This window comes from Lygodium microphyllum, chromosome 26 (genome assembly GCF_053477565.2).
Source record: "Lygodium microphyllum isolate KBCC chromosome 26, Lygodium_microphyllum_v1.1.10, whole genome shotgun sequence".
NCBI lineage: Eukaryota > Viridiplantae > Streptophyta > Polypodiopsida > Schizaeales > Lygodiaceae > Lygodium > Lygodium microphyllum.
The window spans coordinates 14,464,876-14,609,054 of NC_141160.1; positions in this window are offsets into that span (position 1 = coordinate 14,464,876).

Here is a 144,179-nt window from a genome sequence, read left to right on the forward strand (position 1 = left end):
CTTGGTGGAGAAGACACTAAGGCTTGAACCCAAGGTCGAAAGGAGATAAAAAAGATATGTCTATACCATGTTGAACATGAAGAAAGACTAGGGTCAGACCAACGATGGCGTTAGCATTCAAGACATCCTTGACCTAGAGATAAGGCTCCAAGCAAAGCTCATCCACTCTATGTTCTCCACCCGAGGTATAATTTGCTCATGCACAGAATCAATGTGCCCATGTTAGAGAGCTTGGCAACCTACTCCCTAGATGAGGTCGATTGGAATGGGTATGAGAAAGACGATCGACCAATCAACCAAGGCACTGGCTCTCAAAAGCAAGCCGAAAAGTGGAGAATCCCTAGCCTCTAAAGCTAGGAGGTCATCATCATCAAAAGCATCTACCATTGGCTTTGGAGGAGTCTTGATAGCCATTACCAAAGAGGTCTTAGTGGAAGTGCAAGAAGACAAGGAAGTCAGTGAGATGCCAAATAGGTCCCCTCCCCGCGCCAAGAACAGGTGCAATCAAGTGAAAGAAAAATGAGTGAGGAAGAAGGAGAGTGATAAGCACAATCTAGTTGAGTCAGGGCCAAGAAATCGAAGAAAAAGTCTCCACAAAAGAATACCAAAGAAGAGAGCATGAAGAAAGAAAAACCAGATCTGACAAAAGCCCAAAGGGAGTCCAAATGTGCTAAAGAAAGAAGAAAACGAAGAGAGAAGGAGAAGACGAAAAGAATAAAAAAGAAATCCATGAAGATTGAAGAGGAAAGGAGGAGGAAAGCAAAGCAAGAGGCCAAGGAGCTAAGGAGGAAGGAAGAAGAAGGCATAGCCCTCGCCATCCGCCTCTTAGTGGATCCGCCTTCAAGGGAAGAAGAGCTAGCTACCATGAGTCCACCCAGATACGAAGGCCCAAGTATAAGCTCCTAAGCACCCAGAAACCTACCACCCCAGTAAATCGAGGGCAAGAGCAAGGGTCTAATTCACCCCATCCCACCCGTCCTAGTGTGCCCACCACCCCAATCACTGCACCCACCCAAGGCTCTTCTACCATGGTGGATGCTAGCAATCTTGTGGCTTGGGTGCAATTTATGATCAATAAAGAAATAGCTCAAGGTGCAAGTGGAGGAACTATAGTGGCTAGAGTGAAAAGACCGATAGCTGTGGATGCAGAGTCCTGACAAGACCCCAAAAGGAAAAAAATAGAAGCATATATGACTACGACCCCCATTATGCTGCCGTTGTCTACAAACTACAATGACTATGTGCATGAACTTCCGTCATAACTAGAGCGAGCAAAAGAAGACAAGAAATTAGCCATCGCTAAAATGGCCAAAAGGGAGATGATGGCAGTCTCTCAACTAGAAAGAACCCATCAAGTGGCCATGTATCAAAGAGAGATCAAGGAGCTAAAGAAGAAACTTGAGGCCAAGGGTGGAGAAGAAGAGAGGTGGCAAGCAAAGCTTGCAGTGGAAACACAAAGCCTCATGAGCCTACAACACCATTATGATGAGGTGGTAGTGTTGTATAAAGACTTACAAAAGGAAAATGAAAGTATACAAAATGCAACAGAGCAGCTAGCAACAACAAAAGAAGAGAGAAGCTGATAGCACCAAAAGCACATAGAATACATTAGGAGAAATATGGACTCTCTTTTTTTCCCCTTAAGGGGTTTCTCTCACCTATCTCTCTCTAAAAAGAGATTCCATAATAGTATTAGAATAAGAGATCTTCTATAATCAAACAAATCTTGTATTTGTATTTTCAATAGATTTGACCTATTATTTTATTCTCAAACTATAGGATAAGATCACTTTTTCTCAAAATCCTCATAACTAAAAAAATACAATTTTATATTCTGTAAAAACAGAGGCAATCATTAATATACGACTCTTTAATGCCCTAATGACTTTTCAACATGAAAATATATTAGAATCATTCTCATTCTTGCTTCTTAAAAGGGCAAAAGTTAAAAAATGATATAAAATGACGTACATATCATATTTTAAGAATATTTTTAACCCAAAGACATCTTTTTGACTCAAGAGTTTTCTTTAAAAATTTTATTGTTTTTGGACAAGTATATTCATGTTTCTGGGCATTTCTTTATTTCCTCTCTAAGCTCTAGTTTTGTCCAAAATTTTGTGTACTCTTCTGCTTCCCTCTAGAATATGGTTTCTTGCATACGAATTCTTCTGAAGTAATACTCAGTACTATCTACAACAGTCTCTACCCTACTACAAGCAATCTCAGGAGTGGTTTTGATAGCATTTACTGAAATCAAATAATCTCTATCTACAACACTCTCTACCCTTCTACAAGCAATCTTTCTCTTTAGTACTTTGCTATAAGATAAATTCCTCTTCAATACTCTATACTACAAGCAATCAAGTGATAATGGAGGTATCTTTATTTTTTTAAATCTCTGTGATGTTATTATTCTTCATAGATGTTGTTTAATCCTTAAGTGTCAATTCAGAGAGAGAGAGAGAGAGAGAGAGAGAGAGAGAGAGGGAGGGAGGGAGGGAAAAAGGGAGAAGGGACGGGGGAAGAGAGGACTGTGTGAGATGAACTAAGAAAATAAGTGATAGAATGACAGAGAGTAAATTAGGGTAGAAGATAAGATGATGTCATTGTTCTCCACTAGCCAAGCTTCTGTATAAATGTGTTTAAATATCTTTGATCAATTCTTCTTGAGGGAGGGAGGGAGAGAGAGAGAGAGAGAAAATATTTTGGATAGAACAGAAGATAAGATTGGATGCTAATTAGAGGTATATTAAAAGCTAAGATTACAGGTAGATTAAGGGTTGATTAGAGTCTATCATGACTAAAATCAAGAGAAAGATACAAGATCCAACTAGGTAAAAAAGAACACAAATATAGTGAATCAAATGAGTATAATTGTGTGATTTGAGTCAATCCAGAATTAGTTGCGTGCTGCTGGATTGATTCCAACCTGTAGCTCCCAGATATTTAGACATTCTTGCTATTGATAAAAAAATTGGCATCGACTCCTTAACTTACTATTAATCAAAGGGGTGTAATTGTGTAATGTTAAAATTGGCATATATTTTTCTTTACAACATGCAGATGCAGGACATACCAAGAGAAAGAGAGATATTTACTTTCAATTGGAGGATGAATATGCACCAATGTTCAAAAGAATTGTAGAAAGGGATGATGCAATAAGATATAGGATGCAACAAGAAAGAAATGCAGGAAAAAAAAATGTGGGCCTTTGGATTGATGGGTGTATTTATCCACCATATCTAGTCACTCAAAGGTCACCATAATTTGAAGGGCTTACGTCATTTGTAAAGTTTGTTTGTGATGGCAATGAAGGATTGTGTGGATACACATGCAGACTTGTCACATAAGGATTAGAAGGGGTTCATCAAGCCTTGATAAATGTGCATACAAGATTAGAAGGGAATATGCAGTCTTGGATAGAAAAGAATAGATTATTGGCTGAGAAGGATAGGGAGAACGAGAGCCTACAACAAGCAATGTCTATCATTGAAGATGCTATGCAGGCTACACACGTGCAAAATATGGAGTTACAGTCTAAAATTATGGACTTGGAGAAGGAGAATCGAAACATAAAGAGGAAGCTCACAAAAAATTTGGAGATTGGGCCTACTTTAAAAACCAAAGAAGCACGTCGGCGAATCCGATTAGTTAAACCAATTCACCAATTAACCAAAGGAGGTGGTCAATATCATAGATGGATCTATGCTCAATCTACTACAATGAGAAACATGTTCCCTCATGCAAAGAATGATACTATTGCCAAAGTCCTAATCAAGGATATGGTAAAAAATGCATTGAAAAATCATAAATTCAAGGACATTATAGATGGTGCTATAAGTGAACATCTTAGGGATGTGAGCAACTTGTTTACTGCTACAAATGCTTAGGGATTATGTGACAAGGTGGGAATGAGTTTTGAGTCATATAGTATACGCTATCAACAATTGGATACACGATTTAAGAAAATTTTCAAAACTAAGGGAGTAATGCCTCTGCCAAAACCATTTTAGGTGAAGAAGGCTCGAAAACAACTAAATGAGAAAGTGTTAGAGCTAATTGGTGAGCCAACGCATCTGGAAAATACACACATATTGAAGTATGGTTCCAAAGAAGTTGCATTTGTATAGAATGCATCCAACAACTTTGTATTGGATATATGTAGGGTTCAGATTGCTATGGTCAAGTTCTAAAATATGTCTATGGAAGAATATAGAGGCAAGCTTAAGTTTGTCCTCAAACTTGATGAGAGAGAGATTATTAAGGGGCGAAAAATTGAACGTGTGAGTATATCACTTATGATTCAAGCATTGGATCCCAACATCAATGAAAACCATCCTTTATACTTCAATGTATAGTGAGAGAATGAAATATGGTGGCTTGTAGCATTTGAAGTACCAAAGGAGGACCATGAAGTACTTAAAGTTTTTTTTAACCTCACTAATATACCCATGTTATTCAACAGCAAAATAATGGAGAAATTCTACATATCGAGGGTTTTGGGGACTATCAAGTTGAATGACATCTTGCAGGTGATTTAAAAACATTGAAGTGTATGTTTGGTTTATCAAATACAATGAATGTAAAATTTTTGTGCATATACTACATACAAACTAGGAAGAAAGTGAAAGGTGAAAAGAAAGAATGGCTTGCCAAGGCAGGACAACAAGGTGCTCCAACACATGATCAAAAATTCATGAGAAATGGAATTCTCGTTCCAGTGGATCCAAACGGATGCCCTATTTTGGAAATACCACTAATAAGGGTTTACTTTTACACATTACATTATTTGATTAGAATAATTGAGAAGCTAGTATATGAATATATATGCTTTGCATACAAGATGAAGCCTGTGTCAGAAGCTGATGCTACATGCAAGAAGGTAGAATGAGTCCTCTTTGAAGTTGGATTGCAGGGGGGCCAAGTATAAATTAAAAATGACTAGAAAAAATAAAGAAAGAGTGGAAATATCCCTTGTAAACCATGCTTTGGTGGACCCAAGGCTAAGAATTTTATACCTCCACCTCGAGATGAGGAAGGCAATATACTTGTAAAACAATCAGAGAAGTATGAAGCATGGAAAAAGTTGCACCTTGCTATTCTTGATTTGAGCAATAGGAGACGAAAGAGGATTGCAAAGGCAGAAGTGTAGATACACCTAGATAAATTAACAGCTCTCTTATAAGAGTTGAGATTTAGGGATGGTGATGTCAATACATTTAAAGAAACAATTGCTAAATTTCATAAGTCCATGGTGGAGGCATGGACTACAAACAATATAACATACTACATGGTCAGTATTGTCACCATTACAAAAAAATATCATCACTTCGAATTAGTTTGTGTTTCTAATCTCTCTTCTTGCGCACCATATACTTGAAGCACATGGTCCATACTTTGCAGATCAAGGAACACTACAAGATATAGGCCTTATACTCACGTTAAAAGTGACAAAAATATAAATAACAAAATTTACCCCCGTCGTTGCAAAAAGCGTCATTATTGGTGATGCCATAGAATAGTCAGTATCAGAGTCGTTATCAGCGTCGCTATTTGCGTCGGTATCAGCGTCGCATTTTGCAATGTTGATACCGACGCAAATAACAACGCTAATAACAATGCTCTGAGATGCTAATAACGACACAAATAATGATGCGTGCAGGTAAATTTGCGATGCTAATAGCTACGATAATAGGCAAAAAGGGTGTGCTTTATTTGGGCCATACAAAATAGTTTTTGCACTATGTACAATGCTCATGTAAACAAAAACAAAGTGTACTTAAATCATAACACTAACACATGAAATAAATACATGATCGCATAATGAAAGCGATTGGTACAATCATGACAAGATATCACTACTACATAGAAAATGTCTACACCGATCAGGTGACCAAAAAAGAAGGGTGTGTGAGCTCTAGGGATCCAAGGGCGAGCTACATATCCTTGCCATCTGAAAGCTCGTCCCGCTGCAAAGGAGCATCGAACGGACTCTGCAAAGAAAGAAACAAATACACATCTACAATAATCCATTCTAATTAAACATGGTAACTATAGACAAGAAAGATGAGTGACTTACAGGGCCGCTGCATCTATACAATCAGTCGATCAATGCAGTGAGACCGTGCCTCTCTGCATATTGAGTCTCAAGGCGGTCAGATCTCAATTTGTAATGGAGTGCTGCAAAGAAAAAATAATACTAACTGTTAGAAACATGATTGTCAGTACAAAGGATATTGCAAAAAGCAAAACAAAAGAAAAACTTACAAAGTCCTCCAGATATGTCCTGGGTGGCCGCCACTCCCAAGATGATGGACCACTCAGCCTTTTGTTGTGCCCTCGCCGCCTCGCGCTGCTGACTCTAATGTCCTGGAGAATCTATAGTATCCTCCCTCAATCGGCGGCAGTCGTTCGTATCTAGCCACTCAGGCTTTGCAGCCCCACGCTTGAGTGCCTTGCGTGCGTTCGATCATCTGTGTGACATATATGCACGCATGTAGTCCATCATCCAGCCCGTAGAATATCTATCTGTTGTGGTTGGAACAATCGGAAACTCCTCATGCAAGGATGCTACTATGTAGTCCTTGCTCCCCTCCGGTATGATTTTCCAATCATCTAAGACATTGTGCCGAAAAACTTGTTGTCACAACTCTCTCATGCGAGCCATCACCCTCCTTCCCTCATCATTCATGATTATGGCCCCTGATCTATCATCGACAATATAGGTATATCCCTCTGGGGTATGCCTGAGATGGGTCCTCTCCCACCTACGTCCATGCTCTTGGGCATATCTAGGAGACCCATATACATCCGGTGTACCGATCGAGGTAGCATCTATCGGTGTAGCACCCATAGGGGTGCCGCCTCTAGACGACTGAGACAAAGTCAGAGTAATTGGAGTAGACGTCCCCACAGGTGTGACAAATCCTGGAGGTGATGCAACTCCAGCAGAATGACAAGATGGAGACACCGCATCCATGCCTTCACAGCAACCACCTGAGCCATACTCCTTGGAACTGCCATGAGAGCGAGGAGTCGCACCTGTATCCTGTGTTGACCACGGGCGCACTGCCTGCATATCTCTACAGCATCCCCCTGAACCTGAAGCACTCCTCCCTCTCACCCAAGTCTGAAAAGCGTCGACCTCATCTGCTTGAAGCTGAAGCATCTGATCGCACCGACGTAGATCTAATAGAGCAGCTTGACGATGTCCGAGATAGCTCTTGGTCCTCCATGTCTCTGAATCTCACCATTTGATCTCGAGACATGCGCGTGAAGATATCATGCAACTCCTCATCGCTCATCCCTTGATTCATCCCGAAAAGGTCACCTGCACAGACAGAAAATAATGTTAGCATAATCAATTTAAATCATACAAAGCACGGTAATATAAATCTTAAAAAAATATCTCACTTAAAACGCATATCTTATGTACCCTTATAATTGATTAGTCAATGAATTGAGTAAGTGGATGCTCCAAGTATGAAGTATCCTATGGTCCCATGTCAATCTCCTGACACAACTCCATATACACTGGAAGGTCGATAGACATGTCACCATAAAAGGATGAGTCCGTTCTTAAAGAATTATTGGACTCCTGTATTTCCATCATTGTTAGCTAATGCCAGCTTTGCTATATGCTCCAAGCTTTCGGTGGTCTCCACCCCTTGCAATATCGACCCCCTATTTGCATATTGTCCTCATATATGCTCAGAAAATCGCTTTGATCATATACTCTCACACTTCGGGGAGCTGAAGGTATAACATACCACCATTGAGGTTGTTGGGGGTTTGGATTGAAGATTACATGTTCACAAACACGTACAAGAGAGATTAAACTATTGTGACATGTACCATGTCGTAATACAATTAACAAACAAATGAGTTCATTACCTGTTCACAATGGGCCGACAACACAAAATTATCGCGAAAATTCGTCCATTTTTTAAAAAAATCTATTTTGAGAAATCAAGATGGATCTCGTGAAACTGTTGCTCCAGTTCCTTCAAGTATCACTTTAAACCACTGCACATCGAATAGTATCATGGAGAAGCTACAGTAATCCACAGTAATAGTACTTTGCAAGTTTTCAAAATACTCCATCTCATCTATAATCGTGTTTGGATTTGTTGCTCATCGTCACTCTCCTTCTCAAACCTTGCCATGATACCACAATCCATTGTGAAGCGCATTTTGTCAATACGCTCCACGCAAAAATACTGTCCGCGTAACTATCCGACACTATATATTTTGTACTGTACATTGAAACACTCAAATTAGTTGTCACATATAAAATATAGATAGGACAAATCCTAAACACGTCATCACCTTTGGGCTACATCCCCTTGAGAATTCCCACTCCTCAATTGAGATCTCCGTCCCTTAGCGAGACGGTGCAGGGAAAGCTCCATACAACCATCGTGCTGATATGAACCGCGGCATCTCCTCCAAGCCCTCAGGATATCAAATCGGTCGATGGCGCGTACTACGTCAAAATTGAGATCGCGCTTCCTCTTGATCTTGCCTAGCTATCTGGTACCTAGCGAGCCACGTGTCCATAGAGACATGGTGCAATATACAAAAGCGATTCACCTTCTTCTCCATTGCAGCATCCATTCTTTTTTCTACCCCATTTTCAACCACCACGTCTCCGGTCAGTCTATCATCATCCTTCAATGACCATAACATTTTGTTGTCTGGATCCATCGTTGGTAGACATTATGAAATATGCACTAGCGCCTCAGACACCAACCAACCTTTAGCCATGCTACCTTTTGTCTGAGCTCCTTGTCGCACAAAGTCTTTCAATGTTTTCATGAAGCGCTCCAAGAAGAACATCCATCGCATATGAATAGTTCAACAATCTTTAATTCATCTACAAGATGCACAGGAAGGTGGATTTGTATCGTGAGCATGTTGGTAGGCAGATATTTTTCAAAGAGACAAACTGTCTCCACTACCTCTCGGATTCAATAGAGGACGTCTTAATCTCCTTCTGTGAGATCCATTGCACCAAAGTCGACAACCTGTAAATGGCCTTGCATATTTTTGGAGTAAGGCATCGTGCGATGACGATCGGTAGTACAAGCTGCCACAAATGAGAAAGCATTATGAACAATTGCTACACTCCAAATAGCAAAATGTGCACGCCAATTACAATCCATTTGTAGTACAAACCTTACATATCTTATGCCACTCATGGGATTTTAGCCCTGATAATTGGTCGTCTTTAGAAAATGCAAACCTAAGAGAATGAATCAATGCGGATAGACTTGACTACTTGCTTCACAATGTGCTCTTCTTTAGTGGACAAAACCTAAGGAGTGCGAGGTAGCTGCACTCGACCATCAGCACTCGACTGCAGCCAAAGCGCCTCCATCATGCATACCTCCTTTAAATCCATTCGTGCCCCTATAGTATCTCTCTTTCCTGTGATGTGGTCCCATAGCAAGCTGCCCACATTCTTGAAAATATGCGTGGGATCTAACAAGTGGTTGATCTGTAAGTGGTTCCAATATGGCAATTCATAGAAAATTGAGAACTGTCACATTTCGTTTAGATGTGACTCCACGTGGACCATTTTCAGCTCGTACCAGCTTGCAGTATTCATACGTGTTGGAGGTCATCCAAGAAAATCTTCCCTGAGTTCATGACCCTCTGGCAAGAAAGCGGCGTGTCCTTGATATACCATCTTCTTCATGGTTCATGACTTTCGGGAGTCTAACTTTTGCCCGCACAATGGACATGCACGATAACCTGAGGTTACCAAACCTGTTCCAACACCTCTATCTAGTAAATAAAAACTTGAACGAGATAAAATATAGATATTACCAAGGAGGACAGGAGCCTATTTACTTGAGCACTCTTCGAATCCCGGAAAGTCATGCATCATCTACATGAGAATGGCTCGAATATTGGTGGTCCATCAACCATCGCGCTTGCTCATATCTTGCACGATGACCCCCTCCTCCCACAAAATCTTAAGCTCATTGATTAATGGACGAAGATATATGTCCATATTTTTGACTTTGTAGTGGTTGGGGACAAGTAAGCTAAGGATGAGATGTCCTTTCTTCGTAGAAAGCCATGGAGGGATATTGTAGTTGATAAGGACTATAGACCACACATTGTAAGAAGTTGAGCACAGACCAAATGGGTTCACATCATCCATTGCAAGACCGAGCCAAAGATTCCTTGGCTCTCGGGCAAAGCCTAGGAAGGTAGAGTCAATGTGGCTCCATACGCGTGAATCCGCTGATATTCGTTGAACTCCATCTGTGGACCTATTCTGTGCATCCCACGTTGTCAAGCTTGCCATGCCGGATGTAGGAAACATGTGGTTTATACGGAGGATAAGCGAAAACTATCTAAGAACTTTCTGAGGGATGGTTTATCATTGCAAGTCCTGTCGATACCTGTGAGTACCACACTTTGGATATGTCTCCGTAGTCTCGTATTCTCCTCGAAAGAGTATGCAATCGTTGATACATGCATGGATGTTGTTGTAGTCCATGCCAAGCTTTCGTAAAACATATCGTGCATAATCACGAGACTCAGGCATGGTATTTGCAGGTGGTAATATATGATATTTCAGTAACCTGAAAAAAATCATAAAATACCTTGAAAAAGCACAAATATCTTTAATGATAGTGCCGAAAAAAATCAACGAAGCGTACGTATAAGGTACCTGAACAACTCGATCACACTCGCATCACTCCACCTGTATTTTGCTTGCACACTTAGGAGTGCAAGTAGTATCTTTAGGCGAGATACTCGGCACCCATCATATAATGATATGGATGCTTCCTCTCTAAGTGGATCAGAAGTCTCGACATCCATGAGAATCAATGCATTGATCATTGCCTCCATCTTAGGCTTTAAGATTGGTAGGTTTGGAAGGCTGCTTGTCTCCTCGCGTATTGATAGTATAAATTGGGTAGTACCTTCCAAGTGGTGGATTGGCTCAGGCACTCGATCCATCGCGCACGCCCTGAAACTCTTTTAATTGGTCGCAAAGGGTGCACTCCTCCTTGGGATGAGACGTCACCTCTCTAGATAGAAAATTTGCCAGCCACACCCAATCTTCTTATATATGGTATTCAATTAGCTTGCGAGTACAATGCATGATTGATATTAACTTTTCTTACCGTTTTTTGAAAATCCAAGATCGCTTGATCAACGATCTCAAATTGAAACTCATCGAAGCATCGTACGTGTTCTACAGACAATGAATGTTTTGGTCTAATTGCCAGTTTGCATTGAGAGCAAGGACATGGGACACATTGATTAAGATACATCTCACGATATTGAACAACAAGACCTTTATCGTTTTCCATTTTGTCTGCATTACGACAAACAATTTGCTTTTGTTATAATTATCATTCTTTTTTTCTTTCTTAAATGGTTTCAGAAGGGATTTCTTCTCTTGTAACTCAGTAAAAATTAACGTATGTAAAGTCTCCACCCACCCACCCACAGATTAATATATATATGTCGGAGTGTTTTCGTCTCGTGGTGTTGCACCGGACCTCGCTACCACTCTCTCTTTGTGTTTTATCCATTCATTATCTCCTATCATTCCATCTCTCTCTCTTTTTCTCTTTCTTTATTATGCTGTATGTTTATTCCCTCTGTCTCGTTCCTTCTTCTTTTTTCTCTTCCTCCCACTCTCTCATTTTCTTTAACAATCACGGCTATGACTAAGATGAAGCGATGACCACGACTATGACTACGACTATGACTACGACCACGATCATGACCACGACCATGACCTCGACCACGACCACAACCACGACCACAACCATGATGACCACGACCACGACCACGACTACAACTATGACCATGACCACGACTACGACTACGACTAGGACCATGACCAGGACCACGACCAAGACCATGACCAAGACCACGACTACGACTACGACCACGACTATGACCATGACCATGACCAAGACCAAGACCACGACCACGACTATGACTACGACTATGATGACCACGACCACGACTATGACTACGACTACAACCACAACCACGATTACATACGACTACCACTACCACGACTACGACCCCAGGACTATGACCACCACATCTACCACTACAACTACCACTACCACTACCACTACCACTACCACGACTATGACCACTATAATAAACAAGAAAATAAGAAAAAAGAAAAACATCAACAACTATTACTACTACTAGTTCTACTACAATAAACAAGAAAAGAAGAAAAAACTATTACTACTACTACAACAACAATGAAAAAGAAAACCAAACAACAATAAACAAGAAAAGAAAAAAAAAACTACTACTACTACTACTGCAACAAACAACAACAATTAATTTCCTTTTCTCTCTAATTCCTCTCCCTCCCTCACCCTCTCCCTCTGTTTCTCTCTTTCCCTATCAGGTTTAATGCTTTTTCTCCCTTTTTCTCTCTCCTCTCCCTCTCTCATTTTTTCCTCTCTCCTCTCCCTCTCTCATTTCCTTTTCTCTCTTTCTCTCCCTCTCTCATTTCCTCTCCCTCCCTCATCCTCTCCCTCTCTTTCTCTCTTTCCCTATTATGTTTAGTGTTTTTTCTCTCTCTTGTCTCTCTCTCATTTCCTTGTCTCTCTTCCTCTCCCTCTCTCATTTTTTTCTCTCTCCTCTCCCTCTCTCATTTCCTTTTCTCTCTTTCTCTCCCTCTCCCATTTCCTCTCCCTCCCTCACCCTCACCCTCTCTTTCTCTCTTTTCCTATTAGGTATGTGGGTTTTTTCTCTCTCCTCTCCCTCTCTCATTTCCTTTTCTCTCTTTCTCTCTCTATCAAGTTTAATGCTTTTTCTCTCTCCTCTCCCTCTCTCATTTTTTTCTCTCTTTCTCTTATTTTTTATCCCTCTCTCATTTTTTTCTCTTTCTCTCATTTTTTCCTCTCTTCTCTCCCTCTCGCATTTTCTCTCGCTCGCTCACCCTCTCCCTCTCTTTCTCTCTTTCCCTATTATGTTTAATTTTTTTTCTCTCTCCTCTCCCTCTCTCATTTTCTTTTCGGTCTTCCTCTGCCTCTCTCATTTCCTCTCCCTCCCTCACCCTCTCGCTCTCTTTCCCTATTAGGTTTAATGTTTTTCTCTATTTTTCTCTCTCCTCTCCCTCTCTCGTTTCCTTTTCTCTCTTTCTCTCCCTCTCTCATTTCCTCTCCCTCCCTCACCCTCACCCTCTCTTTCTCTCTTTCCCTATTAGGTTTAATGTTTTTTCTCTCTTTTTCTCTCTCCTCTCCCTCTCTCATTTCCTTTTCTCTCTTCCTCTCCCTCTCTTTCTCTCTTTCCCTATTATGTTTCACATCTTTTCTCTCTTTTTCTCTCTCCTCTCCTTCTCTCATTTTTTCTCTCTCCTCTCCCTCTCTCATTTCCTTTTCCTCTCTTCCTCTCCTTGTCTCATTTCTTCTCCCTCCCTCACCCTCTCCCTCTCCCTCTCTTTCTCTCTTCCCCTATTATGTTTAATATTTTTTCTCTCTTTTTCTCTCTCCTCTCCCTCCCTCATCCTCACCCTCATCCTCTCTTTCCCTATTATGTTTAACATCTTTTCTCTCTTTTTCTCTCTCCTTTCATTGTCTCATTTTTTTCTCTCTCCTCTCCCTCTCTCATTTTCTTTTGCTATCTTCCTCTCCCTCCCTCACCCTCTCCCTCTCTTTCTCTCTTTCCCTATTATGTTTAATGTTTTTTCTCTCTTTTCCTCTCCCTCCTCCACTCTTTCTCTCTCCATACCTCTCCCTCTTTCTCTCTTTCTCTCTTTCAATGTTTTCCTCTCCCTCCATCTCCCTCTCTGTGTCTCATTTTCCTATTATGTTTAATGTCTTCCTCCCTCTCCCTCTCCCTCTCTCATTTCCTCTCCCTCCTTCTCCCTCTCCCTCTCTTTCTCTCTCCCTCCTCTCCCTCCCCCTCTCCCTCTCTTTCTCGCTTCCTCCCTCTCCCTGTCCCATTTCGTCCCTCTCTCATTTCCTCTCCCTCCCTCTCCCTCTCCCTCTCTTTCTCTCTCATTTCCTCTCCCTCTCGCAATACACACAAATTATACCAAAAACAAGTAAAAGAGAGAGAGAAAACACAAAATCAAAGCAAGAATGGACAATGCACTCACCGTAAAGGCTCGAAGAAGGGTTTGGTGGCTCCTCTTCGCCCTCCGTACACCTCCTCCTCTTCTTCAAGAACAGCGACGGTGATGGCGGTGGCAGTGAGAAGCCTTCTTTCTCCTTCTTTCTCTCTTTCTCTCCCTCTGAGCAAGATGATCGCTCTCCCTCTCACTCTTCCTTTCGCTCTCTCTTTCGTGAATGCGCAAAAAATGACGCGCTCGGGTTTTGGCCCGCATTTTTTTCCTCTAGGTACCGTCGCTACTAGCATTGCATTTGCGACGCTAATAGCAATGCCGCTATTTCTCATCGCTGATGGGCGTTGCTATACCCTCATATCCTTGTAGTGGAAGTTTGGCAGTACGGTCAACTCAAGGCATGGAATGATCTCATTGGCAAGCTCACTCTGCTTTTCAAAAGGCAAGTGATCATGGAGGTGTCATCAATGATTCCAATTCTATAATGCAATTATTACAATGGTGGTATAGGAGATTAGAGATACGATATGAGGAAAAAGAAAAGAAGTCCAAAACCTCTCAAGCAGAATTTATAAGGTACAGAAATATATTAAGTAAGAAAATCAAGATATAAAAACAAGATAGCTAGACAATGCCACAGAGAACAGTTGGTAACCCAAGAGAGAGATGGCAAGAAATGGAGACCTAGATAAAGATAATACTTTTGATACGTTTAGAGTCCATGAGAGAGCATAGGTACCCAGGATATGACGCATCAATACTCATATCTTTAACATGAGATGTCTTGCAAATTTTGTTTAAAATTTCCAAGGTTTGTCACTATGTTTTTCAAAGTCAATTTCAATTTATATTTTTTTAATTTTGAAGTGCATTTACACTACATTAAGTTTAAAAGTTATATACTTAAGTCAAGTCTCTCCTTTCATTTTTTCCCATTACTCTTCACTCTACCCTCCACCTTTCTATTCTTCATTATCACAACTATGGCATGTTCCAAGCTTCCTATCAAGGAGGTGCCTGCAAGAGCAAGAGCTCAACACTCTTTCGAATCTAGTGAGCGTAATATGAGTGACAAAGGTCCCTTGGCAGCCAATAATGATGGCCCTACTATAGCTAATAATGGTGGTGTTCTGTGTCCAACAATGGTGGTCCTAGTGTGGTCAATAATGATGGCTCACCATTGTTCAGAAATGGTGGTCCACGTGCTCTAGTTGCTCCACCTCCCACTACTACTCCAGCTGGTAATACATGTCCTCCAACACATAAGAAGCGAAGATGGAGACCAAGCACAACTGTGCTACGTGAGATAAGAAAATTTCAAAAGAGTATCAACTTGATTATCCCTAAGGCACCATTCTCTAGGTTGGTACGAGAAATACTACAAGATCTATAGTTAGGGCATCATCACAAGTTCTTTTTAAGGAACTAGGCAAGCAATGTGGGGCAATGGTCAAGCCAAGCCTTGCTTGCTCTCCAAGAAGTAGCTCGAAGTTACTTGATTGATCTAATGGGTGATTCTCAAGTTTTAGCCATTCATGCCGATGTTTCACTATTAAGCCCATAGATATGGTTCTTGTTCATAGGATCCGCAACAATAAGGATGCATTTAATCTTAATGTCAACAATATACTTTGAGAAGCTACCTTGTAATTGGATCTATGTTTTTAGCTCAGGTTTGGTTATAGATTGTAAGGAGCTTAGTTTTGGTTTATCTTTCCAATAGACCTTCAAGTATTTGATAGCAGTGGTCTACAAAATGCAGCTAAATTTTGCCTGGCTCTAGTTGTACTTGGTGCAATGCACTATCTACCGTGTATTTCATGGTTCCGTAATGCCAAATTTGATATTCGATATTCTATTTTGCCATGATTTTCATTGTGTGTATTTCCAAGTTTCTAATTTTGAAAGTAGTTTTGTTAAGGATAAATTCAATGTGCAATCACATACACATCAGTGATCAGTTGTGCATGGGCCAATGCACTATATCTTTACTATATTTAGTGATTTGGTAACACTATATCCGATATGTGATATTCCATTTGACCCATGACTTATTTTTTGTGAATTTTTAAGCTTTCAATATTTCAAGTAGTTTGGTTGAAAACACATTTAATATGCAGTTGTACACACTTGATGCATTGTTGAGTTTTTTTTATTACAATGAAGTATAATCTAGTTAATGCATTTTCAAAAAATGATTGAACCATCAATTTTATAATTCAAAATCTAGTGAAACTTCACACACATGACAAGCATCATAAAAACTCATGGATATTAAAACATTGGCCCCATCAAGAGTCTCTGTGACACTTATTCAAAGACTCACGTTTAGGGATTGAGGGCCCCAAATGTGAGCCCCCGTCCAATTTCAGGGCCCTAGATGCGAGCCTCCAAAAAGGTGTCCTAGAGACTTCTGAAAGGAGTCCACAAGTAAAATTTCATGTCAATCCGATCACTGGTCATATTTTTCCAAAGCTTGGATACATTATTTCAGGTTTAAGGGTTTTTTGAAAGTTTTGCTATAAGTTTAAAGCTTCACCTCATTTTACACATTTCACTTTTGAGTTTTGGATTTTCTCTCCTAGAAGACATGGCACACACCAAGCAAGCGGCCTGGAGACACCCCCTAGAAATCCTATACAGAGGCCACCTCCCCCAGCTCCACCACCACCACCACCAGCATCATAAGCGTCGATGGAAGCCAAGAACAGCGGCTCTTTGTGAGATCCCCTATAATTACCAGAATATCACACACCTCTTGATATCAAAGGCTCCATTCGAGAAGCTAGTTCGTGAGATTATGGACAACATAGTCATTAAGAACAGCAAGAGGCACTTCCTAGATGGAACACACTTACAACAACCCAATCGCTAGACTGCCCAAGCCCTCCTTGCACTACATGAAGCTGTCGAAGCTTACGTCATCGACTTTTTTGGAGACTCGGTCTATGCAGTAGTACATGCAAGGAGAGTCACCCTCATTGATAGGGATTTGCAGATAGTGAGGTTCTTCCAGTGATGGAAGGATAGTCCTTGTGGAGATCAACAACAATAGGGGTGTACTATCAAAACATATACGCAATGAAGCTTCCAAAGAGATTTTGTAAAACCCTAGTTGTAATGGATCCCATGTAAAATGTTATGAATATGAATTCAAATCTTTTGGCACGTCTTATTTTTGTTTATTCACTTGTTATTTATTTTATTTATGTCTTTTGGTTATCGTTACATGCGTTCGAACAAATACATATTGCACACGAACTCGATAAAGCACTATGTATTAAATTTAGGGTATGAATTGTGTTGCGTATAGATATGATAATTCAATATAATATTCAAATAAAAAACAATAATAAATGATGCGTATGACAAACTATATTGCACGTAGGAGGCACTTCCCAAGATGAAACACACTTGCAATGACCTGATTGTTGGATTGCCCAAGCCCTCTTTGCACTACATGAAGCTGCCAAAGCTTACATCATCAACTTTTTTGGTCTATGCAGTAGTACATGCAAGGAGAGTCACTGTCACCGACAGGGATTTGCGGATAGTGAGGTTCTTCCAGTGATGGAAGGATAGTCCTCGTGGAGGGGTGTACTATCAAAACATATATGGAATGTAGCTTCCAAAGAGATTTTGTAAAACCCTGGTTGTAATGGATCCCATGTAAAATATTATGAATATGAATTCAAATTTTTTGGCATGTCTTATTTTTGTTTATTCACTTGTTAGTTGTTTTATTTATGTCTTTGAGTTATCATTACATGCGTTCAAATGAATTCATGTTGTGCACGAACTCGATAAAGCACTATGTATTAAATTTAGGGTACGAATCGTATTGCGTATAAATCTGATAAGTCAATGTAATATTCAAGTAGAAAACAATAATAAACGACGCATATGATAAACTATATTGCACAAAAATCCAACAAATATCAATTTTCATCACTTCAAGAGAAGATTAGTGGTCAAAGCTATTCTTGATCATAGGCAGCAACACATTTTGCCCTAGTAGTTCCTGCGTAATGACATTGGGGACTTTGATACCAGCAACCATGTTAAGGGCCACTATGGAAAAAACTAGCCCAGACCTAGTACTAGAGAATGAGGAGATTTGAACGTCAAAGCAACACTACTTTCTCCAAGCTAGAGTTCGTTGGGATGGTCTTGAAGGGCCCAGCCTTCATTAGTGTGCTCAACTTCAATAAGTTCTCAAAAAAAGCCGAAGAGCATGTCTTATGGAATACAAAAATGTCATTCACAAGTTGGCCGATATACTCCTTCAATGCCGAGTCCTACACCCTTCCTTAGCTACCAGATTGGCCACCTTGTCTAGAGGAAAATTCATCTATATAGACAATGTCCTCCATCACACAAGTTTAGTGTCAGACTCACTATGTCAAACTCACTATGCATGGAGTGTAGTAAAGATATATACATTGGATTTGTGTCAAAATTTACCAGTAGGACCCCTAGGGCATCAGGAGTGTGCACATCAAGTTTTCTTAGGATCTGACTCCCATATTTGCCTTGGCCAGAGGCTCACATCTAGGGACTTGAATTTGCAGATTCAGGCCCCCCCTTGACATGATGCAAATTCATGCCCCCAAACACGAGCCTCTGGCCAAGGTGGCTCTTGGGGCCCAATCCCGGAAAAGTTTTATGTGCATACTCCTTAGGGCTTGGGGCCTCTAGGAGCCTAAATTTGCAACCCCCAAATGCGAGCCGCCAGCCGCCAAGGCAACTCTGGGGGCCCGATCTTGGCAAGACCTATAGATTCAGGCCCTAGACACAAGCCTCTGGCCAGGGCATCTCTAGGGGTACAATCGCGGTAAAATTTGATATGCATACTCTCGATGCCCTAGAGGCCTTACTAATAAATTTTGACACAAATCCGATAACATCAATCTGATAATATTACCTTCTTTGCATCATCCATCTGTTGCTATAATGGAGCATCCATGTCTACTCTTGCAACTAGGCCACCCTTGTTTCTCTCTTGAAAAGATACTACGTAGTCGGGTCAAGGTCCAAAAATGCATTTTTGCAACCGCTCGAACTCCTTATCTCAGATCTCATACTCTGGTGCTGCATTCTCAAGGATACTCACAATGGCAGAGATGTCATCGACACTCGTCCCATCATATTGAGCCACCTCATCAACATGTGCTAGCGTATCTTGTATATAAAAATCTATAAAATCATCAAGTGTATCATGGACCATGATACAATATAGCTCTTCTTCCCTTAGCTCCAAAATTTCTAGTATATCCTACATAAGTAGATATTCCACCCCCTCGATGATGACAACATGGAGAGAAGCGAGGGGTGGCTTATCGCTTGTCAGCATCTCAATAGGGCAAGGAGGTGGGTGCGCAATGGCTAAGCTTTGTGCCACCTCTACTCTCAGATCGAGTGTGATATCTTCAGGCTCCCTCTTGAAATACTCTAGCTGTGGCCAAGAGGGTGTGTCGATGCCTTTGTTACTATCCTCTTGCACCTCAGTGCACAAAACATATATGGAAAATGCTGCAACGCGCTCGATGAGATCCATCATAGTGTGGTCTTGGGATGAGGTGGGCACTACTCTGGCACGCAGATGCTCTCCCACATGCACGAGGGCTCAAATTATTACATTTGCATGGCTTGATCTAGCACATAAACTATATAAGAAATCTATGGGGACCCATCTGAGAGCAGAGTCCAAAATAGAGCAGGTGAAAGGGTGTGCCATATTACAAAACGATGCCAGTATACTAAAGTTAGGGTCTACGATGGAAAGTGAGCTCTCTAGACTCAAGGTCACACAAACTAGGGTATATCTGGTCTTCTTTGTGTGCATAGCATGTGGAGCTAATCCATGCGGTGAAGGAGAGAGTGGTAGCCATGGCACACAAAGAGAGAAGGGAGGAGAGCACAAGTGTAGGGAAGTAGAGAATGAAAGTTAAAATGAGTTTGGAGTTATAGCTTTTATATATCTAGGGTTTTAAATAAAGGTTCTTTTTTAACCCTAAAGTTTCAAATTAAAACTCTTATCTTAGTTTCTTTATTTTAATAATTTAAAGTAACCATTAAAATTACTCATACAGACAAATGCTTTGTTCTACATTATTATATACTTGGATCGCTAAGTATATTCAAGTCCAACTACAGAAAATATAGAAAATCTTTAAGAAAAGAAATCTGAAATACCTTCAAAATCCTTTGAATCCAATTTAATATTTACTTTTAATAAATAAGTAGAAGAGATGAGCTACAATATATCATTATGCAAAGACAATATTGCATAGATTATAAAACTCCAGCTTGCAATTTAATTATGATTTTAACCAGTACAATTGACTAATTACAATATGTATTATCGCACGCTTAGATAATCATAGTACACTAATAGTATCTAAATTGAAAGTACTCGAAAGTTTTTAAAAAAATTATATTCGTTCTTTATATTAAAAAAGATTACAAGGATTCCACTATCTCAAGGATATGTGGAGAAGCACATTGTTTACATGTCATGGATTCCTCACTACGAATCTTGAGTTTTCTGTTATCTAACTTGAAATAGAAGTTGCAAAGGGGCTCATTAAAAATTACTTGGATTTCTTGTCTCAAAAAAGAAATGGGTCAATGGCTCTCTACGCCCATCACAAAAGAATTATGACCATTCCACAAGATAACCACATCTATGAGAGTTGTATGTGTCTCATCTCAAGTATCTTGATCCAAGTTGATCCACTCCCCTCGCAAGAAGTCAACATCTTCTATATCGAAAGCGAATGCACAGAGTTTGTCTAGCGATGAAATACCTATAATAAAAACAAAAATAATGGTAAGTAAATGCGAATAACACAACAATTCATCTAAGCAAGATCTATGTCAATTAAATCAAGGCATTCAAAGTAGCAAAAAAAGATTTACTTGAATGTAAGATCATATTGGTTGACCCTGCATTCAATCGTCTCATCAAAATGTGTTCTTTTAACTTACCAAGACTCACTCAATAACATTGATAAGTAATCTTTGTTTTCTTTAGAACATCACATGAACCAAACAAATGTGCAAACAATGAGAATGGAATAAACCAACTAAGATGCACATCTTTGGATCTTGTGGTGGGTTTCGTAGCACTATTGATGTTAGATTTTATCTTGGACTTATATGCTTGTGACAACTCCAAGCTACCAATCAACCATTCACCACTAAATAGTGGCGGAAAAATGGGACATGCTGCAATCTCTGGCTTTCTACTACATACAATGAATTATAAAATATACACTACAAGATATAGATCTTATACTAATGTTTAAAGCGACAAAAATACAAACAACAAAATTTTTCCCCATCATCGCAAAAAGCGTCGTTATTGACGACGTCATAGAAACGTCGCTATTGGCGTCGCTATATGCGGCGCTATTTGCAACGCATATAGTGACGCAAATAGGGACACATATAGCAACACAACCAGTAAATTTGCGACGCACATAGCGACGCCAATAGTGACGCAAGTAGTAAATTTGCGACACAAATAGCGACGGTAAAAGAATGTATACTGAAATCATAAAACTGATACATGAAATAAATACATGATCGCATAAAATGCGATTGGTACAATCATGAAAGGATATCAGTAATATATAGAAAATGTCTACATAGATCAAGCGACTAAAAACTAAAGGTGTGTGAGCTCCAAGGATCCAAGGGCGAGCTACAAATCGTCGTCCCCCAAAAGCTCGTCCCATCGCAAAGGAGTATTGAATGGATTCTGCAGAAAAAGAAACAACACATCAATCCACCATACAATAATGCATTCAAATATCTCATGGTAACTACAGACAAGAAAGATGAGTGACTTACAAGGCCACTGCGTCTATACAATCGGTCGATCAATGCATTGAGACCGTGCCTCTCTGCATATCGAGTCTCAAGACCTTGCGGATCGCGATTTGTAATGGAGTGCTGCAAAGAAAACAAAATGCTAACTGTTAGAAATATGATTGTCAGTACAAAGAATATTTCAAAAAAACAAACAAGCAAAACAAAAGAGAAACTTACAAAGTCCTCCAAATATATCCTGTGGCCGCCACTCCCAAGATGATGGACCACTCTGACCTCGAGTCGTACCCTCGCCGCCTCCCGCTCTGCTGACTCCAACGTCTTGGCGAATCTGTAGCCTCCTCCCTCAGTCGGCGCCAGCCGTCTGCATCTAACCACTCGGCCTTTGCAGCCCCACTCTTGATTGCCTTGCGTGCATCGGATTGTCTATGTGACATGTATGCACGCATGCAATCCATCATCCAGCCCATAGAGAATCTATCTACTGTGGCTGGCACCAGAAACTCCTCGTGCAAGGATGCTACTATATAGTCCTTTCTCCCCTCCGGTATGTCCTTCCAATGATCCAGGACGTTGAGCTGAAAACTTATTGGCACAACTCTCTCATGCGAGCCATCACCCTCCTCCCCTCATCATTCATGATGATGGCTCCTAACCTACTATCAACCAGGTATCCATAACCCCTAGGAGTCTGCCTAAGATGGGTCCTCTCCCATCTCCGTCCACGCTCCTGGGCATATGCAGGAGACCCCTCTACATCGGGTGTACCGACGGGGGTAACCTCTCTTGGAGTGGCACTCAAAGGGGTACCACCAAAGGGGGTGCCACCAAAAGGGGTGCCACCTACTGACGGCTGCACAAAAGCCAGAGTAACTAGAGTAGACGTCCCCATAGGTGTGACAAATCCTGGAGGTGACGTAGCTCCAGATGAACGATGAGATGGAGACACCACATCTGTGTCTCCACAGTAGTATCCCCCTGATCCTGATGCAGTCCCTCCCTCTGGCCCAAGTCGTGAGCGTCGAGATCGTCTGCTAGAAGCTGAAGCATCTGATCGCACTGAAGCAGATCTAGCAGAGCGCCCTGACGAAGAACGAGACAGCTCCTAGTCTGCAATCTCTCTGAATCTCGTGAGCTGGTCTGGAGACATGCATACCATCATGTCCTGAAACTCCTCATCGCTCATCCCTCGACTCATCCTGAAAATGTCACCTGCACAAATAAAAAATGGTGTTAGAATAATCAATTTAAACTATACAAAGCACAATAATATGAATCATTTTTGAAAAATCCCCCTTAAAATGCATATCTTATGTACATTTATGGAAGATCTAAACAACGAATTGAGTAATTCTCCAAGATTGAAGTATCCTATGGTCCCATGTTAATCTCTTGACACAACTCTGCATATACTAGAAGGTCGATAGACATGTCACCACAAAAGAATAAGTCTGCCTTGTTCTAAAAAATTCTTGGACTCATGTATTTCCATCATTGTTAACCGATGCGGGCTCCAAGCTTGCGGTGGCCTCCACTCCTTGTAATATTGACCCCTCTATTTGCATATTATCTTCATCAATGCCCGAAATATCGCTTTGATCATATACTCTCACACTTCAAGGAGTTGAAGGTATAACATATCACCATCAAGGTTTTCGGGGGTTTGGATAGAAGATTACCTGTTCACAAACACGTACAAAGCGAGTTCAAACCATTGTGACATAAACCATGTCGTATTACAATTAGCAAGCAAATGACTCTATGCACTTGTTCACAATGGGCTGGCAACACAAAGATGTCGCACAAATCCGTCCATTTTTTTTCGAAATCTATTTCGAGAAATCCAGATGGACCTCGTCAAACTGTTGCTCCAGCTCCTCCAAGTACCACTTTGAACCACTTCACATTGAATAGTATCATGGAGAAGCTACGGTAATCCACTGTAATAATACTTTGCAAGTTCCCAAAATACTCCATCTCATCCACAACCGTGTTCGAATCTGTTGCTCGTCGCGGGCTCTCTTGCTCAAACCTTGCCATGACACCACAGTCCATTGTGGAGTGCATTTTGTCAATACGCTCCACGCGAAAATGCCGTCCGCGCGACCATGCTGCACTATATATTTTGTACTGTACATTGAAACACTCAAATTAGATATCGCATATAAAATTTAGATACGACATATTCTAAACCCCTCATCACCTTTGGACTACATCCCCTCGAGAACTCCCACTCCTCCATTGAGACCTCTGTCCCTTCGTTGGATGTTGCGGTCAAGGCTCCATGCAACCATCGTGTTGACATAAACCACGGCATCTCCTCCATGCCTTCGGGATATCGAATCGGTCGATGACACGTACTGCGTCGGAATTCAGCTCGCGCTTCCTCTCTATCTTGCCTTGCAATCTGGTACTTGGCGAGCCACGTCTCCATGGAGGCATGGTGCAACATACAAAAGCGATTCACCTTCTCTTCCATTGAGGCATCCATTCTTTTTTCTACCCCATTTCCAACCACCACATCTCCAGTCAGTCTATCATCGTCCTTCAGCGTCCATAGCATTTCATTGTCTGGTTCCACCGTTGGTAGCCATTGTGAGATATGCAGTAATGCCTCTGACACCAACCAACCTTCCGCCATACTACCTTCTGGATGAGCTTGTTGCCGCATAAAGCCTTTTAGGGTTTTCATGAAGCGCTCCAGAAAGAACATCCATCGTGTATAGACATGTCCAGCAATCTCCACTTCGTCCACAAGATGCACAAGAAGGTGAACTTGTATCGTGAGCATGCTAGTGGGTAGGTATTTCTCAAAGAGACAGACCATATCCAGTGCTCCCCGCCTCGCAGATTCAATAGAGGATGTCTTAATCTCTTTCTGTGAGATCCATTGCATCACAGTGGACAACTTGTAAATGGCCCCGCGAATTTCTGGAGTAAGGCATCCTGCGATCGCGATCGGTAGGACAAACTGCCACAAATGAGAAAGTATTATGAATAATGGCCACTTTTCAAATTGCAAAAAATCTCACACTAATTATAATCCATTCTATTCACAAACCTGTCATATCTTATGCCAATCATGGGATTTTAGCCCCGACAATTGGTCATCTTTAGAAAATGCGGACTGAGAGAATGCATCATACCCGTCGGAGTGCGGATAAACTTGATTACTTGCTTCACAATGCACTCTTCTTTGGTGGAAAAAACCCAAGGAGCGCGAGAAAGCTGCACTCCCCCTTCAGCACTCGATTGCGGCCAAAGCACCTCCATCTTACCTACCTCCTTCAAATCCATTCGTGACCCTATAGTGTCTCTCTTTCTTGTGATGTGGTCCCATAGCAAGCTGCCCACATTCTTGAAAATATGCATGGGATCCAGCAAGTGGTTGACTTGTAAGTGGGTCCAATATGGCCGCTTGTAGAAAACTGAGAACCGTCGCATTCCATTTGGATGTGATTCCGAGTTTACCATTTTCAGCTCGTACCAGCTTGCAGCATTTATACGTGTTGGAGGTCGTCCAAGAAAACCTTCCCTGAGTTCATGATCCTCCGGCAAGAAAGCGGCGTATCCTTGATATACCATCTTCTTCATGTTTCGTAATCTTTGGGAGTCCCTCTCTTTCTCTCTTTCTCTCTCATTTCCTTTCCTAAACAAGCAAAAAAGAAAGTGATTCAAACATTAAACAAGCAAGAGGAAGAGAGAGAGAGAATGCACTCTCCCTCCCTCTCCCTCTCCCTCTCCCTCTCCCTCTCTTTCTCTTTCTCTTTCTCTTTCTCTCCCTCTCTCATTTCCTTCCCCTCCCTCTTTCTCTCCCTCTCTTTCTCTCTTTCTCTCTCATTTCCTAAACAAGTAAAAAATAAAGTGATTTAAACATTAAACAAGCAAAAGGGAGAGGGAGAGAGACAATGCACTCTCCCTCCCTCTCCCTCTCCCTCTCCCTCTCTTTCTCTCCCTCTCTTTCTCTCTCATTTCCTCTCCTAAACAAGCAAAAAATAAAGTGATTTAAACATTGAACAAGCAAAAGGGAGAGGGAGAGAGAGAATGCACTCTCCCTCCCTCTCTCTCTCTTTCTCTTTCTCTCCCTCTCTCATTTCCTCCCCTCCCTCTCCCTCTCCCTCTCCCTCTCTTTCTCTTTCTCTTTCTCTTTCTCTTTCTCTTTCTCTCTCCCTCTCCCTCTCTTTCTCTCTTACTCTCTCATTTCCTCTCCTAAACAAGCAAAAAAGAAAGTGATTTAAACATTAAACAAGCAAAAGGGAGAGGGAGAGAGAGAATGCACTCTCCCTCTCCCTCTCCCTCCCTCTCCCTCTCTTTCTCTTTCTCTCCCTCTCTCATTTCCTCCCCCTCCCTCTCCCTCTCCCTCTCCCTCTCTTTCTCTCTCATTTCCTCTCCTAAAAAAGCAAAAGAGAAAGTGATTTAAACTTTAAACAAGCAAAAGAAAGAGAGAGGGAGACTCACCGATGAGATGTGGTGACCGTGGAGTGGCTCCTCTTTGCGATGAAGGCTCCTCCTCTCCTTCACAAACAACAGCGGCGGCGGTGGCGGCAGCAAGTCTTCTTCCTCTTCTTCTCTCACGACGGTCGCTCTTGCTCTCGCTCTCGCTCTCAAAACTCTCAAGCCGAAAACACGAAATGAAAACCACGCTCGATTTTGACCGCTTTTTTTCCCTATGGAGCGTCACTATTTCCGTCGCTATTTGTGTCACATTTGCGACGCAAATAGCGACGCTATTAGCAGCGCCAATAGTGACGCAGCTTTTCGTTGTCGCTAATCGGCGTCGTACTAGCTCAAATCCTTGTAGTGATATATTTTTAGTTGCAAGTTGACTTGCAATGTTATTATCATAGATTAAAAAATCTATCTCTTCATGCCATACATGTATCTTGCCACTCAAACATTCCACATTCTATGATTCAAGCAAAGTTGATGGATATAGAGCTGTTAGTAAAACAAGATTGAATTAGAATACGCAAATATCTTTAAAACCAACTCTGATGCAAAAGAAATGATAAAATTTAAAAACTTACTATTTTGTTTATGATCTACAATGTAGTTCTTCTCATGTACGGAGATTCGTTTGTGCATATAAACATGTTGGATCAACACTTCTGTTATTGTGCTTATTCCATTGAACACTTTTCTAAACTCTAAAATTCTACCTTTCCAATGTTTGCTAGGGTTTGCAACATCATTATAGCTGACCTTGAAACTTCCTCGAGTACTTGGGTGCATCAAAATCCAATCCAACTTATAGTACTTATCACAAATCCAATTACCGCCACTATCTTTCATGTTGAAGACCTCCACTGCAAGTATGTTACTGATGTTTTTCCTCTGTGAAGACATCTACGATAACCAAATAGAAAAGTTACCTATCAACATGTGTATAATTTGCAAATTTTCTTTGTAAATGAAATGTAATTTAAATGGAGCAATTTAAAAAAAACATTGTACCTGTAATTCTTTTCACAAAGAAGCCCAAAGATGTTAAACAAGAAGTTGACTTATAACAAGACCATTGTTCCTTCACTGACAAATTCCTAGAGTACAAAAACAAAAGAAATATTGAGTCAAAGCATACATATAACTTACATAGGATTTGTCCAAATGAGTTGAAACTGCAACAAAAAGAAAGTGGCAATATACATATGGCTCTCTTTGCAAAGAAGTCCAAAGATGTTGAAGAAGTTGAGTTTTTAAAAAATCATTGTTCTCCACCCTCAAAAACTCTGGGAGTAAAAAACCAAAGGAAAACTCAGTATGCATATAGCTTGCATAATTTTTGTCCAAATGATATAAAATTTAACCATGGAGCAGCAAAAAAACAAGGCAACATACCTGTAACTTTGTTTACAAAGAAACCGTAATATGTTGAAGAAGAAGTTCAATGTTCAAAAGATCATTGTTCGTGAATGTAAGAGACTCCTAAAGTACCAAAACAAAAGAAATTACATGCCAAAGAATGCACATAACTTGCACAGGTTTTGTTCAAATGAGATAAAACTTTACCATTGAACATCCATGGAAGAGAACAATATGCCTATAAAGTTTTGTGAAGAAAATCTTAGGGCTTTGGTAGAATAAGCTCTGCTCTCATAAAACGTGTGAAACTCACTCTATGTTTGTGCAGAGGAAATTAAATTTCACAGGGTTATAGATAGGGCAAGCAACAATGAGGATGTAAGATTTCGTCAGGAAAGAAGAAGTAGGGAAAGAGATATGATAAATTTGAGTTCTGCCTAAGAAAGAGGGAAAATTTGAAAAGGGGAGAAATGAAAAGTTAAACATTAAAAAATAAAAAAGTAAAAAATTGAGTCACAAACTTCCAGGAAATGTCAGCATTGTTTTCCCCATATTTTCCCTTATTTTATTGTTGAGGGAAGATTTGGGCAAGGATATGGCTAGAAGATTCATGTTACATGAATCTGGAATCCCTTCTTTCTCATTGGTTAGACCTATATTTCTTTATTCACTCCTTAAGGGGCAAAAAAGAGAGTCCATATTTATCCTAATGTATGGAAAAGAGGATGGCCTCTGAGCTTGAAGAGCAACAATGCTTGGGAAGAGAAATCAAGGAATAGGAGAGGAGGCTAAGGACATTAGCCTATAGGCACAACGAAAACTTGGTAGAAATGAAGAAAAAAACAGATGAATAGGTGGACAAGAGCGAAGAAAGGGTCAAAGACTTAGTGCACTGACTAGCCCTTGCAAAAGGCGACAGGGTGTTAGCAAAAAGCAGGGCGGCACAGGCCGCACAAGTGACTTTGGAAGCCCAATAATGCACCTTCCTCCACAATCTCTTTAATGCCACCCAATCTAAGGAAAAGGAGGCCATTGAGTCATTAAGGAGAAAGCTGGAGATCACCCACAATAGGGATCTAAGACATAGACTGCACGTCCAACTACAAATTGCAAGGCCCAAAGAAGCAAAGCCACTAGAGCATAGGGGAGAACAGAGGGAAAGGCCAACTAAAGACATAGGTCCAAGTTTTGAAAGGGCGCAGCAATACATCACTCATTTGCAGAAGGTTATCAAGACAAGACCCCATTTTGCAAGAATGCGGCCTCCCACCACTTTCTTTTTACCTCAAACATCGGCAAAGATATCTGTGAAATATCTAGGTCAATGATGCACAAAACAAAAAGGATCCCAAGAAGAAAATCACAGGGAAAATGCAGCGCACATAGGTCACAGTCACTGCACCTAAGGATCCTCAAGTTAGAAACGACCGATGGCTTTGGTTGGCCGACTCCATCCCTAACCCCCTAGCCCATTTTGATTCCCCAAATCATGCTTAGGGCACATCAAGGGCAAGACATACCTAGGGAGGTCACACTCTAGACCTCTCTCCCTGCACCTCCAACGATGCATGAACTAGGTCCTCAAGTGTGGGACAACACTGTAAGCTTACATGAGGTTACCCAGCTCCCACTTCCACAATGCACCACACGGCAAGGTGGACAATCCCCCTAGGTAGTGCACATATTTTTTTTCAAGTACAAACAAAGGTGGTAAACCACAAACTTTGGAGGCCTCGTCATCCACCCCAACCATTCTCAGCCTCCATCACCTCAACATTTTGATCAGCTTCTCTCCAATGACTAATCTAAGTGAGGCCATCACTCTTGCAGGTTAAGATAACATCATGTCAACCTCCCAGGGCGTGAGGAGGGATCCATCCAACACCATCATTAATTTTAAGGATAAATCCATCCATATGCCTTTCTCCAAAAAGGATCCATCCAACACCATCTTCAATTTCAAAGGATAAATCCACCCACCATCAGCATCAAGGAGGGACATGCCCCCACAGCATCTTCAATTTCAAGGGTAGATCCATCCAATAATATCCTCAACAAGGGCTTGTATACAAACTCAAAAAGCCATCTAGCTATACCCACCCCACCTTTCAACTACTACCCAACATCAGTGCCATGGAACTCACATTTGGCTAGGAGGGGGGTAATGTTAACTTCAGCACAAGAAAAAGTGAAAAAGGTGGAAAAGTGTGAGCTGAGAACTAAAAGAGGTGGCCCAAAAGGAAATCAGACCTAGAAGAGCCCAAAAGCACAGGCATGGCCACAAGAAATCCAAGGCGCAACAACCACCACCGAAGCCCCAAAAGTGCTAAAAAAAGAAAGTTGCACCTTTGAATGTAAAGGCACAACCAAAATACTTGTAAAAGAGAGTAAGGCTCCCTCCTGTGCAATTTTTGAGAGTAGACGCATAGTAAAAAGGAAGCTAGGAAGATAGGAGGATAATAGAAAAGAGGGCTAGCCATGTAAAAAAGGGGATGACCACCCAAAGGCATAAAAACTCAAGAAGTGAATGAGAGGCTCATTCTTTGGATGTGTAGCAAAAGCTCCTCTTCTTCTTCTTCTTCTTCTTCTTCTTCTTCTTGTGCTTGAGTGAGGGAGAGAAGGAGTGAGAGTATTAACCTCAACACAAGAAAAAGTAAAAAAAGCAGAAAATGTGAAAAAGTGCAAGTTAGGAGCTGAAAGAGGTGGCCTAGAAGGAAATTGGACTTGGAAGAGCCCCATGCGCTCAAATGGCTTGGTGTACTCAATGGATTTGAGGCTATTTGTATTGGGGTGAATGCATTCATTTTCCCTACACAATCGTTCATTGGATGCACGTGTGTGAGTGAACAAAGTGAATGAATGCAATATCATTGCCTAAGATAGACTAAGGGTTGCTAGGATCCTCAGGGAAGTTACTAAATGTATATCCTCTACATCACATGAGTTCAAGGCCTATTTATAAATATCCGTATTTGTGAAATCTTCCTAAATGAAACATAACCATTTTCTATTCAATCTAAAAATAACCCCTTTAGATTACACCCTTCTATATGTAAAAAATGTATAAAAATGGTATTTTAAAAATACCTTATTTTGAACCCATGTGATGCACACATATTCATGAGCAACTTACCTGAGCTAGGATCTCATTGTTTGGTGGAAGCATAGTGCAATGTAGCAAGGATGGATGCACAATAGAAGATGCAATTCACTATATACACACTTCGAATGGATGCTTTATATATGGGTGTGTATGGAGGTGAAGGGGTTAAATGGGTGCAGATGCACTATGCCTAATTGGATGAGATGGGTGCTTCCTATGTGTGGTTAGTTGCATGTAGTGTGCTCTCGGGTATATTTGACTATAAACAATGGTATATGCCCAGTTGTACTTTTCCTACCTCTCTTTCCATTGTCCTTCCATCCTACTAGGTTGGACTTGGGTTGCAGAGACGGAGATTAGGCACTTGGACACACACCACACAATGAAGAATCGCTTGTGCAACTATATAGGTGGAGTATTGTGCAATCTAAGAGCATGTAAGACATGTATACATAGATGGAGGTATGGTGGTGTAGTAGTGGTTGCACTACAAGGGTTAGAAGTACTTTATGGATGCATAGTATAGTATTGGATGCACTATACGTTACCATGCATAGAGATAGCAAAGTGAATGCACATGTGTGTGGTACGAAGCACTATGGATACATGATGTGCAGCTAGCAACACAAACAGTGCCAAACAAAAGGTGTTTCTCTCTTTATCTCACTTCTGTTGTCCTTCCATCCTACTAGGTTGGACTTGGGTTGAAGAGGTGGGAACAAGGTTCCTATTGCAGACACTTGGTGTATATGTAGCATGCTATGCGTGATGAGAGTCGCAAAAGGGGATGCCCAAATTAAAAATCTTACTTAGAGAATCAAACAAAATCAGTGAACGATAATACCTACATAGACAACCAATTCAAACTTAGAAGAGGTACACAATCTAATTATACTCATGGTCGTGCAATTGTTGTGCAAGTCATGTGGTTCTGGTCACATGGTATAGTCATGATGCACTCAAGGTCTACCGACTTTGACACTCCTACCAATTATTCCCTATTTGTGATTGCTGTTGGGTTTCCATGTTGTCCTTTGGTGGTCTCGCTCTTGTCCATCATGGGTTTGGACGGCACCTTCTATTCAAAGGTGGTGCTACTTCTCCTTTCTTCTCCTCTCCTTTGGAGTATGGCATGATGACATAGGTGTTAGGGATTAGAGATGATGATGAGTGTAATGGTATCATAGATGATGTTAAAGGAAAAACTGATAGGGATGGAATAGATGATCAGGATGAGGTAGATGAGAAAGAAGATGATGATGATGGTGGAGGGGATGCTAGAAATGATGGTGGTGGAGAAAATAGGGGTGAAGAGAATGAAGTGAGAGTGCCGACAAGGATGATGACAACAAAGAGGACAACAAGAATGATGGTGATGGTGGCATGGTAAAGATGGTGATGACAGTTATGAAGGCGATGGTGAATGGAGGTGGCGTTGTACATAGGGAAGCAAGAGAAGAGGTGGTAGGTGTTATCATGCCATGATGGCTAGTATGAAGGCAGCTATAGCAACTATGGTGCTAGTGACGACCACCACAGGCGATAGATGTTGATGTGATAGCTCATTGCTTGGGGGCCATTGTAGGGAGTAGGGCAACAATTGAAGGTCATGTGGGGGCATTAGTGTGACTAAGGCAATGTGTGAAGGAGGGGATGATGGGAAGGAGATGGTAATGAAAATGATTGGTAGGATCAAAGGTCGCGTTGACATGACACTATAGGTAAGAAGACTATGGTAGTGGCAACGATCATTGCAGCATAGTTGGTGGTGGCATAGGCCTTGGGCATGGAGACTCCTTCTTTTCTTTTACACTTGGAAATGTATAAGATCATTATTAATTGGCTTTTGAATGAGGCTCTACATCAATTGGATGGTCTACTTATCTTTTAAGGGACAATGCTTTAGGTATTTAGAACAGATCTTTGTACTCTTCTAAAAGATCCTTCATTGTTGAATTCTTCGATAATTCTTTGAGTTGACGTGGCACTTCTTCATTGATATGCAAGACAAAGATTTGGGATCTTTTCCCTTGAACTTCTTTTTGGGCAACTTTGCAGTAATAATTTGAAAATCAATTTTGTTATGGATTCCATCTAAGCATATAAGTTGTCCACCACTGACAAACTTTATGTATAGTTGGAGATAAGTACATAACCATTTTACCTAATTGTATCAACCAATCATAGCCTAACACAATGTCAATGGAACCTATATCCAAAGCAATTAAGTAGATTTGCTACCCATAATTTTCAGGTAATTGAATATACACCTTTAGACACACTTGGTTGTTGATTTCTTCATCTCCATTTTCCACCTAGAGTTCGATAGGATGTTAAAAATTAGTAGGGAAATGCCTCAATCTATCTATGGTTGATCTATTTATGAAGCTAAGGATACTACCACTATCAACAAAAATGAATACATTTTTTCCATTAATGGTCCCTTGTATATTAAGTGTGTTTGGGCTTCTTGATCCTATCCATGCATCCATTGAGATAGAACAAAGAATGGAAACACATGTCTCATCACCAATGCCTCTTGAATCAAAAGGAATATTCCCACCAACCTCAAAACTAAATATGTCAACGTGATCATAGAACTATTTTAGCCCAACATCTTCATCAATATCCTCATTTTTAATGGTAGCTATAAGTACATTTGCATCATCAACATCCTCTTATGAATCTTCAAGAATTAACATACTATGAAGCTTGGCTTTTTCATTTCTATAAGTACACTTTGTGATATGATCAAGTGTATACTTCTCACTGCATTTAAAACGCATTCCCTTTTCTTTTCTTTTCCTATAGAGGTCCATAGGAATAGACTTTCAATTGCCATTACCTGAAGTATTATTAGGCTTTTTTCCCCTTCTTCATGATTCATTCATTGACTCTTTATAGACCTAAAAGTATATTCCTATCTCGAAGCATTAAATGGTGTATAAGTAGGTACTTAAGGGATTTTCTCTACACCCTATTAGGAAGCATCCTATACAAGAAAGGCAAGGATGAAGTGTTGTGACAATATGTTGCAAGAGATGAGATCAAGGGTGTCCTGAAAGCTTGGTATGACAAGCCATGTGGCAAACACTTTGCAAGATAAGAAACAACTAGGAAAGCTCTACTTGAAAAATATTGCAATAGTCATAGTTATCCTTACATAAGGATGACTATGACTATTGCAAGAAATGTGATGCTTGTTAATACATGGGAAAGCCTAGCAAAACGAATGACATATGCTATTACAACCTCCTCTTCCTCTAAAGTCATTCGAGAAATGCACAATCAACTTTATATCATCTTTCCACCAAAAGGAAGCAAGATTGCTATATCATCCTAGTTTGTATTGACCACGTGATGAAGTGGTGTGAAGCCAAAGCCCTCAAGCAAGATGATAACAATAGGACAGCCCTGTTTCTATACAAGAATATCATCACTCACTTTGGTAGGCCTTTGGAGCTTATAAATGATCAAGACACTTACTTTATATACAAGATCATGGAATATTTGATAGAGATCTACAAGATATGCCATCGCAAGCCCACACCCTACTACCGTAGAGCTCATGGCCAAGTCGAAGTGACTAATCACATCTTGTGTTTTATCATAATAAGGATGATTGTTTCCCATCACTGTGATTGGGATAATCCACTCACAAACGCCCTGTGGATGTATAGAACCTCCCATAAGGAAACCATAGAACATCTCCCCTTTTAGTTGGTGTATGGCATAGAAGTTGTCTTTCCTATTGAGATTGAACCACCCCCTTTATGATTAGGTATTAAGGAGTGCTTAGGAGATGATGAGTCCATGGAGTGCTACCTTCTATGCTTGGAGTGCTTGGATGAGATTCGAAAAATAGCCATATAGTGTATGGAAGCTACACAAGCCCTTCGCAAAGCTTACTATGATAGCTTCATCACGCATCAAGAGTTCAAGAAAGATGACCTTGTTATTGTATATTATTTACACATTGGAAAGTTTCTTGGCAAGCTATAATAGCTTTGCTATGGTGGAAGTCCTATATGCAAACTAGGGCTCAAGTTGGCCCTATTATATGGGAGGAGTTTCATATGTAGGCTAAGAAGACATATTGTTCTCTCCACAACAATAGAGAAAAGAAGATGGAATTTTATAATTTCAAACAATTTGAAAAGGATAGCCATGATCTTTCTATCAATGACTATAAAGAAAAATGTTTACAGCTCCATAAGTATGCTCTTGAAGTGACCAAAGATGCCTTAAAAAGAAAGGTCATTGAAGGAATAAAGGATGACTTGAAGTGTTAAGTAAAGGGATCAGAATGTATTGATTTTCTTACTACTGTAGCAAAGATAGAGAATTATGAAAAGATATAGAAATACAATGAGAAGAAGACAGCTAATTTCTCTAGCCCACTAGTTATCTCCATGGGACATCATTCGAAAAGCTATAATTTTGCTATCCTAAAGAATAAGAGCCATGCTGGAATCCTAAAAATAGTAGAGGTCAAAAGGAGAGAGCGATGGCTAGGTTCTCAAAAAGCATCAGTGTAGAATCAAAACATCTCCAACAACAATAATAATTGAAAGAAAAGACAACCACTTCAATGGTAGCAATACGCATAATTCCTTGAATTTTGACTAAGATGATTGGAATCGTTGTCGTGCCACTACATGGACACAGTGAGAAAAACTCTAGAGTGCATCATCATTTGACTTTCTTATTGATCTGGAGAGTCAATGTCATCTATGTCACTAGTGCTAGTGTCTGTGGCATGGATGGTTCAAAAATACTAGATTTTTGCACAATTTTAGCTTATTTTTGATATTTTAGGTATTATTTTTTATAAATATCCTAAAAGGGTAAGAAAATTTTAGAGTAGGGTGGCATGCAAAAAGAAAGTTTCTTTTTTAGCTAGTTTTTGGATTTTTCATAAAAAAGAAAGATGGGCGAAATCACGCGCATTGCGATCGCAATTGACAACAAGAAAACAACACTTTGAATTGGAAGAAGAGGAAGGAGAGATCTAGGAGATCCCTGATCAAGTGTCCTAGGGTTGTATCCCCCTTTCAGAGCCAACAAAGCCATCATATTTGGGTTCCAAGAAGTAGAGAAGGAGTTTCTTTTTTAATGTACATTTTTTATCTGCGAAGGAGCTCCACGAGATCTAATGCCTAAAGATTACTTTTGAGTAGTTCCAAACAAGGGATTCCAAGTTCTATCGATACATATTGATTTGATTCATTGTGCTTTGTCTTTATCATGTTTACCTCTTGTCTATTATTTTTCTTGTCTTCCATCTCCTATCTCTATTTCCTTCTATCTGTGATCCCCGGTGGATATGACCTTTCAACAAAAATCCCTCTAACATTGGTGAACGCGACGCGAAAGGTCGTCAGAAGAAGGAAAGAAAAGATGGGAAAACCTTCAAACAAAATTTCCAGTGATGTTTTGTAGCAGCTAGTGCAGAATATGAATATGCTTATGTAGGTACAACAACAACAACAGGTGATGCAGGCTTATGCTTAAACAGAAAGTGTCATGATGAATGCTTTGCAAGTAGTTGAGTGTGAGTTGTTCAATGGAAGAAATGTATCTGCATATGTACATACCTATGCTCAAAAGATGGAACTATTTGGAGTGGCTCAACTTGCATGGAGCTATTATTTTGTTCAGATCATTGTACATGAACTGAAAGCGTGAATTATTAAATTGTACATGCAGGATGTTGACTGGGTAGCTTTCAAGAAGACACTTAGGGAAGAATTTTACATTGAAGATACCATTTTGATTACGCACAAGAATTTTTAGGAGTGGGTTATACAACCCAATAAGGATCTTGTGGTTGCTACATAATTGTCAAGAGAATTTGAAAGTCAATTTGAGTAGATAGATCTTGCAGAACAACAAGCTCTTGCAAATCAGAAAATTGAATTGTTCCTACAAGCAACTGATCCTAAGCTTCAAGAGAAGCTTGATGATTTTCTAGAGGATCAAACTACAGAGACAAGTCTTAAAACAGAGTGGAGACATGTCAAGGAAGCTGTTAGTGCACTTGTGAAAAAGCATAGAAGAAGAAGAGAAAGATTGCATGTCTCTAGCTTTTCCACTGTTACAAGCAAAATAGTTGATGTATCCCCACTAAGCCACACACTTCTGTGGCTAACCCTATGGTTGTACCTGCTATTGTTTCCATTGTTAGGGAAGATGTGTTAGATGAATTGTTCAAAGGCATGTAGAATATTTTGTTGAAGGTCACAAAATTGGATGAAAAAGGACAAGAGGAAAGAGGACGAGCAGCAGCCCCTAAGCCAGGAAAAAGATGTATGTGGTGTGATAGTTTGCAGCATGAGAGAAAGGATTGTGTTTCCTATCAGGAGGCCTTGTCACGACAAATTATCTTTTGGAAAGATGGCAAGATCCATGCACAAGAAACGGGATTGCCTCTTTCTTTGAATTTTGAAAAGGGAGGTATGCAGAAGTTGTTGAAAGACTTGCCTATCCGAAATGCTTATGTGATTGTACATGCTTCTACTTTTGGTTTGTAGTTGAATAGAATGCATGGCCAAGTGATGGCTTGTTCAAAAGATGCAATATGGACACATGCTTTGCATGCATTTGAAAAGGAAAAATTTATTGATAGTGAAATGTCTCATGCAGGGCAATACATTCATAACATAACTAGATGGGAATCATCGGTAGATACATATTTAGCAAAGGTACAAAAAACATATGTACTTGTGAAAGAGAAATGAAAGAGATATGAACATAATGCAGGGACATCTAAAAGAGTAACAAAAGAAGTGTGGATCAGCCTAAAGCTACAAATCAGCAACCTCCCGAGCATGTTATGGAAGAGGTAAGTCATGATCAAAAACATGATAGCAAACAAGAGGGAAAAAACAAGGGCAAACAACCAAGATATAAGTTGGAGTCAGACATTGAGATAGCCACAAATCTTAAGAAGATTCTTGAAGAACGAATCTTAAAAAGTCAGGTGAAATTTAACTTGGGAGAGGTGCTTGGCATTGCCAAGCGAGAATTTCATGATGAGATCATTGACATAATTAAGAGGAAGCATCAGTTTCTTGGTGATACCACTAGTGCATTGCTGCAATTTGAAGAGGAAACTGGTTTGTTGGGTATTTAGGTTGAATATGAGCATGAAGTAAGTACTGGATTATCTATACAGGATGCTACTAATCAATGGATAGCATGTGAAAAATAGAAGAAATGGTTGAAAATGCATTGTCTTGTAGCCATATGCATGGTGGAGTAAGGCAGATGCAACAATATGGGGAAGAGACTCTAGGATTTATTCCGTAAAGTCATTACACAAGAAATCACTCGGCTAGGGCTACCACGAAAATGGTAGTGAAAATAGGGGAACATGAAAATCCTTGTGTTTCTTTGCTTGTCCATGGATCTGAGATCAATGTCATTGAGTGTGGATTGTATGAAAATGGAGTTTAATCTCATTGAGTGTGGATTGTATGAAAATGGAGCATAGCCTGTGGACACTGATCATGGTTGGCATATGAGGCCTACAAATAATTCTTCGGGAGAGCTTTATGCTGCATGTCCTAATGTAAAAGTGACGATTGGTGATGTACAAGAAGAGCAATACTTCTTTGTGCATGATAAATCCTCATATGCGATGATTTTGGGATGGAAACAAAGATGCTTGATGATGGTTCTGCTTATGCAAGAGTCAGAAGTAAGGATGGGACAAAAGCAGTCCAATTTCTTATTGTTTGTGTTAATCATCCCAAAAATCGTGATACGCTTCAAGAGTCTCCTTTGGCTTGAAATGCAAGGGAATTCAAAGACCTAGATTTTCATTAAGCATTGCTATAATGCGGGGCTACAATAGTGTTGTTCAGAGGATGTACTCACCTCTTGATTGAATGAAGCATGTATTTACCATTGGTTATTCTCAGTTTAAAGTGAACAATTCATGTTAGTTTCAACCTATGGAAGCTATATGCTTCAAAAAGTGACAGCCTTCCCACATTTCCTCTTGTTTTATTGTTGAGGGAAGATTTGGGTCAAGATATAGCTAAAAGATTCATGTTATATGAATTTCGAATCGTAGCTCTCTCATTGGTTAGGCCTATTTTTGTTGTTTATTCACTCCTTAAGGGGCACAAAGGAGAGTCCATGTTTCTCCCAATGTTCATGGTCCTCTCCTAAGAGTGACTATCACCTCTCCACATGGCCTCATCATAAGTAAGAGAATCACCAATATCTACTACCATAACATAGTCCATGGAGGACACAAGTCAATCATTATTTTGTCTATTTCTAGTAGAACAACTCAAAATAGGTTGTGAGCATGTACATCCTATCTAATATTATGGTCATGGTCAACTAGAGCATCAATTGAAGGCTATCTAGTGGGATGTATGGGAGTAAAAGGGTCCTTCTAAATAGCTCATCTTACCTGTATCTCCATAACCAAGAAAGATACATTTCGCTCAGTTATGATCTAGTTTATTATGCTTGCTCTTAGAAACATGGCAAAAAGTCTCGTAAATAAAGACACAAAAAAAAGCATATGATGGAGGTTTTTTAGATCATATCTCCTCTGTAAAATCAAATAGTCAAGAGCAATACATGGGGATTGATTAATCGCATATACGGCAATAGTAAGTATCTCAATCCAAAATTTTTGTGATAAGCCTGCCTAGCTAAGCATATGGTCTCTCTCATGAGTTTTCATATTCATGTACTCAGCCATACCATTTAAGTTGGGGTGTAAGCTCGAGTAAGTTACTCATAAATATATGTGTGCGTCACATGGGTTCAAAATAAGGTATTTTGAAAATACCATTTTTATATAATTTTTACATACACAAGGCTGTAATGTAAAGGGACTATTTACAGATTGAATAGAAAAGGTTTATGTTTTATTCAAGAAAAGTTCACAAATAAGGATATTTATAAATAGGCCTTGAATGCACATGATGTAGAGGATATACATATAGTAACTTCCTCGAGAGTGTGAGAGGTGATCAATTGACACTGAATGCCCTTCTCGTCACAAAATTGCTCAAAGAATTTAGATATATACTCACTCCCATTGTTAGATTGTAGGCATTTCAAAAATACCTAGATTGGTTCTCAAGAAGAGCAAGCCAATGCTGAAATATAGCCATTATTTTTTATATTTGCTTTATGGGATATCCTCAAAACTTATGTGAGTAATCATCAATGAAGGTGACAAAATACTTCATGCCCCTTAATGTGATTGATAGGGCATAGATCCATAGACATCATAATGAAAAGAGCTAGAGGCTCATGGATGTGTATAATGCCAAACTTTTTATGCAAAGTGGTGTTTTCCTATCATAAAGAAAATGATCACAAGAGTCAAAGAATTTACATTCAAAGGACAGAAGATACTGTAAATGGGTAAGCATTTTCATTCCCCTTAATAACATGTGCCTAAGGCAACAATGCCATAACGATACATGTGGTACTGCAGTCCTTGCTAAAATATTCGATAGACCTAGATGTAAGTAAGGGATAAAAAGTGCTAGACTTGGCACATCATGCCACAACAAGATTCCCATGGATAATCTTTCGTGAGGAATTACTAAATGATACAAAGTAACCTGTATCATCCATTTTCCCACCAGTAGAGAATAGGCTTTTGGTCAAAGCCAGAACATGACATATATCATATAAAGTAAAGATGATGTGCTTGAAGAAAATTACAATTGTACATCTCCAATACCACTAATATTCAATGGTAAGTTATTACCCAATTTGACATATCCTGTCATTCTATGATAGGAATGGAACCACTCTCGATGAGGGATAACATAAAATCAGGCCTATAAATATCATATATTTTATGGCACTATGATCGAATACAATCTAGCTTTCTCGAATAATGACAAGTCAATGTAGACTTACAGCCATGGGACTTGCTACGAGACTATCCACGTGACTAAGAATGAAACTTCTAAGAGTCTCTCCCACAATGGTCATTACTACTCTTAGCATTACTACCTCTCACTATCAAAGCATGAGCACTATGAGAAGTATAAACATTCTTTATGTTATCTACTTCATTCAATAATGAAACCTCTATATCCTTAGACAATTTTATCCCATGAGCAAGTATGTTTATACACATAGCAATATGAAATGTGTCCCATGATTCACGCAATGTCACCATTAAAAAAAAATGTAAAGGATTATCCTTAAAGCCAATCCCCTTTGAAGACAAGTGGTTGAAAATAGAATGAAACACATTTAAGTGGGGTGGACACCGAAGTCCCCTCCTTCGTACAAAGGTCCATGAGTTGCTTTAGCAAATACATCTAGGAAGCAAGGCTCTACTTATCATAGATATTAGAAATTTTCTCCTTTAATTGCCAAGCAAATTTCCCTTCAGAGAGAATATTGTAGAATACCTTCTTAGAGAGTGTCAAAAGGATTGCAAATCTATATAACTCATCCAATACAACCTAGTCCTTTGCATCAAAGCATTTGAGATCTACACCCTTGTGTCTCAATGGATTAACGTGAAATTTTTATACAAAAACTTGCTATATCTATGCCTTCAAGTAGTTATAAGTAGTGCCATCCAATTTATCAAAATTAAAGATAACATTGTCATTTGATCCACCAACCATCATGTAAATATTTGAAAGCACAATAGAAGAAGACAAGATATTACAAATGATTACAAAATGAACCCCAAATCATAGCCAAGACAAAATCTAAACAAAAGAAAACACCAAAGTGTAGGGCTATCCACTAATTGCTAGTAATACACTATCAAATCAAAGTATCTGTTCTCATAAGGAATGCATAAACCTACAATCAAATCAAAGCATCTGCTCGTATAAGGAATGCATAAATCTACAATCAAATCAATTCATAATACACTATCAAATCAAAGCATCTACTCTCATAAGAAATGCATTAACCTACAATTATAGCATTGTTGTGAAAAATGTATCACTAAATCCAAGAAGATAAACTATGGGCAATCAAGAAAGAAAATTCAAGCTCTCACTGCTAATACGTAAATTTAGCAACAATTAGGATATATAAAAGTAACTAGCAGTGAAGATGCATACAATCAATATCAAGATCTATCCAAATGTCAATATGTTAGTAAACCATACATCTTGTAGGAATAAAAGAGATCTACCAAATGCATGACCAAATGAGAAAGGGTAACCAAGCTCAATACATAGCCAAGAATTTTGTATATATCTATGGTATCACAATGACTAAGATAGATGCTAGATCTAAAGCATAACTCAAATCAGCCCATGGAAGAGTAACTACATCCAAGAAGCATCAAGAGAGCATGTATATATCTTAGTGAGTCCCATGATCTCAACAGAATAAGCTCAAGTGTATAAAGACCAAAGCTCTGATCAAATGCAAAATATCTAAGTAGCTCAAAGTAACTCCCACTAGAAAAAAAGTAAATGTCAATTGAGCAAGACAAGCTCAATAAATCATATATGTGACATCCGAGAGGATACATCAAGTACGTAGCCAAGAGCATAAAACCCAATAAAATTTTTAAGCCTGTAACTAAATGACCACTATACATTTTTTAAGCCTGTAACTTCTCTCGTCTCAAGTTTCCTAACAGACATTATTCTTATTGCAATAGAAATGGTCACACTACACATGATTGCTAGTCAAAACAATATGATGAAGAACATGGTATTACAAATAAACAACCACATTTATCCAGAGATTATTCTCCTTATGACTACTACAAAAAGAGTGATCATCCAACCTATCTGTGTCTCAAGAGGCATTTTGATTGAGATCGTAATAGAGCACATGCTGCTATATATGACAACACTACTGAAGAAGAAAAATATCTAAACTTCCCAAAGAGACTCTTAGAAAACTTGATCCTCCCGGTTTGAAAGTTATTTTCATTGGATGTTCAACTTTTTCTAACGTATATAAGTTTTATCATCCATCTTCCAAGAAGGTAATCATAAGTCGTGATGCTATTTTCTCGTGTCAGTTACTCCTAAATTTATGTGTGCATCATGTGGGTTCAAACTAAGGTATTTTTAAAATACCAAGTTTATACATTTTTTACATATATAAGGATGTAGTATAAAGGGGTTATTTACACATTGAATTGAAAAGGGTTATTTTTTATTCTGAAAAAATTCATATATAACGATATTTATTAATATGCCTTGAACACAGGTGATGTAGACGATATACATATACTAACTTCCCAGATGCTAGTTTCAATGAGAAACTTATGGGCAACACATGGTCTCAGAAGGATGCTAGATTTTTTTTCAAATTTTGTGTTTTCAAACTTAATGTAGGGTTGTGTGATGCTCTAGCCAGGATTAACTTTTTGTGGTTTTACTGAGCTATAAGAGGCATTGTGTGTTGTTTGATTTTGTGTGTGGTTCATGTGGTGTTTGGTGAACATTTAAATTTTTTGAGTTGTGTTGTTTATCCAACAAAGTCTACTATCCTAGCCGGCACTCCTTAATGTCTCGTTATCAACTTGTGAGTGAGACTTGCTCTCGATCACCACTCTGATTGTTGGAGCATTTAGAGTCGAATGTCTACCAAAAGGGAAGAGACAGCACCATAAGGGGAGATTCAAGGAGAGTAGTAGACGGAAGAGAAGGGGTTCAAAGAAATAGAAGATGTAGAGGATTACTCACAAAGGTGAAGCCTATCAATTTATTTCTGCATTATGAGAAGATAAATCGATTGTAGACAAAAACATGCATAAAATAATACATTCATCTATGCTTCTCAGACGGCCAATATGATGCTTCCGTTGGCTCCGAAAGGGGGGTTAAATACTAGGACAATTGGCTAAAATTCTTCTAGATCACTCCTTTTTACATAAAACTGTGATCGCGCATCGCATGATTTTGCCAATCCTTATTTTTACATAAAATCCTCCAAAAATGGTCTAAAGTTACATGCTTTCTTTTACATGTCATCCTATTCTAGAAGTTGTCTACATTTTTTGAATATTTACAATAGATAATATCAAAAATTTGCTAAACTTGTCTGAAAATCCAATATTTATGAACCATCCACACTAGGGACATTGATATTAATGACTAGTATGGCATTGGCTCTCTAGATTGATAAGAATGTACGTATTCTCTCAGTCAGCTATGTTGAATTCGATAATTGTTAGTGGATTTCCGTCTAGAAAACATTTCGTTCCTCACTTTCAAGGACAAGGATTTCTTGGGTGGAAAGTAAAGATGCTGCTAATTCTTGAAGGTGATGACTTGCATGATATTGTTCTTGGTAATTTTGAATGTCCGCCTCAACCAATTGATCAAGCACATGATAATACCCTTGTAAAACTAAAGGACCTATCTTTGAAGAATGACAAACTATTTATAATGAGTGGGTCAGACACGAGAAAGTAGATCATCAGTATATTATTTCTGCTCTTCAAGAATCTCTTATGCTTGATGTATGAAATGTTTCAACCTCAGAAGGTATGTGGGAGTATTTGATAGAAAATTTAGAGAAGAAATCTATTAGAGAAATACTTTATCTTTGTAGTTAGCTCCCTGAGTTACAATACAACATCAGAACTTCTATGACAACACACATTGAAACATTCAACAACAATATCAATCACCTTGCTACTACTGTTGATGATGCTACTCCACGAAAGCAATTAGTAACACAGCTTCTTGATACTATAAAGGATCTTTCTTATACTAATATTGTTACCATATTATCTAATAAAAATGGGATAAATTTTGATCAATCTTGTATATCTTTGATTGAATATTCACAACGACATAGAGGACAACAAACAAATCAAGAGACAGTTATGATCTCACAAGAGGACACACAATCACAATAGATCGACCAAGCTCTACTTGCTCGAAGCCGTCCCTTTCCACACTCTACACATAAGAGTCATCCTAGTGGTAACTTCTCTCCTCTCAAGTTTCCTAAGAGACATTGTTCTTATTGCAATAGAAATGGTTACACTACATATGATTGCTAGGAAAAACAATATGATGAAAAACATGGTATTACAAATAAACAGCCACATTTATCCAAAGATTATTCTCCTTGTGGCTACTACAAAAAGAGTGATTATCCAAGCCATGTATGTTTCAAGAGGCATTTTGATTCAAATCGTAATAGAGCATATGTTGGTACATATGACAACACTATTGAAGAAACAGATTGTGTAAACTTCCCAAAGAGACTTGTAGAACACTTGATCCTCCCAGTTTGAAAGTTATTTTCATTGGATATTCAACTTTTTGTAAGGGATATAAGATTTATGATCCATCTTCCAGGAAGGCAATCATAAGTCATGATGCTATTTCCTCGAGTAAGTTATTTGCGAATATATGTGTGCATCACATGGTTCAAAATAATGTATTTTTAAAATACCATGTTTTTACATTTTTTACATATAGAAGCCTATAATATTAAGCAGTTATTTACAGATTGAATAGAAAATGGTTATGTTTTATTCAAAAAAAATTCACACATAAGGATATTTATAAATAGGCCTTGAACGCACATAATGTAGAGGATATGCATATACTAACTTCCTCGAGGCCATTTTCAATGAGCAACTTATGGGCAACACATGGTCTTAGAAGGAAGCTGGATTTTTCTTCAAAGTTTGTGTTTTGGAACTTTATGTAGTGTTGTGTGATGCTCTACCCGGGATCAAGTTTTTTTGTTGTTACTAAGCTACAATAGGCATTGTGTGTTGTTTGATTTCATGTGTGGTTTGTTGGTATTTGTTGAAGATTTCAAACTTTGGAGTTGTGTTTTCCATCGAACAATGTCTACTATCCTAACCGACACTCCTTAGCATTTCGTTATCAAGTTGTGACCGAGACAACAGGGTGAAGGGAGATTCAAGGAGAGGAGTAGACGGAAGAGAAGGGGTTCAAAGAAATAGAAGATGTAGAAGAATACTCACAGAGGTGAAGCTTGTCAATTTATTTCTGCATTATGAGAAGATAAATCTCTTGTAGACAAAAACATGCATAAAACAACACCTTCATCTATGCTCCTCAAGACTGCCAATCTGATGCTTCCATTGGCTCCGAAAGGGGGGTAAAATACAAGGACAGTTCGCCAAATTTCTTCTAGATCACTCCTTATTCTCCCAGTTCTTCGGGGTGTTGTTCATTACCTAAAAACTATGATCGTGCATCGTGCGATTTCTCCATTTCTTTTTTTTACATAAAATCCTCCAAAAATGGCTAAAAGCTACCTACTTTCTTTTACATCTCATCCTATTCTAGAATTTTTTTATATTTTTTCAATATTTACAATAGATAATATCTAAAATATCAAAATTTGGCTAAACTTGTCCAAAAATCTAATATTTTTGAACCATCCACACTATGGACACTGATATTTATGACTAGTGTGACATTGGCTCTCTACATCAATCAGAATGTACGTATTCTCTCAACCATCTATGTCGAATTCAATAATTGTTAGAGGATTTTTCTCTAGAAAACCTTCCGTTTTTCACTTTTAGGGACAAGGATTCCTTGGGTCAAAAATAAAGATGCTACGAATTCTTGAAGGTGATGACTTGCATGATATTGTTCTTGGTAATTATGAATGTCTGCCTCAACCAATTGATCAAGCTCATGATAATATCCTTGTAAATTTGAAGGACCTATCTTTGGAGAATGACAAACTATTTATAATGAGTGGGTCAAACACAACATAGCAGATTGTCCGTATATTCTTTCCTCTCTTCAAGAATCTCTTATGCTTGATGTATGTAATCGTTCAACCTCACAAGCTATGTCGGAATATTTGACAACAACTTTTGAGAAGAAATCTATTAGAGAAATACTTTATCTTCTTAGTCCACTCATCACTGAGCTACAATACAACATCGGAATATCTATGACAACACATATCAAATTATTCAAGAACATTATCAATCAGCTTGTTGCTATTGGTGGTGATGCTATTCCATGAAAGCAATTGGTAACACAGCTTCTTGATACTATAAAGAATCTTGCTTATGATAATATTGTTACAATATTATCTAACAAAGATGGGATCAATTTTCATCAAGCTTGTATATCTTTGATTGAATATTCACAATGACATGGACGACAACACACAAATCAAGAAACAATTGTGATTTAACATAGGACACACAGTCAGAACAAACTGACCAAACTTTACTTGCTCCAAGGTGTCCCTTTTCACACTCTACATGTAAGAGTTTTCATGGTGCTAACTTCTCGCATCTCAAGTTTGCTAACATAAATTTTTCTTATTGCAATAGAAATGGTCACACTACAGATGATTGTTAGGAAAAACAATATGATGAAGAACATGGTATTACGAATAAACAGCCACATTTATCCACAGATTATTCTCCTTGTGACTACTACAAAAAGAGTGATCATCCAACCCATTTATGTTTTAAGAGGAATTTTGATTCAGATTGTAATAGAGCATATGCTGCTACATATGACAACACTATTGAAGAAGTAGATTATGTAAACTTCCCAAAGAGACTCATAGAAACTTGATCCTCCTGTTTTGAAAGTTATTTTCATTGGATATTCAACTTTTTCTAAGGGATATAAGATTTATGATCCATCTTCCAAGAAGGTAATCAGAAGTCATGATGTTATTTTCCTGGGTAAATTACTTGTGAATATATGTGTGCATCATGTGGGTTCAAAATAAGGTATTTTTAAAATACCATGTCTATAAATTTTTTACATATAGAAGGGTGTCATATAAAGGGTTATTTACAGATTGAATAGAAAATGGTTATGTTTTATTAAAAAAAAATTCACAAATAAGGATATCTATAAATAGGCCTTGAACACACGTGATGTAGAGGATATACATATAGTAACTTCCCCAATGCTATTTTCAATTAGCAACTTATCCACAACACATGGTCTTAGAAGGATGCTGGATTTTTCTTCAAATTTTGTGTTTTCAAACCTTATGTAGGGTTGTGTGATGCTCTACCTGTGATGAAGTTTGTTTGTTGTTATTGAGCTACAAGAGGTATTGTGTGTTGTTTTATTTCGTGTGTGATTCGTGTGGTGTTTGTTGAACATTTAAATTTTTTGAGTTGTGTTGTTCATCTAATAAAGTATACTATCCTAACTTGCACTCCTTAATATCTCGTTATCAAGTTGTGATCGAGACTTGCTCTCCATCACCAGTGGCATTGTTGGAGTGTCTGGGGTCGAAAGTCTACCACGAGGATAAGAGACAATAGGGTGAAGGGAGACTCACAAACAAGAGTAGACGAAAGAGAAGGGGTTGAAAGAAATAGAAGATGTAGAAGAATACTAGATCGGAGTGTTGTTCATTGCCTTAAAACTGCGATCACGCATCGCACGATTTCGCCAATACTTCTTTTTACATAAAACCCTCCAAAAATGGTTGAAAGCTACCTGCTTTCTTTTATATGTCATCCTATTCTAGAAGTTGTCTACAATTTTTGCATATATACAAGATATAATAACTAAAATATCAAAAATTGGCTAGACTTGTCCAAAAATCCAATATTTTTTAACAATCCACACTATGAACACTAATATTAAAGACTAGTATGGCATCGGATCTCTACATTAATAAGAATGTACGTATTCTCTCAGCCAGCTGTGTCGAATTTGATAATTGTTAACGGATTTTCCTTTGAAAATGTTTCATTCCTCACTTTCAAGGATAAGAATCCCTTTGGTGTAAAGTAAAGATGTTGCAAAATCTTGAATGTGATGATTTGCATTATATTGTTTTTGGCAATTATGAATGTTCGCCTCAACCAATTGATGAAGCTAATGATAATTTCCTCGTTAAATATCTAAAATATCAAAAATCCAATATCAACCATGCACACTATGAACACTAATATTAATGACTAGTATGGCATTGGCTCTCTACATCAATAAGAATATACGTATTCTCTCGGCCAACTATGTCAAATTCGATAATTGTTAGCCAATTTCCCTTTGGAAAATGTTTCGTTCCTCACTTTCAAGGACAAGGATTCCTTGGGTGTAAAGTAAAGATGTTGCGAAATATTCAAGGTGATGACTTGCATGATATTGTTCTTGGCAATTATGAATGTCTGCCTCAACCAATTGATCAAGCTCATGATAATGCCATTCCAAAATATATAATCTCTAAAATATCAAAAATTGGCTCATCCTAAACTTGTGCAAAAATCCAATATTTTTGAACCATCCACACTATGCACACTGATATTTATGACTAGTACGGCATTGGCTCTCTAGATCAATAAGAATGTACGTATTCTATCAGCCAGCTATGTCAAATTGGATCATTGTCAGTGGATTTCCCTTTGGAAAATGTTCCATTCCTCACTTTCAGGGACAAGGATTCCTTGGGTGGAAAGTAGAGATGCTGTGAATTCTTGAAGGCAATGACTTGCATGATATTGTTATTGGTTAATATGAATGTCTGCCTTAACCAATTGATCAAGCTCATGATAATATCCTTGTAAAATTGAAGGACCTATCTTTGGAGAATGACAAACTATTTAAAATGAGTGGATCGAATACAACAAAGCAAATCATCGGTATATTCTTTCTGCTATTCAAGAAACTCTTATGATTGATGTATGTAATGTTTCAACCTAACAAGCTATGTGGGAGTATTTGATAACAAATTTTGAGAAGAAATCTATTAGAGAAATACTTTATCTTCATAGTCAGCTCACTGAGTGACAATACAACATCAGAACTTCTATGACCACATATATCGAATCATTGAACAACATTATCAATCAGCTTGCTATTGGTGGTGGTCATACTATTCCACGAAAGAAATAAGTAGCACAGCTTCTTAATACTATAAAGGATCCTACTTATGAGAATATTGTTACCATATTATCTAATAAATATGGGATCAATTTTGATCAAGCATGTATATCTTTGATTGAATATTCACAACGACATGAACGACAATACACAAATCAAGAACCATTTATGATCTCACAAGAGGACACATAGTTAGAACAAATCGAGAAAGCTTTATGTGCTCGAAGGTGTTGCTTTCCACACTCTATATGTAAGATTCGACGTGGTGGTAACTTCTCTCGTCTCAAGTTTCCTAACAGGCATTGTTCTTATTACAATAGAAATGGTCACACTACAGGATGATTGCTAGGCAAAACAAATGATGAAGAACACGGTATTACAAATAAACAACGAGGTTTATGCATAGATTATTCTCCTTGTGACCACTACGAAAAGAGTGATCATCGAATCCATCTATGTTTTAAGAGGCATTTTGATTCACATCATAATAGAGCATATGCTGCAACATATGATAAAACTAGTGAAGAAGCAAATTCTATAAACTTCCCACAGAGACTCGTAGAAAACTTCATCCTCCCGGTTTGAAAGTTCTTTTTATTGGATATTCAACTTTTTGTAAGGGATATAAGTTTTACGATCCATCTTCCATGAAGGTAATCAGAAGTCATGATGATATTTTCTCCTATAAGTTACTTGTGAATATATGTGTGTATTAGGTAGGTTCAAAATAAGGTATTTTTAAAATACCATGTTTATACATTTTTTGCATATAGAAGGGTGTAATATGAAGGGGTTATATACAAATTGAATAGAAAATGGTTATGTTTTATTCTAAAAAAATTCACAAATAAGGATATTTAGAAATAGGCCTTCAACACGCTTGTGTAGAGGATATACATATAGTAACTTCCTCGAGGATATTTCCAATGAGAAGCTTATGGGCAACACATGGTCTCGGAAGGATGATGGATTTTTCTTCAAGGTTTGTGTTTTCGAACTTTATGAAGGGTTGTGTGATGCTCTACCCAGGATTAAGTTTTTTTGTTCTTATTGAGCTACAAGAGGCATTGTGTGTTGTTTGGTTTCGTGTGTGGTTCGTGTGATGTTTGTTGAACATTTAAATTTTTCAAGTTATGTTGTTCATCCAAAAAAGTGTACTATCCTAACTGGCACTCCTCAATGTCTCGTTATCAAGTTGTGAGTGAGACTTAGTCTCGATCACCACTCGTGTACTTGGAGCGTTTGGGGTAAAAAGTCTACCATGAGGGTAACAAGCAGCAACGTGAGGGGAGATTCAGGGAGAGGAGTAGACAAAAGAGAAGGGGTTCAAAGAAATAGAAGATGTAGAAGAATACTCACAGAGGTGAAGCCTGTCAATTTATTTCTGCATTATGAGAAGATAAATCTCTTATAGACAAAAACGTGCATAAAACATTACCTTCCTCTATGCTTCTCAAACTGCCAATCTTATGCTACCATTGACTTCAAAAGGAGGGTGAAATACCAGGACAATTGGCCAAAATAATTCTAGATCACTCCTTCTCTCAATTCAGAGTGTTGTTCATTGCCTCAAAAGTGCAATCACACATTGCGCAATTTTACCAATCCTTCTTTTTACATAAAATCCTCCAAAAATGGCTTAAAGCTACCTGCTTTCTTTTACATCTCATCCTATTCTAGAATTTTACTAAAATTTCCAAATATTTATAATATATAATATCTAAAATATCAAAAATTGGCTCATCCTAAACTTTTCCAAAAATCCAATATTTTTGAACCATCTACACTATGCACACTGATATTTATGACTAGTATGGCATTGGCTCTCTAGATAAATAACAATGTACGTGTTCTCTCAGCAAGCTATGTCAAATTGGATAATTGCTAGCCGATTTCCCTCTGGAAAACGTTCCATTCCTCACTTTCAAGGACAAGGATTCCTTGGGTGGAAAGTAAAGATGCTGTGAATTCTTGAAGGCAATGACTTGCATGATATTGTTCTTGGTAATTATGAATGTCTGCCCCAGCCAATTGATCAAGCTCATGATAATGTTCTTGTAAAACTAAAGGACGTATCTTTGGAGAATGACAAACTATTTATAATGAGTGGGTCAAACACAACAAAGCATATCATTGGTATATTATCTCCGCTATTCAAGAAACTCTTATGCTTGATGTATGTAATCTTTCAACCTCACAAGCTATGTGGGAGTATTTGATAACAAATTTTGAGAATAAATCTATTAGAGAAATACTTTATCTTCATAGTTAGCTCACTGAGTGACAATACAACATCAGAAATTCTATGACCACATATATCGAATCATTGAACAACATTATCAATCAGCTTGCTATTGGTGGTGGTGATGCTATTCCACGAAAGCCATTGCTAACATTGCTTCTTGATACTATAAAAGATCCTGCTTATAACAATATTATTACCATATTATCTAACAAATATGGGATCAATTTTGATCAAGCATGTATATCTTCGATTGAATATTCACAACGATATGAAGGACAACACACAAATCAAGAAATAGTTATGATCTCACAAGAGGACACATAGTTAGAACAAATCAACAAAGCTTTACTTTCTCGAAGGTGTTCCTTTCCACACTCTACACGTAAGAGTCGTCGTGGTGGTAACTTCTCTCGTCTCAAGTTTCCTAACATACAGTTTTCTTATTGCAATAGAAATGGTCACACTATAGATGATTGCTAGGCAAAACAATATGATGAAGAACATGGTATTACAAATAAACAACCACGTTTATCCAGAGATTATTCTCCTTGTGACTACTACAAAAAGAGTGATCATCCAAGTCATCTATATTTCAAGATTCATTTTGATTCAGATCATCATAGAGCATATGCTGCTACATATGAAAATGAGAAAACTATTGAAGAAGCAAATTATGTAAACTTCCCAAAGAGACTCGTAGAAAACTTGATTCTCCCAGTTTAAAAGTTATTTTCATTGGATATTCAACTTTTTCTAAGGGATATAAGTTTTATGATCCATCTTCCAAGAAGGTAATCATAAGTCATGATGCTATTCGCTCGTGTAAGTTACTCCTGAATATATGTGTCCATAACGTGGGTTCAAAATAAGGTATTTTTAAAATACCATGTTTATACATTTTTACATATAGAAGGGTGTACTATAAAGGGGTTATTGAATAGAAAATGGTTATGTTTTATTCTTTAAAAAATCACAGATAAGGATAATTATAAATAGGCCTTGAACGCATGTGTGTAGAGGATATACGTATAGTAACTTCCTCGATGCTCTTTTCAATGAGAAACTTATGGGAAACACATGGTCTCAGAAGGATGCTGGATTTTTCTTCAAAGTTTGTGTTTTGGAACTTTATGTAGGGTTGTGTGATACTCTACCCAGGATTAAGTTTTTTTGTTGTTATTGAGCTACAAGAGGCATTGTGTGTTGTTTGGTTTCATGAGTGGTTCGTGTGGTGTTTGTTGAACATTTAAATTTTTCAAGTTGTGTTATTCATTCAACAAAGTCTACTATCCTAAATGGCACTACTTAACATCTCGTTATCAAGTTGTGAGTGAAAATTGCTCTCGATCACCACTCGCGTTGTTGGAGCGTTCGGGGTCAAAAGTCTACCACGAGAGTAAGAGATAGTAGGGTGATAGGAGATTTAGGGACACGAGTAGAGGTAAGAGAAGGGGTTCAAAGAAATAGAAGATGGAGAAGAATACTCACAAAGGTGAAGCCTATCAATTTATTTCTGCATTATGAGAAGATAAATCTCTTGTAGACAAAAACGTACATAAAACAATACCTTCCTCTATGCTTCCCAGACTGCCAATCTGATGCTTCCATTGGCTCCGAAAGGGGGGTAAAATAATAGGGCAACTGGCCAAAATTCTTCTAGATCACTCCTTCTTCTTCTCCTAGTTCGGAGTATTGTTCATTACCTAAAAACTGCGATCTCGCATTGCGCGATTTCGCCAATCCTGCTTTTTACATAAAATTCACCAAAAATGACTGAAAGCTACTTGCTTTCTTTTACAAGTCATCCTATTTTAGAAGTTTTTTATAGTTTTTCAATATTTAGAAGAGATTATATCTAAATTATCAAAAATTTACTAAACTTGTCCAAAAATCCAATATTTATGAACCATCCACACTATGGACACTGATATTAATGACTAGTATGGCATTGGCTCTCTAGATCAATAAGAATGTACATATTCTCTCAGCAAGCTATGTCAACTTGGATAAATGTTAGTGGATTTCCGTCTAGAAAACATTATGTTCCTCACTTTCAAGGACAAGGATTCCTTGGGTGGAAAGTAAAGATGTTGCTAATTCTTCAAGGGGATGATTTGCATGATATTTCTCTTGGTAATTATGAATGTCCTTCTCAACCAATTGACCAAGCTCATGATAATACCCTTGTAAAACTGAAGGACCTATCATTGAAGAATGACAAACTATTTATAATGAGTGAGTCAGACACGACCAAGCATATCATTGGTATCTTCTTTTCGCTCTTCAAGAATTTCTTATGCTTGATGTATGTAATCTTTCAACCTCACAAGTTATGTGGGAGTATTTGATAGAAAATTTGAGAAGAATTCTATTTGAGAAATACTTATCTTCGTAGTCAGCTCATTGACTTACAATACAACATCGGAACTTCAATGACAACACATATTGAATCATTTAAGAACATTATCAATTAGCTTGTTGCCTGGTGGTGGTGATGCTATTCCACGAAAGCAACACAGCTTCTTGATACTATCAAGAATTGCACTTATGATAATATTTTTACCGTATTATCTAACAAAGATGAGATCAATTTTGATCAAGCTTGTATATCTTTGATTGAATATTCACAAGGACATGAACAACAACACACAAATCAAGAAACAATTATGATCTCACAAGAGGACACATAGTCAAAACAAATTGACCAAGCTTTACTTGCTCGAAGGTATCCTTTCCATGCTCTACACGTAAGATCGTGGTGGTGGTAACTTCTCTCGTCTCACGTTTCCTAATAGACATTGTTCTTATTGCAATAGAAATAATCACACTATAGATGATTGCTAGGCAAAACAATATGATGAAGAACGTGGTATTTTACATGTCATCCTATTCTAGAAGTTGTCTACAGTTTTTGAATATTTAGAAGAGACAATATCTACAATATCAAAAATTTGCTAAACTTGTCTAAGAATCTAATATTTATGAACCATCCACACTATGGACACTCATATTAATGACTAGTATGGCATTAGCTCTCTAGATTAATAAGAATGTATGTATTCTCTCAGCCAGCTGTGTGGAATTCGATAATTATCAGTGCATTTTCATCTAGAAAACATTCTGTTCCCCACTTTTAAAGATAAGGAATCCTTAGGTGAAAAGCATAGATGCTGGTAATTCTTGAAGGCGATGACTTGCATGATATTGTTCTTGGTAATTATAAATGTCTACCTCAACCAATTGATCAAGTTGATACATGAAATAAATATGCTAATAACGATGCAAATAATGATGCGTGCATGTAAATTTACGACACTAATAGCGACAGTAACATATAGCACTGTGTGCTTTATTTGGGCCATAGGAAATAGTTTTTGCACTGTGTACAATGCTCGTGTAAACAAAAACAAAGTGTACTAAAATCATAACATTGATACATGGAACAAATACATGATCACATAATGAAAGCGACTAGTACAATCATGACAAGATATCACTACTACATAGAAAATGTCTACACATATCAGGCGACTAGAAAAGAAGGGTGTGTGAGCTCTAGGGATCCAAGGGCGAGCTACATATCCTCACCATCCGAAAGCTCGTCCCATCGCAAAGGAGCTTCAAACAGACTTCGCAAAAAAAAGAAACAACTACACATCAGTCCACCATACAATAATGCATTCTAATTAAACATGGTAACTACAGACAAGAAAGATGTGTGACTTACAGGGCCATTACGTCTATACAATCGGTCGATCAATGCACTGAGATCGTGCCTCTCTGCATATCGAGTCTCAAGGCTGGTCGGATCGCAATTTGTAATGGAGTGCTGCAAAGAAAACAAAATACTAACTGTTAGAAACATGATTGTCAGTACAAAGGATATTGTAAAAACCAAAACAAAAGAAAAATTTACAAAGTCCTCCAGATATGTCTGTGGCCGCCACTCCCAAGATGATGGACCACTCTGGCCTCTAGTCATGCCCTTGCCGCCTCGCGTTGCTGAGTCCAATGTCCAAGAGAATCCGTACCCTCCTCTCTCAGCCGTCTGTGTCTAGCCACTCGGGCTTTGCATCCCCACTCTTGAGTGCCTTGCATGCGTCCGATCGTATGTGTGACATATATGCACGCATGCAGTCCATCATCTAGCCCATAGAAAATCTATCTGCTGTGGCTGGAACCAGAAACTCCTCATGCAAGGATGCTACTATGCAGTCCTTGCTCCCCTTCGGTATGTTTTTCCAATGATCTAAGATGTTGTGCCGAAAAACTTGTTGGCACAACTCTCTCATGTGAGCCATCACCTCCTCCCCTCATCATTCATGATGATGGCTCCTAACCTATCATCGACAAGATAGGCATATCCCTTTGGGGTATGCCTAAGATGGGTCCTCTCCCACCTATGTCCACGCTCCTGGGAATATCCAGGAGACCCCTATAGATCCGGTATACCGATCGGGGTAGTATCTATCGGTGTAGCACCCATAAGGGTGCCACCTATAGACAGTTGAGCAAAAGTCGAAGTAACTAGAGTAGACATCCCCACATGTGTGACAAATCCTGGAGGTGATGCAACTCCAGCAGAATGATGAGACGGAGACACCGCGTCTGTGCCTCCACAGCATCCACCTAAGCCACGCTCCCTGAAACTGCCATGAGAGCGAGGAGTCACACCTGTATCCCGTGCCGACCACGGACTCACTACCTTCATATCTCTACAGCATCCCCCTAACCCTCAAGCACTCCCTCCCTCTGGCCCAAGTCTGGAGCGTCGACCTCGTCTGCTCGAAGCTGAAGCATCTAATCGCACCGAAGTAGATCTAGTAGACCGGTCTGACGATGTCCAAGACAGCTCCTGGTCCGCCATGTCTCTGAATCTCACCATTTGATCTAGAGACATGCACATGAAGATATCCTGCAACTCCTCATCGCTCATCCCTCTACTCATCCTGAAAAGGTCACCTGCACACACAAAAAATGATGTTAGCATAATCAATTTAAATCATACAGAGCACGGTAATATAAATCCTTAAAAAAATTATCTCACTTAAAATGCATATCTTATGTACCCTTATAAGAGATTAGTCAATGAATTGAGTAAGTGGATGCTCCAAGTATGAAGTATCCTATGGTCCTATGTCAATCTCCTGACACAACTCCGCATACACTGGAAGGTCAATAGACATGTCACCACAAAAGGATGAGTCCACTTCGTTCTCAAAGAATTCTTAGACTCTTGTATTTCCATCATTGTTAGCTGATGCTGGCTCCTCTACATGCTCCAAGATTTCGGTGGCCTCCACCCCTTGTAATATCAACCCCTCTATTTGCATATTGTTCTCATCTATGCTCAAAACATCGCTTTGATCATATACTCTCGCACTTCGGGGAGCTGAAGGTATAACATATCACCATCGAGGTTGTCGGGGGTTTGGATAGAAGATTACATGTTCACAAACACGTACAAGAGAGATTAAACTATTGCGACATGGATCATATCATAATACAATTAATAAATAAATAAGTTCATGCACCTATTCACAATGGGCCGACAACACAAAGGTGTCACGCAAATCCGTCCATTTTTTTCGGAATCTATTTTGAGAAATCCAGATGGACCTCGTCGAATTGTTGCTCTAGCTCCTTCAAGTAGCACTTTGAACCACTACACATCGAATAGTATCATGGAGAAGCTATGGTAATCCACCGTAACAATACTTTGCAAGTTCCCAAAATACTCCATCTCATCTATAACCATGTTTGGATCCGTTGCCCGTTGTGGGTTCTCCTTCTTGAACCTTGCCATGATACCACAGTCCATTGTGGAGCGCACTTTGTCAATACGCTCCACGCGAAAATGCGGTCCGCGTGACCGCGCTGCACTATATATTTTGTACTATACATTGAAACACTCAAATTAGTTGTTGCATATAAAATGTAGATATGACAAATCCTAAACATGTCATTTGTTAGAAATCAAGCTCACCGTCAGTGTGTCTTCATCTATGACCGACATCTATGACAGCTAGTGTGTGCAGCTGTCTACATGTGACTACATTAAATAAGTCGGGGTAGTAGTCAGTTAGTGACCTGACTAGAGTTAGTTAGTCTAGTCTACATTTACACTAGGTTACTTTATCTTGTAGTGGGTGTGCTTTTCAGTTTAGTGTGTGGAATATGAAGAAATGAGCTTGGGAGCCTGAAGGCTCATGGAAATGGAGTTTCTCCCTTTCTTTCTCTCTCCTCTTTGAACATGGTATCAGAGCCAGGTTGAGCTCTCTGGAGCAGGAGGAAGTCAAGAAGACTTGAAGAAGCTAAAGAACAAGGTCATTTGAAAAGAGGAACAGGCTACCATTACTCTATCATGGTATGCATTTGCTCATCTTGGACTCCATGCTTTATCATTGTGGTTGAGGCCTTCCTAGGAGCCTTGGTGGGAATCTTTGAGTATCTGCAAGTGGTCATTGAGCCTCATGATGAGGAAGACCACTTGGAAACAAGGCCACAAATTCTGTGTGATCTGCGCCTGCTGATCTGGGTGGACAACAACCTGTCAATCTTCAGTGGGGCACCTAGACAAGGTTCATAGAGCATGTATGCTCACTATTGAAGGTATTTGAAGTGTGCAAGAAGTAAATGCTTGTGTGGGAGCTCTATTATGAGCTGGAGTAACAGACACAGACCTGTAATCAGTTCTGAACTGCTATAAACATGAATGGACAGCATGCATTCAGTCATTACTGACACACAGGAACCTTGTATTACACTCAGAAGGCATCTTTGGAGCACAAGAATGTGTCAAAACATGTATACATTGGATCAAATGTCTTGGAGCTGAGATCTTTTGCTCAGAATACTCAAATTTGAAAATCATTGACAGGCTGAAAACTGTCATACACAGTCAATGACAAGTATTGTGCATTACTGAAGCAATACAGGTCATCTTGGGGGTTCCATCATCTATATGAACTGGCCTATACATGCTGAATGTATGGAGGATTGAAGCAAGTAATGAGCATCATTGAAAAATGAATTCTGAAGCTAAAGTAAATGCAATTACACTGTCCTGGTTAATTACAAATAGCTCATGAAGGTTATGTCGTTGGTCAATGAAGACAGGTTGTCTATGCCCACTCAAATGCTCATGTATTGAACTTGCCACTACAAAGTAAGTGTATGACATGGTCGAAAGACTTTTTGGAGCTGCTTGGAGCTTGGTATGCTAAATTCTGGTTGATTGCAACCTGCAACTAAATTTGTTGACACTTGTATGTGCTGGTTATGCACTGTTCTGTGCCCTTATGCTCATGTCTTGACTGCCAAATGTACTAGCAGCTACCTGGGAGATTTTGGAACATGTATGACATGATTACCACTCAATTTTGAATTTGAAATTGCTACTGGTTACTCATAGTTCACAGTTTTCAGACTGCATGTATGTACCCTGGTAGTGAGGCTACAGAAGCTTAAGTTGAAGCAAACACATACTTATGTATTGACAGTTATATCTACAGTTGAGACCACTTGGTTATGGGTTGTTTTGGGGTGTCAGTGGGCTGAAATACCCTAGTTTTTTTCTGCAATTTAGTACAGAAAACTGTCATAAACTGTTACGAAACTTAGTCAGTCATACTTATTGGACTGCAGGAGATAGTCTATTGCATCATGGCTAATGCACATGGGACTGACAATATCACTTAGATAGTTGGAGAGAAGTTGGATAATAAGAACTTTTCATTATGGAAATTCAGAATGAAAAAATTTCTAGTTGGTAGAGGTTATTGGGATCTATGTACAGGAGATGAAGTTGCTCCTGAATTACCTGCACACAATCCAACAAATGAACAGAAAAGAGCCTACAGGCTATGGAATGAAAGAGCATGCAAGGTGTTGCATTGGTTTTCTTTATGTATATCTGATGCTATGGTAATTCAAATCATTGGATGTGAGACTCCGAAGGATGCTTGCGACATACTGATGAAAAATTATGGAACCATGACACATGCAAGAAAGATCCAGTTGAAACAGTAGTTCAACAACATGTCTAGGAATGGCAAGAGCATCCAGACATATACCATGGAGATTAAGACCATAGCTGATCAACTTGTTACTATTGGCTCAAGTGTACCAGAAGATGATATGATTGTTGTTGCTTTGAATGGCTTAGGCAAAGAGTACAAGGCTTTTGACACTTCCATTTCTGTCAGAGAATAGCCCCCTAGCTGGGAAGATCTAGTTGCTTTGTTGTTGCATGAGGAATTCAAACTTAGTTTGAATACAGGTTCTAGTGCATCTCAAAGTAGAGACACTGTGTTATACTCTAGCCAGCGTGGCAGAGGATCTAGAGGTTGTGGTTCATTTTGAGGTCGTGGTGACACTCATAATACTTATGGCCAGCAGCAGCAATAGTAGAGTAATTGGCATGGTGCAAATACATAAAGCCAGCGTGGATTTGGTGGGTTTAGAGGCAGGGGGAGATCACCTCAAGGTAGAGGTGGTGGATCTGGTTCATGGCAATCGTCTGATCAGTCCAATAGGGACAAGGACTGCCATTATTGTGGCCGGTATGGGCATATTGCAAAGGATTGTTACAAGAAGCAAGGAGATATGAAGGCAAAGGGCAGACAACATGGGCACTATGCATCTTCCAGTGGTGCTCATGATGAGTCATTTGATAGACTCTTTGCCATGCAGCATGTATCTAAAAATGCATCGAGACACGATAGAGATGACAGATGGTACATCAACTCTAGAGCGTCAAACCACATGACCCCGCATGGAGAGTGGTTTGATGAGATGGTTGCAGGTACACATGGTCATGTATGTACTGGGGATGACACCCAACATGACATAAAGCATAAAGGGATTGTTCCTCTTATGATGCCTGATGGAAAGAAGAAAGGCCTGCATGATGTATTACATGTACCAACCATAACAAAGAATCTGTTGTCTGTGGGTCAAATGGCAAAACAAAATTTGCAAGTGAGGTTCAACAAAGATGGGTGTTTCATTGAGGAGTATGGAAATGGCTGCAAGTTAATTGCCAAGGGCAGAAGGGATAGCAGGATGTTTACATTGGATGTGACCATTCCGGGACTCAAGGAAGCCATGTTTTCACATGATGAGAGTGCCATTCGGGATGTAGAGATTTGGCACAAACGGATTGGACATGTCAATGTACAAAAGCTGAAATCTATGTAGCAGAAAGAAGTAGTACTTGGATTACCTAAATTCAAGTATAATGATTTTGGTCATGTATGCCCTGCATGTTAGTTTGGGAAGCAGGCACGGATTCCTTTCATGAGACATGTAAAAAACAGCACTAGGCCTTTACAGTTGGTACACTCTGATGTCTGGGGTCCTTCACATAATGCTTCTTTTGGCGGTGCATGATATTATGTCTCATTTATTGATGATTTCAGCAGGTACACTTGGCTTTATATCTTGAAACATAGGATGATGTGTTTGATGCATTCAAAGACTTCAAGAAACATGCTGAAAATGAATTGGGCTGTTACATATCATGTTTGAGATCAGATGGAGGAGATGAATATGTCTCAAACTACTTTGACAAGTATCTTGCTAAACATGGGATCAGAAGACAGCTCACATGCAGTTATACACCGCAGCAAAACAGTGTTGCAGAGAGGAAAAACAAGGTTTTGATGGAGTCATCTAGAGCTATGATGAATGAAAAATGTCTGCCAAATGGTTATTGTGCTGAAGCAGTGGTGATTGCTGTATATGTGCTAAATCGAATCCCTACAGCAGGGATTCATGATGTCACTCCGTATGAACGGCTCTATGGTCATATACATGATATTTCACACTTGAAGGTATTTGGCAGCATTGCATATGTGCATATACCGGATAAGAAGATGAAGAAATTGGATCCTAAGGCAGTGAAAAGTGTGTTTATTGGATATGCACAGGAACGGAAAGCTTATAAGTGTTATGTACCTTCTACGCATGAGACACTCATAAGCAGAGATGTAGTATTTGATGAGTTAGCATCTTGGTATGGGAATCCTGTTGCAGTGCCTACTGATGGCTCACCCAGTATGAGTCATGTTGAAAATACTCTTGCAGAGAGTACTTCCATGACTAGTCAGACAGGTGATGTATCATCTACAGTGAGTCCTTGGACAGGACGATTACGGAGTCGCACTACTGTATCCACTGACACGGATATGTTAGTGAGGGGGAGAACAGATAAGGGAAAAGAAAAGGTTTTTGAAGATGTAACAGGTCCACTCACTGCAAGTTATGATTCATCTAGCAGTGACAGCTTAGATAGTGAATTGGGGATTCCATCTGTTATGACGCCAGGTGCTAGGCAGAGCCGTTATGTGCCGCCTCATGAGAGGCAAGCTCACAATGAGCCACAACTCAGGAGATCAGAGAGGGTCAGACAACTTGTTGATAGGTATACTTACACTGGATATTCAGCCCGTCATTATGCTTATATGACGAAAGTAATAGGTTTTAGAAAACCAAGTAAGTTTGATGAGGCAGTTGCAAATGATAATTGGCGTGCTGCTATGGATGAGGAATATTCAGCTTTGGCTGAAAATGGTACATGGGATTTGGTACAGTTGCCTGAGGACAAAACACCTATTGGATACAAGTGGGTGTATAAGAAAAAATGTAAATCAAATGGATCATTGGAAAGATATAAGGCCATGCTCGTTGCAAAAGGGTATGCGCAGCAGTATGGTCTTGATTATGAGGAGACTTTCAGCCCTGTAGCAAAGATGGCTATAGTTAGAATTGTGATTGCTTTGGCAGCAGCTAAAGGCTGGAAACTATGGCAAATGGATGTAAAGAATGCATTTCTTAATGGAGAATTGTAGGAAGAGGTTTACATGGAACAGCCTGAAGGCTATGTACATCCAGAATTTCCAGCACATGTATGTCGGCTGAAAAAGGCATTATATGGGCTGAAACAGGCACCCAGAGTATGGAATGCTTGCATCAGTAGTTATTTACAGGAACATGGTTTCTGATTGGGAGATGCTGATCATAGTCTGTTTGTGAAAAAGACAGATAATGGCTATGTTTTCCTAGTTGTCTATGTTGATGACTTAATCATTACAGGAGATGATGAAAATGGGATTGCTGAAATAAAGACATGTTTACAGATTGAATTTAAGGTCAAGGACCTTGAAGAGTTGAAATACTTTTTGGGGATTGAGGTTGTCTCTACACCTCAAGGCATATGACTGCTACAGAAGCAGTATGCTCATGACATGTTACAGAAATATGGTATGGCTGATTGCAAGCCTATGGATACACCTTTGGAGCAGAATGTCAAGTGGCAGATTGATGTTGGGATAGAGATTGAGAATGCTACTATGTACAGACAGATGGTAGGCAGCTTGATCTATCTCACGATCACTAGACCTGACTTGAGCTATGCTGTAGGGCTGATTAGTCAGTTCATGCAGAAGCCTCGCAAACCACACTTGGATGTAGTCAGAAGAATTCTGAGATATGTAAAGAGTACCACAGATCATGGGCTGTTTTATGCATATGGGAAACCCCTTGACTTGATGGGGTACACTGATGCTGACTGGGCTGGTTGCACATATGACAGGAGGTCAACTAATGGCTATGCATTTGGATTGGGTAGTAGCATGATCAGTTGGCAGAGTAAGAAATAGCCTACAGTTGCATTGTCTAGTACGGAAGCAGAGTATCGTGGTGCGGCCTTAGCGGCTTGTGAAGCTAAATGGTTACAGAAGTTGCTGAATGACTTGAGAGTACACTTGAATAGCAAAGTCAAGCTGTATTGTGACAATTTGAACAGTCTTATGTTGGCAAGAAATCCTGTTTATCATGCAAGATCAAAACACATTGAGGTTCACTATCATTTCATCAGGGAAATGGTTTTAGCAGATCAGATTGACTTGGAGCATGTGAAGACTGAAGACCAGGTAGCAGACATCTTTACCAAATCACTTGGTAAAGATAAGTTCATTCACTTTAGACAGCTACTTGGAGTGATGCAGATGATTTGAGTTTTGGTTTTGAGCTTGAGGGAGAGTGTTAGAAATCAAGCTCACCGTCAGAGTGTCTTCACCTATGACTGACATCTATGACAGCTAGTGTGTACAGCTGTCTACATGTGACTACATTAAATAAGTCGGGGTAGTAGTCAGTTAGTGACCTGACTAGAGTTAGTCAGTCTAGTCTACATTTACACTAGGTCACTTTATCTTGTAGTGGGTGTGCTTTTCAGTTTAGTGTGTGGAATATGAAGAAATGAGATTGGGAGCCTGAAGGCTCATGGAAATGGAGTCTCTCCCTTTCTCTCTCTCTCCTCTTTGAACATCATCACCTTTGGACTACATCCCCTCGAGAATTCCCACTCCTCCATTGAGACCTCCACCCCTTCACAAGATGCTGCAGTCAAAGCTCCATGCAACCATCGCGTTGACATGAACCGCGACATCTCCTCTATGCCCTCGGGATATCGAATCGGTCGATGGCATATACTACATCAAAATTTAGATCGCGCTTCCTCTCGATCTTTCCTAGAGATCTGGTACTTGGCGAGCCACGTCTCCATAGAGGCATGGTGCAACATACAAAAGAGATTCACATTCTCCTCCATTGCAACAACCATTCTTTTGTCTATCCCATTTCCAACCACCACATCTCTGGTCAGTCTATCATCGTCCTTTAGTGACCATAGCATTTTGTTGTCTGGATCCATAGTTGGTAGCCATTGTGAAATATGCACTAGCGCCTCAGACACCAAAAAACCTTCAGCCATGCTACCTTCTGGCCAAGCTTGTTGTTGCACAAAGCCTTTTATGGTTTTCATGAAGTGCTCCAAGAAGAACATCCATCACTTATGGACAGGTCCATCAATCTCCACTTCATCTACAAGATGCACAAGAAGGTGAATTTGTATCATGAGCATGTTGGTAGACAGGTATTTCTCAAAGAGACAGATCGTCTCCACTACTCCCCACCTCGCGGATTCAATAGAGAACGTCTTAATCTCCTTCTGTGAGATCCATTGCACCAAAGTCAAAAACTTGTAAATGGCCCCACGTATTTCTAGAGTAAGGCATCCTACGATCGCGATCGATAGTACAAACTGCCACAAATGAGAAAGCATTATGAACAATGGCTACACTCCAAATAGCAAAATATGCACACAAATTACAATCCGTTCGTAGTACAAACCTGACATATCTTATGCCAATCATGGTATTTTAGCCCTGATAATTGGTTGTCTTTAGAAAATGGAGACTTGAGAGAATGCATCATACCCGTTGGAGTATGGATAAACTTGACTACTTGCTTCACAATGCACTCTTCTTTAGTAGAAAAAACCCAAGGAGTGCAAGGTAGCTGCATGCGACCATCAGCACTCGACTGCAGCCAAAGCGCCTCCATCTTTCCTACCTCCAAATCCATTCGTTCCCCTATAGTGTCTCTCTTTCCTGTGATGTGGTCCCATAGCAAGTTGCCCACATTATTAAAAATATACATGGGATCCAACAAGTGGTTGATCTGTAAGTGGGTCCAATATTGTAACGTGTCCACTAGAATCCTCTAGGACACGTCTTAGCAGTCCATCGGAAAGGTTGTCTAGAAAACTCCACCCGGCACTCCCATGGAATGTTGCGGGTTTTGCAATCTAGGACTTTCCGCGTCTGCCACGTAACGGAAGTGTCCCGGCCGTTTCCCACTTAGGATCGACCGGAATTGTTTGGTCATTTACTAACAGCGACTAGCGTCAGACCTGATCGATCTCCTTTACGCAGAAACGCCTGGTCTGAAGCGGATTCCTGCTGCACTTGGTTCAAGGAGAATGGGAAACGAGAGGGATGCAAGGCTCGACCTCTCTGCCAAAAGGCATAGTCCCATTCCGTTCCCCTAAAATAGCGTGAATCGGGTAATCGGTAATTCCAAGTCATCGTTCTCATTACTTGTTTCGGTGATGTTGATCATCCTTCTGTTCATCGAAGACTTTGAGAAAAGTTCCCGGCTAACCGGGACCACCCATCCATAGGACGGACCCATGGTCCATCCTCCGCACTTTCCTCGGTTTGTTTTAGTTATGTAATTACCTACCACATTAGTTTGACATATACAAACAGCTTCTTTGATTAACCCTCTTATGCACTGGTTCCTTCATGTAATCTTATCACAGGACATAAAGAAAACAATGCCAAACAACTTCTTTATTATCATTTTATCCTTTTATCTTTGAAATACAAGGAGTTCCCGCCCGTAGGCGTATTCATAATCTGCCCGAAGGCTATCCAGTAATCCACCAAGGATCACTAATCCAAGCTTCCGCCCGTAGACTAGTATGCGGGCCTCGAGATCCAATCCCGAGTCAAGTTAGCCTCTTGTGCAAGACCCGGAAGGCGAGGGATTTACGGCCAGAGCTCCCTCTGGCACCCAAGCGTCCTCCTGCTCCAAGTAGAACTCAACGGAGAGACCTCTCACGGCGGGTTCGGTCCACGTTCCCGGCGCGGTTAACAACCCCCTTGGTTAGGGTCAGGCAGGCAGTCGGGGGTAACTGAAGCTGCCTCTCCCTTCAGGCTTCAACCTGAAGTATTTAGATATATTTTCATCCTTTAGTTCATTGAGCAGACAATGCAAACAGTGCTTTCTAAACTGTTACAAGCACAATAAATTTCCAGTGGTCGTTTAGCTGGCAAACTGTTAAGGAGTGACTCCTTTTCTCCAAATGCAACCTGCATTCGCTCCGGAATCAATTGCAACTTGGCAAGATTCCTATCATTCTTGGGTTAGGGTCATACCCTACCAATACTTTAGTTTTTGTTATGGTAGATTCCAGCGACCATGTCGCTTCAATTTACTGATTGGTCAATTGCTTCCAGGCAAATACCTAACTTTCCTTTTCCTTGGTAATTATTTCCCCAAGAAAAGTGATGTAACAGGATGATTACCCATCCCTTTTGTAAGTTATCTTAGCGCAATAACTTGCCAACATCATTTCAAGAAATGACAAAAACTCTCCCGTGGACAAATCTCAAGTCTATATGATGTTGCAACTTTTTACTCATGTGTTGTATCTATTCCACGGGATCATCTCACCCATTGAATGGCGTATTCAGGTCACGGAATTAACTTCAGGCGAGTAGCAAGGTTTAGGGTGTCTTCTTACCCAACCCATTCCAAATTATATTGGCCCATGGTCCTAGGAATTTCCAACTCAGTCGGAGAACGAATGATCCTTAGGATAAAACCTTAGATCATTTTATGCATGAGCATCCAATTGATTTGACATTTCGTGAATGTGTGTAAGATCTTTGGGTTTGCGGGTTTTAACTTGGCAACAAGTGTAAAACTAGGTCGAATCCTTATCGCGCTAAACACTAGTTAGCACTTGGGATATTTGTCATATCGACTGAACCATGCCCATATGAATCTCTTGTGGTTTAGGTGACTTAGACAACTCAATATACTTGTCTTGCGACAAGGATGAAACCTTTCCTAAAGGTAATAAACTAGATCTAAAGGAGAACAATAGATACAACTTCACCAATACGTGTAAACATGCGATTCACTGCTTCTACGCATCACATGGTTCACAATAACCCTATCTTTCCTTGGCAAAGTAAAAATGCCTGATAATCTGAACACTAACTTTCCTAGGTCCTACTAGGACTTACATCAAATAATCATGCCACTTGCAAGTCCATAGATCATTTCCGTGCCCTTCTATTCCTTTTCGAATAACATCTTATGGGTGTTAACTTTTCCTCATGAATCATTACAAGGAAGATTTATCTAAAAATGGGACATGCCATTAATCTTTCCATGCCTAGTAAAAAGGTGTACCTCAATAATTTCAACCTTGTAATGAGGCAACAGTTGTCCTAGGCTCGTCACTTTTGAATACACAAAAGGAAACTTGCTAATAAGGTCCTACAATTGCATAGACACCTTATGCTCTTTTCATTCATTCCTTTGAACGTACCAATGATCAATTTCCATATCTTAAGCTATTTCTACTAATGTTCAAATAGCCAATTCATTTTCCAATTGCATTTAACTTGACTAGTTGAATTCGAACATGCATGAGTGCTTCCTAATCCGTGAAGTTATTGTGAATAAATCAATACTTCTGTGTGGAATCCAAATAGATAAAACCTGGACTTGTGGGCTCCGGGAAATATCCTCGTAGATACCAGGAGAAGATCCTTCCGCAAGCGCGTCTTGTGACTTTTTAGGGCCCATCATGACATAATTACGGACTTCCAGGTTGCCTTTTCCCTTACGCAATCGGTGAATTTGCTCGCCCTGGTACGCAGCCTCAAGATCTTGTTCTTTTCTCCCTGGTACGCAGGAGATCCCTTTTGAAATGTGGATCCTTGAGAATACCAACTTGCGGAATTTGGCCTTATGGAAGGACTCGCGGGGTTGGAGCTTAGTTTGTGGAAATGGGGATTTTATGAATGGAGTTTCAACAATTGAGGCCTTACAATGATGTTCGCGGAAAAGGGCTCTTGCGAATGGGCCTTGCAAGATGGAGGCTTTAGAGTCCTTCTTCTCTTTCCCTAGAATCCTAGGACCGGCCTTGTAGGTGATTAGTGGGAAGGGCCTTTATGGGCTTCCTGTCTTATTCTTCAAAATCCCGGCCCAGGGATGACTGGTGGGAAGGGTTTTGTAGCCCCCTCTTCTTCAAGTCTCCAGATGGACTTATTGGGTGATTGGTGAGAAGGCTCGTCGCCTCCTTCTCTTCAAATCCCGGGGGGTGTGGATAGACCTATGGGGGGAATGTAGTGGGAAGGGGGCTTAAGGAAGCCCCCTTAGAAGCTTCCTAGAGAAGCTTCTAAGAAGCTTCTGTCAGCACGTGCATGTCGGGGGGGGAAAATCGTAATCCAACGGCGGACTGAAGTGGCCGGCGGCTTCACGGCGGCTATGGCGGACTGGGCGGACTGCACGGCGGCTTTCCTCTGCACGGCGACCCCTTCTCCACAGCCACCTTCCACACGACAACCTTCTGCCGCCTTCCCTTCCTTCACACGACCACCTCCCTCACACGACCGCCTTCTGCCGCTTTCCTCCCTTCCCCCTTCTCACAGCCCGTCCACCACGGCGACCTTCCCCAGCTCGTCCAGCACGTCCGGCACCCCTCTCCCTTCACGTCCGACACCTCCCTTCACGTCCGGCCCCTCCCTTCACGTCCAGCCTCTCCCTCTCAACAGCCTTCTGCCGCCATGTCCTCCTTTCCCCCCCCCAAGAGGGGGTTCTTATAGGCCTTGGGAAAGAGGGCCTCCACACACGTGGAGGACTCCTCCTCATGCATATCCGTCCCACTCCTCCTTGGCCATTCCTCCCCACACTCCCTCTCCTCCAGCCATGCATTGGCTGGGGGAAGGGATAATAATTAAAAAAATTTGCCTAAAAATCTCCAAATTGCCCCTTCAAAAAGGGTGTTCCCTCGCGGCTTTTTACGGTCTTCAACCTCAGTCTCGTATTTACAATGTGGCGGCCTCATTTTTGAGCATGCACGGTATGGATTAAGCTACCAATAATACGATGTAGGTGATACCCTTGCACAGGATTTACACGGCGTGCGGGAAGTCAATATTTACAGTACGCAGTGTGCGGAAATATTACATTCTCTCCCCCTTAGAAGAATCGAGATGTCCTCATCTCGAGAAAAACTGGGGATATTGAAGACTGAGAGAGCTTTCATCCATCCAGGTAGCATCCTCTTCGGGATAATCTTTCCACTGGACGAGGCATTCTCTCAAGGTTCTAGATCTCAACTGTCTCTCCCTGACATCTAAAATCTTTTCTGGTCTTAGTTCAAGGACTCCTTGACTAGGCATTACAATTTGTTGGTCATCAAGTACATGATTAGGGCTAGGTACATACTTCATTCTTCAATAGACTATTATGGAATACATTATGAACCTTTAGGTTTTCAGGGAGTTTGCAGTCTATAAACATTAGGTCTTAAGCACTTGAGGATCTTGTATGGTCCACAATACCTTGGACTTAGCTTCCTGCAATCTCCTAAGGATAGAGAACTCTTCTTTGGGCATACATGAATGAAGACCATGTCTCCTTCCTCAAATATTCTATCTTGACACTTCAAATCCGTGTATGCCTTCTGTCTATCCTTCGCAGCTTTGATGTCCCGATAAAGTGAAATCATGAGCTTCGCACAATATCTTCTATTTAAATAACTGGCTTGCTCGTATACATACTCTCATCCTATAGTAGACAAGTCCACTACTGACAAAGAATTCATGATACTTAGCCTCTAGCTTTTGTTCCTGGTCCTTGATAGGGACTTCCCTTAGCATCCTTTGATAGGCTAGATCATGGCATCCTTCCTCTCTAGCTAGCTCAAGTATTAGGTCGTTTGGCATGGACACCTCTGTAGCTAGAGATCTAGCTATTGATAGATTTTGCAAGATTAATGAATTAAGGAATGCCTTGCGATTGAGTGCATCAACAACTACATTCTTCTTTCCAGGTCGGTACTTGATTTCAAAATCATATTCCTCTAATACTTCAATCCGTCGATGTTGCCTCATGTTGAGCTCGTTCTGGGTAAAAATCCATTTGAGACTCTTATGATCGGTTACTAGAGTGAACTTATTTCCCAACAGATAGTGTCTCCAAAGCTTTAGAGCATGGATGACAGCTAATAACTCCAGATCATGAGTGGCATAATTCTTTTCGTGACTCTTCAATTTCCTTGAAGAATATGCTACTGGATGACCTTCCTGCATAAGAACATACCCCAAGGCAAGAATGCTGGCATCAGTTACTACATCGAACTCCTTATTGAGGTCGGGAAGTTTCAGAATAGGTGCTGATACCAAACATTGCTTCAATTGGTCGAAGCTATTTTGTTCGGGAGTAGACCATGTAATAGAAGTCTGCTTCTTTAGTAAGTCGGTAAGAGGTGCTGCAATCAAAGCATAGTTTTTGATAAAGATCCTATACCATCCTGTCAAGCCAAGAAAACTACGTATCTCTTTGACAGATACTGGTATTGGCCATTCAAGCACATCTCTGACTTTGGCTGGATCTACTGATATTCCTCCTGATGATACTATGAATCCTAGATATTCAATCTGACGTTTGAAGAATGCACACTTCTTCATTTTTGCATACAGCTTATGAGACCTCATTGTCTCCAACACAATCCATAGTTGTGGTTCATGATCTTCTTCCTGTTTAGAATAGACTAAAATGTCATCGAAGAAGACAAGCACGAAGTCATCAAGATATGGTCTAAAAATATCCTGCATTAATCTATTGAAGGTGGCAGGTGCATTTGTAAGCCCGAATGACATAACCAAGAATTCAAAGTGCCCATATCTTGTATTGAAGGCCGTTTTTTGGAATATCTTCATCCTTGATCCTGATTTGATAGTAACCTGACCTGAGATCAATTTTGGAGAAGATCTTTGCACCTTGAAGGCGATCAAGAAGCTCATCTATTCCAGGAATAGGGTACTTGTTCTTGACTGTTGATTGATTCAACCCACGGTAATCAATACATAGTCGAAGTGTCCCATCTTTCTTTTTCTGGAATAGGACTGGAGCTCCCCATGGTGAACTGCTAGGACGGATGTAGCCCTAATCTAGTAGTTGCTTGAGTTGTTCCTTCAACTCAATTGCTTCCGATATAGACATTCTATAGGGTCTCTTCACAATTGGCGCAGCTCCTATTACTAGCTTGATCTCATGATCTACTTCTCTTTGAAGCGGGAGTTATGTTAACTCTTCAAAAACTATGTCCACGTATTCCTTCAGCCAAGTGACCAATTCACTTTACTTCTTTATCAATATTCATAGTCAAGACAATCGGGAAAAAGTTTTATTCCATTCATATCAGCATAGCCCTTACAATTATTTCTTGGGGCGATGGAACAAGTTAATACATTAATTCGAGGAGAATAAGATGTTGTTGCATTCAGCTACAGGAACTGAGTAGTAGTACGGATTGGGGTCATCGATATTCAGGAATCGGTAGTTCATTGGAAGATTAGGGTATCTTTTCCTTTGATATCCATTCTTCTCATGACGTCCCAAAACCTTGATTCGGTCCGCAGGGATTCTTTGAATTACTTCTCCGTACACATACTTATTCTGGTTAACCCTTCGACCTCCAACCTGTAGAGTCGCGTTTGCGTGAGCCTCAACAAAGATGAACAGCTTTACGATCTTCAAATCCTCCATCCACTTGATTCTCTTCAAGTTAATTTGAAGGTACGCAGGTCGATAGGCAGTTATGTAATAGATCCCTGAAACACCCATCCATCTCTGTTCCATGTACACAGGTGATGGATTGTAAATGCGGTCTAAGATGTTCATCATCTCAACCCTTTGTCGATAATTTGTGGAATGCATCGCGGTCATAAACATGACTCAGAACACTAAGAACCTGTTCCATGCTTCATAATTCTGCAATACAGCATTCAAAGTAAGGAAATGTTTGGGGACACAACATTTGCTTTACTTCTTCTTATTAAAATTTCCTAAAAACAAGTCCTTTGTTGGTTTGCTCTGATACCAACTGTAACGTGTCCACTAGAATCCTCTAGGACACGTCTTAGCAGTCCATCGGAAAGGTTGTCTAGAAAACTCCACCCGGCACTCCCATGGAATGTTGCGGGTTTTGCAATCTAGGACTTTCCGCGTCTGCCACGTAACGGAAGTGTCCTGGCCGTTTCCCACTTAGGATCGACCGGAATTTTTTGGTCATTTACTAACAGCGACTAGCGTCAGACATGATCGATCTCCTTTACGCAGAAACGCCTGGTCTGAAGCGGATTCCTGCTGCACTTGGTTCAAGAAGAATGGGAAACGAGAGGGATGCAAGGCTCGACCTCTCTGCCAAAAGGCATAGTCCCATTCCGTTCCCCTAAAACAGCGTGAATCGGGTAATCGGTAATTCCAAGTCATCGTTCTCATTACTTGTTTCGGTAATGTTGATCATCCTTCTGTTCGTCGAAGACTTTGAGAAAAGTTCCCGGCTAACCGGGACCACCCATCCATAGGACGGACCCATGGTCCATCCTCCGCACTTTCCTCGGTTTGTTTTAGTTATGTAATTACCTACCACATTAGTTTGACATATACAAACAGCTTCTTTGATTAACCCTCTTATGCACTGGTTCCTTCACGTAATCTTATCACAGGACATAAAGAAAACAATGCCAAACAACTTCTTTATTATCATTTTATCCTTTTATCTTTGAAATACAAGGAGTTCCCGCCCGTAGGCGTATTCATAATCCGCCCGAAGGCTATCCAGTAATCCACCAGGGATCACTAATCCAAGCTTCCACCCGTAGACTAGTATGCGGGCCTCGAGATCCAATCCCGAGTCACGTTAGCCTCTTGTGCAGGACCCAGAAGGCGAGGGATTTACGGCCAGAGCCCCCTCTGGCACCCAAGCGTCCTCCTGCTCCAAGTAGAACTCAACGGAGCGACCTCTCACGGCGGGTTCGGTCCACGTTCCCGGCGCGGTTAACAGCCCCCTTGGTTAGGGTCAGGCAGGCAGTCGGGGGTAACTGAAGCTGCCTCTCCCTTCAGGCTTCAACCTGAAGTATTTAGATATATTTTCATCCTTTAGTTCATTGAGCAGACAATGCAAATAGTGCTTTCTAAACTGTTACAAGCACAATCAATTTCCAGTGGTCGTTTAGCTGGCAAACTGTTAAGGAGTGACTCCTTTTCTCTGAATGCAACCCGCATTCGCTCCTGAATCAATTGCAACTTGGCAAGATTCCTATCATTCTTGGGTTAGGGTCATACCCTACCAATACTTTAGTTTTCGTTATGGTAGATTCCAGCGACCATGTCGCTTCAATTTACTGATTGGTCAATTGCTTCCAGGCAAATACCTAACTTTCCTTTTCCTTGGCAATTATTTCCCCAAGAAAAGTGATGTAACAGGATGATTACCCATCCCTTTTGTAAGTTATCTTAGCGCAATAACTTGCCAACATCATTTCAAGAAATGACAAAAACTCTCCCGTGGACAAATCTCAAGTCTATATGATGTTGCAACTTTTTACTCATGTGTTGTATCTATTCCACGGGATCATCTCACCCATTGAATGGCGTATTCAGGTCACGGAATTAACTTCAGGCGAGTAGCAGGGTTTAGGGTGTCTTCTTACCCAACCCATTCCAAATTATATTGGCCCATGGTCCTAGGAATTTCCAACTCAGTCGAAGAACGAATGATCCTTAGGATAAAACCTTAGATCATTTTATGCATGAGCATCCAATTGATTCGACATTTCGTGAATGTGTGTAAGATCTTTGGGTTTGCGGGTTTTAACTTGGCAACAAGTGTAAAACTAGGTCGAATCCTTATCGCGCTAAACACTAGTTAGCACTTGGGATATTTGTCATATCGACTGAACCATGCCCATATGAATCTCTTGTGGTTTAGGTGACTTAGACAACTCAATATACTTGTCTTGCGACAAGGATGAAACCTTTCCTAAAGGTAATAAACTAGATCTAAAGGAGAACAATAGATACAACTTCACCAATACGTGTAAACATGCGATTCACTGCTTCTACGCATCACATGGTTCACAATAACCCTATCTTTCCTTGGCAAAGTAAAAATGCCTGATAATCTGAACACTAACTTTCCTAGGTCCTACTAGGACTTACATCAAATAATCATGCCACTTGCAAGTCCATAGATCATTTCCGTGCCCTTCTATTCCTTTTCGAATAACATCTTATGGGTGTTAACTTTTCCTCATGAATCATTACAAGGAAGATTTATCTAAAAATGGGACATGCCATTAATCTTTCCATGCCTAGTAAAAAGGTGTACCTCAATAATTTCAACCTTGTAATGAGGCAACAGTTGTCCTAGGCTCGTCACTTTTGAATACACAAAAGGAAACTTGCTAATAAGGTCCTACAATTGCATAGACACCTTATGCTCTTTTCATTCATTCCTTTGAACGTACCAATGATCAATTTCCATATCTTAAGCTATTTCTACTAATGTTCAAATAGCCAATTCATTTTCCAATTGCATTTAACTTGACTAGTTGAATTCGAACATGCATGAGTGCTTCCTAATCCGTGAAGTTATCGTGAATAAATCAATACTTCTGTGTGGAATCCAAATAGATAAAACCTGGACTTGTGGGCTCCGGGAAATATCCTCGTAGATACCAGGAGAAGATCCTTCCGCAGGCGCGTCTTGTGACTTTTTAGGGCCCATCATGACATAATTACGGACTTCCAGGTTGCCTTTTCCCTTACGCAATCGGTGAATTTGCTCGCCCTGCTACACAGCCTCAAGATCTTGTTCTTTTCTCCCTGGTACGCAGGAGATCCCTTTCAAAATGTGGATCCTTGAGAATACCAACTTGCGGAATTTGGCCTTATGGAAGGACTCGCGGGGTTGGAGCTTAGTTTGTGGAAATGGGGATTTTATGAATGGAGTTTCAACAATTGAGGCCTTACGATGATGTTCGCGGAAAAGGGCTCTTGCGAATGGGCCTTGCAAGATGGAGGCTTTAGAGTCCTTCTTCTCTTTTCCTAGAATCCTAGGACCGGCCTTGTAGGTGATTAGTGGAAAGGGCCTTTATGGGCTTCCTGTCTTATTCTTCAAAATCCCGGCCCAGGGATGACTGGTGGGAAGGGTTTTGTAGCCCCCTCTTCTTCAAGTCTCGAGATGGACTTATTGGGTGATTGGTGAGAAGGCTCGTCGCCTCCTTCTCTTCAAATCCCGGGGGGTGTGGATAGACCTATGGGGGGAATGTAGTGGGAAGGGGGCTTAAGGAAGCCCCCTTAGAAGCTTCCTAGAGAAGCTTCTAAGAAGCTTCTGTCAGCACGTGCATGTCGGGGGGGGAAAATCATAATCCAGCGGCGGACTGAAGTGGCCGGGCGGCTTCACGGCGGCTATGGCGGACTGGGCGGACTGCACGGCGGCTTTCCTCTGCACGGCGACCCCTTCTCCACGGCCACCTTCCACACGACAGCCTTCTGCCGCCTTCCCTTCCTTCACACGACCACCTCCCTCACACGACCGCCTTCTGCCGCTTTCCTCCCTTCCCCCTTCTCACAGCCCGTCCACCATGGCGACCTTCCCGAGCTCGTCCAGCACGTCTGGCACCCCTCTCCCTTCACGTCCGGCACCTCCCTTCACGTCCGGCCCCTCCCTTCACGTCCGGCCTCTCCCTCTCAACAGCCTTCTGCCACCATGTCCTCCTTTCCCCCCCCCCAAGAGGGGGTTCTTATAGGCCTTGGGAAAGAGGGCCTCCACACACGTGGAGGACTCCTCCTCATGCATATCCGTCCCACTCCTCCTTGGCCATTCCTCCCCACACTCCCTCTCCTCCAGCCATGCATCGGCTGGGGGAAGGGATAATAATTAAAAAATTTTGCCTAAAAATCTCCAAATTGCCCCTTCAAAAAGGGTGTTCCCTCGCGGCTTTTTACGGTCTTCAACCTCAGCCTCGTATTTACAATGTGGCGGCCTCATTTTTGAGCATGCACGGTATGGATTAAGCTACCAATAATACGATGTAGGTGATACCCTTGCACAGGATTTACACGGCGTGCGGGAAGTCAATATTTACGGTACGCAGTGTGCGGAAATATTACAAATATGGCAACTCGTAGAAAACTAAGAACCGCCGCATTCCATTTGGATGTGACTCTGCATGGACCATTTTCAACTTGTACTAGCTTGCAGCATTCATACGTGTTAGAGGTCATCCAAGAAAACCTTCCCTGAGTTCATGATCCTCTGGCAAGAAAGCAGCGTGTCCTTGATATACCATCTTCTTCATGGTTTGTGACCTTCAAGAGTCTATTTGTGGCCTGCATAATTGACATGCATGATAACCTGAGGTAACCAAACCTTCAGGAGTCTAACTGTGACCTTTGGGAGTCTAACTGTGGCCCGCACAATGGACATGCATGATAACCTGAGGTAACCAGACGTATTCCAATACCTCTATCTAGTGAATACAAACTTGAACGAGATAAAATATAGATATTATCAACAAGAATGGAAGCCTATTTACCTCAGCACTCTCCGAATCCCGGAAAGTCATGCATCGTCCGCATGAGAATGGCTCGAATATTGGCGGATCGTTGACCATCGTGTTTGCTCATATTTTGCACGGTGACCCCCTCCTCCCACAAAATCTTAAGCTCATCGACTAATACACGAAGATACACGTCCATATTTTTGACTTTGTAGCAGTCGGGGACGAGTAAGCTAAGGATGAGATGTCCTTTCTTCGTAGAAAGCCATGGAGGGATATTGTAGTTGACAAGGACTATAGGCCACACACTATAAGAAGTTGAGCATAGACCGAATGGGTTCACACCATCCATTGCAAGATCGAGCCGAAGATTCCTTGGCTCTCGAGCAAAGCCTGGGAAGGTAGAGTCAATGTGGCTCCATGTGCGTGAATCCGCTGATATTCGTTGAGCTCCATCTGTGAACCTATTCTGTGCATGCCACGTTGTCAAGCTCGCCATGCCGGACATACGAAACATGTGGTTTATGCGGGGGACAAGCGGAAAGTGTCTAGCAACTTTCTGAGAGATGGTTTGCCTTTGCAAGTCCTGTCGATACCTGTGAGCACCACACTTTGGACATGTCTCCATAGTCTCATATTCTACTCGAAACAGTATGCAATCGTTGATACATGCATGGATGCTGTTGTAGTCCATGCCAAGCTTTCGTAAAACATGGCATGCATAATCACGAGACTCAGGCATGGCATTTGCAGGTGGTAATCTATGATATTTCAATAACCTTTAAAAAATCATAAAACACCTTGAAAAAGCACAAATGTTTTTAATAATAGTATCGAAAAGATATCAACGAAGCGTATGTACAAGGTACTTGAACAACTCAGTCACACTCGCATCGCTCCACCTGTATTTTGCTTGCACACTTAGGAGTGCAAGTAGTGTCTTCAGGCGAGATACTCGGCACCTATAATGGTATGGATGCTTCCTCTCTAAGCGGATCAAAAGTCTCAACATCCATGGGAATCAATGCATCGATCATTGCCTCCATCTTAGGCTCTAAGATGGTAGGTAGGTCTGGAAGGCTGCATGTCTCCGTTGGTGTTGACGGTAAAGATTGGGTAGTGCCTTCCAAGTAGTGGATTGGCTCATGCACTCCATCCATCACATGCCCACGAACTCTTCTCATTGGCCACAAAGGGTGCACTCCTCCTTGGGACGAGACGTCACCTCCCTGGAAAGAAAATTTGCCAGCCACACCCAATCTTCTTGTATATGGTATGCAATTAGCTTGCGAGTACAATGCATGATTGATATTAACTTTTCTTACCGTTTGCTAAAAATCCACAATCGCTTGATCAATGATCTCAGATTGAAACTTGCCAAAGTGTCGTACGTATTCTATAGACAATCAACATTTTCGTCTAATTTCCAGCTTGCATTAAGAGCAAGGACATGGGACACGCTGATTAAGATATGCCTGACGATCTTGAACAACAAGATCTTTATCGTTTTCCATTTTGTCTACGTTATGACAAACAATTTATTTTTGTTATCATTCTTTTTTTCTTTCTTAAATTGTTTCAGAAGGGATTTCTTCTCTTATAACTCAGCAGAAATTAACGTATGTAAAGTCTCCATCCACCCACCCATAGATTAACATATATATATCAGAGTGTTTCCCATCTCGTGGTGTTGCACCGGATCTCGCCACCACTCTCTCTTTGTTTTTTATCCATTCATTATCTCCTCTCCTTCCATCTCTCTCTCTTTTTCTCTTTCTGTATTATGCTGTATGTTTATTCCCTCTCTTTCGTTCCTTCTTCTTTTTTCTCTTCCTCCCCCTCTCTCATTTTCTTGAATGATCACGGCTACGACTATGATGAAGACCATGACCACGACTACAACTACAACTACAACCACAACCACGACCATGACCACGACTACAATGACCACCACTACGACCACGACCATGACTACGATGACCACAACCACGACCACGACCACGACTATGACTACAACCACGACCACGACCACGACCACGACCACGACCACGACCACGACTACAACCACGATCACGATCATGACCACGACCATGACTATGACTACAACTATGACGACCACGACCACGACCACGACTATGACCATGACCACGACCTCAACTACGACCATGACCACGATCACGACCACAACCACAACCACGACCACGACCACGACCACGACCACGACTACGACTATTACTAGGATGACCACGACCATGACTACGGCCATGACCACGACCACGACAACAACCACGACCATGACTACGACTATGGCTACGACTACGATGACCACGACCATGACTACGACTATGACTATGACCATGACTATGACTACGACTATAACTACGACTACGACCATGACCAGGACCAGGACCATGACCACGACGACCAGGACTATGACTACGACCACGACTATGACTACGACCACAACCATGACCATGACTACGACCACGACCACGATGACCACGACCACGACCACGACTACGACTACGATCACGACCGTGACCACAACCACCACTACCACTACCACTACCAGGATTACGACCACCACTATGACCACCACATCTACCACTACCACTACCACTACCACGACTATGACCACTATAATAAACATGAAAAGAAGAAAAAAAAACTACAACTACAACTACAACTACTACTACAACAATAATAAATAAGAAAAGAAGAAAAAAGTACTACTACTACAACAAAAACAAAAAACAAGAAAACTAAACAACAATAAACAAGAAAAGAACAAAGAAAAACTACTACTACTACAATAACAAACAATAACAATTAATTTCATTTTCTCTCTTCCTCTCCCTCTCTCATTTCCTCTCCCTCTCTTTCTCTCTTTCCCTATCAGGTTTAATGTTTTTTCTCTCTTTTTCTCTCTCCTCTCCCTCTCTCATTTTTTTCTCTCCTCTCTCTCTCTCATTTCCTTTTCTCTCTTTCTCTCCCTCTCTCATTTCCTCTCCCTCCCTCACCCTCACCCTCTCTTTCTCTCTTTCCCTATTATGTTTAATGTATTTTCTCTCTCCTCTCCCTCTCATTTTTTTTCTCTCTTTCTCTCATTTTTTATCCCTCTCTCATTTTTTTTCTCTTTCTCTTATTTTTTTCTCTCTTTCTCTCCCTCTCTCATTTCCTCAACCTCCCCCTCTCTTTCTTTCTTTCCCTATTATGTTTAATGTTTTTTTTCTCTCCTCTCCCTCTCTCATTTCCTTTTCTCTCCTCCTCTCCCTCTCTCACTCTTTCTCCCTGTCTCATCCTCTACCTCTCTTTCTCTCTTTCCCTATTAGGTTTAATGTTTTTTCTCTCTCCTCTCCCTCTCTCATTTTTTTCTTTCTCCTCTACCTCATTAATGATTTTTCTCTCTTTTTCTCTCTCCTCTCCCTCTCTCATTTTCTTTTCTCTCTTCCTCTCCCTCTCATTTCCTCTCCCTCCCTCACCCTCACCTGAGAGTGGAGTTTTGAGCCTGGGATGTGCCTAAAATTTGCCAAAAAATCTGGAATTTAGGGAAAAAATATTCAACATTGAAGGCGGCGGCTCCAGCTAGGACGATTTTAAGCACCAAGTGAAATACAACTCTTAAAAGGCGCCCGAGCGATACTTGTTGATTTTTTATAATTTTTTAGACTACCGTGCAGGTTTTCAAGAGTTTCCAACTAGTGTCGGATGTCAAGATGGACGCCTAGGATTTTTCAGAGCTCGATTTGGAGCTCGGACGGGGAAATGGCCAAGGAACCGGTCAAGATACAAAAATGTGGACTTATTTTTTGCCAAAGTGGGCATGACCTTTGGGGCCTTGGGTAGCATTTGATGTAGCATGAAATCATGGACAAGTTGGGGATGAAGAAAATGTGAAGAGAGGAGGTGCCAGGATGTGCCGAAAAATGCGCTCAAATCTTGGGAGATGGAGGATGGAGGTTGCATACAACCCACCCAAGTGATCATGGGCCTTGACTCCCCTCTGCCTGCTGATCATTTCGCCGCCCTTCGCTCACGCAATGATGGCCTGGATGGAGAACTGTGATTTTAGTCTTTCTCTCTCCTCCTCTCTCCCCTAAGGGGCTGTTCTTGTGTGCAAGAGGAAAATGAAGAATGGTGAAGGAAAGCTTGTCCAGATGAGACCAGATTGCTTCCGGATCAATGAAGACATGAAGATTACTGATCTTAAGATGCTGGACATTGAATGAGGGCTGACACGCAGTCCCCTACCAAAACCGAGATCCCGAGACATAAAGCCTAAGCGGTAATTCAATTTTTATGAAGAAAAAATGAGTTTTTATGCTATTTGGTTGATGAAATATTGTTTCCATGGGCTCAGTATTCATCATAATGTTATTTTCTGTGAGTTTGATTAGTCTATACTCTGAAAATCAAAAAATATAAGGCTACATGGCCGGAATTAGTATCAAAATTCATGAAAAACATGCATTTAAGGGATAAAACGGGGTTTTTTGGTAAAATAAATGGAAAATATGAGATACAACATCTACAAAACCTGAAATTTTGCTGTCAAGGAACCTAAGGGCCACAGCCCATAATCAATCTTAATTTCTAGTCAATTTTTATTGAAGAAAATAGAGGAAAAATACCAAAAAATGGTGAAAAATGGGTTGTAAATGGGAAAATGTTAGGAAACGATAAAAGAAAAATTCCAAAAAATTACATAAGTGTTTGTGCAATGTATAATGAAGGTAGAGCACGAGGTTGGCCTCGGTCTACCCTTGTTTCTATGTTTTTGTCCGTATTTATCACTTTCTCTATAAAGAAATACACATAAAATGACATTTTCACCTATCAACGAATGCAAAACATTAAACGGTAGGGTGAGAGGGGAGTTTGAGTGTCAAAATATAATGTTAAATCTGATTTATATGTTGCATCATGCCTATAGGCCGTTTTTTTAAAATAAAGAAAAAGGCAGCATGAGCGTAAGGCTCGGTGTCTCTCCTCGTTTCAATACATAAATGTTCGTATGGAAATCATGGAAAGATTGGTTTTGCACGATGCAAAATGCTGATTTTCTTTTGTTTGTGCACTAAACCTTTCACATTATGCACTATGCATGGTTCATGGTATCAAAGGAAAATCTCCTGAACTGCATAGCAATTGTTTTCTTAGGACTTTGACCCACGATTGAGATTGTGAGGCTATCCCTTGCCGTAGGGTAGAGGGTCCGTTTGCTAAGGGACTGTTAAGTGAGGAAGCATGGTATATCTCTTGGATATGAGAAATATAAAAGAGAGGAGTTTGTGCTCGTTTGTGTTATATGATTAGCAGCACATCAAAGGGCCAATCCCTGCAATGTAGGAGAGCTGTAGTGGGGCCGCGGTGTTTCTACTGTGAGGTTGCCTCCATATGTGTGTGATCGTGGCATTGCCAATGTGTAAGGGGTTCTCCCTTTGAGGAGCTTAAGGGAAACGTTGGGCTATAAACTATGAACGCATGAATTAAGCTTTAGAGCAGTTTGTCCTCTAGCATTAGATTGACGCTCTTGGTCCGCGAGGCTATAAGGGTATTTGTGTGTCATGAGCATGAGGTCCGGCTAGTGCTATAGCCAATGCCGGTCCATTTCAGGTCCCATCACTGGTGCGTTTGCCGGGAGCTACCAATAAGTGGTGGTTCTTGAATCTAGGTTTTCTAGTGACCAAAAGAAAGTTGGTTTATGTCCTCTGACAAGGACCGTCAATCCGAAATCCAAAAAGCAGAACGTGCTAAGAGGGCTAGGCAGCGGTTAGAGATTGTAAGTCGTTATTCTCCTCAAAGGAATAGCTCGATACGTATAAGAGGCAATGGTCTTAGTAACCCAACTGCCCCACATAGTCCATTAGTGCAGGAGGAAGCATAAGTTCTCCCTCTCCTCCACCAAGTCTATCCACTTCAAGTGGGGGTGTGATTCCGACAGTTCAAACTCCCATTGCTAATCCGATTGTCACCATGGCACAACCTATTGCAATTCCTACAGGGACACCGGATTTACCAGCTTTAGGAGTTTCCTTGCCCATTTTTAATGGGTTAGTGGAAGAGGATGCAGAATTTCACATTTGTGAATTTCAAAGATTGATGTTCAATTATCGCATCCAAGATGAGGGACATCTCACGATGTTCTTTAATATGACGTTAAAAGGAAGGGCTGGGTGTCGAAGGGTTTCAAAAGCAATGTCGCGACTTCAGAAGTCCTTGATAAATTTCAAGATAGAAGATCAGATCTAAAATAAGAGATATCGGTGATAAAAGATGGATCAATGGAACATCTTGTGTCAGATCTTTTCTATTCAAAGCCGTGCACAGTTGAGAAGTACAAGGTTTCAAAAACCTAGCTTATTGAAAAGTGCAATTGTCAATACCATAAATGTATAGAACCAATCAGAGTCTCGTCTAAACTCTCTGTCGCTATGTTACTTAATATGAATTCACTGTACATCCTGTATACATTCAGCATATCCAGGTAGATAAGTGATATTTGTATAAGGAAAGGCTATCCAAGGGAGCTTTCAACACTTGTATTTGTCTGAAGTATATTCAACACCGGAGTGAAAGGCAGGCTAAAGTACCTTGTTCTGCAATTTTTCCTTTCAGACAGAATTCAATTTCCGTTGGCATGATTCAAGCTTATGCTCCAAAGTTGTAGACCAAATCTTCTTTTGCTTGCTTTAATTGAAGTTAAAGATCTCTATTCATCTCTCGAGCAGCCATGGACTTGCAGATGTATACTTGGGTGAACATGTATGTTCTGGCAAGACATGCAATGTCAGAATTGCATTTGACTATGAATTCAGTTTATATTCCAGGATAATAAGAAGGGGAAAGAGAATGGATACAAGGCATAGCTGTTATTAAGAAAACTTCCCACGAGGCTGCAGCAATTAGCAGGTTTCGACCTGCATAAACTTGAAAGCTCTTGCAGGTTATTTGCTGATTCGAACAGGAGAGATGGATGATCCTCTTATTTTGTATACCTTTCTCATGCTTTTCCGAGTAGTGTAGTAGTCCAATATTATATCGGTGAGTGTTGTGCTATATGGGTAGTTTGAGATGTCTCAAACGTAGGTCACACTGTGGATGATTGGCAATGGCAGTTACGTGGCTCTCTTCTTGCTAAGAAAAATATCATCATTGTTGCTGCCCTTTTTTGGTTAGAGTATGCCACCACATGTTGATCACCGCTTGGAGGCTGCTTCTCCATCTTTGTCATTTTCTTCAGCGCCTCCATCACAACGTCTTCTTCAATCATCAACAAAGCTTGTCTCAATTCTGGCTCTGCATTGAAAATACAGTTCATGCCCTCCTTTAATCCCTTGATATGCCAGTTTCTAATGGCTCTTGCAACATTGATCTGTCCATTCAGATATCCATCATCCACAAAGCCTCCAAGGAACTCTATTCACCATCTTTTCCCTTGTTATATCAATGGCCTTGCCCTTCCTGCAGAGGACAGCTCTACAATCTCCTGCATTGGCCACAAACAACTCTCTTCCGAGCACTGAGACAGTTAAATCTGTTGTGCCAGATGACAAGCCATGATTAATTGAACAAGCTTCTGCAAATGTTGTCTCAGTCTGTAGAAAGGCATGTTAGACAGCCTTTTCTATTGCAATTGGAAATGCCACATCTTCAACAATGTAATTGAGTAACTTGTCTTTGACAAACTCTGCTGCTATGGTCATCCTCCAGGATGCCTTTCTCTTTTAAACATGCTCCTTCAAGAGAACTTGCAGCTTTGAATGTCAACAAGTAGGTGACTTTGTGTGGTTTAATGCCTGCAATCAGTGTCATCCAGGATACGACATCTTGATCTGACATATTGTCAAATACTTCTTGGGCTTTTCCAAGCATACCAGATTTTGCATACATGTCAACCAGAGCATTATTGATAAATTCCTCTTGCTCCAAACCCTCTTCACTATACTGCCTACGTAAAATAAAAGTATAATCACAACAACTAAATATGTACAAAGTATCAAATCCCACACACAAATTTTGGGTGGATTTCACACTTTGAATGCGTAGCAATACGACATCCACCCCCTCTAATCCTACGCATCCTCCGAATGGGCCAACTACACTTGGTCGTTATCATCAAGATCCACAAATAGATCAATCTCTTCATTATGCATTTTCGGTATACCAACAAGATTATCTGTCATATCATATGTTTCTTCCATTGGAGTTTCTTCTCGTTGCTCTTCTCTTGCAAATTCTTCCAATGCATAATCTTCATCATCTCTTTTCTTGAAAATCTTGATTCTTTTTCCTGCAATAGGCATTGTAAGCACTGTCCCATCCAATTCCGTCGGCTCATATGTTGCATTATCAAAGACATGTCTGACTATGTACGACCCAAACCATCTTTTCACCATCTTCCGAAGTGTAGTATGCTGATTTTCAAGGCTGCTATCAAAGACTAATACCCAATATCCCTCTTCTATTGCTCTAGGCCGCAAGCGATGCCTGCTGTCAAACCTGTCCTTATTTCTTAGTCTAGCAACATTCAACCTATCAATAGCTAGCTGAATATCCTTTGGTCTTCTCTCCAACTATCGAATCCGAAGAGCTAAGAGCTCCTCTCTTGTCAAATCCTCCTGCCAAGGTAAAACTGACCAAGTCAAAGCACAAGTCTCAGTCGGCATAACCGGTTTCTGACCATACATCAACTTTGCAAGCATATATCCTGTAGTAACACTGTGAGTTGTACGATCATCCCACAAAGCAAATGGTAGAAGTCTCAGCCATTCTTCAATCCATTCTTTGCATGCTTTGGCTAATGCTTTCACTATCGGCGGATGCCCTCTTTCACTCTTCCCATTTCCCTTTGGATTGTATGCCGTGGTTAGAGCCAACTTGATTCCTAGTTGAGAGAAAAACTCCCTAGCTTCATCTGCATCCAATTCACCGCGATCCGCAGTGATCTTACCCACACAACCATACCTGCATAAAATTTTTTCCAATAAGAACTTAGACACTGCACTAGTGGTCTTCGTTCTCAAAGATCTGCCCTCAACATGATTGGTAAGATCCTCTCTAGCCAAAACAATATACCTCATCTGCCATAGACCCATAGGCATAGTAACCAAATCAACTACCCACTTATAATGAATGCATAGCGGATAGGTCGGATGAAGCTCATCTCGATGACGCACTACCGAATACATCTGGCAGTCCCTGCAAGTCTCTACAAAGTGAGAAACATCTCTATACATGCCTTTCCACCAATATTTCTCCTTGACTTTCTCATAAGTAGCCCACACTCCTCTATGACCAGCCCAAGGACTCTCATGAAACTCCCTCATCACCTGTAACTTTGTCTCTCTATCGCAGACAACCCGCAAAGGTAATCCGCCTCTTTTCTTCGGATGCTTCCAAAGAAATCCGTCCTTGAGAAAATAACCATAGGCTTTCCTTCTGATCTTCTTAAACTCTTCATCTGTCCATTCATCTCTTTTGCTTAGTGTACTAAGATACTTGCCAATCTGCAACCAATCTCCAACATAAAGTCCTTCTATGAAAGCCACAATTTCATAAAAATGGCAAACATGATCAACCAAAGTGGCTGAAATTTCTGCATCATCCTTTTCTGCAAATAGCATCTCCTCATCATCATATCTGGCTCTAGATAGCATATCTGCCACTGGATTATCCTTCCCTGCTATGTGTTTAAATTGTGGATTTAATGACTTGATGTATGCAATCCATCTCAACATGGCTATATCCGGAGTAGAGCAACTCATAATCATACCAATCAATGGCAAGCAATCTGTCTCTACCACAACTGAATCTCCAATAAAGTACTCCTTGCCACATTTGAGAGCCGTAACAATCCCCAATAACTCCCTCTTGATTTGCGGATATCTCCTCTATCTCTCGCTTAGGACTTTCGCCCCAAACCGAATAGCATACATGTTTCCATCTGCATCATCTTTACCCACAGCCCAACCTATACCAATTGGACTAGTGTCAACTGTCAATACAATAGGACTTCCGCAATTATAATCCTCTTTCTTGAGAGTAGGAGCATTCTGCAATAACTTCTTCAATTTCCGTATGGCTCTAGTGTGGCTCTCATCCCAATAGAATTTCTGCCCCTTTCGAAGCAGCTGATATAAACAATCTGCTATGTGTACAAAATGAGGTATCCAAATCATATAAAACACACAAGCTCCAATGAATCTCCGTACCTCTGAAGTGGTAGAAAAATACTCCGCAATCTTGCCTATAGCATCCATCTTATCAGGTGAGGGTTTCCTGCCATAATATCCACACATATGTCCAACAATGACAACCTTATTCACTCTAAAAACATATTTTTGCCCTAAAAGTGTCAAGTTCACTTCTTCTAACCTGGCCAAAATCTTCTCACATACTGAAATATGATTAGCCAAAAAGGATCTACATCCCTGCTCATTTAGACTCTCATTCTTCTCTTCTTCTGCACACCCCTTAATGGGCACATCATCCAAGAAAGGCATAGTAAGCTGAGGTATATAATCACGAAGGACCTTATGCATGGCATTCATCATATGTGCAACATAATTAGTGGCACCTTGAGGCAAGGTACACATCCTGACAAGCCCAATAGGAGTTCTCATTGTGGTTATGTCCCTGCTTTCCAAAGCCAGCTGAAACTGATCATATCGTGAATACAAATCACCTAAAGAATAGATGGCACGTCCAGCAAATGCCTCTGCAAACTCATCCACAACTGGACCTATACCAACATTCCTGATAGTAACTCTATTTACTAGCTGCATGTCCTAAATAAATCGGAGAGTACCATTCTTCTTTGGAACCGTAAACCACCTGTTTGAGTATGGTGCAGATGAAGGCTCAAGAATTCCCATCCTGATTTTCTCATTCAATAAATCAATCAGCTTTGACAGGTGTGCTTTAAGCACTGGAATAGGTCGGAGATTCCATGGAATATGAGGAATAGTAAAAATGACCATAGAAGCAACAATATCCGGATTCACACATCCAATCTCATCCGGGAAAAAAGCAAACCCCCTCCCATGCTGCTCAAGCATCTCCTGAAAGCATTGCTTCTCTATGGGTAGCAAGAAATCACCATTTCCAATTTTCAATTCAGCAAGAGTCTCTGCTGAAAATTTATGACCAATATGCTCCGGATTCCTCAAAATTGGCTGTTTGGTAGCCCTCTCTATTTGCTTATCACTGTCAGGTGGAAGCGGTATAGCTACCGGCTTCACCTTCTTATCCACAATTTTGTATTTCGTGTCAACCCTAGCTTCATTATGCTCTTCTGCATTACTCAAATCTTGTTGTAAATCAGCAATTCTGCACTCTAATGGCTGAATATCCTCAGCCCTCTGCTCTATGGATTGCATAGAAACAGCCCTAAACTCTGGATGCTGAAATATTTCAGCAATAAACTCTGTTGGCTGAAAGTTTTCAGCCCTCTGTGTCTCTGTAAGCTGATCATAATCAGCTGGAAACTCTATTTGCTAAATTTCTTCAGCACTCAACACTTTTTGCTGAGCCACCTCAGCCTCTGACTCAATCTGTGATTCAAAATCTGCAATTTCATGAAACATGTCCAGGGATTGCATTAATACATTATTGTGACAACTCTGCATATCAGTTTTCAGCATATTTCCCATCTCTGTCATCATATCTGCACAAATCACACTGTCATACATCCCATCTATGTACTCATCATCCTCTAAAATTCCTGCATTTTTCAAATTTTTCTCCTTCCTGCATATGTACTGCCTGGCAGCTCTAGGCAACCTAGAAATCTTCTGATAGCTCATCGAACTGTTTGCTAAAATCCCAACAAAACCAAAGGAGAAAACACTACTGCTAGGAGGCGAGAACTCCAATCTCCTCTGCTCTGTACCACCGTCGTCTCGCACACAGCGGTACCTAATGAAAACCCGAATCCCTCACAGTGGGCAAAGGTGCATCTCTAAGAGTATCTCTGTTTCTAACATGGTTCACACACACAGTCATAAACTGAACTGCTCTCATACCATCTTTACTGCGAATCCACGCATAAGCAGATCCATCATCCATTACCTTTGTTTCCATGCGCATCTCTGTGTGATGAATGGCTGTCCAAGAATTATGGGGTAAGAGCATGAATCCTGCACAAAGAAATGGAAATCCTCCTCTACATCTCCAATAGAAACCCTAACACTGGGACAGGCAACATACAAATCACCTGCAGTGTTATTGGCGGCTCTCATACTCCACCCATGCTCTACATCCATAGGCCATTTGTTACTCTCATAAACTCCACGAACTATGAGATTAATCTGTGAACAATGATCCACCAAAGCAACATAAGGCACCTGTTTCTCTCCAATTTTTACCATCGTCTCTGTAGTTGCCCTAGCCCAATGACTCCGCGAAAAGTGACTACGCAGTATCAAGACAGACTCATTAGTTTCAGCATAATGCATAGGTTGAACCCTCTTCTCTATCTGTGGAAAAACAGAAGCATTCTCAACCATAACCTCATCCTCATCGTCATCCAACTCCCCAATCCAAACTCCCTGTGTATCAGTGGTAGGCAATGCATGTCTTTTCCTCTTCAGGACCTCCTGAAACTGATCTTGAAACTCTCTTTTCAAGATGCCCAAAACCTCAAAAATAGTGAAAGTCACCTCACTGCCAAGTATCTTGTCATTAAAGATTTTATTCATGTCCGTAGATGTCTCAATATCGAACATCAATCTAAACCCTGGCTGCTTTCTCTCTTTAGGCTCTTGCCTCTTTTCTCTCTTTTGAGCATCTTCCATCTGTCGTTCTGGCCCTGGTCTCAAAGACGGTCCTGCAGTAGGTGGAGTAACAAACTCACCCCCTCTAGTCTTTCTAGCTGCACTTGGATTTTATTCATCCCTCTTATGCTTCTCCTCAACAAGTACATCTGCTCCCTGAGACTTAGCCAAAAAAGCATAAATAGAGTACATGTCAACAGGCAAATCCCAACCTGTCTCAGATCTGATGCTAGAGCTTGCACTAGTCAAAACAGTTTGCTGAATTTTTCCCTTGTTTGCAGTCTCCATAGCATAAGTCCATAGTGCTGACTGATTCTCTGATCCCTTCTCAATTTGGACTCCATATGCAGAAGCATCTCCTCTAGCTGTCACATAAGAAGTATGCGCAACCATGTCATCCACTAACTTCTTCATTCCACCTTTACCAAAGTTGGTAGCAAGCGGAGCTCCTGTTTCAGTCAACCAAATCTTACCATCTTATCCCCAAAATACCAAATTCTTCCTCCTTGCATCCTAAAAAGATTCACAATCCCTGCAATGCTAATGGTCCGTACTATCGCACCAAATATATCTCCGATCTCTCCTAGGTGCACTAGGAGCACTCCTAGGTGCAGTAGGAACACTAGAAGAAATCGTAGGCACAGGCGAAGCAAACTGCTCTTTCAATTTTCCCACCAACTCCGCTTTAACTGACTCCAGTGTCAAATCCGTTATGCCTTTGATTATGTCATCAAGAGAGGTAGGCACCAATGGAGCGGATGGTTTTGGAGCAGAAGGTGTAGGCATCGGTCGTGGAACAGGAGGAATAGGTGGAGTGGGAACAGTAGGCACTAGCATAGGCCAAGAAACTGGTTGAGGAGGAGAAGAAATAACAGGGATAGAAGCAGGCATAGGAGCAGAAGACGGTATCGGTGTCAAAGAACCATTCTGTAGGCGGGTCTTCCATATCCTCCTCTTGGTCAAAGTCGAGACTGCATCCTGGGCATCCTGCCAATCCGTTTTAAGTCCCATAGGCTTCGTGCGATCCTCAAGAAGCTCTCCCAATTCTTCTTGAAGAGCAGGATCTGCAGCTTGCAAGAAAAGCCCAACTTTTTCAACATCCAATGCTCTTTGTTCAATGGCATCAAGTTGACTATACCTCTCTTCAAATTCTCGAATCAACTCTGAAGCAGCTAGACCTTTGTTTGGCATGTAGACCCACTCTCGGAATGACCGCCGTGTAGCCATCCCAAAGTCCTCAAGGAGATACTCTTCTTTCAGGGCCTTCTTAAAATCTTGCCAATGTGAATTTTGAATAAAAAGATCAGTCACTTTCGCCCTCAAGGCGGGTGTGACAAGATGAAGGAAGTACTTACTCATAAGTCGAGCTGGAACTCCAAAAAACCCCATCTTGATCCCATATGTCTTCAAATATGCTGAAACATTACAGCCATCAAATACCTTCTTCTCATTCTCAACTGCTTCAATCGCCTTAGTCACGTTGTTTGCATTCTCCTACTCCGAATAGAGTTGCCTTTGCTGAGACAACTGCTGTTGATGCAATTGTTGCTGCTGCTGCATACACAATTGTGTCTGCTGATTTTGAAGCTGCATATACATGGACATATTCTGCAAAATCTGCTTTAGATCATCTGTTGAAGTACTTGACGCAGCAGTCATTGATGGAGCTGAAGTAGAGGACGTAGCTGGAATTGTAGAAGAGGCTGAAATAGAGGCTAAAGTATCTCCCATCCTGAAATTTTTGCGACACTTTCACATCGGGTTCACCAAAGATGTCGAAGGGTTTCGAAAGCAATGTCGCGACTTCAGAAGTCCTTGATAAATTTCGAGATAGAAGATCAGATCTAAAATAAGAGATATCGGTGATAAAAGATGGATCAATGGAACATCTTGTGTTAGATCTTTTCTATTCAAAGCCGTGCACAGTTGTAACGTGTCCGCTAGAATCCTCTAGGACACGTCTTGGCAGTCCATCGAAAAGGCTGTCTAGAGAACTCCGCCCGGCACTCCCATGGAATGTTACGGGTTTTGCAATCTAGGTCTTTCCGTGTCTGCCACGTAGCGGAAGTGTCCTGGCCGTTTCCCACTTAGGATCGACCGGAATTAAGGTTTTCATGTTTGGTCATTAGCTAGCAGCAACTAGCGTCAGACCCGAGCGAACTACTTTACGCAGAACGCCAGGTCCGAAGCGGATTCACGCTGCACTTGGTTCAAGGAGAATGGGAAACGAGAGGGATGCAATGCTCAACCTCTCTGCCATAAGGCATAGTCCCATTCCGTTCCCCTAAAACAGCGTGAATCGGGTAACAGGTAAATCTAAGTCATCGTTCTCGTTATTTGCTTTGGCGATGATGATCATTCCTCTGTTCGTTGAAGATTTTTGAGAAAAGTTCCCGGCTAACCGGGACCACCCATCCATAGGACGGACCCATGGTCCATCCTCCGCACTTTCCTCGGTTTGTTTTAGTTATGTAATTACCTACCACATTAATTTGACATATAACAAACAGCTTCTTTGATTAACCCTGTTAAGCACTGGTTCCTTCACATAATCTTATCACAGGACATAAAGAAAACAATGTCAAACAACTTCTTTATTATCATTTTATCTTTTTATCTTTGAAATACAAGGAGTTCCGCCCGTCGGCTTGTTCATAATCCGCCCGAAGGCTATCCAGTAATCCACCAGGGATCACTAATCCAAGATTCTGCCCGTAGACTAGTATGCGGGCCTCGAGATCCAATCCCGAGTCACGTTAGCCTCTTGTGCAGGGCCCGGAAGGCGAGGGATTTACGGCCAGAGCCCCCTCTGGCACGCAAGCGTCCTCCTGCTCCAAGTAGAACTCAACGGAGAGACCTCTCACGGCGGGTTCGGTCCACGTCCCCGGCGCGGTTAACAACCCCCTTGGTTAGGGTCACGCAGGCAGTCGGGGGTAACTAAAGCTGCCTCTCCCTTCAGACCTTCAACCTAAAGTATTTAGATATCGTTTTATCCTTTAGTTCATTGAGCAAACAATGCAAACAGTGCTTTCTAAACTGTTACAAGCACAATCAATTCCAGTGGTCGTTTTAGCTGGCAAATTGTTAAGGAGTGACTCCTTTTCTCCGAATGCAACTCGCATTCGATCCGGAATCAATTGCAACTTGGCAAGATTCCTATCGTCCTTGGGCTAGGGTCATACCCTGTCAATACTTTAGGTTTGGTTTATGGTAAATTCCGGCGACCATGTCGCTTTAGTTTATTGACTAATCATTTGCGTCCAAGCAAATACCTAGCTTCCCTTAACTTGACAAATTTTCCCTAATGAGGATAGAGTAAGAGGATGACTACCCTTTCCCCTTGCAAGTTAAACTTGTGCAAGAACCTACCATCCTTAATCCACGGAATGGCAAAACTTCTTACGATCAACCCGCAAGGCTGAGTGACGTTGCAGTTTATTGCACAAGTGTCGCCTCCATTTCTAGAGATCATTTCACCTAATGAATGGCGTATTCAGGTCACGGAATTAACTTCAGGCGAGAAGGAGGGTTTAGGGTGTCTTTTTACCCACCCATCCTTAATTTCACTAAATCGACAGCGTTTAGTCCAACTCAAATCGAGTTTCATCATCTTGAACACTTGGTCCATAAGGTAGGAATCCTAGATTATTGTTTACATGAGCATCCAATTAGCCCAACATTTTTGGGAATATGGTCAGGACTATTGGGTTTGAAGGTTCTGACTTAGCGACAATGGGAAAACTTGGCCGAATCCTTAACGCGCCAACCCCTAGTTAGTGTTTGGGGTATCTAACGTCTTGACCGAACCATGCTCATATGAAATCCTTTGTGGCTAGGTGATTTGGGTAATTCATTATGCTTGTCTTGCGACAAGGATGAATCCTTCCTAGAGACAATAAACTAGATCTAAAAGAGGAAAAATAGTTGCAACTACCACAATACATGTAAACATGTGATTCATTGCCTCTACGCATCACATGGTTCACAATGACTCTATCTTTCCTTGGTATCGTAAAAATGCATGATAATCTGGGTACTAACTTTCCTAGGACCTACTAGGACTTACATCAAATAATCATGCCTACAACCTTGTTGTCTACACTTTAGAATCTCGTGCTTTGATAAACCATGCGACCTTTCCTAAATGCGACTCCTGATGAATGAAATTTCTGCATGATGACTATGCAACACGCAACTTTCCCCTAGCTACAATGTAGTTAATGAAGTTCATACCAAACTAAAGCTAGTGTTAACTTATTCCATGTTACATGCTACTTGCAAGTCCATAAGATCATTTTCGTACTCTTCTATTTCTTTTCGGATAATATCTTATGGGTGTTAACTTTTCCTCATGAATCATTACAAGGAAGATGTTGCCTAAAATGCGGCACACGCTTATTCCCACCATGTCTAGTAACCAAATGCACTTATCAATTTCATTTCTTTGCCCTATATGTTTAGACTCATTACTTTGATAATGTTCCGAAATAGCAACATGCAGCTAGTCTTTTAAGGCGGACAACTCTCGAAATGCAACCGTTTCAATTTCATGACATGCATCAACCTTATCTAATGTTTAAAGAGATAATTTATCAAATGTATTTTTAACGCTGCCACAATGCATTAAAAATAAGCGTAAAATGCGTTCTTCCTTATGGAATTAAGCGCGCCTAAACATTTCTTTATGCGAGAATAAACTCGAAAAAAACCTGGACTTGTGGGCTCGGGGAGATGTCCACTTGTATGCTCGGAGATGAACCTCCCGCAGTCGCGCCTTGCAACTTCTTGGGAGCCATTGTAGTCGTGGTTACGGACTCCTTTACCCTCGCTTTTCAAGACGGCTAGGGGATCGCTATCTTCTCCTTGCGTGGGAATAGGTATTTCCCTAACCGGATTCAAAACCGCGAAGTCGCGTAGGATCAAGGCCTATGGCCTTAATCCTTAGAAGCTTCTTAAGAAGCTTCTGCTTCCACAGATTACGTGGGAGAGGGGAGGGGTAATGATTGGGGGAGAGTTATGACGACGGAAAGGGGGGAAAGATCATGATGATGATGGCAGGGAATGGGTGACGGCAGCAGGCATTGTAGGTGGTCCTCACGGCGGCGTCAATGGCAGCCAGCAGCACGGCGGCTGCAGCACGTCCAACACAGCGACCTCCTCCAGCACGGCGACGGCGACCTCCTCCAGCACGGCGACCTCTCCAGCACGGCGACCTCCCCAGCACGGCGACCTCCCCCAGCACGGCCCTCCCTCTAGCATCCCACCTCCCTCTAGCTAGGGGGTGTTTATATAGGCGTGGGGGGGGGGAGAAGGCCTCCACCACGTGGCCCCCTTGCATGGGTTCCCCCCCTCCCATGCAGGCCACGACTGTCATATCCCCATCCTCCCCACACTCCCTCTTCTCCAGCCATGCATCGGCTGGAGAAAAAGGGGTAAAAATAAAAAAAAATTGCCTTGAGTTATACAAATTTGCCCCTCCCAAGAGGGTGTTTCCTCGCGGCTTTTACGACCCCAGCCTCTAATTCACAATGTGGAGACCTCATTTTTGAGCGTGCATGGTATGGATTAAGCTACCAATAAGTACGATGTAGGGGATAACCTTGCACAGGATTTACATGGCGTGTGTGGAGTCAAGTAAAAAAAATATTTTTGAGCGGAAAATATTACATTCTCTTCCCCTTAGAAGAATCGAGATGTCGTCATCTCGAGATAAACTGGGGATATTGAAGATTGAGAAAGTTTTCATCCATCCAGATAGCATCCTCTTCGGGATAATCTTTCCACTGGACGAGGCATTCTTTCAAGGTTCTAGATCTTAACTGTCTCTCCCTGACATCTAAAATCTTTTCCGGTCTTAACTCAAGGACTCCTTGACTAGGCATTACAATTTGTTGGTCATCAAGTACATGATTTGGGTTGGGTACATATTTTTTTAAGAGACTAATATGGAATACATTATGAACTTTTAGGTTATCAGAAAGTTGCAATTTATAAGCATTGGGTCCCAGGCATTTGAGGATTTTATACGGTCCACAATACCTTGGACTTAGCTTCTTGCATTCACCTAGAGATAAAGAGCTCCTCTTGGGGCGTACACGAATGAAAACCATGTCTCCTTCTCCGAAGACCCTCTCTTGGCGTTTCAAATCCGCATATGCCTTTTGTCTATCTTTGGCTGCTTGTATGTCTTGTCTTATTGACTTTATTTGGTCATCCATGTCCTCCAACATTTGTCTTGAAGCTTCCACCCTTAGGGTAGGATCAGAAAAATTTAGGGGACTTCGACAATCATGACCATACAATGCCTGGAAAGGGGTCCTTTGAATGCTTTGCTGGTAAGAAGCATTGTAAGCAAATTCTACTAACTGCAAGTATTGAATCCATCTCTTCGGCTCTCGACAGCAGTGAGCCCTAAGCATATCCTCAATGATTTGATTTACTCGCTCTGTTTGGCCATCTGTTTGGGGATGGTAGGCAGTGCTAAAACAGAGTTGGGTTCCAATAGCTTCAAAGATAGCTCTCCAGAAGTGTGAAGTGAAAAGAGAATCTCGATCGCTAATGATCCTTCTAGGTAACCCATGTAGCTTGAATATTTCTTTGATAAACACTCTTGCAATGTCGGAGGCTTTATAGTTTGTCTTTACTGGAATCAGGTGTGCAACCTTAGTAAGCATGTCAACTACAACCATAATGGAGTTGTACCCTCCTTGGACTTGGGGTAAGCCCACCACAAAATCCATACTGATGAATTCCCATTTCATTTGGGGAATGTCAAGTGGTTGCAATTTCCCTGGCATCATGACATGTTCAGCCTTGATACGTTGGCAAGACAAACATTCAGTGACATATTTGAGAACGTCACCTTTGAGCCTCTCCCAATGATAGCTCTTCCTAATTGCATTAAGAGTTTTTGCATAGCCAGGATGTCCTGCGAAAGGGGAATCATGAGCTTCCCATAATATCTTTTGCTTAAGTGACTGGCTTGTTGGTATACATAACCTTGTTCTGTAATAGACAAGTCCATTATCAGTGGAACATTCCCGATACTTAGCTTGTGACTTCAGATTCTACTCTTTGGTAGCTATTTCTTTTATCATGGTTTGGTAGGCCAAATCATGGCATGCCTCCTCTCTAGCTAGTTCGAGTATAGGGTTGCTTGGCATAGATACCTTTGTAGCCAGAGATCTGGCCGTTGATGGATTCTGCAAGATTAGGGAATTTAGGAATGCCTTGCGACTGAGTGCATCGGCAACTACATTCTCTTTCCCCGGTCGATACTTGATTTCAAAATCATACTCCTCCAATACTTCAATCCATCGACGTTGCCTCATGTTGAGCTCGTTCTGGGTAAAAATCCATTTGAGACTCTTATGATCGGTTACTAGAGTAAACTTGTTACCCAACAGGTAGTGTCTCCAAAGCTTTAGAGCATGGATGACAGCTAATAACTCCAGATCATGCGTGGCATAATTCTTTTCGTGACTCTTCAATTTCCTTGAAGAATATGCTACCGTATGACCTTCCTGCATAAGAACACACCCCAAGGCAAGAATGCTGGCATCAGTTACTACCTCGAACTCCTTATTGAGGTCAGGAAGTTTCAGAATAGGTGCTGATACCAAACATTGCTTCAATTGGTCGAAGCTATTTTGTTCGGGAGTTGACCATGTAATAGAAGTTTGCTTCTTTAGTAAGTCGGTAAGAGGTGCTGCAACCAAAGCATAGTTTTTTATAAAGACCCTATACCATCCTGTCAAGCCAAGAAAACTGCGTATTTCTTTGACGGATACTGGTATTGGCCATTCAAGCACATCTCTGACTTTGGCTGGGTCTACTGATATTCCTTCTGATGATACTATGAATCCTAGATATTCAATCTGACGCTTGAAGAATGCACACTTCTTCATTTTTGCATATAGCTTATGAGACCTCATCGTCTCAAGGACAATCCGAAGTTGAGATTCATGATCTTCTTCCTGTTTAGAATAGACTAAAGTATCATCGAAGAAGACAAGCACGAAGTCATCAAGATATGGTCTAAAAATATCCTGCATTAATCTATTGAAGGTGGCAGGTGCATTTGTAAGCCCGAATGACATAACCAAGAATTCAAAGTGCCCATATCTTGTATTGAAGGCCGTTTTTGGAATATCTTCATCCTTGATCCTGATTTGATAGTAACCTGACCTGAGATCAATTTTGGAGAAGATCTTTGTACCTTGAAGGCGGTCGAGAAGCTCATCTATTCTAGGAATAGGATACTTGTTCTTGACTGTTGATTGATTCAACCCACGGTAATCAATACATAGTCGAAGTGTCCCATCTTTCTTTTTCTGGAATAGGACTGGAGCTCCCCATGGTGAATTGCTAGGTCGAATGTAGCCTTGGTTTAATAGTTGCTTGAGTTGTTCCTTCAACTCAATAGCTTCCGGAATGGACATTCTATAAGGTCTCTTTGCAATAGGCGCAGCTCCAGGTATTAGCCTTATTTCATGATCAACTTCTCTTGGAGGTGGAAGTTCAGTTAATTCCTCAGGGAATACGTCAGCATATTTTTTTAGCCAAGAGGGTCCCTCATGAGACTCTTGCTTTTGATCTAACTTGTTGAGTTTGATCAAGTAAACAGGTAATCCTTTCCTAACCCCTTTTATGATCCGCGATGCTTTGGCTAACTGGATTCTTGGCCCTCCCACTTCACCTTGAGTCGTAACAAACTCTCTTTCAGAGTTTCGGAAAGAAACTTGACCCTTTCCACACTGGATGTGAGCGTCATTAGGCTTAAGCCAATCCATCCCGAGTAGGCACTCATGGATACCTAAATTCATGACTCTGAATTTGACTGAGGTTTTCTTTCCTCCCAGATAGAACTCCTCCTTAGCAGTTTGCCTAGCACAAGTTACCTCACGACCGTTTGCCAATTCCACAAGTAGGGTAGGTGCTTCTACTGTGGCTATTCCTAATCTCTTAGCACACGCTGGTGAGATAAAGGAATGAGTACTGCCACAGTCAATCAAGGTTTTGAAACCTTTACCTCGATAGTCCGACGGTGTTTGAATCACCGAGAACTGGCGATTCGGGCCCTTCTTATGTAGAGCGGCATGGACTGTCGCTCTTTCGAATTCCGCTTCCATAGTCGGATCTTCCCCTTCTTCTGCTTCACATCTTTGCCTATTGGTAATGCAGGCAGCTCTTCCCCTTCCACGGGCGGCGGCTCCCTGACCGCGCCCTGCACCTTGACGGAGTCCTTCGCTAAGCTTGGGACATTGCCTTTTGAAGTGACCGAGTTCATTGCAGTGGAAACATCGGATGTTTCGGCCATTACCATGAGTAGGAACAAAGTTGTTGACGTTATTTGTCCTTGCTTTCTTCCTTTGTCCCTGATTGTGGCCTTGAACTCTCTTAACCTGGGGTCTGAATGCTCCTCTGTTCGGGTCGCTATAAGACCAATTCTTAATACCCCTTGGTTTAGCTTGCACTTCCTGAATTATAGGTGCCGCTCGAATGAGTGCATCCTGAAGATCTGATGGACGCATAGATTCGAGACGGGTATTTACAGGTGGATTTAAGCCCGCGCAAAATTTGGACACCTGCTGTGTCGTGTCCATTTGTGGCGCATACTTTAAGAGTGAGACAAATTTAGAGTAGTATGCGTCAAGAGTGAGTCCTAACTGTTTTAGCTCATAGAACTCATTCATTTTCTGTGTACGATATGCAGGCGCCAAATATCTCCCTTGCACGGCTTGCTTTAACTTCTCCCAGGTAACGGACCCCTCTGAAATCCCTTGATCCCTGCACCATTGTTTCCACCATAGTCTGGCTTCACCGGTGAGTTTTAATTTGGCGAGCATGGCCTGATTGGTAGGTGCAGTGCCAGCTGCTTCGAAGTAGTCCTCCATAGATTCAATCCAAATCTCAGCATCCGACTGGACGAATCTGCCTCTCCCGTCAAACTCGGGTGGCTTTATCTGTTTGAGGAGGAACTTCTTCTCCTGGATCATAGTAGTACTTGATGTAGGGGGCAAATTTGGAACCTGTACCTGGGGTTGTGCCTGAGTAAAAGTTTTCTTAACATTATTGTATGATAATTGACATTAGCTTATCTTTAGTTCAGCTATCTCGTAAATCATGAAGCTACTTAACTTTTTGCAACAACCCTGATGCACAATCGGATAGTGATAAAAAGAAGTCCTTATTTATATTTATATGGCGTAGCCTTATACAACATCTCGTGTGATGATAATCCAATCATTACATTTAGTTTGGGGAGAACAACATTGTATTGGATTTGTCTACAGGAATTGTGTAATAGTAGGGTTTTGGGTCATGAATCTTTAGGAATTGATAATTCATCGGAAGCTTAGGATATCCTTTCTGCTGGAATCCATACTTCCCATGGCGGCCCAATACCTTAATCCTATCAGCTGGAATTACACGGGTTACTTCCTCATATACATATGAGTTCAATTCAACTCTCCGACCTCGAATATGCAAAGTCGAATTTACGTGAGCTTCCACAAAAATGAACAGCTTCACGACTTTCAAATCTTCCAACCACTTGATCCTCTTCAGGTTGGTCTGTAGATAAGCGAACCGGTGGGCAGCTATGTAGTAGATTCCTGAAGACCCCGTCCATCTTCGCTCTATATATAGCGGTGATGGATTATAAATCTGCTCCAGAATGTTCATCATTTCAATTCTCTGCCTATAATGCGGAGAATGCATTGCAGTCATAAACATGATCCGGAACACCAAAAACTTGTTCCACGCCTCGTAATTCTGCAAGACAGTATTGAAGATGAGGAAATGTTTGGACAGGAACAATTTCTTTACTTCATTTTTAATGAAATCTCATGAAAACAATTCCATTGTTGGTCGGCTCTGATACCAACTGTAACGTGTCCGCTAGAATCCTCTAGGACACGTCTTGGCAGTCCATCGGAAAGGCTGTCTAGAGAACTCCGCCCGGCACTCCCATGGAATGTTACGGGTTTTGCAATCTAGGTCTTTCCGCGTCTGCCATGTAGCGGAAGTGTCCTGGCCGTTTCCCACTTAGGATCGACCGGAATTAAGGTTTTCCTGTTTGGTCATTAGCTAGCAGCAACTAGCGTCAGACCCGAGCGAACTACTTTACGCAGAACGCCAGGTCCGAAGCGGATTCACGCTGCACTTCGTTCAAGGAGAATGGAAAACGAGAGGGATGCAATGCACAACCTCTCTACCATAAGGCATAGTCCCATTCCGTTCCCCTAAAACAGCGTGAATCGGGTAACAGGTAAATCTAAGTCATCGTTCTCGTTATTTGCTTTGGCGATGATGATCATTCCTCTGTTCGTTGAAGATTTTTGAGAAAAGTTTCCGACTAACCGGGACCACCCATCCATAGGACGAACCCATGGTCCATCCTCCGCACTTTCCTCGGTTTGTTTTAGTTATGTAATTACCTACCACATTAATTTGACATATAACAAACAGCTTCTTTGATTAACCCTGTTAAGCACTGGTTCCTTCACGTAATCTTATCACAGGACATAAAGAAAACAATGTCAAACAACTTCTTTATTATCATTTTATCTTTTTATCTTTGAACTACAAGGAGTTCCGCCCGTAGGCTTGTTCATAATCCGCCCGAAGGCTATCCAGTAATCCACTAGGGATCACTAATCCAAGCTTCTGCCCGTAGACTAGTATGCGGGCCTCGAGATCCAATCCCGAGTCACGTTAGCCTCTTGTGCAGGGCCCGGAAGGCGAGGGATTTACGGCCAGAGCCCCCTCTGGCACCCAAGCGTCCTCCTGCTCCAAGTAGAACTCAACGGAGAGACCTCTCACGGCGGGTTCGGTCCACGTCCCCGGCGCGGTTAACAACCCCCTTGGTTAGGGTCAGGCAGGCAGTCGGGGGTAACTGAAGCTGCCTCTCCCTTCAGGCCTTCAACCTGAAGTATTTAGATATCGTTTCATCCTTTAGTTCATTGAGCAAACAATGCAAACAGTGCTTTCTAAACTGTTACAAGCACAATCAATTCCAGTGGTCGTTTTAGCTGGCAAACTGTTAAGGAGTGACTCCTTTTCTCCGAATGCAACTCGCATTCGATCCGAAATCAATTGCAACTTGGCAAGATTCCTATCGTCCTTGGGCTAGGGTCATACCCTGTCAATACTTTAGGTTTGGTTTATGGTAAATTCCGGCGACCATGTCGCTTTAGTTTATTGACTAATCATTTGCGTCCAAGCAAATACCTAGCTTCCCTTAACTTGACAAATTTTCCCTAATGAGGATAGAGTAAGAGGATGACTACCCTTTCCCCTTGCAAGTTAAACTTGCGCAAGAACCTACCAACCTTAATCCACGGAATGGCAAAACTTCTTACGATCAACCCGCAAGGCTGAGTGACGTTGCAGTTTATTGCACAAGTGTCGCCTCCATTCCTAGAGATCATTTCACCTAATGAATGGCGTATTCAGGTCACGGAATTAACTTCAGGCGAGAAGGAGGGTTTAGGGTGTCTTTTTACCCACCCATCCTTAATTTCACTAAATCGACAGCGTTTAGTCCAACTCAAATCGAGTTTCATCATCTTGAACGCTTGGTCCATAAGGTAGGAATCCTAGATTATTGTTTACATGAGCATCCAATTAGCCCAACATTTTTGGGAATATGGTCAGGACTATTGGGTTTGAAGGTTCTGACTTAGCGACAATGGGAAAACTTGGCCGAATCCTTAACGCGCCAACCCCTAGTTAGTGTTTGGGGTATCTAACGTCTTGACTGAACCATGCTCATATGAAATCCTTTGTGGCTAGGTGATTTGGGTAATTCATTATGCTTGTCTTGCGACAAGGATGAATCCTTCCTAGAGACAATAAACTAGATCTAAAAGAGGAAAAATAGTTGCAACTACCACAATACATACAAACATGTGATTCATCGCCTCTATGCATCACATGGTTCAGAATGACTCTATCTTTCCTTGGTATCGTAAAAATGCATGATAATCTGGGTACTAACTTTCCTAGGACCTACTAGGACTTACATCAAATAATCATGCCTACAACCTTGTTGTCTACACTTTAGAATCTCGTGCTTTGATAAACCATGCGACCTTTCCCAAATACGACTCCTGATGAATGAAATTTCTGCATGATGACTATGCAACACTCAACTTTCCCCTAGCTACAATGTAGTTAATGAAGTTCATACCAAACTAAAGCTAGTGTTAACTTATTCCATGTTACATGCTACTTGCAAGTCCATAAGATCATTTTCGTACTCTTCTATTTCTTTTCGGATAATATCTTATGGGTGTTAACTTTTCCTCATGAATCATTACAAGGAAGATGTTGCCTAAAATGTGGCACACGCTTATTCCCACCATGTCTAGTAACCAAATGCACTTATCAATTTCATTTCTTTGCCCTATATGTTTAGACTCATTACTTTGATAATGTTCCGAAATAGCAACATGCAGCTAGTCTTTTAAGGCGGACAACTCTCGAAATGCAACCGTTTCAATTTCATGACATGCATCAACCTTATCTAATGTTTAAAAAGATCATTTATCAAATGTATTTTTAACGCTACCACAACGCATTAAAAATAAGCGTAAAATGCGTTCTTCCTTATGGAATTAAGCGCGTCTAAACATTTCTTTATGCGAGAATAAACTCGAAAAAAACCTGGACTTGTGGGCTCGGGGAGATGTCCACTTGTATGCTCGGAGATTAACCTCCCGCAGTCGCGCCTTGCAACTTCTTGGGAGCCATTGTAGTCGTGGTTACGGACTCCTTTACCCTCGCTTTTTGAGACGGCTAGGGGATCGCTATCTTCTCCTTGCGTGGGAATAGGTATTTCCCTAACCGGATTCAAAACCGCGAAGTCGCATAGGATCAAGGCCTATGGCCTTAATCCTTAGAAGCTTCTTAAGAAGCTTTTGCTTCCTCAGATTACGTGGGAGAGGGGAGGGGTAATGATTGGGGGAGAGTTATGACGACGGAAAGGGGGGAAAGATCATGATGATGATGGCAGGGAATGGGCGACGGCAGCAGGCATTGTAGGTGGTCCTCACGGCGACGTCAATGGCGGCCAGCAGCACGGCGGCTGCAGCACGTCCAGCACGGCGACGTCGACCTCCTCCAGCACGGCGACCTCCCCCAGCACGGCCCTCCCTCTAGCATCCCACCTCCCTCTAGCTAGGGGGTGTTTATATAGGCATGGGGGGGGGGGGAGAAGGCCTCCACCACGTGGCCCCCTTGCATGGGTTCCCCCCCTCCCATGCAGGCCACGACTGTCATATCCCCATCCTCCCCACACTCCCTCTTCTCCAGCCATGCATCGGCTGGAGAAAAAGGGGTAAAAATTAAAAAAAATTGCCTTGAGTTATACAAATTTGCCCCTCCCAAGAGGGTGTTTCCTCGCGGCTTTTACGGTCTTCAACCCCAGCCTCTAATTCACAATGTGGAGACCTCATTTTTTAGCATGCATGGTATGGATTAAGCTACCAATAAGTACGATGTAGGGGATAACCTTGCACAGGATTTACACGGCGTGTGTGGAGTCAAGTAAAAAAAATATTTTTGAGCGGAAAATATTACAACAGTTGAGAAGTACAAGGTTTCAAAAACCTAGCTTATTGAAAGTGCAGTTGTCAATACCATAAATGTATAGAACCAGTCAGGGTCTCGTCTAAGCTCTCTGTCGCTATGTTACTTAATATGAATTCACTGTACATCTTGTATACATTCAGCATATCCAGGTAGATAAGTGATATTTGTATAAGGAAAGGCTATCCAAGGGAGCTTGCAACACTTGTATTTGTCTGAAGTATATTTAGCACCGGAGTGAAAGGCAGGCTAAAGTACCCTATTCTGCAATTTTTCCTTTCAGACAGAATTCAGTTTCTGTTGGCATGATTCAAGCTTATGCTCCAAAGTTGTAGACCAAATCTTATTTTGCTTGCTTTAATTGAAGTTAAAGATCTCTATTCATCTCTTGAGCAGCCATGGACTTCCAGATGTATACTTGGGTGAACATGTATGTTCTGGCAAGACATGCAATGTCAGAATTGCATTTGACTGTGAATTCAGTTTATGTTCCAAGATAATAAGAAGGGGAAAGAGAATGGATACAAGGCATAGTTGTTATTAAGAAAACATCCCACGAGGCTGCAGCAATTGGCAGGTTTCGACCTGCATAAAGTTGCAGGTTCTTTGCTGATTCGAACAGGAGAGATGGATGATCCTCTTATTTTGTATACCTTTCTTATACTTTTCCAAGTAGTGTAGTAGTCCAATATTATATCGCTGAGTGTTGTGCTATATGGGTAGTTTGAGATGTCTCAAACGTAGGTCACACTATGGATGATTGGCAATGGCAATTACGCAGCTCTCTTCTCGCTGAGAAAAATATCATCATTGTTGCTTCCCTTTTTTGGTTAAAGTATGCTGCCACACGTTGATCGCCGCTTGGAGGCTGCTTCTCCATCTTCATCATTTTCTTCAGCGCCTACACTACAGCAATATCGTCTTTCAGTTTGAAGTAGCAACGGCGTAGAAGACGTCTGCAATGCTCCCCGATCCTCTTCTCCTCCTCCTTCTGAACATAGAGATCGCCTCTTTTTTTTTTCCCTAGACCAGACGACGATCACAATGTCCCCCCAAAATAGTGTTCTTTCCCCCCCCCTTTTTCCCATACATCACGCAACTTTTTTTTACAGAAAAGCGGCCCCAACATGTGCACTATCAATCCTTTTTTGTTCCATCCATAATTTTGGCTTTTCATAGCAGTTGTGTGGTTCTGAATGATGCATCATCTTTGATAAAACTCCACCATAGCATTGTCAAAGGTATAGTGGTTGCATGCCAAAGAGAATGAGCATCAAAAGCACCCCATACAAGGGGGGGAAATCGTATATCTCAAGAAGCATGGCAAGTGCACCAACCAGAACCATAAACCAGAGTTTGAATCTTGCAGGATGGCGAATATACCCAGCCAGTGAACAAAAAATTATCAGCATGATGTCCATTATGTCTTCAGCATTTATTTAACTTGGTTCTTCATGACTGAGTGACTGGTCATATAGAGCAGGAAATTCCAGAGACAGAGCACTTGACTCCTTACAAAACACACGAAGTTCATTTACACAAATGTCCAAGTAAAGCTTTCTGGTCTTCTGAATATCAATATCAAACTTGATAAATGCATATGGTCTTGCAACCGTGTCAACAATGGTCCCCTGTTTGATCTCCAAAACATTCCTGTAAACTGCTTTCAAATCATTAGGAATCCGCTGAACTTTCTATATAAAGCCATCTTCAACTCTAAGTTCCAAAGTCCCATGTCAATCAGATCATTCAGAAGATGCTTGTTCACAACCACAAATTCACCGCTGAGTACTCTTCGGCTGTATATATTTGAGGTATATGATTTAAAACACTCATTATTGTCAAGTATCTTACTTGAAAACACATCCCAGAAATCATCACAACCAATAATCATAAACTCGTCTTCTTCAATCATCAACAAAGCTTGTCTCAATTCTGGCTCTGCATTGAAAATACAGTTCATGCCCTCCTTTAATCCCTTGATATGCCAGTTTCTAATGGCTCTTGCAACATTGATCTGTCCATTCAGATATCCATCATCCACAAAGCCTCCAAGGAACTCTATTCACCATCTTTTCCCTTGTTATATTAATGGCCTTGCCCTTCTTGCAGAGGATAGCTCTACAATCTCCTGCATTGGCCACAAACAACTCTCTTCCGAGCACTAAGACAGTTAAATCTGTTGTGCCAGATGACAAGCCATGATTAATTGAACAAGCTTCTACAAATGCTGTCTCAGTCTGCAGAAAGGCATGTTAGATAGCCTTTTCTATTGCAATTGGAAATGCCACATCTTCAACAATGTAATTGAGTAACTTGTCTTTGACAGACTCTGCTGCTATGGTCATCCTCCAGGATGCCTTTCTCTTTTAAACATGCTCCTTCAAGAGAACTTGCAGCTTTGAATGTCAACAAGTAGGTGACTTTGTGTGGTTTAATGCCTGCAATCAGTGTCATCCAGGATACGACATCTTGATCTGACATATTGTCAAATACTTCTTGAGCTTTTCCAAGCATACTAGATTCTGCATACATGTCAACCAGAGCATTATTGATAAATTCCTCTTGCTCCAAACCCTCTTCACTATACTGCCTACACAGAACAAAAGTATAATCACAACAACTAAATATGTACAAAGTATCAAATCCCACACACAACTTTTGGGTGGATTTCACACCTCGAATGCGCAGCAATAGGACAGCGGTATGGTATCACAGCATAGAGTCTTGGACCATAACCACAATTGATCAATTCTATGCAACTTTCAGAGGAGAATATGCACCTAAAAGAGGGAGCCAATATTGGTTGCGTGTCTTGAATGTAACACGCCAAGACCCTCATGAGAATGTAAAAGCATATACCAAGAAGCTTAAGGAAGTGTGTCGTAAGTTACAAACTTACATTCCCATTCCGTCAGATGCCCAATTGCAATACTTTTTGCATGGGTTGGATTTCAATATTCAAGTAAAATTGAGCAGTGTGGCCTTGGCAGATATAGACATCGCTATCATGTGGGCAGAGGGAATAGAAGCACGATTACAAATGGCTTACTCCTCTTGAATGAATGTTAATGCGGGTTTAGTACCGGGAGGCAATCTACCACTAACAAATGGAAGTCAAGGGATACCTGTGACTAACCCTAATGGGAGAGGAAGCATGGTTCAGAATGTACCTTTGCTGCCAGCTCCTCCTAGTGTGACTATGCCTATGGCAAGTCAGTTGGCTCCACCAAATGTTGGAGGCCAAGTTTCGAATTCTAATATTGTTCATGTGGGTCAACAGCCAATGCCAAATCAGATTGTTAGGCCAATGGAACGATGGGTCGACGATCGAGGCTATGAGTCGAGTGCATCTAATGTCCTTGGCGAAGTTAAGGATATGATAAAGCATTATACCGACATGATTTCCGAACAATATCGACAAATAGCTATTGACGTTAATTTCTTGAAGAAGCAGAAGAATCTGATAGGGAGTCGACGCCCTGAAGAGGGTGGACCCTCAAGATTCAGTTGTAAGTGGTGTGGTGGACAGCATTTCCCAAGAAACTGTCCAAATGTTAAATGCGATATTTGTGGAAAGTCGGGCCATTTAGCTACTACCTATTGGAGTAAGATTAGTTCCCTCCAACAAGGGAGTAAACAGCCAGGCCCTGTTAATCATAGAGCGCAAGGAAATAATCTGCAGAAAAATGATGTACCAAGACAAATATTACAAAGGGGAAAGACCACTATAGAAGAGTTGCCACAAGGCAATGGAGTCAGCCTTATTGAGGCTGTGCGAGTCAATGATGCTGAAACCTCTAACTTAAGGGCTGTGACAAGAGGCCAAAAGGTTAAAGAGGTTGACAAAAATAGTGCAAAACCGGTTGAGGAAAACCCTAAGTAAGGGGATAAGGGGACGCAAGTCCAGAGTCCTAACATGGAAGGGGGACCTCTAAGGCCTGTTGACAAAAAAGTCGATCCTAAAAACGATGAGGAAACGAAGAAAGAAGGCAAGAGCTAAGAAACAAGCACCAAAACCAGTCCAAAGACCAAAAGAGAGGATGGTTTGGCGAGAAAAAGAGAGCTTTGGCTACCTATCATGACTTTGATTTAGCAAGTTCTTTTTGTGAAGTTAAACTAGATGTGAGCCTCTTGCAATTGATTAAATTATCTCCAGGAGTGCGCAAGGAATTTAAGAAGATCCTACGTATTGGGTATATTGTAGAACCTTTGGGCATAGCACAAGTAGGGGAAGATTGGTTTGATCATGCTGAAAAGAATTGCACTAGGGTTCCAGCTTATGTGGATGGAATATTGGTGGAACATGCTATTGTAAACATTGGATCCTCCATCAATATCATGAGCTCATAATTGATGGAGAGGTTGGGTCTAGGCATCCAAAAAGACAGCTCCACCCTTCTTAGAATGGCTGATAATAGTCTAAGACAACCGGAAGGTTGTGTTACTAGAGTCCATGTTACAGTTGCGAGTGTAGAATGTTTCTTGGACTTTAGGGTGATAATATTTTCAGGACATCCTAGCCATCAAGTTTTGCTAGGGAGGCCTTGGATCTTACGAACAAATTGTCAAGTTGATATACCCGTCGGTCGAGTGGTTCTAGGTAGAGGTGCTAATCGAGTAATAGTGGATGCTTACCCTGATTCTCCTCAAAGTGAGAGAGCTCCTTTATCTTCTACTGAATTAGAGATAGCAGATGATCCATCTGGTAGTGAGACATCATCTAGTGACGAGTCTAAAGAGGGGTCCACTACAGAGGATATTTATCAAATAACTCTAAATGAGCCGATAGAGCCGCAAGATAGGATAAGAGACGCGGATGTGATTGAGTTAGACCTTGGCACGCCGAATTATTCGCGACAAATTAAATTAGATTCCATGCTCAGTTCAGCAGAAAGGGAGGACTATGTGTCCTTGATTCAAGAATTCTGTGACATCTTTGCTTGGAGTTATGATGAGTTGAGAGGTATTCCTCCTAGCCTGGCTGTTCATACTATTCCTGTAAAAGAAGGCAGTCGTCCTGTGCATCAGAAAGTAAGGCATATGCCTTTTGAGTTGAGGGACAGACTATTTGAGGAGTTACAGAAGTTAAGGAAAGCAGGGTTAATCTTTCATGTACAACACACAGAGTGGTATTCACCAGTTGTTATCAGGAAGAAGAAAAATAACCAGATCCGACTATGTGTGGATTTTAGAGAGCTGAATAAGTAGAGAGTTAAGGATTACTACCCGCTGCCATTTATTGACCAGATTTTGGATCAATTAGTGGGTAAGAAAATATATTCGTTTATAGATTGCTTTGCCGGATACAACCAGATGGCAATTGCAGAAGAGGACAAGTTGAAAACAAATTTTATTACTGTCTTTGGTACTTTTGCGTACCATGTGATGGCCTTTGGTTTGTGCAATGCGCCTGGATCATGGCAACGAACAACAGACAAGACCTTTGGTGACATCTCCCCAGACAAGCTAAAAGTATTTATTGATGACCTGGGGGCAGCCACTGTAAGGGAAAGGATGTTGATTATTTTAAGAAAGTTCTTTGAGCGCTGCAGACAATTTTGTATCGCCCTTAACCCATAGAAGTGTGTCTTTGGAGTGCCTTATGGGCTATTACTAGGCCATGTGGTCAGTTTAGTAGGAATAGCCACTGACCCTGAAAAGATCAAGGTCATAGTCGCTATGAGTCCACCACGCACTCCGAAAGAGGTTCATAGCTTTCTGTCATCGATAGGATACTATAGGAGGTTTATAAATGCCTTGGTAGAAAGAACGTTGCCATTAACGAATTTATTATCCTTTAGCTGTCTATTTGAATGAAGCAACCCTTGTAAGGTAGCTTTCGAGGATGTGAAATAGGAGCTAGTAAAAGTGCCCGTTTTAAAAGCACCTAAAAGAGGTGAGGTGTTCTATATATTTTCAGCCACCATACATAGTTTCAGCTACTGTTTAGCCCAAATCTGGGAGGAAAAGTGGTATCATCTGATAGCTTTTACTAGTCGAAAATTGGGCATTTCAGAGATTAATTATACCTACATGGAGAAGTTGTGTCTTGCGATGGTCTTTGGGACTAAGAAATTCAGGCACTACATCCTCTATGAAAAGGTAGTGTTCTATATGAAGGTGGAAGGACTTAGATTGCTTATGAACAAGCTACAGCCGCCTGATCGTTTGGCAAAGTGGTTAATCACTTTGCAAAAGTTCGATTACGAGATTAAGAGTAAGCCACCGAGGTTGTAGGGTATTGTGGAATGCCTTGTGGATTTCGGGGAGCCGAAAGAGATTTTGGCTGAAGGAAGTGATATTGAAGGAATATTCAAAATTGATACAGCTTCCATCCCATCTTGGTATGCTGCTATTACGCATTATCTATCAACAGGAGAGAGTGGAGCTGGTTTATCAAAGTCAAAAAAGAGGAAAATAAAACAACAGGCTTTGAAGTTTTCATTGATCGCAGGAACACTATATCGATAGGGTGTTGATGATATCTATCGCTGATGTGTGATGCCTAACGAGGTTCCTTTCATCTTGGAAGAGTGTCATGACTTTGCATGTGGAGGGCACTTCGTGGGACGGTTGACGGCACAGAAAGCTTTACGAGCTGGATATTGGTGGCCGTCCATATTCCAAGATTCTTTTTAGTATGTTAAGAGATGTGATACATGTTAAAGACATAGCAAGCGAGAGAATAGGAAACGTCCACTTACGCCTATTATGGCTATCCTTCCATTTAAGAAGTGGGGCATTGATTTTGTGGGTCCTATTACCCCGTCGTCTACTACCCAGAAGAGGTACATTATAGTAGCAACTAATTATTTTACAAAATGGTCAGAAGAGCGGGCGACGAGGCAGGACAATGCAAAAGAGACTGCAAGTTTCCTTTTAGATCAGATTATCTACCGTTTCAATCCACCAAAAGAAATAGTATTAGACCTTGGAACCCATTTTTTGAATAAGGTGATCAAAATCTTGATTGAAGCTTGGCAAATCAAGCACAATAAAACGACCCCTTATAATCCGCAAGCAAATAGAGAAGTCGAAAGTACTAATAAGAAGCTTGTGGGTATCTTGTCTAAAATAGTCTCTGAGAAGAAACGAGACTGGGACAGGAAGTTGTATGTGGCAGTATGGGTGTATAATACAACGTTCAAGCGAGCTACTGGCCATACTCCATTTAAATTGGTTTATAGGAAATAGTGTGTGTTACCCCTTGAAATTGAGTTGCCAACCATACCGTTTGCAATTAACCACTCTTTGGGAGATGAGGATTCACTCTTTGAACATTTCACGACCATAGCCCACCTGGATGAGCTGAAACTGCAAAGCTTATTACACCACGAGGTAGCCAAACGTCGGATGAAGCAGCTGCATGACCTTAGAGCAAATAAATATACCTTTTAAAAATGGCAATTAGTTTTGTATTATGATGTGCGTATGGAGCTGTTTCCAGGGAAGCTGGAACCTAAATGGGATGGCCCCTACAAGATTGTTAGGCTCGGAAAAAATAGGTCTACGGCTCTATTAGCTGATCTACAGGGAGTAGAGTTTAAGAATAAGGTTAATCTTAATAAGATTAAACCTTATTATTTCTAAGTATGCTAATACAAAGAAAATGCATTGCAAGTCCATGCTGGGGATGATTTGAGACCTGAAAAAGAGCTACAAGCTAGTTGATGGGTCGGTTAATTCCTTATTTGGAGCACCCATATCTGGAGCAGAGATACCATCAGCGGAAACTCATCTGGTGGAGCAAAGGATGCAAAGTGATTGAGCAAGAAGACGGAACCTTTGTGTGGGAGATCAAAGTCTTCTACCATCACTGCTTACGAGTGTTGACAAGTATCCTTGTTGAGTTTAATGAAAAAGGTGGGATGGAGCCGTCAGTTCATCCTCTAAACATGCTAAACTTTGATTATCATAACTATGAATAGAGGAGTTCGTGATGGCAAGCTGTGTAAACCCTTTATGGACATACACATTATATTTTAATGGAGCGTCCAAGGACCCTAATAAAAAAGGAAGTGTTGGAGTAGTAATCCGAGATCCCCGACGTAGAGTTACAATGAAGTTAGCTGCTTATCTCGGGGCAGGATTCACAAACAATATGGCAGAGTATAAAGCCTTGATTATGGGACTGCATATTGCCAAACAAGGTGGTATTCGTCCCTTGTTAGTAAAAGGGGATTCCTAGTTGATCCTGAATCAGCTAGATGGGACATACACAGTGCGGAATCCCATTCTTTGTATGTATCATCAGACTGCGATGACCCTACTTGAGGAGTGTGAGAGAGTGTCTTTTCAGCTGATTCCACGTTACTGGAATCAATTTGTGGATTCGCTAGCAAATCTTGCTTATGAAGAAGACCTCTTCTTCAACTGTGGTCCTAGTTTGGATATTGTGATCAACGATGAAACAAGACCCGGTCGCTTGTGGGGAATGTTATCAGAGCATGCAATATATGGCAGACGATGGTTGATATGGGTGATGCAAAGAGTAGCCAAGACCAATCTACCGTTATTATCTTGGACCCATAGGTTGATTGGACAACATGTTATGCATACGCCTCTTGCTATATATGCAGGAGGGATGGGTCATAACCTTATGCATTTAGTTTAGGGCTGGGAGCCCTGGTTTTTCCTCCTTGGAAAGGAGCCCATTATCGTATATCTGTATTCTTTCAGGGAGGGATGTGTAGGTGCTATTATGTTTTATCTCGTTAGGCCAAGAGGGCCAGTTTTGCGAGGTTTTGAATGTTTTATTTCATTAGGCCAAGAGGGCTGATCAAGTTTTGTGGTGAAGTGCTTTATTTCATTAGGCCACGAGGGCCAGTTGTCTATTTAGTGCAGGTGTGGTTAATGGTTTCTTGTTTTGGTTTTGTGCTAGACAGGTTTGAAGAAGATCTTGGAAGGAGCCTTTTGTTGCATGGGAGCTTCTTGTGGCCCTATCCAGGTGATATCTTTCCTTTATGAGTACTATGGTTTTTATGCTATATATGTCTATGTACTTGTAAGGGATTTTCTTTTCTTGTTGGGGACCGGCAACCAAGGCATGAAGTCCCAAGTTTAGGTTAGGTATGTCTGAGGGAGGTCTGAGCAGTTGTTGCCTCCTCTAAAGACATTGTCAAGCATTGAAAGATTTGTTTTAGAAGGGAGTCCTAGTGACCCTGTTTTGCTAGCCTGCTAGGTAGCTGTTCTAGGAGTTCTTGTTAGTTGTGAGGTAGTTAGAAAAGCCTGCCAGAAGGAAAATAATGCTGATATAAGAGGAAGAAAACCCTAAACTATCTTAAAGGAACTAAATATATATAAAGGTGTGTAAAAAGGGGTTCTAACCCCTATCAAAACAGAAACGAAAAGAAAGGAAATTTTATAAGCAGTTGAACATCGCCTTGCGAAGGCCTAGTAGGTTCCTGGGGACGAATCAGACCCGAGGGCCGATGCCTTATCTTCCTAGGGGTGGCATCTTGCTAGAAAAGAAGAAAGTAAGGAAGGTTGGAGCGAAAATAAAAGTGAGCATCAGAAAAGGATTAAGTGTCACCTTGTGTGGACTTGGTAGGTTCTTGGGTATCGAGACAGGACCTGAGGCCGATGCCCTGTTCTCCTTGGGTCACTACGCTCAGCTCCCTCCTTTTTACATGCCCGAGTATGAAAAATAAAATCTAAAAGAAGAAATGTGCTAAAAGAAAATACTTCTTGATCAGGCTATAGGAGTCCTCGCCTAGTAGGAGCTCCTGGTTGTGTTGTCCTTAGTTAGGTAGGTAGTTTAGACCACTACTTAGGGCAACCTCTTTAATAGTTCTTCTCAGTTTGGCCATGTTGGAGCAGTCGGTTAGTGACTAGCTTGGGACCTTCTATCAGATTATGCTAGGCCTACTCCTTGTGGATGTCATGTCTTAGTTTTGTGAGCGGGTAGGGTAAACATTGTGCTATGTTTTAGTATACGTCTATTTTGTATCAGCTTGATGCTTCCTTTGGTTGTTTTGTGCAGATCTGTTGTGGGATTCGACGGGCTAAGTCGTCATATCCCATGGTCGCCAATGAGAGCAGAGTTTTGAGCCCGGGATGTGCCTAAAATTTGCCAAAATTTTCGAAACTTAGGGGAAAAATATTCAATATCGAAGGCGGCGGCTCCAGCTAGGACGATCTTAAGCACCAAGTGAAATACAACTCTTAAAAGGCGCTCGAGCGACAATTGTTGATTTTTGATAATTTTTCAGACTGCCGTTCTCGTGCTGTTGCGCATCCAAGCCGTAAACACCTCCATTTTTGTTGTGCATTTGTGTTATCTTTTCGCGTGTGATTCATTGTGTGTGATTGATGCATTAAGATAATCCGTCCTTTCAATATCCGCATCCAATGTACATACTCCACTTGTGTGTTCGTGTTTATGTGTGTTTCAGTTTGTATGCATGTTGTATGTGTGACAGAAAAATATGAAAAATTGATGCTGCCAAAGGACATTATCAAGCTGATAATTTCAAAAATGATCTCCAAGAAAAGTGCAAAAAATCATGGAATCAAATGAGGCGAATGGAGGAGATGAACCAGAGAGCTTTGTGACATCGAAGAAATCCTTTGCTACATCTGAGTTCAAAGGTTGGTTATAAATTGGTGAATTTGATACCATGGATTCATGGGAGAAATTATTAAAGTAGTAAAAGAGAAGGGTTTCTGTTTTGAAAGTTGGAGGGAAAGATAGAAAGTTTGGTACTTTCAGAATAGCCTTACGAATGCTATGTTGAGATTGGAGAGGAAAAAAGCTAGGAAAAAGGGGGATATTTTTGAAAGGCTATGAATGGCGGGCTGGCAGAGAAGTCTGGGGCAAAAGAAGGATGATGATTAACAGGAGTTACGCATTCTGAACGGAGATGAATGTGGCAGGGTGAACCAAGCTGAGTAGTACTTTGTTAAGCTCAGAAGCAGCACCAGCTATGATTCGTTTCACTTATACGGATCTTGGTGGTCTATCTACTACATCCTTTGATTTAAATGTGAAGGGAGGATCTACAGCAATATTTTCTGGTAACTTATTAGTAGAGCTTAAGGATCATGGAATGGGAAAGATGGCACGCAGTGGGTTTTCTGGTATTCGCACAAGACGGTCAAATTCGCCGAGATCCTGACGGCGTTCAAGCGATCCTCCCGAGTGCTGGCAATTCCAGAAGACAGTGAGGTTTCCAGTGATAGCAAGAAGCAGGTTCCCACAGCCTCCGAGAAGAAGAGCCAAGCGGCGTGTGAGAGCATTTGTGTTTCTTTCTCGACGATTGAAACTATGAAGCGCCATTTTTTATCCTTTGCTGGAAGATTGCCCACTACCAGATGAAGATATTTCAGCATCAGTGCTAATAGCATCAATTCGCCATGACGAGCTTGTGGTGATCCTGACAACGTTATTGCTCGCATCTACATCGTCACCGTCATCTGCTACTCCTTCATCATCGTCTTCTTCTTCTTCCTCCTCAAATGTATCAAGAAGCGTGTCTTATGACAGTCGAGCTCTCCTCATTGACGGCCAGTGATCATAAGATATTCGGAGGTAGACATAATAGTCCATTCCATATGGACATTTGAAGTGCTGTGACACCTTCGTCAGAGTTTCTATTGTGTCTATTAAGAAGAATTGTTAGTTCTAACAGCAACGGAGAGGAGATGAGGAGGATAACGAAGTTCAATTGAAGCTCAAAGCGAGTGAAGGAGTCAACATAAAGCAGTAGACGAATGCAACTGCTGCCTACGGCATCAAGGGTTTCCCCAGCCTCTACTTCTTTGTCATCAGATTTATTGTGGTTCTATTACAAGCCTTCCTTTTTTAACTTCTGTTGCTTTTCATTTTTTTCTTCCGTGTGCTCTGGACCTTCTTATCCCAAAGGATCAATGGAAGTCTCTCTGAACTACAAAAAGAAATCACAGAACCAGAATTTCCTGCAAAACTGAAACTGTAAGGATTTTTATGGAGTTTGAATGTGCTGAACAAGCTATTAAGGCATTGATGAACTTGAATGGGAGGTTGTTTTTGGGGATAAAGTTGTAGCAACCAGTTTCCATGATGAAAAGAGGTTCAATGTGAATGAACTGGAACTACTTCCTGAAGAGATACCAGCACTGGTGGCTTCTTGATCTGACTCTCTGAATGTTGACTTGCTAGATGTTCAAGGACTTGACAATGCTGTCTTTGGCTATACAACCTGGCGTCTTTAAGTCTGTCCAATCTGACAACTTGCCGCTGGGAACTTCAAAGGCATCCTTCATATTTGGGATTTAGAGAAGCTGAACATGCCTATAATGGTGAAATAATATTGTTTGATTTGAAAATGTGTAGAGTTAAGCACAGATTATGAGATACTACAGATTTTTCTGAACATGGACCTCATGTAATTTACTTGACAAGGAGTATAGTGAACTTTGGCATCAAAAATTCGATTTCTTCTTGTTAGTCTCTTTCCTTATTGCAACTTGAACTCCGTGTTTAGCAGCTCTTACACGAAATCTACGACATTTCTGGTGAACCAGACGTGAAAGTGCTACGTCAATTTTCAGCAAGATGGGAGACTCGCAATAAGAGATGACAGATGACAATGTCATGAAGAACCTGTTTCAATCATTTGCAACCTATATGCAGCAATAAGCTCACGGGAAACGTGATAGTGATGCCATGGATGCCTTGAAAGCTGTCCAACAGGAGATGAAGCAGTTCAATGGCCAAGTGTCAACTTACCTACATTTGTATGAAGAAAAGATGAAGTTTTTTGGGGTTTCTCAAGATGTCTGGAGCCGCTACTTCTTGCGGATTGTGGTACGCGCTCTTGAAGTCCGAATTTCAGAAATTCAAGGAACACATGCTGGTTGGGCAGAGTTTAAGAAGGCATTAAAAGATGAATATTTCTTGGAGGATACAAGTCTTATGAACCGCAGGAATTTCTTAGCATGGATTTCTATGCCTAATAAGGGACTTTTAGTTACCGCCCTTCTGCGAGAGTTTCAGAGCCGCTACGATCAGTTGGATGGAACTGAGCAGCAAGCTTTGGAGATGCAGAAAGTGGAATTATTTTTACAAGCCGCTGATGCTGATTTATAGGAAAAGTTGGATGATCTTTTGGAAGATCAAGCTATCGATTCAGGTTTAAAGACCGAGTGGAGACATGTCATTGATGCTGTGAATGCTCTTGTTAAGAAGCAGCACAAGAGAGTACGATTGCATCATAATACAGGATCTGTTTCTGAAAAATACTTGGAGACCTCTTCTTCTACCCCTACTGCAAGTTCTATGCCTAAGCCTACTCCTCCTGTTGTAAATCCACCAGTTCTTGCTGCTCCAGTGCCCTTATCTGTAGATGATATTATTAAAGGCTTGGCAGATTTGACGATTGAAGCAGTCAAAGCTGAAGTTGGTAAGTTAAAAGAGCAACTTATGTTAGTACCTGCTGTAGCACCTGCTCCAGCGACTGCTTTTCCAGTTGGCCAAAGAAAAGGGAGACGATGTATTTGGTGCGATAGTACAGAGCACCAACACTGCAGAGATTGTGATGCTTTTCAGGAAGCGCGTAAGAAGAATGTAGTGTTCTGGGGACAAGATGGGAAGATATGGCTGACAGAGACTGGTGCTCCTCTTGACACGAACTTTGGTAATGGAGGCATGAAGAAGCTCGTTGATGATATGGCTGCGCAATCAGCTTATGTGAGTGTTAGAGGAGATGCTTCAGCTTATGGAGTCCAGCTTGAGCAGAAATCAGATGGAGACTCTACTTTATGGTCCTCTTGTTTCACCACCTGTTACAGCTCCACCTATGACAAGTTCTCCAGCTCAATCAGGTCCTGAACAACCTATGGGAGACAAGCAAATGAAAGAGAAGAGGCAACCAAGAAAGGAGCCAAGATTCAAGCTCTTGTCAAACCTTGATATGCAGACGGATATGATTAAGATTTTTCATGAAAGAATTTTGAATAGTGAAGTCACTTTTACTGTTGGAGAAGCTCTTGGGATTGCTAGAAGAGAAATACAGGATCAGATGCAGGATCTTTTGCGGAGGAAATGACATGCGATGGAAGGACCTGCTTTACAGGGACTATGGCATGGAGCTCTTGGGGAAGAGCATGATGATGCAGTGATGGTTGAGAATGCTTCTGTCAATCCGCAATTGGAGAAAATAATTCAGCCTATGCAGTATGAAGATGATGAAACCCCTATCCTCATTCCTCACAGCCATTTTTCACGTAGTCATTGGGCTAGAGCAACCACTGAGACTGTGGTAAGGATTGGAGAGAAATAGATTCCTTTGGTCGCTTTAGTTGATCATGGTTCCGAGATTAATCTTATTGCTCGAGGTGTTTATGAGAGTGGCAAGTGGCCTATGGATGCAGAGCATGGCTAGTGCATGAGAGCGGCCAATAATACTTCTGGTGATATGTATGCTGCTTGTCCGAGTATCAGAATTTCTATTGGTAATGTTGAAGAGGATTATCATTGCTTTGTTCAAGATTCTTGCTCTTATCTGATTATTCTTGGACAGCCTTTCATTATAGAAGCAAGAATGGAGACGAAAGTGATGGATGACGGCTCAGCCTATGCAGGATACACAGTAAGGATGGTATGCGAGCTGTTCAGTTTATGACTGTTGGGGTAAATCATCCGAGAAACAGGGACTCCTTGCGTGAGGCACCACTACCTCCGAAGGAGTTGGATTTTCATTAGGTACCACTATCTTGCGAGACGCGAGTGGTACGGAGCGGAGAAAGAGGAGATCTCGCCTCCTGGCAGCCAGTCTTTCTCCACTAATTTTGTTGGTTTTTCTTCAGATAGTTCAGTGAGTTATCAAAAAATTTCAAATTTGTCTAGAGCTACCAGGTAGTACATTGGTCGTAAGGAGAAAGAGTTGAAGATTGCAGGTATTTTGCAAGCAGAAGAGCATGTAGATGGGCTGTATGAAGGGATGTCTTATGCAGATACATTGTCTGAAATGGGTACAATGCTGAAAAATGATGTATGTAAGGGTTCAAAGATCATACCTGTGCAAACCTTGGATATGTTTTAGGATATTTCTGATTTTATGCTGAAAACAGAGTTAGAGGCTGAGAAAACTCAGTAAACTGAATCTATGGCTGATCTTGATCAGCTTATAGAGTTGCAGAGGGCTGAAACCTTTCAGTCAGCAGAGTTAAATGCTAGAAAAATTCAGCATATGGAGTATGAGGCTGCACCCATGCAGTCCATAGAGCCGAGGGTTGAATCCATTCAGCCAATAGAGTTTAATGCCGAAAAATTTCAGCATACAGAGTTTCAGGCTGCACCCATGCAGTCCATAGAGCAAAGGGCTGAAATCTTTCAGCCAACAGAGTTGAGAATTGTTGAAAATTTGCAAAAATTGCAGCAAAGAAAAGAGTGTCTAACTGATGCCAAGGTTGACACGAAGTATAAAACGGTTGATAAGAACGTTAAGCCGGTTGCAGGGCCGCTTCCTCCTGATAGTGATGAGCAGATAGAAAAAGCTATGAAACAGCCTATGTTGAGAAATCCTGCAAATATTGGACATAAATTTACAGCTGAAACTCTTGCAGAATTGAAGATTGGAAATGATGATTTCTTGTTTCCAGTGGAAAAAGAATGTTTTAGAGAGATGCTTGGACGTCATGGTAAGGCATTTGCTTTCTTTCCTCATGAAATTGGCTGCATTAGTCCCAAATTGGTTACGCCTATGGTCATCTTCACTATCCCTCATGTGCCATGGAATATACGTCCTATACCTGTGCCTAGAGCACACTTACCAAAGCTGATAGAGTTGCTAAATGAGAAGATTAAGATGGGAATTTTGGAACCCTCTTCTGCGCCCTATTCTAACATGTGGTTTACTGTACCAAAGAAGAATGGTACTTTGAGATTTATTCAGGATATGCAGCCCGTGAATAAAATGACAATCAGGAATGTGGGTACAGGTCCACTTGTGGATGAATTTGCTGAGGCTTTTGCAGGACGAGCCATCTATTCTCTAGGTGACTTGTATTCAGGTTATGATCAGTTTCAACTTTCCTTGGAAAGCATGGATATTACTACTATGCAGACACCTATTGGTCTTGTGAGGATGTGTACCTTGCCTCAAGGTGCCACCAACTCAGTTGCTCATATGATGAATGCTATGCATAGAGTTCTACGAGACTATATTCCGTAGTATACCATGCCTTTCCTAGATGATGTGCCTATTAAGGGTTGTGCAGAAGAAGAAAAGAATGAGAGTCTTGATTTGCGAGGATGTAGATAGTTTGTGGCTGAACACTTGGATGCCTGTGAGCAAATATTGAAACGATTAGAGGAGGTGAATTTGACTCTTTCAGGGCTGAAATCTGTCTTTGGTGTTAATGAAGTCATCATAGTTGGGCATATGGTTGGTTATTATGGCAGGAAGCCTTCACCTGCAAAGGTGGATGCCATAAGCAGGATTGCAGAGTATTGCTCGACTACTTCAGAGGTGCGGAGATTTGTGGGAGCTTGTATATTTTACATGATTTGGATTCCTCATTTTGCTCACATAGCAGATGTTCTCTATCAGCTACTTCGAAAGGGGCAGAAATTTCATTGGGATGAGAAGCATTCGAAAGCCATGTGTAAACTCAAGAAGCTGTTGCAGTCAGCTCCTACTCTTCGCAAGGCGGATTATCAGTGTGGACGGCCAATCATGTTGACAGTTGATACTAGCCCTATTGGCATAGGTTGGGCAGTGGGACAGGATGATGCTGATGGAAACAGATATGCAATCCGCTTTGGAGCTAAAGTTCTTAATGAGCGCGACAGAGGAGATATCCGCAGATTAAAAGAGAGTTGTGGGGAGTAGTCACTGCACTGAAGTGTGATAAAGGGTATTTTATTGGAGCTTCAATTGTTGTGGAAACAGATTGTTTGCCTTTGCTTGGCATGATTACTAGCTGTTCGACTCCAGATATAGCGATGCTTTGGTGGATTGCCTACATCAAATCATTGAATCCAGAATTTTGACACATAGCAGGTAAAGATAATCCAGTTGCTGACATGCTGTCTAGAGCGAGATATGAGGATGAGGAGTCAATGCTTGCAGAAGATGATGAGATAGAATTTGTAGCTTCTGTCCTTGTTCATGATTGTCATGTATCTACTATTGAAGCCTTTATTGAAGAACTCTATGTTGATGAGTGGCTGCAAATTGGACAATATCTAAGTTCATTGACTCGAAGAGCTGATTGGACAGATGATGAATTCAAGAAAATCAAAAGAAAGGCTTATGGGTATTTCTTGAAAGATGGTTTTCATTGGAAGCATCCAAAGAAGAGAGGCGGCTAACCCTTGAGAGTAGTTTGTGAGGTAGCGATGCAGATACAGATTATGCGAGAGTTTCATGAGAGCTCATGGGCTAGTCATAGAGGTGTGTGGGCTACCTATGAGAAAATCAAAGAAAGATACTGGTGGAAAGGGATGTATAAAGATATTTCCCACTTTGTGGAGACTTGCAGGGACTGTCAGCTTTACTCTTTAGTGCGGCATCGTGATGAGTTGCATCCGACCTATCCACTATGTATTCATTATAAATGGGTGGTTGACTTGGTTACTTTGCCTGTGGGACTTTGGCAGATGAGATATCTTGTCATGGCTAGGGAGGATCTTACAAACTATGTTGAAGGCAGATCTTTGCAGACAAAGACCACCACTACAGTATGTAAATTCTTGTTGGAAGAAATATTTTGCAGGTATGGATGTATAGGCAAGATTACAGCTGATTGTGGAGAGCTAGATGCAGACGAAGCTAGAGAATTTTTCTCATGGCTTGTGATTAAGTTGGCTCTTACTATTGCTTACAATCTAGAGGGAAATGGCAAGAGTGAAAGAGGACATCCGCCGATAGTTAAGGCATTGGCAAAAGCTTGTAGAGGTCGGATTGGAGATTGGCCGAGATTACTACCTTTTGCATTGTGGGCAGACCACTCTACACATAGCGTGACTACTGGATATATGCCTGCAGAGTTAATGTATGGGCAAAAACCTGTCATGCCTACAGAAATTTGTGCTTTCACGTGGAGTGCTCTTCCATGGCATGAGAATTTATCAAGGGAGGAGCTTCTAGCTCTTCGGATTCATCAACTAGAGAGAAGGGCAGAAGAAGAGCAGGTAGAAGAAAGTATAGCAGAAGAAGCAGAGAATATGGATGATGAAGCTGATGGAAAAACAGGTCTACTAGAAACTGATGAAGGCCTGGACCTGTTTGTGGACTTGGATGATCCTAGATAGTTGGCTCATCTGGAGGATGCGCAGGTTTAGAGGGGGTGGATGTCGTGCTGCTACGCATCTGAACCGTAAACGCCTCCATTTTTGTTGTGCATTTGTGTTATCTTTTTGCATGTGATTCATTGTGTGTGATTGATGCATTAAGATAATCCGTCCTTTCAGTATCCGCATCCAATGTACATACTCCACTTGTGTGTTCGTGTTTATGTGTGTTTCAGTTTGTATGCATGTTGTATGTGTGACAGAAAAATATGAAAAATTGATGCCAAAGGACATTATCAAGCTGATAATTTCAAAAATGATCTCCAAGAAAAGTGCAGAAAATCGTGGAATCAAATGAGGCGAATGGAGGAGATGAACTAGAGATCTTTGTGACATCGAAGAAATCCTTTGCTACATCTGATTTCAAAGGTTGGTTATAAATTGGTGCGTTTCATACCATGGATTCATGGGAGAAATCATTGAAGTAGTAAAAGAGAAGGCTTTCTGTTTTGAAAGTTGGAGGGAAAGATAGAACGTTTGGTACTTTCAGAATAGCCTTATGAATGCTATGTTGAGATTGGAGAGGGAAAAAGCTAGGAAAAAGGGGGATATTTTTGAAAGGCTATGAATGGCGGGCTGGTTGAAAAGTCTGGGGGAAAAGAAGGATGACGACTAACAGGAGTTACGCATTCTGAACGGAGATGAATGTGGCGGGGTGAACCAAGCAGAACAGTACTCTGTTAAGCTCAGAAGCGGCACCAGCTATGATTCATTTCGCTGATACGGATCTTGGTCGTCTATCTACTACATCCTTTGATTTAAATGTGAAGGGAGGATCTACAGCAATATTTTCTGGTAACTTATTAGTAGAGCTTAAGGATCATGGAATGGGAAAGATGACACGTAGTGGGTTTTCTAGTATTCGCACAAGACGGTCAAATTCGCTAAGATCCTAACGGCGTTCAAGCGATCCTCCCGAGTGCTGGCAATTCGAGAAGACAGTGAGGTTTCCAGTGATAGCAAGGAGCAGGTTCCCACAGCCTCCGAGAAGAAGAGCCAAGCGGCGTGTCAGAGCCTTTGTGTTTCTTTCTCGACGATTGAAACTACGAAGCGACATTTTTTATCCTTTGCTGGAAGATTGCCCACTACCAGATGAAGATATTTCAACATCAGTGCTAATAGCATCAATTCGCCATGACGAGCTTGTGGTGATCCTGACAACGTTATTGCTCGCATCTACATCTTCACCGTCATCTGTTGCTCCTTCATCATCGTCTTCTTCTTCTTCCTCCTCAAATGTATCAAGAAGCGTGTCTTATGACAGTCGAGCTCTCCTCATTGACGGCCAGTATCATAAGATATTCGTAGGTAGACATAATAGTCCATTCCATATGGACATTTGAAGTGCTGTGACACCTTCGTCAGAGTTTCTATTGTGTCTATTAAGAAGAATTGTTAGTTCTAACAGCAACAGAGAGGAGATGAGGAGGATAACGAAGTTCAATTGAAGCTGGAAGCGAGTGAAGGAGTCAACATAAAGTAGTAGACGAATGCAACTGCTGCCTACGGCATCAAGGGTTTCCCCAGCCTCTACTTCTTTGTCATCAGATTTATTGTGGTTCTATTACAAGCCTTCCTTTTTCAACTTCTGTTGCTGTTCATTTTTTTCTTCCGTGTGCTCTGGACCTTCTTATCCCAAAGGATCAATGGAAGTCTCTCTGAACTACAAAAAGAAATCACAGAACCGGAATTTCCTGCAAAACTGAAACTGTAAGGATTTTTATGGAGTTTGAACGTGCTAAACAAGCTATTAAGGCATTGATGAACTTGAATGGGAGGTTGTTTTTGGGGATAAAGTTGTAGCAACCAGTTTCCATGATGAAAAGAGGTTCAATGTGAATGAACTGGAACTACTTCCTGAAGAGATACCAGCACTGGTGGCTTCTTGATCTAACTCTCTGAATGTTGACTTGCTAGTTGTTCAAGGACTTGACAATGCTATCTTTGGCTATACAACCTGGTGTCTTTAAGTCTGTCCAATCTGACAACTTGCACCCGCTGGGAACTTCAAAGGCATCCTTTATATTTGGGATTTAGAGAAGCTGAACATGCCTATAATGGTGAAATAATATTGTTTGATTTGAAGATGTGTAGAGTTAGATGTGAAACCAGCACAGATTATGAGATACTACAGATTTTTCTGAACATGGACCTCATGTAATTTACTTGACAAGGAATATAGTGAACTTTGGCATCAAAAATTCGATTTCTTCTTGTTAGTCTCTTTCCTTGTTGCAACTTGAACTCCATGTTCAGCAGCTCTTACAAGAAATCTATGACACCGTGAGGGTGGTCAGGAGTTTCCAACTAGTGCGGGATATCAAGCCGGAAGCCTAGGATTTTTCAAAGCTCGATTTGGAGCCCGGACGGGGAAATGGCCAAGGAACCGGTCAAGATACGAAAAGGTGGACTTATTTTGTTGCCAAAGTGGGCATGACATTTGGGGCCTTGGGTAGCATTTGATGTAGCATGAAATCGTGGGCAAGTTGGGGATGAAGAAAACTTGGAGAGAGGAGGCGCCATGATGCGCCAAAAAATGCGCTCAAATCTTGGGAGATGGAGGATGGAGGTTGCATACAACCCACCCAAGTGATCATGGGCCTTGATTCCCCTCTGCCTGCTGATCATTTCGCCGCCCTTCGCTCATGCAATGATGGCCTCGATGGAGAACTCTGATTTTAGTCTTTCTCTCTCCTCCCTCTCTCTCCCCTAAGGGGTTGTTCTTGTATGCAAGAGAAAAATGAAGAATGGTGAAGGAAAGCTTGTCTGGATGAGACCGGATTGCTTCCGAATCAATGAAGACATGAAGATTGCTGATCTTGAAGGTGCTCGACATTAAATGAGGGCTGACACATAGTCCCATACCAAAATCGAGATCCCTAGACATAAAGCCTAAGCGGTAATTCAACTTTTATGAAGAAAAAAGGAGTTTTTATGCTATTTGGTTGATGAGATATTGTTCCCATGGGTTGAATATGCATCATAATGTTGTTTTCTATGAGTTTGATTAGTCTATGCTTTGAAAATCAGAAAATATAAGGCTACATAGCCTGAATTAGTGTCAAAATACATGAAAAACATGCGTTTAAGGGGTAAAATGGGGTTTTTTGGCAAAATAAATGGGAAATATGAGATATAACATCTACAAAACCTGAAATTTTGTTGTCAAGGAACCTAAGGGCCACAACCCATAATCAATATTAATTTCTAGTCATTTTTTATTGAAGAAAATAGAGAAAAAATACCAAAAATGGTGAAAAATGGGTTGTAAATGGGAGAAAATTAGAAAACGATAAAAAGAAAATTCCAAAAAATTACATAAGTGTTTGTGCAATGTATAATGAAGGTAGAGCACAAGGTTGGCCTCGGTCTACCCTCGTTTCTATGTTTCTGTCCGTATTTATCGCTTTCTCTATAAAGAAATACACATAAAATGATCTTTTTACCTATCAGCGAATGCAAAACATTAAACGGTAGGGTGAGAGGGGAGTTTGAGCATCAAAATATAATGTTAAATCTAAATTATGTGTTGCATCATTCCTATAGGCGGTTGTTTTAAAATAAAGGAAAAGACAGCATGAGCGTAAGGCTCGGTGTCTCTCCTCGTTTCAATACATAAACATTAGTATGGAAATCATGGAAATATTGGTTTCGCATGATGCACAATGCTGATTTTCTTTTGTTTGTGCACTAAACCATTCACATTATGCACTATGCATGGTTCATGGTATCAAAGGAAAATCTCATGGACTGCATAGCAATTGTTTTCTTAGGACTTTGACCCATGATTGAGAGTGTGAGGCTATCCCTTGCCGTAGGGTAGAGGGTCGGTTTCCTAAGGGACTGTTAAGTGAGGAAGCATGGTATATCTCCTAGATACGAAAAATATAAAAGAGAGGAGTTTGTGCTCGTTTGTGTTATATGGTTAGCAGCACATCAAAGGGCCAATCCCTGCGATGTAGGAGAGTTGCAGTGGGGTCGCAGTGTGTCTACCGTGAGGTTGCCTCCATATGTGTGTGATTGTGGCATTGCCAATGTGTAAGGGGTTCTCCCTTTGAGAAGCTTAAGGGAAACGTTGGGCTATAAACTATGAACGCATGAATTAAGTTTTAGGGCAGTTTGTCCTCTAGCATTAGATTGACACTCCTGGTACGCGAGGCCGTGAGGGTGTTTGTGTGTCATGAGCATGAGGTCCAGCTAGTGCTATAGCCACTGCCGACCCATTTCAGGTCCCATCATCACCCTCACCCTCTCTTTCTCTGTTTTCCTATTATGTTTAACATATTTTCTCTCTTTTTCTCTCTCCTCTCTTCTCTCATTTTTTAATCTCTCCTCTCCCTCTCTCATTTCCTTTTTCTCTCTTCCTCTCGCTCTCTCATTTCTTCTCCCTCCCTCACCCTCTTTCTCTCTTTCTCTCTTTTCCTATTATGTTTAATGTTTTTTCTCTCTTTTCCTCTCCCTCCCCCTCTCTTTCTCTCTCCCTCCCTCTCCCTCTCCCTCTCCCTCTCTTTCTCTCTTTCAATGTTTCCCTCTCCCTCTCTCTCCCTCTCCCTCTCCCTCTCTCATTTCCCTATTATGTTTAATGTCTCCCTCCCTCTCCCTCTCTCTCTCTTTCTCTCTCATTTCCTCTCTCTCTCTCAATACACACGAATTATTATACCAAAAACAAGAGAGAGAGAGACAAAACTCCCTCTCACTCTCTCATTTTTTCTCCCTCCCCCTCTCCCTCTCTTTCTCTCTCTCTCCCTCCCTCTCCCTCTCTCATTTCCTCTCCCTCTCTTTTTCTCTCAATACACATGGATTATACCAAAAACAAGTAAAAGAGAGAGAGAAAACTCCCTCTCCCTCTCTTTCTCTCTCCCTCCCTCTCCCTCTCCCTCTCCCTCCCTCTCCATCTCTCATTTCCTCTCCCTCCCTCTCCCTCTCCCTCTCTTTCTCTCTCATTTTCTCTCACTCTCTCAATACACACAAATTATACCAAAAACAAGTAAGAGAGAGAGAAAAAACATAAAAGCAAAGCAAGAATGGACAACGCACTCACCGTAAAAGCTCGAAAAAGGGTTTGGCGGCTCCTCTTTGCGATAGCGGCTCCTCTTCACCCTTCATACACCTCCTCCTCTTCTTCGCGAACGGCGGTAATGGCGATGAGAATCTTCTTTCTCCTTCTTTCTCTGTTTCTCTCCCTCTCAGCAAGACGGTCACTCTCCCTCTCACTCTCCCTCTCCCTCTCTTTTGTGAATGCACGAAAAATGACGCGCTCGGGTTTCGATCCGCATTTTTTTCCTCTGCGTATCATCACTATTTGCGTTGCTATTAGTGACGCAAATAGCTATGCTACTATTTGTCATCGCTAACGCGTGTTGCTATAGCCTCATATCCTTGTAGTGATTTACAAGCAAAGTTTCCTTTCTTCAAAATGTCTCGCTTCAGTTGAATCTTTCGTACCTTTGAATTTATTCAAAGCATATTTTTCATGTTTATCTAAGCTACTTGCTAATTTCTTGTATTTTTTATATGCCCCATCATGGAATTACCAATGACTACATATAATCAATACATTACTTTTTGGTCTATTCTTTCTAGCCTTTAATTATTTTGTAGTAGGATCACTTAGCTTTGCTTCCCTTTTTCCACCTAAAACAAACTTATAGAGGCCTTTCTAATAACAAAGTTTAGTATACGAAACTTCCATGATGGATAATTATTCTTTTCTAGCTTCTCAATAATATGATTTTCATTGTTTTGTCTGTTAGGGCAAAACTAAGTATACCAAACAGCAAGAAAATCTTATCCAACCTTTCATAGGATGTGCATAGCAATAAACTATGTAGCCATTTACATTGAGTACTCAATACACATGGAATCTATAAGCTATTTGTAGATAAATCTTGTGTTTTATTTCTCATAAACACCTTAAAACTTACAGCTTTGAAATTTATAATCTATATATCTAATAAAGCCTAACATAACTAAAATTATTGTATATCTTAGCAATAAATATCTCATTTGCAAAATATATAGTGTTTGCTTGCACATCAAATCTCATAGATATCTGAGATTTTTGCTCTGACTTGTTTATGATGCCTCTGGAGGTACTATCCAAGGGAAAGAATGAGAGAATGAAATAGCTTCTTACCATTTACTCGCATGCTTGAATCCTTGCTTATTCTCCTTCACTTGAGCCTCTAAAACTGGTCTCTCTCGACACTCCTTTGATTCCATGTCACGAATCGCATGGTGGGGAGACTTGCTTGAGCTATTGTGCCAAATATATACAGTACATGCAAAAAGAATCTCAATGAAGGATACGAGAGGGGAGATAGAGATCAAAATGTTTTCTTATTGATTTTTCCTCTTTTCTTTCCAATATAATCCAATATACATGAAGTAAAGATAAGATACAACATAAAAAAAGTGGCCTACTAAGTCAAATAGTGCATAATTGACTATACTAACTGAGTGGTACTATAACTATATTAGGTATAGGTAGGTGAAACTAACCAAATATAATAAGTGATAAGTCAATGGCAATGTGATGAGTATAACAATATAGACATTGAGGGCTTTTCTTGCTTAAGACCAAATTACACTTAGAGATGAAGTGTAGGATGAATAAAATACTAACTAAAGCATCTAAACATAGGATGAAAAGACCCTAGAGACAGTGTGAGAGAGAGGAAAGGCTAAGTAAACTCAATGCTTTTGTTATTATAAGTTTTTGCAAGGAGTAGAGGAGATCAATCAAAGAAGAAGCCAAGCAACATTGCTACAAAGAGGTTTGTATTTTCTATCATAGTACCTTGCACCCACTGGGGGATTGCCACTATACACTGCAATACATGTTCTTGCATTGCACCAGGGCTTCGTATATTCCATTTTCTCAAATATTACCATGCCATGGGGAGAGATATACTAAATAGCACCATCATCAAGCACTCCATGGCATGAGGCTCACTAGAGCTATATATACTAATCTTAGTAGCATATACACTAAAAGAGATGCACCCTAGAATGCACTCAACTCATCAGCATGCACTTTGGGAATGCTGTCACTCATTAGGAATCTAGGGATGAGAGGTTAAAGATGGATGGGTGAGTTGAGGGTCATGCAAGACTCCATCAACTATTAGAGGGGTTTGCCTATTTCATTGCATTTATCATTGTGAGTCTTAGCAAGAGGGGGGGTAGAGTGTAGTTTTGCTATCCAATGCGGAGTGAGGTTTCGAGTGACAAAGGAGGTAAATTGAGTCAATGAACCTATATGGATGCATGTGGATGGAGGTGCATGAAGCATATCCATTAGACAGGCTAGTCACAAGTTATGCTTTGCATCCATTTTTTTGTGAGCATTAAATGTACGAGATACGTTGCATTTCCTTCTCAAGTTGCATCACCTTGAAATCATGATGGGTTTGCACACACTATACATCAATTGTGTTAGCACGTTTTTTCCTAGGTACACAAAGGGACATGAAGGATGCCTTATCCAATGGGAAGTAATGAGAAGTTATGGGTCACTTCCAAATGCAAAGAGCCTAGTGAGGGGCATTGGGGTGGAGTGTAGATCCTTATCATCATGAGAGATGAGATTGAATGGAGAGAATGCTCGGATATACTTAAGTACTTATGGCCCCTAGGGAGAGTTTGGATTTGTATTACAATATTATTTTCTTTTTGAGAGCACCAGTGTGGGGCCGCCTACTATATACGTTTAAGGCTTTGTCACTATGTATAAATGTTTGAGTTATCATTTTGTATGTATGGTGTAAGTGCTTGGATTGAGTTATAATTTGGTTTGTGCATATGTATATATTGTTTGTTATAAAAGAACAAGGTGTGATTGCTTGCGCTTCAAGCATTTGAAGCATATGAACAAAGGCTACATGGAGCCTTATCCAAATGCTAAAGATAGAAGCTGATGCAGTTTCATGTGGAGAAGATAAGAGCTCGAGGGGAGAAGAACGCTGAAGGGCCAGTAGAGAGTTCTCGAGAGACGGAGGGCTAATCCATTAAAAAGAAACAGGTCAGCAACATAAAGAAGAGCGGGGGAATCAGAACAAGAAGAAGAGGGAGGCTTGAGAGAGCGCCAAAAAAGAATGGAATCAACTTCGGATCGAGGATTGATCAGATCTCCTGCCCTTCGAATTGAAGAGAGGAGAAGACCTTGTAATCAAGGGAAAGGCAGAGATAACGCAGCTGGGAGCTCCTCGAGCTTTAGAGGCGCCTGACCAATACACAGTAAGAGGGAGAATTGGAGGATGGGCTGCAGACGGGACACAATGGAGCCACTGGACAGAAAAGCAGCCATCTTCAAGCTCTAAAAGAGAGCTACAGTTGAGATACCTAGACTTGGAGGGGCAAGGATGGTTCATAATTATCTGGTTGCTATCTACTGGACAGAGCGCATGGGAGCTAAACAGCCTTCATCGTGGTAGCGCAGCTGCATTTGGTGAAGCTGTGTTGATATAGGGGAGGCCAACGGTCTTCTAAAGAAGCGGTCTGAGAGAAAAAGTCGGGACTCGGAAGCTCCGTTATAAGGCGCGATTCCTCAATCTGCAAGAAGAAACAAGATGCCCCTCGGGTGGACTCATCTCAGTGAAAGATTTCACCTGTGGGCCTAGAGCCGCTGTACAGTGACTCATGTGCATAAGCAGTCGAGGGGTACAAGGCCCGATACACACCAGTCCGGACGGACAATACGCGTCTACTGAAAAAGGTGTGGCTCACTTTCGCACAGTCCGGATATACTATCATTGGGAAGCAATTGGTGAGATGGATCGTGGAGGTCACTTTGGCACCTGTCGAAAAGTTCACCAGTTCCAAGTTTACTTCTGGATTCTGTGTCGCCCTTGGGATGCGCCGGTCAAATTATCTTCTCACGGATAACCTTTTTAACCATTCATTACATGACGTGTCCGCATCGCGCTCATGTATATGTCGTTGTTCGGAGTAATGTGAAACTAGCCTAACATTTTGTTTTCTAGATTGATAGAGATAACTAGGTGCTCCGCGCTTAGACTCGCCCGCCGGGGTGGCCTCGATTTTTGGGGGGGACACGGGTGCTAGACGCGTGGCACCCGCCCCCGCGTTCTCTTTTTTTTTGGGGGGAAGGTGGGGGGCTGCCACTTGGCACCCGCCCCACCCCTCCTTAACTAATAGTATAGATGTTGTGTGACAAATATAACTCGTCGACATTTCTTAGCTTTGGGTGTCATAGTAAAAAGTTGCTTCATGAGAAAACTAACAAGACACGTGTTACTATGTTCCGCATAGAATCAATTTTGTATAACTTATCAATCATGATAAGTTAACGAATTGATTACTACCCTTGTTCTAGTATAAATAGTTTTCTTAGATCTATGGTAAAAAGGTTAAAAGCAAGATAGTGTGAACAATGTCTAAGGAAGGCAATTAATTCTACCGCAAGAAAGACTCAATATAAAGGAAAAATGTAAAGCTTCACAGACCCATGAGTAGGACAATATGTAAATCGACATATGTTCCAAAAACCATATAGTAGAAAGAGACAAAGGGGAGGAACTTACCAAGTTTGAGTATGGTCAAGGTGTTAGACTATAAAGTTTAAATAAGGTACGAGGAAGCAAGTAAATGTCTTACAGAGTGTAGCTAAACATTGAAAAGCCATCCAACAATTAAGTGTCGAGAGTTTTGAAGACTCCGAAAATCATATAGTATACCTTGACATCTTGGGGGTTGGGTAAGGCCAGTGGATAGGATCTTGGAATTCTTTTCCTTACATCATATGTTGCCATTAGTTTGAGACTTGAGGGTATGCATAATGAGAGCAACTATAGCATTAAAGAATGGTCATGCTTGCTTGTATTTAAGAGTACATGAAATGCTGAAGTCACTTAAAGGTAATACCCTTGCTTAGGGGTCCTAGCCTTGAAATTTTGTCACAAGGATCTAATACCCTAGTCACATATTTGAGTCTTGAGATCCCTAGTATATCTTGTCTTATATTGGTTGCTTGCTAGGTGTTAGTGCCTTATTAGAAAATTTAGCCTCAACATCCTAAGTTCTAATGGTTGACCCAAATCTTACAAAATAGCAGTAAGCAAGGGTATTGAAATTAGCACATTTGTCAATGAGTACATCAACAGTCATGTCACATTGTTAGTTGTAGTTAATCCGATTTGAGGTAGGCTTAGATTATTGATAGTCATGTCGTTCTAACATTGAATCTTCTAGGAAGAAGGCTAGTTGGAGATTGATTATTTTGTTGTGTGAATTACTTTATTTTTTCATAATAGGTTTAATGAGTTCTCATGATGGGCTGCATAGATACATCATAGCCTTTCATTGGTGGCTTGTGTAAGTAGTGTCATGTAAGTAGTGTCCTATAGGATAGTAGCACTTGATGCTATTGTCATTAAAGTGGCCACCAATGTCCAATGTTTCTAAGATACCTTACCTATCTTGCTAGTGACATGGACACATTAGGATTCGAGTCCTCAAAGTTTAAGTTTTTATTTCTAGTCTTGGATTAAGTACAATAGTAAGTCTAGGCATATTTTTGAAGGGATCCCTTTTATATTTCTCAAACCACACCTTTCATCAAGCTTACTTAGCAAAGTAGGACATGAGTTAAGAGTAATTGTATTTCATTTAGATGTTTGAGTTCCACAAGGTTTTTAGTCTTGAGATTTAGAACCCTCGTAGAGTTCTTGCATTATGATGTAGAGACTACGAGTAAAGGACTAAATGAACATAATTGTGCTAGTCTTGTAAAGTGAGCTTGAAGGGTGTTTAGCCCATAGCCATCTTGTAAGTTGTACCATAAGCTAAAAAGTGCAACTATGAGCTAATTATCTCAATCTAAATGAGAAGGTGAGATGGTCTTCATAAGCACAAGTATTTATTAAGCACTTCTGATTAGCTATTTGCAGATTGTATAAGGCCTAGACTTATGATGTAGGATCAAAAATCTAGATGTGAGGTGTTTCACAATGTTAGTTTAGAAATGAGTTCCTTACTTATTAAAAATCTCAATGGAATAGCCAAAGTATGAGATGACTTGCTCCCATAAGAAATGAGTTCCTCAGCTATTAAAAATCTCAATGGAATAGCAAGAGTATGAGATAAATTTCTCCCACAAGAATTTTGCCATAAATTTGGCATCATTCTTCATTTGGCCCTCACCTTTGTCCACTTAGTCATATAGTTAATAGCCACAATAATGTATTGTACTTGTTGGGAGTAGTGTGCAATAGAACTAATGGGTTCCATAACATCTATTCCCTGCTCTTCAAAGAATTTGCAATGTGATTATGGGGGAAAGTTCAATTTTACCTCTCTAATTAAAAGCTTGATCCATTGATACTCATTTGCAATGTTTTGATGAAACAAACCGTATCTTTGAAAAGAATAGGCCACAATAGCATAGTGTATTTGGGAGTAGTGGGCAATAGAGCTAATGGGTCCCATAATGTCTATTCCTTGCTTTTCAAAGAATTGGTAATGTGATTATGGGGAAAAGTAAAAGTTTACCTTTCTAATTAAAAGCTTGATCCATTGATACTCATTTCCAATGTTTTGATGAGACACTCTTATAATCCCTACATGCAGTTTTATACATCCTCAATTTCATGCTCAGGTATGCATCTTTGAAGGAGACTAACCTATCCTAGTCAATAAAGTTGATTGGCAATCATTTAATAGGGTCATGCCTTAACCAAGAGATGGGTGAGTCTCACTTTTCAATAGATCTCTCTAGCATACCATTTTTCAATATATAGATGATGTTATGTAACATATGGGGTATGTGATCTTCCATAAAGAGTTGGGCTTCTTACTAAACACAAACCAAACAGGCATCATCAAGATTATCATCAATCCTAATTTCTTTCTCATCATTGGTGCTACGCATCTGAACCGTAAACGCCTCCATTTTTGTTGTGCATTTGTGTTATCTTTTCGCATGTGATTCATTGTGTGTGATTGATGCATTAAGATAATCCGTCCTTTCAGTATCCGCATCCAATGTACATACTCCACTTGTGTGTTCGTGTTTATGTGTGTTTCAGTTTGTATGCATGTTGTATGTGTGACAGAAAAATATGAAAAATTGATGCCAAAGGACATTATCAAGCTGATAATTTCAAAAATGATCTCCAAGAAAAGTGCAGAAAATCGTGGAATCAAATGAGGCGAATGGAGGAGATGAACTAGAGATCTTTGTGACATCGAAGAAATCCTTTGCTACATCTGATTTCAAAGGTTGGTTATAAATTGGTGCGTTTCATACCATGGATTCATGGGAGAAATCATTGAAGTAGTAAAAGAGAAGGCTTTCTGTTTTGAAAGTTGGAGGGAAAGATAGAACGTTTGGTACTTTCAGAATAGCCTTATGAATGCTATGTTGAGATTGGAGAGGGAAAAAGCTAGGAAAAAGGGGGATATTTTTGAAAGGCTATGAATGGCGGGCTGGTTGAAAAGTCTGGGGGAAAAGAAGGATGACGACTAACAGGAGTTACGCATTCTGAACGGAGATGAATGTGGCGGGGTGAACCAAGCAGAACAGTACTCTGTTAAGCTCAGAAGCGGCACCAGCTATGATTCATTTCGCTGATACGGATCTTGGTCGTCTATCTACTACATCCTTTGATTTAAATGTGAAGGGAGGATCTACAGCAATATTTTCTGGTAACTTATTAGTAGAGCTTAAGGATCATGGAATGGGAAAGATGACACGTAGTGGGTTTTCTAGTATTCGCACAAGACGGTCAAATTCGCTAAGATCCTAACGGCGTTCAAGCGATCCTCCCGAGTGCTGGCAATTCGAGAAGACAGTGAGGTTTCCAGTGATAGCAAGGAGCAGGTTCCCACAGCCTCCGAGAAGAAGAGCCAAGCGGCGTGTCAGAGCCTTTGTGTTTCTTTCTCGACGATTGAAACTACGAAGCGACATTTTTTATCCTTTGCTAGAAGATTGCCCACTACCAGATGAAGATATTTCAACATCAGTGCTAATAGCATCAATTCGCCATGACGAGCTTGTGGTGATCCTGACAACGTTATTGCTCGCATCTACATCTTCACCGTCATCTGTTGCTCCTTCATCATCGTCTTCTTCTTCTTCCTCCTCAAATGTATCAAGAAGCGTGTCTTATGACAGTCGAGCTCTCCTCATTGACGGCCAGTATCATAAGATATTCGTAGGTAGACATAATAGTCCATTCCATATGGACATTTGAAGTGCTGTGACACCTTCGTCAGAGTTTCTATTGTGTCTATTAAGAAGAATTGTTAGTTCTAACAGCAACAGAGAGGAGATGAGGAGGATAACGAAGTTCAATTGAAGCTGGAAGCGAGTGAAGGAGTCAACATAAAGTAGTAGACGAATGCAACTGCTGCCTACGGCATCAAGGGTTTCCCCAGCCTCTACTTCTTTGTCATCAGATTTATTGTGGTTCTATTACAAGCCTTCCTTTTTCAACTTCTGTTGCTGTTCATTTTTTTCTTCCGTGTGCTCTGGACCTTCTTATCCCAAAGGATCAATGGAAGTCTCTCTGAACTACAAAAAGAAATCACAGAACCGGAATTTCCTGCAAAACTGAAACTGTAAGGATTTTTATGGAGTTTGAACGTGCTAAACAAGCTATTAAGGCATTGATGAACTTGAATGGGAGGTTGTTTTTGGGGATAAAGTTGTAGCAACCAGTTTCCATGATGAAAAGAGGTTCAATGTGAATGAACTGGAACTACTTCCTGAAGAGATACCAGCACTGGTGGCTTCTTGATCTAACTCTCTGAATGTTGACTTGCTAGTTGTTCAAGGACTTGACAATGCTATCTTTGGCTATACAACCTGGTGTCTTTAAGTCTGTCCAATCTGACAACTTGCACCCGCTGGGAACTTCAAAGGCATCCTTTATATTTGGGATTTAGAGAAGCTGAACATGCCTATAATGGTGAAATAATATTGTTTGATTTGAAGATGTGTAGAGTTAGATGTGAAACCAGCACAGATTATGAGATACTACAGATTTTTCTGAACATGGACCTCATGTAATTTACTTGACAAGGAATATAGTGAACTTTGGCATCAAAAATTCGATTTCTTCTTGTTAGTCTCTTTCCTTGTTGCAACTTGAACTCCATGTTCAGCAGCTCTTACAAGAAATCTATGACACCGTGAGGGTGGTCAGGAGTTTCCAACTAGTGCGGGATATCAAGCCGGAAGCCTAGGATTTTTCAAAGCTCGATTTGGAGCCCGGACGGGGAAATGGCCAAGGAACCGGTCAAGATACGAAAAGGTGGACTTATTTTGTTGCCAAAGTGGGCATGACATTTGGGGCCTTGGGTAGCATTTGATGTAGCATGAAATCGTGGGCAAGTTGGGGATGAAGAAAACTTGGAGAGAGGAGGCGCCATGATGCGCCAAAAAATGCGCTCAAATCTTGGGAGATGGAGGATGGAGGTTGCATACAACCCACCCAAGTGATCATGGGCCTTGATTCCCCTCTGCCTGCTGATCATTTCGCCGCCCTTCGCTCATGCAATGATGGCCTCGATGGAGAACTCTGATTTTAGTCTTTCTCTCTCCTCCCTCTCTCTCCCCTAAGGGGTTGTTCTTGTATGCAAGAGAAAAATGAAGAATGGTGAAGGAAAGCTTGTCTGGATGAGACCGGATTGCTTCCGAATCAATGAAGACATGAAGATTGCTGATCTTGAAGGTGCTCGACATTAAATGAGGGCTGACACATAGTCCCATACCAAAATCGAGATCCCTAGACATAAAGCCTAAGCGGTAATTCAACTTTTATGAAGAAAAAAGGAGTTTTTATGCTATTTGGTTGATGAGATATTGTTCCCATGGGTTGAATATGCATCATAATGTTGTTTTCTATGAGTTTGATTAGTCTATGCTTTGAAAATCAGAAAATATAAGGCTACATAGCCTGAATTAGTGTCAAAATACATGAAAAACATGCGTTTAAGGGGTAAAATGGGGTTTTTTGGCAAAATAAATGGGAAATATGAGATATAACATCTACAAAACCTGAAATTTTGTTGTCAAGGAACCTAAGGGCCACAACCCATAATCAATATTAATTTCTAGTCATTTTTTATTGAAGAAAATAGAGAAAAAATACCAAAAATGGTGAAAAATGGGTTGTAAATGGGAGAAAATTAGAAAACGATAAAAAGAAAATTCCAAAAAATTACATAAGTGTTTGTGCAATGTATAATGAAGGTAGAGCACAAGGTTGGCCTCGGTCTACCCTCGTTTCTATGTTTCTGTCCGTATTTATCGCTTTCTCTATAAAGAAATACACATAAAATGATCTTTTTACCTATCAGCGAATGCAAAACATTAAACGGTAGGGTGAGAGGGGAGTTTGAGCATCAAAATATAATGTTAAATCTAAATTATGTGTTGCATCATTCCTATAGGCGGTTGTTTTAAAATAAAGGAAAAGACAGCATGAGCGTAAGGCTCGGTGTCTCTCCTCGTTTCAATACATAAACATTAGTATGGAAATCATGGAAATATTGGTTTCGCATGATGCACAATGCTGATTTTCTTTTGTTTGTGCACTAAACCATTCACATTATGCACTATGCATGGTTCATGGTATCAAAGGAAAATCTCATGGACTGCATAGCAATTGTTTTCTTAGGACTTTGACCCATGATTGAGAGTGTGAGGCTATCCCTTGCCGTAGGGTAGAGGGTCGGTTTCCTAAGGGACTGTTAAGTGAGGAAGCATGGTATATCTCCTAGATACGAAAAATATAAAAGAGAGGAGTTTGTGCTCGTTTGTGTTATATGGTTAGCAGCACATCAAAGGGCCAATCCCTGCGATGTAGGAGAGTTGCAGTGGGGTCGCAGTGTGTCTACCGTGAGGTTGCCTCCATATGTGTGTGATTGTGGCATTGCCAATGTGTAAGGGGTTCTCCCTTTGAGAAGCTTAAGGGAAACGTTGGGCTATAAACTATGAACGCATGAATTAAGTTTTAGGGCAGTTTGTCCTCTAGCATTAGATTGACACTCCTGGTACGCGAGGCCGTGAGGGTGTTTGTGTGTCATGAGCATGAGGTCCAGCTAGTGCTATAGCCACTGCCGACCCATTTCAGGTCCCATCATCACCCTCACCCTCTCTTTCTCTGTTTTCCTATTATGTTTAACATATTTTCTCTCTTTTTCTCTCTCCTCTCTTCTCTCATTTTTTAATCTCTCCTCTCCCTCTCTCATTTCCTTTTTCTCTCTTCCTCTCGCTCTCTCATTTCTTCTCCCTCCCTCACCCTCTTTCTCTCTTTCTCTCTTTTCCTATTATGTTTAATGTTTTTTCTCTCTTTTCCTCTCCCTCCCCCTCTCTTTCTCTCTCCCTCCCTCTCCCTCTCCCTCTCCCTCTCTTTCTCTCTTTCAATGTTTCCCTCTCCCTCTCTCTCCCTCTCCCTCTCCCTCTCTCATTTCCCTATTATGTTTAATGTCTCCCTCCCTCTCCCTCTCTCTCTCTTTCTCTCTCATTTCCTCTCTCTCTCTCAATACACACGAATTATTATACCAAAAACAAGAGAGAGAGAGACAAAACTCCCTCTCACTCTCTCATTTTTTCTCCCTCCCCCTCTCCCTCTCTTTCTCTCTCTCTCCCTCCCTCTCCCTCTCTCATTTCCTCTCCCTCTCTTTTTCTCTCAATACACATGGATTATACCAAAAACAAGTAAAAGAGAGAGAGAAAACTCCCTCTCCCTCTCTTTCTCTCTCCCTCCCTCTCCCTCTCCCTCTCCCTCCCTCTCCATCTCTCATTTCCTCTCCCTCCCTCTCCCTCTCCCTCTCTTTCTCTCTCATTTTCTCTCACTCTCTCAATACACACAAATTATACCAAAAACAAGTAAGAGAGAGAGAAAAAACATAAAAGCAAAGCAAGAATGGACAACGCACTCACCGTAAAAGCTCGAAAAAGGGTTTGGCGGCTCCTCTTTGCGATAGCGGCTCCTCTTCACCCTTCATACACCTCCTCCTCTTCTTCGCGAACGGCGGTAATGGCGATGAGAATCTTCTTTCTCCTTCTTTCTCTGTTTCTCTCCCTCTCAGCAAGACGGTCACTCTCCCTCTCACTCTCCCTCTCCCTCTCTTTTGTGAATGCACGAAAAATGACGCGCTCGGGTTTCGATCCGCATTTTTTTCCTCTGCGTATCATCACTATTTGCGTTGCTATTAGTGACGCAAATAGCTATGCTACTATTTGTCATCGCTAACGCGTGTTGCTATAGCCTCATATCCTTGTAGTGATTTACAAGCAAAGTTTCCTTTCTTCAAAATGTCTCGCTTCAGTTGAATCTTTCGTACCTTTGAATTTATTCAAAGCATATTTTTCATGTTTATCTAAGCTACTTGCTAATTTCTTGTATTTTTTATATGCCCCATCATGGAATTACCAATGACTACATATAATCAATACATTACTTTTTGGTCTATTCTTTCTAGCCTTTAATTATTTTGTAGTAGGATCACTTAGCTTTGCTTCCCTTTTTCCACCTAAAACAAACTTATAGAGGCCTTTCTAATAACAAAGTTTAGTATACGAAACTTCCATGATGGATAATTATTCTTTTCTAGCTTCTCAATAATATGATTTTCATTGTTTTGTCTGTTAGGGCAAAACTAAGTATACCAAACAGCAAGAAAATCTTATCCAACCTTTCATAGGATGTGCATAGCAATAAACTATGTAGCCATTTACATTGAGTACTCAATACACATGGAATCTATAAGCTATTTGTAGATAAATCTTGTGTTTTATTTCTCATAAACACCTTAAAACTTACAGCTTTGAAATTTATAATCTATATATCTAATAAAGCCTAACATAACTAAAATTATTGTATATCTTAGCAATAAATATCTCATTTGCAAAATATATAGTGTTTGCTTGCACATCAAATCTCATAGATATCTGAGATTTTTGCTCTGACTTGTTTATGATGCCTCTGGAGGTACTATCCAAGGGAAAGAATGAGAGAATGAAATAGCTTCTTACCATTTACTCGCATGCTTGAATCCTTGCTTATTCTCCTTCACTTGAGCCTCTAAAACTGGTCTCTCTCGACACTCCTTTGATTCCATGTCACGAATCGCATGGTGGGGAGACTTGCTTGAGCTATTGTGCCAAATATATACAGTACATGCAAAAAGAATCTCAATGAAGGATACGAGAGGGGAGATAGAGATCAAAATGTTTTCTTATTGATTTTTCCTCTTTTCTTTCCAATATAATCCAATATACATGAAGTAAAGATAAGATACAACATAAAAAAAGTGGCCTACTAAGTCAAATAGTGCATAATTGACTATACTAACTGAGTGGTACTATAACTATATTAGGTATAGGTAGGTGAAACTAACCAAATATAATAAGTGATAAGTCAATGGCAATGTGATGAGTATAACAATATAGACATTGAGGGCTTTTCTTGCTTAAGACCAAATTACACTTAGAGATGAAGTGTAGGATGAATAAAATACTAACTAAAGCATCTAAACATAGGATGAAAAGACCCTAGAGACAGTGTGAGAGAGAGGAAAGGCTAAGTAAACTCAATGCTTTTGTTATTATAAGTTTTTGCAAGGAGTAGAGGAGATCAATCAAAGAAGAAGCCAAGCAACATTGCTACAAAGAGGTTTGTATTTTCTATCATAGTACCTTGCACCCACTGGGGGATTGCCACTATACACTGCAATACATGTTCTTGCATTGCACCAGGGCTTCGTATATTCCATTTTCTCAAATATTACCATGCCATGGGGAGAGATATACTAAATAGCACCATCATCAAGCACTCCATGGCATGAGGCTCACTAGAGCTATATATACTAATCTTAGTAGCATATACACTAAAAGAGATGCACCCTAGAATGCACTCAACTCATCAGCATGCACTTTGGGAATGCTGTCACTCATTAGGAATCTAGGGATGAGAGGTTAAAGATGGATGGGTGAGTTGAGGGTCATGCAAGACTCCATCAACTATTAGAGGGGTTTGCCTATTTCATTGCATTTATCATTGTGAGTCTTAGCAAGAGGGGGGGTAGAGTGTAGTTTTGCTATCCAATGCGGAGTGAGGTTTCGAGTGACAAAGGAGGTAAATTGAGTCAATGAACCTATATGGATGCATGTGGATGGAGGTGCATGAAGCATATCCATTAGACAGGCTAGTCACAAGTTATGCTTTGCATCCATTTTTTTGTGAGCATTAAATGTACGAGATACGTTGCATTTCCTTCTCAAGTTGCATCACCTTGAAATCATGATGGGTTTGCACACACTATACATCAATTGTGTTAGCACGTTTTTTCCTAGGTACACAAAGGGACATGAAGGATGCCTTATCCAATGGGAAGTAATGAGAAGTTATGGGTCACTTCCAAATGCAAAGAGCCTAGTGAGGGGCATTGGGGTGGAGTGTAGATCCTTATCATCATGAGAGATGAGATTGAATGGAGAGAATGCTCGGATATACTTAAGTACTTATGGCCCCTAGGGAGAGTTTGGATTTGTATTACAATATTATTTTCTTTTTGAGAGCACCAGTGTGGGGCCGCCTACTATATACGTTTAAGGCTTTGTCACTATGTATAAATGTTTGAGTTATCATTTTGTATGTATGGTGTAAGTGCTTGGATTGAGTTATAATTTGGTTTGTGCATATGTATATATTGTTTGTTATAAAAGAACAAGGTGTGATTGCTTGCGCTTCAAGCATTTGAAGCATATGAACAAAGGCTACATGGAGCCTTATCCAAATGCTAAAGATAGAAGCTGATGCAGTTTCATGTGGAGAAGATAAGAGCTCGAGGGGAGAAGAACGCTGAAGGGCCAGTAGAGAGTTCTCGAGAGACGGAGGGCTAATCCATTAAAAAGAAACAGGTCAGCAACATAAAGAAGAGCGGGGGAATCAGAACAAGAAGAAGAGGGAGGCTTGAGAGAGCGCCAAAAAAGAATGGAATCAACTTCGGATCGAGGATTGATCAGATCTCCTGCCCTTCGAATTGAAGAGAGGAGAAGACCTTGTAATCAAGGGAAAGGCAGAGATAACGCAGCTGGGAGCTCCTCGAGCTTTAGAGGCGCCTGACCAATACACAGTAAGAGGGAGAATTGGAGGATGGGCTGCAGACGGGACACAATGGAGCCACTGGACAGAAAAGCAGCCATCTTCAAGCTCTAAAAGAGAGCTACAGTTGAGATACCTAGACTTGGAGGGGCAAGGATGGTTCATAATTATCTGGTTGCTATCTACTGGACAGAGCGCATGGGAGCTAAACAGCCTTCATCGTGGTAGCGCAGCTGCATTTGGTGAAGCTGTGTTGATATAGGGGAGGCCAACGGTCTTCTAAAGAAGCGGTCTGAGAGAAAAAGTCGGGACTCGGAAGCTCCGTTATAAGGCGCGATTCCTCAATCTGCAAGAAGAAACAAGATGCCCCTCGGGTGGACTCATCTCAGTGAAAGATTTCACCTGTGGGCCTAGAGCCGCTGTACAGTGACTCATGTGCATAAGCAGTCGAGGGGTACAAGGCCCGATACACACCAGTCCGGACGGACAATACGCGTCTACTGAAAAAGGTGTGGCTCACTTTCGCACAGTCCGGATATACTATCATTGGGAAGCAATTGGTGAGATGGATCGTGGAGGTCACTTTGGCACCTGTCGAAAAGTTCACCAGTTCCAAGTTTACTTCTGGATTCTGTGTCGCCCTTGGGATGCGCCGGTCAAATTATCTTCTCACGGATAACCTTTTTAACCATTCATTACATGACGTGTCCGCATCGCGCTCATGTATATGTCGTTGTTCGGAGTAATGTGAAACTAGCCTAACATTTTGTTTTCTAGATTGATAGAGATAACTAGGTGCTCCGCGCTTAGACTCGCCCGCCGGGGTGGCCTCGATTTTTGGGGGGGACACGGGTGCTAGACGCGTGGCACCCGCCCCCGCGTTCTCTTTTTTTTTGGGGGGAAGGTGGGGGGCTGCCACTTGGCACCCGCCCCACCCCTCCTTAACTAATAGTATAGATGTTGTGTGACAAATATAACTCGTCGACATTTCTTAGCTTTGGGTGTCATAGTAAAAAGTTGCTTCATGAGAAAACTAACAAGACACGTGTTACTATGTTCCGCATAGAATCAATTTTGTATAACTTATCAATCATGATAAGTTAACGAATTGATTACTACCCTTGTTCTAGTATAAATAGTTTTCTTAGATCTATGGTAAAAAGGTTAAAAGCAAGATAGTGTGAACAATGTCTAAGGAAGGCAATTAATTCTACCGCAAGAAAGACTCAATATAAAGGAAAAATGTAAAGCTTCACAGACCCATGAGTAGGACAATATGTAAATCGACATATGTTCCAAAAACCATATAGTAGAAAGAGACAAAGGGGAGGAACTTACCAAGTTTGAGTATGGTCAAGGTGTTAGACTATAAAGTTTAAATAAGGTACGAGGAAGCAAGTAAATGTCTTACAGAGTGTAGCTAAACATTGAAAAGCCATCCAACAATTAAGTGTCGAGAGTTTTGAAGACTCCGAAAATCATATAGTATACCTTGACATCTTGGGGGTTGGGTAAGGCCAGTGGATAGGATCTTGGAATTCTTTTCCTTACATCATATGTTGCCATTAGTT